General features: G+C 45.6%; 4 protein-coding genes and 1 non-coding gene across 9 annotated transcripts; 1 reads left to right on the top strand and 4 right to left on the bottom strand.

Annotated features, from left to right (window-relative positions):
- Positions 1-18,238: 18,238 nt before the first annotated feature.
- Positions 18,239-33,278, top strand: LOC115390960 (alpha-2-macroglobulin receptor-associated protein-like). The gene is made up of 8 exons (XM_030095023.1): positions 18,239-18,505; positions 19,574-19,718; positions 22,767-22,897; positions 25,462-25,582; positions 28,603-28,758; positions 30,680-30,762; positions 31,240-31,416; positions 32,052-33,278. The coding sequence occupies exons 1-8, from the start codon at positions 18,344-18,346 to the stop codon at positions 32,118-32,120; spliced, it is 1,044 nt and encodes a 347-aa protein (XP_029950883.1). The 5' UTR covers positions 18,239-18,343; the 3' UTR covers positions 32,121-33,278.
- Positions 33,279-33,759: 481 nt separating this feature from the next.
- On the bottom strand, positions 33,760-62,975 carry LOC115389865 (protein Dok-7-like). The gene is made up of 13 exons (XM_030093432.1): positions 62,906-62,975; positions 62,729-62,774; positions 61,765-61,853; positions 59,874-60,024; positions 54,432-54,632; positions 47,106-47,225; positions 44,424-44,534; positions 42,978-43,792; positions 37,911-37,982; positions 34,954-34,996; positions 34,528-34,692; positions 34,286-34,432; positions 33,760-33,914 (listed from the first exon to the last, which is right to left on the bottom strand). Exons 1-13 carry the CDS (start codon positions 62,957-62,959, stop codon positions 33,760-33,762), a joined length of 2,169 nt encoding a protein of 722 aa, XP_029949292.1. The 5' UTR covers positions 62,960-62,975.
- Positions 62,976-70,656: 7,681 nt separating this feature from the next.
- Positions 70,657-113,675, bottom strand: LOC115390942 (regulator of G-protein signaling 12-like). Of its 3 annotated transcripts, none has more exons than XM_030094997.1 (19): positions 113,605-113,675; positions 110,551-112,361; positions 109,959-110,192; positions 108,858-109,835; positions 103,017-103,136; positions 85,385-85,406; positions 78,466-78,635; positions 78,033-78,125; positions 77,804-77,947; positions 76,519-76,701; positions 76,241-76,391; positions 76,055-76,137; positions 75,717-75,914; positions 75,161-75,234; positions 74,948-75,074; positions 74,769-74,865; positions 74,300-74,367; positions 72,529-72,700; positions 70,657-72,219 (listed from the first exon to the last, which is right to left on the bottom strand). In XM_030094997.1, exons 2-19 carry the CDS (start codon positions 111,640-111,642, stop codon positions 71,588-71,590), a joined length of 4,638 nt encoding a protein of 1,545 aa, XP_029950857.1. In that variant the 5' UTR covers positions 111,643-112,361; positions 113,605-113,675; the 3' UTR covers positions 70,657-71,587. The 3 variants fall into 3 exon arrangements, with proteins under 3 accessions (XP_029950857.1, XP_029950858.1, XP_029950859.1); XM_030094998.1 differs by having other exon boundaries at positions 72,529-72,577; XM_030094999.1 differs by lacking the exon at positions 72,529-72,700 and having other exon boundaries at positions 72,008-72,219.
- Positions 113,676-115,171: 1,496 nt separating this feature from the next.
- LOC115390940 (huntingtin) lies at positions 115,172-142,095 on the bottom strand. 3 transcript variants are annotated; one of them, XM_030094992.1, is made up of 67 exons: positions 141,756-142,095; positions 139,777-139,860; positions 139,474-139,594; positions 139,262-139,321; positions 138,940-139,019; positions 138,696-138,834; positions 138,431-138,572; positions 138,136-138,314; positions 137,855-138,059; positions 137,520-137,567; positions 137,174-137,251; positions 136,649-137,046; positions 133,851-133,983; positions 133,507-133,622; positions 133,315-133,426; positions 133,089-133,226; positions 132,784-132,942; positions 132,607-132,704; positions 132,386-132,525; positions 132,193-132,256; positions 131,962-132,062; positions 131,696-131,842; positions 131,474-131,594; positions 131,239-131,384; positions 130,935-131,116; positions 130,622-130,839; positions 130,400-130,526; positions 130,181-130,305; positions 129,982-130,092; positions 129,800-129,877; positions 129,254-129,477; positions 129,087-129,165; positions 128,820-128,981; positions 128,679-128,734; positions 128,159-128,307; positions 127,294-127,430; positions 127,089-127,205; positions 126,870-126,992; positions 126,244-126,503; positions 126,016-126,158; positions 125,688-125,910; positions 125,385-125,526; positions 125,118-125,297; positions 124,844-125,020; positions 124,680-124,756; positions 124,446-124,581; positions 124,244-124,366; positions 123,927-124,134; positions 123,701-123,846; positions 123,445-123,622; positions 123,263-123,358; positions 122,993-123,177; positions 122,775-122,901; positions 122,559-122,662; positions 122,051-122,205; positions 121,834-121,973; positions 121,671-121,756; positions 121,449-121,579; positions 121,229-121,361; positions 120,997-121,152; positions 120,716-120,906; positions 120,303-120,417; positions 120,004-120,217; positions 118,689-118,797; positions 118,349-118,511; positions 117,781-117,941; positions 115,172-117,563 (listed from the first exon to the last, which is right to left on the bottom strand). In XM_030094992.1, the coding sequence occupies exons 1-67, from the start codon at positions 141,851-141,853 to the stop codon at positions 117,350-117,352; spliced, it is 9,468 nt and encodes a 3,155-aa protein (XP_029950852.1). In that variant the 5' UTR covers positions 141,854-142,095; the 3' UTR covers positions 115,172-117,349. The 3 variants fall into 3 exon arrangements, with proteins under 3 accessions (XP_029950852.1, XP_029950850.1, XP_029950851.1); XM_030094990.1 differs by lacking the exon at positions 137,520-137,567 and having other exon boundaries at positions 117,350-117,563; positions 118,689-118,908; positions 139,474-139,597; XM_030094991.1 differs by lacking the exon at positions 137,520-137,567 and having other exon boundaries at positions 117,350-117,563; positions 118,689-118,908; positions 141,756-141,853.
- Positions 129,627-129,755, bottom strand: LOC115391187 (small Cajal body-specific RNA 14). The gene has a single exon (XR_003931746.1).
- Positions 142,096-142,973: the final 878 nt, after the last annotated feature.

The raw sequence follows: 142,973 nt of genomic DNA, 5'->3' as shown, positions 1-142,973 counted from the left end.
CACCTTTAAACCTGAATCAATAACACAGGAGTGACTGCACGCAGATGGGTCCTCTCATCCAACCACAAGTTTCCCACTTGTCTTCCTTAAAGCAAAGTCACCCTGTGCAGAGCTGTGTTTATTTCCTTGTCCTTTGCTTTCCTCCGTGCATCCTGTTTGCTTCTCTCGCTCTCTGTCTCTTTGAAACATTATGTTCAGAGATGCCCTCTTTGCTTATGAATTAAAGATGGCAACTTCCATTCACACCAACTGGAGGGTGTCCAAGTCTTTGACAAACTTCTACAAGAGCTGTTCTATATACACACACACGCACAAACATACACATTCAATCACCTAACTTCCAAACGACCATTTCCACCACCCCCGCCAGTCGATGGGCAGCTGAAATTGCATCTAATGTTCATTACAAATGACATCTGCAAGAAATAAATTGAGAAATTGAGCTTCAGAAATTTTTTTTCTCTTTCCTAAATGGCGGGATGCGTGCCTCCACGGTTGATGAACATTTTGAGGTCAAACTGTAGATTGAAAAGCATGATGGGCTTTTCAGCAACAATCTATGTTCACACTAATATGTTCCGCAAAAATGGACCTCTCTGAAAAGACAACTCATTCTCTTCTCTTCACTCTTCTCATAACGTTGCTGTATAAGTGCAAAACTTTTGAGAAACGATAACGCCAAAACAATGCTTTTATTTTCACCTGAAACCTTGTAAATGGGAATTGAGTCTCTGGATCTCTCTCAGCTTCTTTAGGTGATCCAGGAACATTTAACATATAATTGAGGCAGAGACAGTGAGAGAACAACTCTATCCATCTTCATTTATCTGTCCGTCCATCTTCAGTACAGCGTTGACTCACGAGTTGCTGAATCCACAAGTGGTTATGAGCAAAAGCAGAAGATGAAGAAATCACACACACTCACATTCAAAGCTTACCGGTGATTTAGAGCTGATCAACTTCCTGTTTCACACAGAAAAACATGTTGCGCCACAGGGAGAACATGCAAACACCACAGGCTTCTAATCCCAGACTCGAACTGGGGACGTTGTTGTGGAGAAGGCTTTAAATTAGAAGAGGCTACAAAATGACCTTCTAATGAAAAATGGACAGACACATTGTCAGAAACCATCACTGCATAGCTGCTTGTTTTACTTGGTAGCGTTAAAATGTATATTATTTTGCATCCCTTTTATCACACAGCCTTTAACCAGGACATTGGGGCTGTCTTATTTTATTCTTCTCTTTTTGAATTCCAAGGGCAGGTGTGTGACCGGTCTTCATTCACATGTCTTGTACGGGTGTATTGAATCGTACGCTCCTGCACATGGAATCCATGCTTTTATCATGATACCTGAGGCCTTTACTGTCAGAATAATGTAGAAGGTCCTGCATGCCAAGAAGGCTCCATGCTGCCACCAAATCCCAACAGAGATTTAAAGAGGTGTTTCCTTTTTCACATTCCTGCTTTTTTTTTTAGTCATTTATGTTAAAATAAGTCATCTGAGCTCAACAAAGACACAGTGGATCAATGTATAGATCTTCTGCAGAGCAGCAGAAGAACAACTCACATGTGGTTCAAACACAAGGAACGAGCTTCAATAGACCTTAGTAAAAAAAAAATGAAACATTCATCATTTTCACTTATTCATGCTTGACTTGGCCTTTGGCCTGATTTTGTTTACATTCAGTGTCACAGATTTTACAGTTTATAAAACAAACATTTGACCAGCGACAATCCTCAAGGATTTTGTGAGATAATTATGCAACCTCCAGACTGCGAGAGTTATGAATTATTCACCAAGTTCCAGGTAGATCTAAGAAGACCTGCTTCTTTGTTCTATTAAATTGGGTTTCTCAGTTTGACAGCAGTGATTATCTTCCTATTTAGTGATTAACATTGATGATAAATGCTGGAATCTAAAGAGAGAAAATAAGAGAGATGTCATAGCAACAGGTGTTCCTGCAGTATCTTACGCTGTGCTGCATTGTGTGAAAAATTCAGGGGCCTTACTAACAAAAAAAAAAAGAAAAAAAAAAGGTTTTACACGTGACGCCACTGACTGATGGAGCACTCTATAGGTGTAGCTGGTCCAACCTGAAAGTCAAGCAAGACTGAAACCTGTACATGGGCAAATTCATGAAAAGGAAGAAATGCAGTGAATGCTCAAGGCCCCATAAAAGGAAGGAGACATTTTCCAGCATAAAATTAATGTTTTAAAATATGATTAATCATTGGCGTATCATTCACTGTCTCATTCATGTCCATTATGAGGAGTGGTGTGAATAGACTGTAAGGTGAACCCCAAAAAGTGCTTCATAAAATGATTTGGTAATAATTGTGTAATAATTGTAACACTTTATTTGAAGCCCCCCTGTATAACACATTATAAGTACATTTATAAAAGCATTTATAAAGCATCATAATGCCATTTTAACACGTGTAGCTATAGTTATAAACATTCATAGATGATCCCAATGCCAGGCCCAAACCCTAACCCTAACCCTAACCCTAACCCTATGCTGTATAGTGCTCTATAGTGAGTTATAAAGCATTGTGATCATGTATGAGTGTTTATAACTACTTATAATGTGTTATACCGGGTGCTTAAAGTAAAGTGTTACCAATGATGTTTGCTCTGCACTTCAGGGACCACGCGATCTCTAACTCATTAGAAAGGTGACTTTTAGCTCACCTAAAAACCTAAAGTTCTCAAAGTGAAGTCCTGCATAGCACCTGGGATCACGTCTGTAAGTCAGCGCTATTACATTCAGAACATAATGACTTTCTTTGTGAGTTGCTTTACAGTTCCTGTTATCTGCACGCAAGCTTGATGCTCCCACCCCTCTGCTGTAACAGCTGCATGATGGAAGAAAGAGGTACTGGACCAGCACGTCTGTCTTAAGAGATGCTTCTTATACGCAAACACAACAACTAACGTACTGATTTATGTAGACGTTACAATTGTGTAAATATGTATGGCTCAGCTGTGGCTCAGAAGAGTAGTTCACTTTCCAATCCCAAGACTGGCAGTCTGATACCCCCAGTAGATCGAATTGCCCTTCAGCAAGACACTGAATCTCTAAGTTTCTCTAATGGTATTCATGATCGTGTGATTGACTGCGACTTTGACTCTTCATTCAAGGACCCTGAGACTGCTGAAGTGGTGCGACTGTGGCTCAGTTGGTACAGAGAGCGGCCCGACATCCAATCACATGGCTGATGGATCAATCCTCCATCTTGCCCTGTTATTGCGTCGAAGTGTCTTCAGGCAAGATGCTGAACCCAAACTTCCCCCACTGAAAGCCAAACCCCATAGCAGCTGTTATGTTTTCTGTGTGTGTGTGTGTGTATGTGTGTGTGTGTGTGAAGCACTTCTCACATTGCTGAGGTGTTGAAAATGAGCCATGAGTGAAACACTTGATAACTTTTACTCACGTCGTACGACTTTCATCAGAAGATGAAGAGATTAGGTTTTGACTTGTGAGTGTTTTGTAGCTAGCCGGGTCTTTCTGTGTGTGGGTTTCCTCCAGTTTCCACCCACTGTCCAAAAACATGCCTGTGAGGTTCCTTCACTGTGATAGCAGTGTTGACAGACAAGCTGTAATTTAAGCTAAGATTTAATCTGAAACCTTGCAACTGAAATCAGTAGTCAGGACGCAGGGTTGAGGTATCAAGGAGACAGGGGTGTAAGTACTACACCCAACGCAGCAGGAGTACAGTGGGAGTAGTGAAGGAGAAATGGAGAAGAGAGTCCAGACCTGGTGGACTGGATGGAAATGAGTTTTTGGAATGATCTGTGGCAGAAGGTGTCCGGCTAGTTAAAGGAGAAAGCCTACAGGACGGGAGTAAGATCAGCTATTCAGCAGAGAACAGCTCAGCTGGTACAGCGGGCTGTCTCTTAATTGGAAGGTTGAAGGTTTCATCCCCTATGTGTCCATATGTTGAGATTCCTGGTCCCAGCATAGCAACACACACAGGTAAGAGTGTGCGTGTGTGTGTGTGTGTGTGTGTGAGAGAGAGAGACTGAGTGAATGTGACTGACATTGTGAAGTACCTTGGGGACTGTTAATCAGTGAATAAGAACTTTGCAGTATAAGTAAAGACAGGAGGCTGAACTGGAGGTGGCAGGACTCAGGCTGGGATTTTCACTGTGAGTGAGCATAATGGACGGGATTAGGAAAAGATCATTTTGACAGCTCGGTGGGAAATAAGAGAGGCGAGGTCGTGATGATTCGGTCATGTATGTGGGAGAAATGATGACTGTGTGCGGAAAGATGCTGAGAATGGAGCTGGTTGATGGACGCGGTGAGGGAGGACATGCAGACACTGCTCGGAAAGAAGATACAGGAGACAGATTATCTGCTGTGGCAAACTTCAACATGAAAATGCAATCAGCAGCACCTCCAGAGCCACCTCATTTCAATTGTACATTCAAAGCATGTCTGTTTGTCCGAAGCAGTCACAGAAAAAGTGTTTGTCACTGAAGATAACAACCATGATCGCTCATTTAAAAAAGATCATATTCAAAACCACCAAAACTGTCATTATTGGATCAGAGTAGCAGACAACAGACTGCACGGCTCGGGCAGAGCCAAAAAGATAGCTCACACCATCTGCAGTCTGTTTGTGCCTGCTTATGGCAAAGGCCAGCTGAAGCTATTGGCTGGCTTCTTATTAAGTTTCTTCGCTGCACTTTAAGACGATCAGTGACTGTCACGTCACGCCGTAGGTGTTCCAAAGGCACTGCTGCACATTTTCTAGAAACTTGCGAGGCTGACCTGCACTTACTGTTCCCATGGTAACCTCATGTGCCACCAGATCAACCAGATCTGATACTCCTTTGAACAAAAAAAAAAAAAAAAAAAACCATTTACTTCTCGATTATTGTGTTTGAGCCGTACTGCATCAGATTGGATATGTGGATGAAATACAAAATGATAAAAATCAATCACAGCATGGTCCTGTAAACATGACTCTACAATCTGTTGTTCTCTCTACAGACTGGCCCGAATATTAACCAAAATAATTCCAGGCAGGCTTCCAGTGTCCCTGCTCTGATTGCAGTTCAACGCGAGCGACAGAGCCTCTGAGGTAACATGAGAAACCAGATTTTCACCCTTAGGTCTGTGGAGCCAGCCCCGGGCTTCAGATGGCCTTTGAGAAAGACATTTCTCCTGACAAAGATGCTCTTTTGGACGCGCGGTCATACTTTGTTTGTCTGTTCCTGCATGCCTTGTTGTGTCAGCCCTTTACCCACAGCTTTTAAGATGTTTGGCTCTGGTTTGTGGACATCTCAGCATTTTGTGAATATGTGCAGCACTGTGCAGAGGGTGGAGGCAGGTGTGTAAAAACGCTGCACACTAAGATTGATTTAAAGAAAAGTCCGAAAAGTAAAACGTGTGCGAAAAAGTCCATTCGACGCTATCATTTGCTGTCAGAACATCAGTCTTACTTTGCAGCATGTTCTTTCCATCCTCGAAACTTGCAAGGTAATGTAGGTACAACACAGTTCTTTCCAGTTTAGGGTCGAGAGCACTGGAGCTGATCCCAGCTCAGTATGGACGAGGGCAGAGTACACTCTGGACAGCTCATCAGTCCATTTTAGAGCAAAGACAGAGATAACCAGAGTACCTGGAGGAGAAAACCCTGTGAACTCCATACCGACAGGATTTGAACCCACAGCAAAATGCCTCATTAACACGCCCCATCTATTCCTATATCCAGCTTATGCCTCTTTCACACTGATGTACTGAGACCAGCGAGCTCTGCGGACTGCAATATGCAATGGCATCAAGATAGACAAGAAGTGGCGCCCCCTTTCATATTGTCACAGATTGCAAGGTTGGCTGGTATGTGGTTTTTACAAGTAAACGAGATACACCTCGTACCAGCCAGTTTCATTGTCCGTGACAGTACATATTCCACTGTAAAAGGAGGAACCGCCTCTCGCACTACTTTGTACCATCACCTACTGCAGTCTGCCACCGCCGCCACGATCCGCAGACCTCAGTGGACATAGTGCGTCAGTGTGAAATGGGCATTAAGGAGTCTTGGGCTTCACGGTGTAGTGGTTAGTACTGTCGCATCACAGTGAAAAAACTCTGGATAGAGTCTGGACTTGGAGGCCTTTCTCCATGGAGTTTGCATATTTTCCCTTTATGTGGTAGTTGGATGGATGGATGGATGGATGGATGGATGGATGGACGGATGGATGGATGGATGGATGGATGGATGGATGGATGGATGGATGAGACAAAAGGCCTGGAACCAATCCCATTTTACATTGAGTGCAATCCTTTTGTGGTCGACAGTCCATTGAAAGTCAGACACAAAGACAAAAGCAACCTGTTGGCAATTTTGCAGCCATCATTCAGCTGAAATGCATGTTTGATTCAAGAAAAGAAACCAGAGTAAGAGGAGTTAAACACCAAAGAGAACATGCAAACTCCGGAGAGAAAGGTTCTCAAACCCTGAATATTCCCACTGTGAGGTGAGTGTTAACATCCACGATGCAGTGACACCATTTATGATGAATTCTATATTGAGTTGAAACTAATCTATTTATGACAGAATTCTCTAAACTCAGCTGATTAAACCATTTTCGGCATCATCATGTGTTTGAATAGTTTAAATCAGAGATAACGTCATTCAGTTGGAAACACATTGGAATGTGTAACATCAAAACCAAATTAATCTTCACTTTTTGAGAAATGTTCTCTTTTGTCAAACTGTGAAATATCATTACCCTTATTTGACATTCAAAGATCTCAGAGAAGCGTCCCTCTGCTTCCACAGCTCCTCTTTTAACGTCTGCCTCACTGGAGCTGAAAGCGTCACACCTGTACGGAGTCAGGGATCACGTCTCACCACAAATTACGGTTATTTTTTCCTCACCTGTGCTGAAGATGACAGGTTTGAGATGGTGTTCCTGCAGAGAACAGGTTATTTAGCCACCTCTTTTGGTTTTCTTCTTTCTCAATTACGCTGTCATCCATCTCCTTCCCCGCTGAGCTTTATTGTCCCTCTACTTTGCTCCACTCTCTGTACACAAAGTAATACCCCCAGGAAATAAATCTGTAAGTGAGGGTTTGCTCTGAAAATTAACGTCTCTTATTGAATCAAATGAAGCACAGACTCAGGGAGGAAGGGAGGAAAAGGTCAGCAGACTGAGAACATTTAATGAATATTGAATCCACCCAATCTCTCTCTCTCTCTCTCTCACTCTCTCTCTCTCTCGCTCTCTCTCTCTCTCATCAAACCATGAAGCTAAAATCAATACCTTTTTAACAACTTCTGAGTCAGATTATGATGAAGGGTCCCTAAACAAGCTAAACAGATCACAACATAAAATCTGTGACTGAAATTAAAACTAAAGCGAAAAATCACATAAACTCCCTAACCTCGTCTAAGCCTTACTTTGGCCCCGTTTACAAGAAAATGCATTGACACTCCAGAAGCAAACTTTGTTATTTTCCATCAACTGAGCAGAAGAACTATTGACCTTGGCCGGTGTGTGCAGGAGCAGTAGTAGAGTTTCCACCATCTGCAAGGAGACGCAGTCGGAGCATCAAAATGTTGTGTTTTCATCCATTCACACAAAGACAGAGTCAGAGCGCTTCAGAAAAGTTCCACCTTGGGATCCGCTTTTAAAAAGTTAAGTTTTCAGTGGCTGTGGGCACCGTTGTCGTGTGAACAAGTTTGTATTCATGGCTGTATGTCGAATGGGTGAAGTGTACTCTTATAAAATCTGGTTTTTCATCTGGTTGATCTTATCACTAGTCTTACTTCTGGTCCACCAGCCCCCGCAGCTGGAGGGTGAGCTGAAGTGGGTCATGGAGGTGTCTGGTGTTACAGAGACAAACAAAGGGTGGTGGACTGCTACAACTGGATCACGGAAAAGCACACTAACACTTTAATTGTGTTCTAATTTAAAAAAAAAAACAAAAAAACACACAGATTTGGAAAACGTTGTCGGGGAACCCACAAATGCTTCTTTTTGTAAGAATCGAATAGTGAATGTCAGCAAATTTCCAAATAAATTTCACATGCAAACAATGAAAATGCATCATTTTAGCACAGGTGCTTCTGATGTCATTACCGTGACGAAGTTTATTCATGTTGTCATCTGTCTACACTCATCTGTGCTATGCAGGGTTTAAATATAGGTTACTCCAGTTTCCTCCTCCTCCCTACATCAGTTTCCTCCTGGGAGAAGTTCGGCGCCTGGAGCTGCTGCTGCTGCTGTCTTGCTCCTCGGTGGCTGCCAGGTGAAATTACCACGGCGCTTCGCCCGCGGTGCATTTAAAGGCGAGGAGAGGCGTTCATTGATTGGTCACGATTCAGTCGGCCATGCTAAACCGCGTTCTCCCCTCCCTCTTTGCCACTTGCGCCACTGGGAGAGATGGAGGCGTGGATGCGCCATGCGGCGCCAATAAAACTGGACTCTCCCCGGTGGCTTTTGCGCCTGGTCGACAAAAATGCCCCACGTCTTTGGACTGTGGGTGAGGAAACTGAAGCTTTAACATAGAGGGAGAACATGCAAACTCCACGTGAGAATGAAAAAAGGAATCTTGCTACTGTGGGGCAGAAGTGTTGAACAGTATTTCACCATGCATAAAGTGGTAACTCGATCATTTCCTGACGTTATTCAAGTGAAATTGTTAGAAAGCTTGTGTGTTAGTGGAATTAGCAGGCGTAGAACCCACTGGGACTTAAATGAGGTCAGATTGCCACAGTATTGCATGTTGCACATGAATCTCTGCTTCAATAGAATAAGTGGCTCATTATCTGACTTTCTGCCGAGATTAATGTTGACATGTCGAGTAGATTCGGCTGTAATGGAGAAGGGAGACACTCAAAGCATGAAGATCACTGTCCTGAACAGTCTTCTGGGTTATTAAAACAATTGAATCCTTCAAGTCAAAGCTGTTATTATGGTCTCATGTAATGTTAGTGAAAGCTCACACATCCACGGGGAACTATCCCCAACCCTTCATGGGTAAATTCTGTTTTTCTTTCTGCTCTTCATAGACAGAACAAAGTACCACATACACATAGAAAAGGTTGAGATCTCTAATCGTTCCCCAACGACATAGGAGAACACGTGATTTAATGTTTGACCTATAAACTTTGACATTCAAATAACATAATATAACATGAGGCCCGGTTGACCTTGCCGTTGTTCCAGCTATCCAAATCCATTTCATGTCAGACATTTGGATTATTTACCTTTATTAGATTCTAACCCAGCCTTTATTAAACTGTATTTTTTTTTCATCTGTGACCTTCTTGGTTGGCTCGCCTTAACTATCAGCACATTTTTCCATGACAGGCTCTGTCATATAATCCATATTGTCATCACATACGAACTCTAAATGAAGATGTTGTTATGTATTTGTCTCCAACATATCAACTGCATATGATTAAGTTTTGCTCTGTAAATGTCAGAGTGGGAAACTGTATATTCCTCATATAAAAACAATTCAGTATTGACCCCTTTTGAGGGATTTTTGCTGCTCAACTGCTGAAATTCTTAGAATTTATCGATAATCTTGGTTTACTATTGAATGTCAGACCTTGTGTTATATTTGACATTATATATTTGATATTGACAAAAGATGACACTGGTTACTGTCATTGGGATCTACAGGCAATAAAAAAACACTCATTGATATGTACTACAGAGAAGCTTTAAATCAGATAAGAAGAGAAATACTTGCTACACCTGTGTTTTTACACTAGAGAAAAACTGAATATACATTAATTACATTCACATCACCTTGACCTGTAAAATATATGTAACTTAATCAAAGAAATCAAAGTTTTACACTTTCTTTTTATCAAGATATCGTCTTTAAAGCTACATTTAAAAAATTATTTCACAAGTATCTGAATGGGTATTTTGTGCTTTGTTGTCAAAATCAGTTTGCAGCAAACTGATTTTGTGAATTTCTAAATGAAAGCATGCAATCCAACATTCTCCCTTCAGTGCAGAAACAGACGCTTTTATTCCAGAAGATTTCTTTGCGTGCATCTCTCAGTAAATCTGCATCAAAAGAGAATGAATTAATATCTTGTGATTCGTATACAAACAGCAAAGGCCAGAGGGAGGAGAGAGACAGGGTGAACGTATAAGTTCAAGATCATAGATTCAAAGAGTTCCACTCAGAGGATCAGGTGTTTTAAGTTACAGCTGCTTCCAAAGAGGATCTGAGTCACGCAGAGCAGAAGAGACATCCAGCACTTTTGGACTGGATGTGGTTCCTCCTACAGAGAAACGCTGCGGCAGATGCTGAGCCAAACTCTGTCTGGTTTTCAGACATTTGAGATGTCTTCCTCATCTTTTTCAAAAGCCCAGGTTTGGCTTAAAAAGGAAATGCAGATGAAAGAGGGAGGGAATGGAGGAGGGCTGCATACAACAGACTCTCATCCTGTAGTGGAGCCAGAGTGGGGGCAAGGGGTGTCGCCCCAGGGCCCACAAGGCCATAGGGCCCCGTTTCATGTGATGTGTTCACATTTACTTGTAAATAAATTATTATAATAACATGTGCAGTGTGTGCAAGAAGGTATATGCATATGATTGTGGGCTCCAATTTGCCAATTCTTACATTACGACTGTCCATGAATGCATCAGAGTTGTAAGCCAGCGCTGATTGGCTGTGCAGCATGAACAAGTTTTTTCTTTACACTTGATCTGAACTCTTTGGAGGGAAGTTAAACAGTATGCTAAACACTATGCTAGCCGCTAGCGGTACTACCCAAAACCTAACATTGGCGAGTCATTGGTGAGTCAGTGAAATCCTTAAAAATATTATCTTTATCAGAATGATGTGGTCTTGAACGCCTTCCTATTTGAATGTGCCTTGTGTTGCTCTCAACTATAAGAGACCGCTGAGTCCTTTTTTTTTTTCTAATATACGTGAATTTCAAAAAATATAGATAGCTGTGTCTATATCTATCTGAATAGATTGTGTAATTTTAGACCAGCTGTGTTCATTTTATATTTAAGCTGTATCAAAGATGGTACAGATTTAGCCAGTGACTTTTTAATCTTAGGTTTCAGCACCATGGACAGCGGACACTCTGAGATTGACAGCTGTGTTCAGGCTGCATTTGTATGTGTGTGTATGTGTGTGTGTGTGTGCCTCCGTATGTGTATTTGTTATTCAGAACAAGTTTGTGAACTGCTTTGTGACTTTATTCTGCTTTCTGAGGCATATAGGTTTGCTTGGCTCAATAAAAGTGAACATTAGTGTGTTGTTTGATGGTAACATGAGGTATGGTTTGAATGGTAAAATTACTATCATAAGGGCCCGTGGAGAATGCTCCACCCCCTCTGTACTGAGACCCACGCTCCGCCTCTGTTCTCAACTGTTTTGCATGAAATAAAACCTTCAAGTCTTCAACCGTAGCATGGCAGTAATCAGTAAAAATGTATACATTTCCAAATCAACATGTTATTGATCAGGTAATGTTAGGAACTAAAAGGTAAGGTAAAGGTAAAACAAGACAAGAAATAAACAAGAAAACAGTAATAGGTATAATAAGATGTATATTTTGTTTAATTTAGTAAAAATTAATATTTTGTTTCATTCCATTAAAGAAATTAAAATAAAGTAATTTACTTATTTTTTTAAATCATTGAAAAAAAATTAATTCACTAAAATTATGATGAAAATAAAATAAATTGAAATTAATTCTGTTCAATTAGATTGTAAAACGTTCATAGTTAAAACAAGATTTTTCATGGTGGATGAGACATGCTTTTTAGCTTTTATTTAAATGTAGCCTGGACCACTTAGTTTTGCTCAAAAGCTGTTTTTTTTCATAGAAAATTTCAATTTATCTCAATTACATTTAAAATAAAACCACTTTCAAATGTGCATACAAATAAAATGATTAACGGATTTGCCCTCCATTTATTCCTTTTATCAAGGCTTTTTCTCAAGCAATAAAAGGAAAAACAAAAGACTTTGCCCACCTGAGGCCTGCTGCTGCCCCCCGGTGAGATTTGTTTTTGGTTTGTTGCATTTAGTTTCTAGTTTTCTTTCCAACTGTTACTAAATCAGTTCAAACAACCTAGAATATTTACACTTTAGAGACTGCGGAGAAGTGTTGAAACGGAGGGCTCATCTGATTTCTGCAAGGGGACAATTAAAGTGGAAACTAACATTTAAATGAAATGGCTGGGAGAAATAAATGGCCCTGTTTTCCTTCATCTGAAAAGCTGGTATATCTGCAGTCATTAAAAATACATTAAACAAAAAAAAACAAAAATCTGTTTTTGCTTTGGTGTCCGGACTCTGCAAATTGTAGGAAAACTGCAGAAAATATTCCCAGCAGTGTTGAGAATCAGGCTGGAAAAGCTGGTTGGAAGATTTTTCTCTCCAAAAAGTTTTATTAGTGAGGAGCTAATTGGACCTGCGCTTGACTCTGGAATTAATGTGACGTCTGCTCCTGTTGTTCCCTGCAGCTGAATTAGCACAAGTAATAAGATAATCGAAGGCTGTTTATTGCAATCACTTGGTCTTAATGACTGTGTTTGTTGGTGGTCAGTGATTGAAGATATTCTTTATCTCATTATGGCTTGGCCTAACACCCACAGGACAGCACGGCCAGAGGATCAAACACCTGCTATCACAGCCCTCTTTTCTGTTTTACTTTTTTTTAACCTCTTGGTTTCTTCATTTTTCATTTGGTTCTGTGTTTCACTGCTCTCAAATTCCCCACCCAAACCAGTTTCTCCTTCCCCCTCCCTAATGAAAGCCAAGGGGAGATGAAATAGTGCCACCATCAAACATGCTTTATGTAACAGTCAAGGTACCGTGGGCTGTTTGCACAGTGGCAGCTTCCCACCGGCCTAATATCTGCTTCTCCTTCTCCGCTCGCCACTCTGGAGACTGCTGCTGAAGGGCAAATACAGTATTTCTGCAGGAGCGCACTCCTCGTCGCAACCTCACAAACACCCAGAGCATGCCCTCTGTTTGGCTTCACAGCAACACGAAGCAAACAAGGAAAAGCCATTGCAGTAATGAGGAAAGCTCTGCTCAGGACAGACGAAACTAATTACACTGATCGGTATTAAAGAGGGACACTCTATGATATTGAATCTTCATCTATGAAATCCACCTTTATGCCAGGACATAATGATAATGAATGGCTTGTGCCAACATATTTGAAGAGTGTCATTGAAGTTTGGAATATATTCATGAACCATATAAGAAAATATATCGATATTTTTTCATGACCTACATTGGAGTATCTCCTTTTTTTTGTGAGTAGGTCTGAAGCTCACAGAAGGCCATCAAGGTACAAGCTGCAGGAGGAATGTTATGCTCTCTGAAAGGATGCGGGGAAAATGTGTGTGAAATTTGAAAATGGCAAATAAATCAGCAGTGCGTTGAATTCAGTCACTCACATATAATGACAGCATTTTTCTTTTCATCTTAAAAAAAATCAATGCTTAAAATGGAATAAAATTTAATTCGTATCGCACATCGCGAGTGACAGTTGGCAGATGGAGATTGGGATCGAACCGCTCACCATGTTGAGTAGAAACCTGAAATATTGGAAATAGTTATAGTGTGCAGGGTTTTATTGACAATCATTTTGGAGAATGTCGGAAAGCTTCAGACTGTGGCGCATTGATTTTTGCCTCATTTCGCGACGCATTTCGTAAAGCCACGTACCAGTCACTCTGCCTTCTCCACTGGCTGAAAATGGGGATACAGCATCTCCTACAACCCAGCGCCGTGGCGCCGGCCACTCCACCACCGCGGTGATACGCAGGCCCTAAAGGCCCAGGAATGAAAACACAAACAAAAACTCATTTCATTTTGTTTGTCTTCAGAGTCGCTGCAAATGGAACTTTTTGAAACTGCTGGTTCTGCACATGATCTTAGTTCTGCTTTTCACAAGCAGAAAGACAAAATCAATGAAGGAATCCAGCATGTCTGTTCACTCAAATACAGTGTATATTTACATCTGGATCGCGTGTGGAGACACATTTCTGACATTTCTTACTTCTGGAGCTTGAATGTTTGTGTGCACAAATGGGCGGTTGTCTTACAACAACATAGCACCTTCTAGCGATGTGATTTGCACAATAATCCAGTGATCATTTTCAATATATGAAAATACTTTTCTGAGACCAAAACACATAAAGGATGCATTACAAGTTCATTAATTGTTCATGTAAACAGGGCCTGAGTTAACCTGAAGTTATCGATCAGCTGGAGGAGGAAGATCCGAAATCTGGATGTCAATGATTGTTTAAAGAAAGTGATTTATGATGAGAAGTAACAACAAATTACTAATTTGAAAAAACAACTAACAGAATGTTAGAATGTTACTTCTCAAAGTGATAATTTAGTTAATATCTCACTCTGGTCAATGTTTAACCATTCACTATGTCATCTAAATGTAAATGCTTGGCATGATGCTGCAGCTGTTCCAGACAGCTGTGTTAATGGGACGTGCACAGAAAGCGGTATTATTTTCCCACAGCATCCCCGGCCCTCCCTCAGAGGAGCCGCTGTTGACCTTTCCTGGCGGTCGGCTGTCCTTATAAGCAGACAGACACATTCATTAAGTATGGCTCGCATCAATAGCAGATCTCTGGCGGACATTTCTGCTTGTTAAAGCCAAGAGACGTTACGTGGGGAAGCAGTAAATCAAGATAAATCACAACAAAGCCTAAAAGGGAAGGAGCAGGGTGAAAGGGAGCTGAAGAGCATGTCGGAAGTTAACATTTAAAATTGGCCTGCTTATCATCCCTTTTATATGTTAATTAACACCATAACTGAGTGAAGAACGCACAAATAATATTCCTTTTTAGTCAGTGTTTTTACCCCATAAGTAGGCAGTCGATAGGAGAGTTAAAATTTCTTAAAGTGAATGCCACAAACTAAATCAAATTAGGTTGATCACTGATCTTCCATTTTTCCTCTTTCTCAATCTGTTTTGGTATAATCGTAAACCACGCTTGAAAGAAAAAAAAAAAACTGTTGAGTCATCCTCGGACACAAAAGCACTCAGCCTCTGCACCTCCTTTTATATGGAGATTCTAATTTTATTTCTACTTTTTGCATCAATATTGCAAGATTATCCAACGTCCTAGTGAGCGAAGAGCGTGTTGAGTAGGCGGAAAGAGGACTTTGAAGAGGTGATGAATGAGGGAAACGAGAGAGGCAGGACGTGGATGGAGGAAGTTCAAAGACCCAAGGGATGAAAGGTGGAGAGGATGTTGGCACAGATGACATACCTGTGGAAGTTTGGAGAGGGCAGTGGACTTTTTGACCAGATTATTTAACACGGTCCTGGACAGCGAGAGGATGACTGAAGAGTTGAAAACTGGCGATAAGGACAAGGGTGAAGCACAGATCTGCAGTCTCTAAAGAGTTACAGAGTTAATCAGCCACATGGGAAAGAGTGATCGGAGCCAGGCTTGCCATGTAAGGTTCAGATCAGCGGGGAGTCGTCTGGTTTCATGCCCAGAAAGAGTTTCAAAGATTAATTCTGTTGTTTTGAGAGTGCTGGAGCCGAGAAAGGATTTGTGGTAGGAGGGTGGTTCAGGACATGATGACTGGGAGAGACTGGTGAGGTCCTTCTTGTTTACAGTGCTGATGGAAAGGATGACCGATGAGTTCAGGAAAGAGGCTTCTTGGACCCTGGCGTTTGTAGATGACATTGTAATCTGTTGGGAGAGCAGAAGAAGTGGGAGAAGTGGATGTGGAGATAGGACAGAATATATGTGTGTGAGTGAGATGGATGCAGGAGGGAAGGTGAAGAAGTGAAGAGCGCCTTGGTTCAAGCATGGAGACAGTTCAAAGGAGAGGAGCGTGCATGCAGGATGGGGTGGGAGGAGACGGGTGTCAGGGCCGACGTGGGACTGGAGGACCGCGGCTAGATTGAATAGCTTTACGACAATAGTGAGACGTTTGGTGATGTATGGTTTGGAGACAGTGAGCCTGTCTAACAAACACGAGGCTGGATAACGATGCTGAGATTTACATTGAGCGATCAGGACAGACGGGAGGGAAGGCGAACAGAACGGAGGGACAGCTGCGGTGAAGCATTTTACACACAAAGCGGCCATGATGACATGATCTGGACATGTGCTGGGGAGAGGGATTAGATGTATTGGAGAGAGCGTGTTGCAGATAGAGCCGTCATACAGGAGGAGAAAAGAAAGAGCTCAGAGAGTTGGGGAGATGGAGATGGATGGTGCAGCAGAAGAAGAGGCTGAAGGAATGGCGAGGAGGCGGCGAACAATCTGCTAGGGTTGAATAGAGTGCCCTGAATGGACAGGATGAAAAAGATTTAGTAGCGGCGGATATTTTAAGTGCCCTTGTGGGCCCAACTTCAGTAAAAGAACAGTGCAAAGTCATACAAGTCTTATTTGAATTTTAATCTTGTGTGTCTTCAAATTCAATCAAATCCTAATTAAAATCTGGTCAGTTTCTGGGGCTCATGTTGAGTGGCGCTTGGTAGGGTTGTGTTTTTCTGTACAATGTATTTTAGAGTCACCTTGTTTTGTTGAACAGCTGTTCAACAAAACACATAAGTTTTCTGCTGGAAGGTCAGTGTAGAAGAACCTTGTAGTATATGACAGATTTTAGAATTACTTAGGAAGATTGAGTAATAGTAAAAACATGAAACAATTGATGATTGTATAAGAACGTTCGATGAGTTAGACCATATGACTTCGATTAATCATGTGGAAAAACAGGACACAACTGACAATTTTCAGTCGCTCGCTTGTTTTCAATGCTCATACATAACCAAACTGTCAACATCAAAGAGTGTGATGTAAATTATATACACAATTAGCAGCCTGTGCCAATTAAGGAATAGACTACATGAATAAAGACCTTAGGAATACATGTATGTACTTTGCATGTAAATAATCAATCATTAAAATCCTTTCATTAGAATAGTTTTGAATAAATCAAAATTGAGTGCAGCATTAAAGGTGAAAAGCAAAAGCTTTGTGTTGAGCGGCCTTCATGTATCTGGTGCTGTGTTGTTTCTCTTTGTGCCACATCTTATATTTAACCCTGCTCCACCAGCATCAGCATGCTGCTTCTTCTCTTCAGAGACTGACAGTCGTTAACATGACTCACTACATCCCCTGATGGTGAAGACTGACATTAAACAATATGTGGTGGCTCATACTGATTTTCCTGTTATGGTATGAAAATATACCTACACTGTAATTTGTGATTGTTGTTGAGATATTGCTAAACCCATGTATGGGTTTGATTTATAAAGTTTGTTGAGCTTCATTAATAATTCACAAGTAAAAACTTTTCTTCTTTTATTGTCCATTTTTTTGCTCTCATGTGCTCATAATGTCACAGTCCGGGAAAGGAAAAGCAAAGTCTTCCACAAACTCATGATTTTTTTTAATGTCATTCTGACCACTTTATGGTGTTTGTTAGTTGTGCTTTATTTGTGATGTGCAACAAACGTTTGGTTTATGATTCTATGCTAATAAACTGAGCTCCTTGTTTCTAAGTAATTCGGTCATGGGATGCTCTTTGGATTACATTATGTGAAGAGGAAGATGGTTAAACTGTCATGATGAACAGTGACTTCAAGCCCCTGTGGGACACTCTGCTCTCTCCGGATACCTCACACTGTGTGAAACAGCTTCATCCAGAGAGTGTAGCAGTGAGCTTTTGTACATCTTTACCTCCTGTAGCTATCAGACATAACAATACACACGGCAGATCCACCCTGTCAGCACCCACCCACCTCTCTACATGCTGATTTTATGACTACACTGTGGGCAGTGTATGTTCTGGATGATATGTGGGATGAATAATGCAGTAGCCTACATGTCTACTTTTGTATGGGTTAACATACCCTTGTTGATACTCCTGTGTTTATTGAGTGAAGATGTAATAGAGTAGAATAGAATAGAATAGAACATACTTTATTAATCCCATAGGGTCTCTCTTTTAGAAAAGCCCAGAAGAGCTTTAAATATTGTAAATAGATAGATAATTACATTTCAACACATAACACTGGTATGGTTCAGATGTTGTAATCGCGTGGAGGTTTTCAATTCGTCCTCAGATTTGTCTGTTCTGTTGTTACAACCACTCCACGCTGAAATCCAGGCTTTGTAGTTCTTAATGGTGCAGACCAGCGAGACAGACCTGCGCATGAAACTACATTTCCCAGCATGCACCGTTTATAAATCCCCGCCCCTCATTTCAGTCACATGACTTGCGGGCAGAGCAGTGCGCCTCAACTATCCACCGGTTTAGCTAATATTTGTGAAGCTAACGTGTGTTTTTCCGGCTCTTTTTCGGTTTTTAGGGGTTTATAAAGATGAGATTAGAGTGTGTTTTCGCGGCTCTCTGCCTCGGAGTGGGAGTCATGGCTGGAAAATACTCTCGGGAGGTGAACGAGGCCAAACCGAGCGGCAGTGATGGGCAGCCGGTGGAGTTCAGGATAGCTAAACTGAACCAGGTGTGGGAGAAAGCCAAGAGGGTGAGTACATCACAGAGAATATGATTAAAATATTGACAGATCACTGTTTTAAGGCTAATATGGAGAGGAGAGGCTTTCGATTTATTAAGATTAGAGCTGATAAACGGCTGAGAGCTGTCCACAAACACTTAATATGAAATGAAATCAGTTGTCAAAGGTTTGTGTTAATAATGATGGTAGTTATAGCTTAAAAAGAAGATTATGAACTCATCTTGACTCAACAACCCTCCGTCTGTCAGCTATCAGTCACGTTTTAATTATTGTTCCTCACAGGTATATGACAACGGATGGAGGGAAAGTCACTATAACTGAATAGTTACTGGAGGGTTTTGCAATTAAATATTAATTATCCTTTAAAGCTTTTTGTTATATAGTAGAAGTCAAGACCTCAAGTTGAGCCCATCTTTTTTTGAAAACCTTTCCAGTCGAGATAAGTTATAGCCTATTTGATAAAATGAGAATTCTTTATCAGTAATTTAGATGTTTTCTTTAGAACAGCTTCAGTTCTTCCATTTACAACATATTTAACTAATACCACACAAGAAATGTCCTGAAAGAGTTGCTTCATTTAAGACATCAAGCACAACATTTGGATCATGATCAGAGACGTCTGATTTCATGGCATGAAGCATAAGTAGTGTTTCTCTAAATCATTAAAGTTCCATGTATTATTGTGTTTTCATAGTCAGAAATAAAAGACTAAATCCTTCACAAGTTACAGTCTCTTAGCACTTTCATCCTGCACCTGATGTGATTTGTATTCTTGCCTCACAGCAAGGGAAAAGTCCAGTTTGAGTCTGTTTGGGGCCTTTTCTGGGCAGAGTTTTCATGTTCTCACTGTGTGCTTGAGTTTTCTCTGGGTCGTCAGATTTCATCCCACAGTCAAAAAACCTGCATTCGAGGTTCATCTGTGAATCTCATTGCCTTCAGGTGTGAAGATTGTGATCTCTCTGTGATGGACTGGCGATGGACTGGCGACCTATCCAAGCTCTATCCTGTGCTGTTGCGAACGTCCGCAATCTTTCTACCTAACAAGCTAAGCGTTGTGTTCTCCGTTTGCTTTGATAGATGCAGTTGTCCCCGGTGCGGCAGGCGGAGCTGCACAGCGACCTGAAGATCCAGGAGAAAGATGAGCTGCAGTGGAAGAAAATGAAGGTAGAAGGCCTGGATGAGAATGGAGAGAAAGAGGCACAACTCAGGCGCAACTTCAACGGTGAGACGAGACTTTCTTTTGCTTCAACCTGTCATTAAACTTCACCATGGCATGCTGCGTTTCAACTTTTCTGATTTTGACAAGCTATATATAGCCTCAAACAGTTTTTGTTTTAGCTGAAAGATTACCACGAGGAATAGTTAAGTCTGTTATTGTTCCCCAGTATATGGCAAACATGGCGTTATTGCGATATTAACATACACAATAGAGACATTGCAGATGACTGAGGCGTAGTGAATCATGCCGTCACGCACAAATCACGTCCTCTGAAATGCTGCGGGTGAGATATGCACAAAAAGGCTCTGATTGAAAAGAAATTCCACAAAAACAGTAACGTATTGTACATAAGCGTATTTATCACAAATGATATTGCATGTGTACTTGTTATTGTGTCTGTCTTACACAAGTGATTTGTAATTCTGTTCAAGGTTTGGATTTTGTTCCGGATCTCCATTTGAAATAAGCTCATGTAGTAAAAAGCGTCATGGTCTCTGCAGTCTTGGCAGACGCAATAAGCATTTATTTTTCTTTAGTTTTCTACATGACATTGATCCTGTAGAATCAGTGAGGCCTGTTTCTAAATATAAAGATGTGGGGTGAAGACTTTTACCAGCAGCAGTCATCAATGGAGACCGCTGTCCATTGATTAGTGACAGTAAGGTAACCAAATACGTTTAAGTTTAGCGCATGAGCTGAATTCGAGTAACTTGTCATTGGGTTTTAGATGATCAGTGTCAGAAGATAGCTTTGTTACCAGTACAGCAGTTTGGTTTCTCTAAAGTATAACCCAGGTTCGATTCAACGTTGAGCTGAATACATGAGAAGCTCATACCTCAATGAGATTATTTTTTACACATGAAGGAAACATGTGCATCTATACCTTAATTATTTTTAGTAACATGTACATTGCTGCGGTGGCACCTCATGAGTCACTGTCGAGAGGCAGAATTCCAGTGCGAATGTCTCCACAGGCCTGTAAACATGGCACTGACGCAAAATTGTGAGCCATTCACCGCTGTGATGAATTTAAAATGAAACGACCGTTACACAGTGTACAAATTGCACGTTGTACACAGTATCTGTCCTCCATTATTACACTAATAGACCATCAGCAGCTGAAAGAACAGGTGTGTTAGACACACATGCCAGAGAGTAATACACTCTAAACATTAACAGTGGGACTAAATGGACATTCGTATGGTGAGACGAACAAGTATGACCGTTATTACGTTGACTGTCAACTTGAAAACTTTCATTTTAAAACAAGAGTGGGCTGGGAGTCATGACACTCTGGAGGAAAACATTGTTTTTACCCAAAACAAAAGTTTTTTCATTTTCACTAGAAAACCTTTTCGTGTAAACACCGCCTCAATTACAAGGTGACACAGTGCATCAAGTAATGCTTGATTAATTCATGAAAAGAGCCTGGATAATGAGCATAAAGGGATTTTTACGCCTCTGCGTCCGCAGGCGGTGAGCCAGGAAGCAGCGCGGAGCAGCTGAGACTCGGGTCCACCTCTGGACCCGTGTCCTTCCCCCCTCCCCCGGGGTGGCGTGACCTTCCCTCTCCCAGCACCACACTCACTTCCTGCTCCTTACCTGGACTAACATAAATTTTTAACAAGGACGTCATGAAACCTTTTCCCCCACTGAGCCGTCTACTTCTCCTTGAGTTATTCTTAAAGGGTCAAAAAAAAAAAAAAAAATCTTTCCGTTTCTTTACTTTCTCGTCACACCTTCGATACGTTGAAAGACGAACGGCAGCAGCTTCCCAGCGTAGGCTGGTTTTTACTGTTTCACCATTTTAGTTAACAATCTCACCACCAGCCTTGAAGACTGAATAATATTTGATTTATACAGGTCCAGCAAGGCCACAGAGCCCGTGCTCTCCTGATGGCATCACCTTAATGAGGCTTCGGAATGAGCTCCTTTATGTATGGACAGCCTTGTAATGAAGACGCAGGAATTAATAAGTAACTATGATGAGTTACAACAATGCTGAGGTGGCGCTGAATCAGCTGCTGCTTTCAGACTTTAACAGAACAGAAAGAGTTTCAAGTCCAACTTCGGTTTAGTATTTAAAGTTTTACTGATGCACATGCACGTTTGCTCTGGCTTCCTCCTCCAAGCCGTCAGGTGACTCGGAGCTGATCGTACATGTGTCACATCCGTGGACGTGTGGACTGCTGACAGGCGGACGACCTTTTCCAGGGTTCAGCCGGAATTTCACCCTCGGTCTGCTGCAGCCGGCTGCAGCTCCTCTGTGACCTTAAAGAGGAAATTAGACGACGGCTGAATGGAAGAAGAGAAAAGAAATAAGATGCTGCCACTGGAGAAACCATTGAACAATCCAGACTGATCGACGACAGTTGCGATCATTCTTCATTCTCACGTTGAGTCTCGTGTTGTGTTGTGTCCACTACAGCCTTCAGTAATTTTTTTTTAAATCAATGTTTTCTTTGAATTTTTACTATTTATTTGTTGGCTTGGTGGGTCAGATTGGAGCCTGTTGCGGGCCTGCTTTGGCCCTCGGGCCTCATGTTTGAAACCCCTGGTTTGAAGGCTGACTGTATGCTCAGCTCTGAAGCACTGCTGCCATATAATGTGTTATTTTTACACACAGAAAATAAAACTAAAAGCACTGGGGAATTGCTCTAGTTGTTTGTGGTTTTCACACTTTCTCTTCTGATGTCTTCAAGTTAAATGCATCTAATAGGTCAAACTGAAAAAATAAACAGCTATTTCACCAGTTTTATTTACTTTTATCAACAAAGTGAAGCACATTTGTTTTGACCAGTTCCTGTCAGCTTTTCTTACTTTAAGCCCTTTTTGTTGGCCCTCATTAGGCGTCCTCTGCTCTTCCCTTTTAAAATTTGCATCGCTGTCTTTGTAATTCATGAGTTCCCCTCACAGGGTTCAGACTCGTGTTTAAATTATGAATATATGTGTCTCGGACACTTTGGATGCTCTCCTCTGGTTGTTTTCTCTCAACTGGCCCTCGTTGTGATCACTCGCCACCGTTTAAAGTCTTCCAACCCTCTCGCGCAGTGATCCTGGCAAAGTACGGGATGGACGGAAAGAGAGACACGAGGCCACGGGAGAGCAACTCGCTGAAAGACCACGACATCAAAGAGGGAGACGTGTTCGACGACCCCAGACTGGACAAACTCTGGAACAAGGTGTGTGTGCAGTGCTGAAATACTGTACCTTTTCATGCATCCTGCCTCGACTTTCTGTCCTTATTTTGTTGTGAATTTATGGGATTTTTGATGCTGCTCTTTTGAAAGGGAAAAGAAAAAAAAAACAACTATCTCAACTGTCTACAGGGCTGCACATGTCCATGCTGCAGTTATGAAAAAGCAGCAGCACTAGTTTTTACTTCTACGTGGACGCAATACCTGCACTGTTGGTGCTTCACAGACTGGTATTGAGGGGTTATCTGTGGGCACACTGACAGCGGCAGCGCTGTTGAAAACAGAAGGAGGTCTGAAAAAGGAAGTGGTGAAAGGTTTTCTCCAGATCTTTATCCTGAGTTGCGGAACATTGTTACGAGCTGGACTCTGAGGTGAGGAGCAGCACCTCTTCTCTCCCCGCCAATACAAAGCACATGATAACGCTAAACAAAAAAAGACATTCAAATGCAGCAGCCTTATCTTAAATAACACTCAAAAACTTTTTTCAGGTTTCTTATAAACTCACTGAATAAGAGAAAAGACACAACTTTCCATTTGTCTTTGAAAGTGCTCAAAAAACGACCTCTGTATCTTTTTCACGGTTTCTGTTTAAACGGATATCTTTTTCAAAGCCCTGTTGGATAATCACAAAACTTTTCTTAAACGAAGGAGCAAAAACGGTGCATTTTCACCTGAAACGTTGTGTAAACAAGGCCTCGATCAGCTGGGACTGGCTTTAAGATTTAAGTTGGAGAAAGATGTGGAAGAATGTTAGCATGTCGGGCCACAGGTCGGCACTGTTGGTTGTTTGCCAAGTCCCAGAGGCCTCATTTATCAACTGAGCGTAGGAAAGGTCCTACATTCCGTCTTACCAATGAAAACTTGGAATTCTGCCACCAGACTACCAGTCACTGGATGAAACTGTGATTCTTACGAGGTTTTTTGTCACTGTGTCACTGAACCCTCAGAACCTGGCAGAACCTACGGACAAAACAAATAAATAACAAATCATTTGGCACCTTTAACTACTGGGAAGTCACTCTGTGCTCTCAGCAAACAGATCAGCTGCACTTTGAAAACTCCGTTCCTATAGAGCGAATTTTTCTGCAAAACTTCAGTGAGCACTGACGTACATTTCATCCATGTGTCACAGCTTCTTTTACACCTTTTGACACCATCTGCAAAATGTCTCTTTCTGTCTGAATTGTATCACCTATCTAAGCATTTTCAATTAAATCAAACTGAGGACATATGTAGCGTTTGCGCCTGCTGTGGCTCTCTTCATACTTTCCATTTGTAGTTTCATTAATCTATCAGTAGACTGTGTGCCTAAGAATAGTCAGAGTTTTACTTGTATTTAGACACATTCGTAAGTGCAAGTTATTAAATTCCATACTTTGCACAGGAGTGCTCAAACGCACTCATTGTGCACACATCTATGCATATGCACAGTTGATCAATGAGGGTCCAGCACAGTATGGACTGGGAGTCGTGACAGACTGGAGACTTTGTTCTTATTGCCATCTACCCCTGTGGCGCACACGCACAGTAGCAGTGTCTTCAGAAAGTAGAATTTCCCCCGTTTCCATGGAGATGGAGTTTAAGAGTTTGCCTGAAGTCGCACTCTGGGAACCATTTTCAGAAGGTTAGAAGGTTTTCATTTGCTCCAAGCGCTGTTGTCGTGTAAACAGACACCTAAAAGGCAAACGCAAAGTTTTGTGTTTTCACTTGAAAACTTTGTGTTTTAAATGAGGTCTGAAGTTAGACACCCTCCATCACAGGAAAAAAACAAGGAGGGACACACTACTTACGGTCAAATTACAGTCACTGATTAACCTCGCATGTATGAGAGGTAATCGGATTACTTGGAGAATATTCAAACACAAGGACAGGCTGCAAGCTCTCTTTACATCTACAAATTCACACAAAGATCTATCTGTGTGCCTCACAAGTCTCCAGAAAGAACTCGGTCACATTTCAAAATATGAAGATAATTTATTATACCTTTCAATTGTCTTAATGGTTTAAGTATTGAAAATTAGATAAAACTGACAAATGAAAGGCAAATATACAACTACTAGGAGTAAGAAAATAAAATGGTTTAAAACAGAAGTATAGAATACAGCAAAAGGAAAGCTGAAAATCAATGTTTTCAATCCAGATTAATTTTATTTCTGGAGCCAAATACAACACAGTCATCTTAAAGATTCTAACAACGATTCCACATTAGCCAGCAGAGGAGACAGTGGAAGGAAAAAACTACTTTTTAACAGGAAGAAACCTGCAGAACCAGACTCAGAGGATCCAGCTTCGTTTAGACTTGATGGATCGTTTTCTGTTTAAAACTGTGTTTGATCGGTTGCGCCATGAGAGCTTTCTTGCGTTTTGCTGCTGAAAAGCTCAGCGATGCAGAAAGTTTTCACTCGCTTGTCGTCCCTCCTACGCCTTCTCAGATGTGTTACCTTGTGGCTGCACCGCATCGATCCAGCTCAGGGTGCTATTATCAGTCATGCAAAACATCCCCGTTCTTCTTGAAGACGGTGTTTCTCGTACTGCTCTTCCCCCGCCAGGCCAAGAACTCCGGAAAGTTCTCCACCGAGGAGCTGCTGAATCTGAAGAGGGAGTTCCAGCACCACAAGGACAAGATCCACGAGTACAACATCCTCATGGACACCGTGAGCAGGACGGAGGGTGAGCCCCGTCAATCTCTGCAGTGTGATCACTTCTGCTCTCAGGTTTACCAACAGAAGAGCAACTTTAAAATAATTTTTTTGCAGAAAAGCACACAGAAAACATATATAGTATGCATAGAATTGATCTTAAGTTTTAAGATTACTACTATTTTGCTGCGTCCGTAGCGTTTCATCATCTCTTTATCAGTCCGGGTCACTGTGACGACAGGCGACAGCCGGTTTCAGAAATGCTGCTTCTTCACATTTCTCCATAATAATATGTATTGATTGCGTGTTGTCTTCTGTGCACGTGTGTGGTTTCAATCCAGAAACAACCAACAGCACCCGCTAGTGACTCAGTGAGAAAACATCGTTTTCAGTGTGTCTGCTGTTTCCGTGTAAATGAGCATCGTTTTCGAAAAGTTACTGGTTCATCTCCAGGGGTTTATCCTCTCAAGAAATAAATTCTAATTTAAATGCGGGACTTTTCTGAAGCAAAAATGGAAAAATTATGTATTTTCACTTGGAACATTGTGTTCGGTCCAAATGTTTAGCATTGGAGTACCGCAGCTCAAGTTGAGTTAAAAAACAAACAAACAAAAAAAAGCGGAACTTTTTCTCAGCAGTTCTGTCTCATCTGTCTAACATTTGTTAAAACACCTTTAGTATCTGTTGTGGATAGGGACATTAGCTGGCACGTGGCTTTACAAAAAAAATGCTTTAAGAGGCTTAATTAAGCTTTCAGCGACTTTGCCAAACAATTTTGCATGAAGATGAAACGTGTATGTTTTGTCTGTGGACGGTGGCGGACTGGCTGGTAACAGTCTGAGATCCAATCCCCAATATGCTGTATGAGTCCGAAGTCAGAGGGAAATATTTAAGGCCAATTTGGATCATAGATGATTGCGGAGTATTAGTGCAACCATTGACCTGGACTTTATACTGTTTGCTGCATGCACACACAGTCATCTGGGGCAATCCGCGTAGAATTTCATTATAAAACACATTATTTATAAGATCAATCTGCCCACTGTCCGCGACGATGTGAGATGTAAGGAGATCAGAACGCCGTCTGAACGTAATGCCTGACATCGATCTGTGGTTTTACGTGACCGTACACACACCAGAATGTGTTGAAGTCCCAGCCCTTCCTCTAATAAGCTGTGGTTTATGTATTTCAGACAGACCACAGCCCCCCTCCTCACCCCCTCTCTGCCTAATCTGTGGGTTTGTGGAGCGTCTTGAAGGTGTAGACTCTGCAGGCTGAGCGCTGGCTGTCTGTGCAGCCATGTGGTCGTGTACGTAGGCGGCGAGCATCAGACTGCACATGCTGCCGCCCACCGCTCTGCGCGCCGGCAGCCCATGCCGCCGCGTCGCGCCACGCTGCGAGTTTTAAGCGGGGCCGGCGGGACGTGTGGAGGACCGGCTCGTCTCCGTCGGATGTGACTGACACGCTGCAGCTGGTCTGCGCCAGAACTTCTCCGCTGTGCGACGGCTCTGCCAAACACGCCGGGGGCGTTTTCTGCCTGTCTGATGCCTTTAAAGCCGGAGCCAATCACTTGGTGGCTGGAGGGGAGTCTCCGCGCACCTCCACCGTGCCTCCGCCTCCGTCCACGGCTCAGATGGACTCCCCTGTCCTCCTCCTCCTCCTCCTTCTGCTTTTTGTCTAAATGTCAGCTGTTGTTGTTCAGCCGCTGTGCTGCTGTCCACTCTGAATCTGCCTTCTGATCGTCTCACAGTCGTCTTAAAGCCCGCGTGAGATTGATATTCAAATATAACCTTTCCGAATGACTTGATAGAACTATTGCAATGCCTGCTTTTCAGCATCAGGACATTTTCATGAATACATTTAAAATACTCCCATCAGAATGTTCCTTATGATGCCCTAAAGTTACTGAAAAATCTGTTTTTCAAACACTTGAAGCATGAAAGTACCCTTGACAAAAGTAACAGCATCTATTTGAAGATGTTCAACAGAAAATCCCCCAATATTGAAGCTAAATAAAACCTTTCAGAGCGAGTCTTATTTATTCAATACACACTTATATTCTCTACTGTGCATGAGTGTGTGTGGCATTACATGTGAAAACTGGCAGCTGGTAACTAGTTTAGTTGGTTTTAGAGAATCTGTGGGCCAGATCAGTGAAATAATAAAACAACAATCAAAAATAATGCAAAGAAATGCAAATAAATGACCAAAAACATACTTTTAAGGGAATATCTTTTTTCTTAAAGTAACACTAAGGAACTTTCAGTTTCCGTTGATTTTGGCGGCGCCAGTGGACAAAAGCGGTAGTGTTTTGCCTAAAGGAATACTACAGTTCCCATGAGGACTAGTGCGTGACGTCGTAAAATGCTGCTCCCGGTGGCATGCTGTCAGACTTAACTCGCCTACATTTGTTTCCAGTGGCTGTGTGAAGGACGGATAGCGACGAGGTAATGAATCTAATGGTGGCTAAACAATATTATATCATAATGTGACGCATGCCGTGTGCTGGGTTCCTACCACCCTCCTCACAGTTTCGTAATCCAACTGAAAGCAATACTGACGCCCTCATTCAACCCGTTGTAATTCGATGTATCATCACAAAAGATACTAAAATGTTTTATTAAGGTTGAAAAGTTCCTTAGTGTCGCTTTAATCAACCAAAGATGAGGTTTCAATTTTTAGATGTTTCAATGTTTAAATTCATTTTAAAGAACAAAATGGAGCAATCATTTCTTTATTGAATCTCCTCAAGACAAATTCCCACCATCAAATATAAATATCCTAGAGTTCTTATCACTGTTATGTTCGAGTGGGAAGCACAAAAGATTGTGTTGTAGCTCATCCATGCAAACCTGTGATTTACATGGAAGTGAGAGAAATCTCCAGGTGTGAAATTGTCCACAAATCAATATTTAGGAAGGTTCCTCAGATAATCGAGCTGTGATTATACAGAATCGTGTGTGAAGATATGGATTTCTAACAAGACGATTTAAGAAGTGACTGTATAGAGGATGAATCGCCTCACTTTCCACTTTGTTTTGCTCCCCCAGAAATCCACAAGAACGTGATCTCCGACCTGGAGGGAGACGCCAAGGAGCACCTGCTGCAGCAGAAGCACACGGAGCTGAAGGACAAGATGAGAGGCCTGAACCAGGGCTTCGAGCGCCTGCGGAAGATCAGCCACGAGGGCTTCACCGACGACAGCGGTGAGGGACACACACACACACACACACACACACACACACACACACTCCACCTCACTCTGCAGTTTCCTCCTCTTAATCACTGCGTTTTGTAGTCACAGTATCACACACTGCTGCGTTTGTCGGCGGTTCTTTAAAAGCTTAAGTGTTTTGCGCTTTCATTTGAAAACCAAACGTCCAGGATGGAAAGGACGTCGGAGAGGAGCGTTTTGTAAGAGTTTATTTAAAGCGACTCGAACTGCTGCGTTCGTCCAGTGACGTAAATGAGCTGGTCGTTTAAAACAGCCGCTCACAGTTTGCAGCCTTTTGTGTCTCAGCTCCTCACACAAACTGTGTGTGTGTTTGAAATGAAGGAAATGCATTTCCTGTTGATTCATGATGAGTCTTTGACTTCCCCTCGTGTCCCTCCAGGTTTTTTGTCATTGTTTCACTTTGTATGTCTTCATACATTGTTTTTGGTGCAGCCGTGGAAGTTAGTGAGCAAAGAAAGCAGGAAAACCTCAGAGTGACTTTCTGCCTGCAGGGTTTTGTTCAGGAATCAGTCAGCGAAAGCGTGCAGAAGTCATACCATAAATAAAGCAGTCAGAACCATTACAGGTTATTAACTGCACTGAGGTTTTCACCCCATTTGTGCTTCTGCCAAGTTCCTGTTTTGCTCTCATAAGTTTATAAATAAGAAAAAATGAAATCCGTTCCACCAATCCGTGTTTCATCCAAACTTATCTTACAGAAAACAGCCTCTCTCTCTCTTTATTCTCTATCTGGGATGGGGTTTTTTTTGTTCTGAGTCAAAGTTTGAACAGTTTGTCCCAAATGTTTTCCTGTCTGGAAGCAGACGTCTCAGTCTCTTCTCTGTGGTTCCTCTTTCAACAGTTTCTCTTCTCCCACTGAGTCGATGTTATAATCAGCTTTTCCTCCAGAAACCTGTTCAGACAGGTGGGCTTCCACCTCCACAGTAAAGCTAAAAATACTCCAGCCTTTGTTGACACGACAACGTTTCCAGTAAAAACGCATCGTGTGTCTCTTAGAATAATATTTGATCCGGGGTCAGGGATCAGCTGGTGATTTTCTTAACCTCGGGTCATAATTGTACCGGTTGTGCCGCGTCGGAGCGAGCAGCAGCAGCAGGAGACATCTGGGGGTCAGCGAGATTCACTTTTCACATTCACATTTTATCCTCACATTTCCTGAGAAGAATCCCGATAAATAGTTACTATCAGCTCAGACTTTAGATAATTCCATTAAAAGACACATCTGTATTTGAAAGACTGGCTTGGTCGTAGTTATAACAGAAGTTAATTAAAATCATAAAATGTGCTTCAAAAGCCATTTATAGCAGACAATATATTATGACTCATCAAATATTTAAAGTTAAAGCTTCAAAGAAACGAGAGAAGTTATTGCTTTTGGATATTAATATGATAGCATCTGAGAGAGGAACATTTTTTTTGGACGACAGGTGAACAGTTTTTCTTTGTTTTAATTGTCTCTGTTAAATAACCAGGCCGGCGAGTGTCTGTGAGGTTTGTTCGTCTGACTCCAGAGAAGCGATTGGACTGTGAAGACTGAGGCTGTGATTGTTCTCGCAGCGGAGGAGAGTCGGAGTCTTTTTATGTGCCGCTCGCCTCCAGGCTGAGTGTAACAGAGACGGTTTGAAAAACTTCTCCCTCAGTGAAAGTGGTTTGATCTCCTCGCCGGGATGAGATGCTGCTGCTGCACAAATCCCGTGGTCCGAATCAGTTCTTCCAACAGCCTCCAGCCTGCCGACGCCTCGGTGGAAAGTCATGTTTCACAGTTTCCTCTCCTCACTTAGTTAAAATCAGCAGAGTGATGGAGCTGAAACGTCTGCTTGTCGTCGTTGGCGTTGTTGCTGCTCCAGACCGTCTCTCTGGCTGATTCATCATTTGGTCTTGTCGCTCCGCAGAGTTCCGAGAGCCCCGCGTGATCGAGCTGTGGGAGGCCGCCAAGCGATCCAACCTGAGCCGAGACGAGCTGGACTCTCTGAAGGTGGCGCTCACACCGACACTTCTGCTCTCACCCGGCTCTTTCTGCACCGCTGCTTTTGTTTTATCGTCCCAACAACTCTGGGGAAACTTTTTAATCAAGGGCTCTTTTGAGCCCGGCCATTCTAACTCTGCTGTTCTGCCGCTGAGTGGCCCTCGTGCCACGCAGAGGAGAGCACATCTCAGTCTAATCGCACTGTTTGTGGTGAATCTTTGAAGTATTTTGCACTCCTAAAGCTCGTTGTGCTCCTTCCACCTTTTGTCCCTTCAGCAGGGAACAACTTCAATTTCAGTTGTAATTTTTTTTTCTCGCTCTGCAGCCCAAAGACGGGCTTTATCACAGGAAAACATTCAGCTTGACTTTCCTCTGTGACATTTCCTCTATAGATGCTTGAGATGCGCATCGGCTCTCCTGTGCAGCTGTGCATGTAATTAAAGGTGAGCTGAGTTGGTCGCTCTTCTCTCTTACATGCTAATTCAGGAGGAGCTGCGTCACTTCGAGACCAAAGTGGAGAAGCACAGCCACTACCAGGAGCAGCTGGAGCTGTCCCACCAGAAGCTGCAGCACGTGGAGAGTCTGGGCGACAAGGAGCACATCCGGAGGACGCAGGAGAAGTACGACAACCTGGCCGAGAAGACCAGGGACATGGGGTACAAGGTGAGGCCGAGCAGCTTCGGTTTGAGATCCGTTCATTTCACCGTCGTGCTCGGAGCCACTGAAGAAAAACGCTCTGACTCCATCTCCACAGCCTTCTCGTGTTTTGTTTTTTCTCAGCTCCGCCTGTTGCGCTTTTCGCCAACAATAGTTTTTCTTCATCACAGCAGCAGTTTTTCAGACATTCTGAGGTCTGCGTTCTGCTATATAGTTATATTTTTGGGTTAAAATTTTGCTCTGCACGTTTTCCAAGAACATCTTTCTTACTGTGACAGTGAAATATTGTGATATTAGAGGTAAAATTGTCACACAGAGACATCTAGTGGTGCCAGATGGTATTATCAGTTTATATTTATATCTTATCAACTCCAAAATGTGTGACTTAATATTTTTTTTTTTTTTTATGGGACTGAACTTTTGTATTTGTTAGATTGTTTGTTGCAACAGTGCTTTTCATTAATGATCCCGATAGCTTCTTTCTTTAGTTTGCTTTCTACATTTGTATTAAACATGCATTTGTGGGATGAGCTGTGGAGATGAGTATGTCCGTTACTCTGAAGAATCTGTCAAAAAAAAGCACAGTCAGTTTCTGATTTGCCCTGAAATAGTCACCAACTCGTCTCTTCCTGTGATTTCAGATGAAGAAACACATGCAGGATTTGGCCAACAAGATTTCTCGCCAGGGTCTCCAACACAACGAGCTCTGAGAGGGGAACGTTCAGCGAGCTCACACACACACACACACACACCCCTTCATTCCCTTTTAGCTCCTGTAAAGAAATCCGTGTTTCCATTGAAGATTTTTTACTGTTTTTTTAGATACAAATTGAATGAATGAAATTTGTGTTGATTGTAAATACTATGCAGATGACGTTTTGTTGTGAATCAGCTGTTGTGGTTGAAAGAAATGGATCAGTTTAGTGTGAAACTCTATAGTGACAAAATAAAACTATAGATTACGATATTGTATTGCTTCTTTTCTTTGTCAAAATTAGTGGAATTGACTGTTTAAAATTTGGCCTTCCATTAAGTTCCTCTTGTTTGAAAATTTTAAGAACTTTCTTTTTTTTACCGATTTCCAATAGAAAACTGTCTTATTCCCGAACTCGTTTGTCTGATCAATACTCCGAGAGCGGGGAAGAGAAGCTCAGAAACATTAAACCAGCAATCTTTATTTCGATACAAGTGCCAACGATACAAACTGACGTTTAAAAAATATAGTTTCATATAATTCTGACCGTCTCAGCATAAATAAGTTAATATTTACATATATCGTAGAGGAAGAACGTTTCCGTGGGGAAATGACTTCTCCTCCTCTTCCTGATGGAAAACTGAAGCTATAAAAAAAAAAAAATACACTCACATCAAATGTTGGCCGATTTGTCCTGATGAGATCTAAAGAGGAGGCGAGAGATTGGAGCAGGCGGCGCTCATCACTTCCTGTCCGCTCGCACAGCCTCTCATTAAAGAGATGGATGTCGTTACGGGCTGGCTCGGGAACACGCGCGTCTGAAATAACGTCGCCTTCAGTCAAGATTTGACTCTCAGACGCTTCTTACTGACGAAGCTTCGCACTTCACGCCTGATTGGAGTGGAAGCAGGTTGTGAAAGAATCATTTCAAACGGAGCGCACGAAAATACAGGTGCAGCCCGAAAAATGACACGGAACTCAATGGAGGTGAACTGATTTACACAGAAATGAGTTCTAAATATTAGAAGCATCTCATTTTACAAACTCTTAACACTTAGATACTGAATTTTTCAGTCTTGTGAGCTAAATTCATGATCTAAAATGGATTTTCGTAGTTTGAATTAAACTATTTTTGCATTGAGATGCACCTTTTATGCCCAGTCGGAATAAAGTAAATCAGAAATTCCCAACTTGTAATCTAAACAAATGACTAAAAAAAAACAAAAAAAACAGCCCAAGCTGTTGTTTATCCGTCTCCCATCTGCAGCAGTGAGCTCTGTGCTTCTTCCTCCGTCTCTTAATTAAGGCCGTTTACACTCCAAGCAGTCGTCTTGGGAAAAAAAGTTTAAAAAAAAACACACATTTTCCACAAACCTTAACAGATGTAAGTGCTATGAAGCCAAGTAAAGTAACATATCAGGGCTTAAAATGAGCAATATAAACACAATAATGTCAGAAAAACACTTAAACAAGACAGGATGGCAGCTGCATAAGAGACCTCCCAGACGTTTTTCTTTCTTTTTTCAAGTGGAATGGACTGTTTGTGGGAATTTACAGACACTGGCACCACTGTTTAAGTTCCACGATGGACTGTGGCTCCGTTTAAGCTGCTGTGTGAACGAGGCCTTGGTGTGAGATGGGTTTTTTTAAGTAGCTTATTGAAGATGGAGAGAATGAAAACTGTTACGAAGTGGCGTCACGTCGGGCGTCGCAGAGTCGCTCCCTCTCCCCTGAGCAAGCTCCGCCCCCACCGCCACCGCCGCAGGACTGTCGTGGTGGGCGAACCCGGTGGAGCCCTCTTCAGCCGGTGCTGGGAAACAAGGGAAAGGTCGTTTATATATGTGTATTTTTCCATCAGTAGTTCTTAAATAAATCATTAATGCTTTTTTTTAAAAGTCAGATTAAATCAGTAGAAACTGAAGTGTTTCTCTTCCTCTGGCTGCGTCATTTTAACAGGTCGAGTATGTGCGACTGTGCTGCATAAATAAACGTCTTCTCATCAAGACTCTGTTTCTTTTCATTCATTCTCTGTTCTCAATGTGAATCATTATTAATAAACATTCTTTTTCCAGAGCCAATGTCGAAATTCAGAACAAAGGAACGACTTTCAGGTTGCAGAAGTTACAGTGTGTCCCGCTGGTGAAGCTGCAGTGTTTCTCCAGCCCAGCAGGTCTGATTTACCTCCCGCAGCGCTGCGTGACCTGGGCTCCTGCGGGTTGACCTCCGCGCACACCAGCTCTCCCCTCCTCGCCCGGAGGGGGGCGACGTTGACATAATTAGCGGCGGCGTCCGGCGGAGTGGACGCATCGAGAAGAGACGGGAAGAAACCTGAAGGGAAAAACCCAGGAGAAACTGTGAAACCAAAAACATAAATGTGATAATTCCCGTCTTCAGAAACTGTTTTTTCATTTTTTTAATCTTACCGCAGGCTGACGGGGGTCCGAACACGCTCGGCTTGACAGGGGGAGGCGGAGGCAGTGGGGGGGCGGGGGGCGGCAGGGATGGCGCTGACCTCTTCATCACACTGTCCTGCTTCCAGCAGACGTCCCCGCCCTCACTGTGCAGCTCTCTCACACACACAGCAGAGGCTGCGGGAGCATTTTTAACAGTTCAGATGAACACGTTCACAATAGGGTCTGTGTGGAAGCCTTCTTCCTGAACATAACACCCAGATTATTATTATTTCAATGTAATCTACAGGACTTAAAGCAATTTTATATATACGCAAACTCTTTTTCAAAAAAAAAAAAAAAATTAAAAAAATAGATTACTTAACTTTCATAAAATGTAAGTATTACACAAAGTTTAAGAAAAATTAATTAATGCTGAAGAATGTAGAATAAAGTCACCTTGTGTGTCAGCAGGAGTCGACAGGACTGAAGAGCTGTCAGCCTGAAAAATCAAAAGACAAACCACTCATTTTTTTTTCATCTCTGGAATTTCATTAAAATGTGCTCTTTCTATTGCATCTCACACGAAAAGAGAAAAGCGTGTTTGAGTTCCCTGCCATTTGATTAAAAACGATACCTTGCTGCATAACTGTCTCAGAATAGCAGCCTCTGTGGGCACAGGGATGAAGATAATAGGACACTGAGTTTCCACTCGTTCCTCATGACTCTCTGGAGTCTGCCGCTATAAATACACCAACATTTCTCAGTGGTATGTTGGTCCATACTGCAGCCAGGCACCACTGCAGAATATTCTTCATAATGTGCATATTAATTTAATACCAAGGACCTACACAAAGTAAATGATACACTTTAAACAGAAAACAAAAAAACAGCCCGTCCAATATTCACTTTCTTTAACCTCATCAGTCACTTGACAGTGATCTGACGAAGGATTCATCAACTCAAGGCCAACGAGAAGAACAACACGTAAACGGTAAAGGACCAAACAAACAAGTCCACATTTCAGGACAGATTACTGAAGTGACATGATGAGTGTCAGGAAACACTTTCTTCACTCTGGGATCAGACCATCTGTTCATGAAGCAAACATAAACAGTGGATGATTTTGAATTTTTGGCATATAAACAGTTATAAAGTTTAACTCCACGTACAGATACACGAAAACCTTTCTAAATGTAGGTACTGTGAAATTCCCCCGTCCCCTCAATGACCACCTGAATTGTGAAGAACTAATAATAATAGAAATAATTTATTAAATACTGTGAGACTAACTATTGGTGTGTAATATTTCACAAGAACGTTTTTTTTTATTATTATTATTATTGTTTTGACTGAATAAAGAGATTATGAGTGTTCTAGGGATCCAGTGTTAATAATCTGCACTCCTCGTTTCTGTCATGTGACTAGTGGATTGGTTGTGCATTGATAACTGTTTCCTCAAATGTCAACACAGTGTGTGAAATATGGAAGTACCAAGCAGCAGCATAGAGTATGGAGAGTATTTTCATCCAGCTTCAGTTCCACTTCATTTAGAATTTATACGTTCCTGCAGATTTGTTTTTCTGTGTCTGACATGGGCTTTCCATGATAATTTACTGTCTGTTATCAGTCTTATAAATGTATTCTCATTCACATTTTTGATTTGTCAATCATTTATCAATCATTATCTGTGCTTCTGAACTGATCATGCAGTATTCATGAGTTCATTATGATTGTCGCTACTACAGAATATGTCAGTGTCATCTGCAAACAGTTTTAGCTATTGAGATATATTAAAGGTGCATTAAAGAGTTTTTCAACTTTAAAAATATTTATTTTCCACCATAAATATGTTACACATTTTTAATGATGTGTACAATGTGCCCTGACATATTCACTGTAAGTACCTCTAACAGCGCTAAATTGTCACTTGACAGTTGCAGTGCCGGTCCGGCACCAGCATTTTTTTGGGGAGAATTTGAAAGGAACGACATAATGCATGCTCCGGCTGCCCTGACTGAGTTAAGTTTCGTTTTGTCCACAATTACTCCGCCAGATGCTTAGTGAGCAACAACTGAGCAGGATCTTCCAGAAAGTAAGAAAAGACCGGCTTCTAGCACTGCCACAGTTCCACACAGACTCCACCAGGTAAAAGAAACTTAAATCTTACTCGAGCGCTACTAAAAGACCGAGGAAGGAGTTCCCCTCTTCCGTGCACGCAAGCCACTGGCACGAGTGTTTCACTAAGCTGCGTTACGCCCAAGGCCTGCAGGGGGCGCTCTTTCGTATAAAACGTGTAAACTCCTTAATGCACCTTTAAATATGCCATTGATGTAGATACTGAACAGTTTTGGTCCCAAAACGGACCCCTGGGGGCCACCACAAGAAATACCAAGTTTTCCAGACGCGTTCAGCCTCATTTTGACACACTGTTCTCTTTCTGTATCTTCTTCGACCCCTCGATACTCCACATTTCCATGTTTATTGACCAGAGCATTGAGTGAGTGATTGTGTTGAAATTGACTGTGTTGAAAGTGACTGTCTTGAAATTGATAAAAACATTCCAACTACAGTTCTTTTTTTTTTTTTAGCTCAAGTGCATCAGAGACTTCCTCTATTGTGTCAATTATTACCATGGAAGTTGTATTTGCTCTAAAAACCGTGCTGAACTTGATTAATCTAATGTTTGTCAAGAAAGTTTTCCATTCTGCAACTACAGACTTTTTTTCTAAGATTCTGCAGAGTTGTGGTAGCACGGACATCGGTCTGTGGTTTGTGTAGCTGACTGTGTTTACTCTCATTTATGTATATTTGAATGACTTCATTTTATTTGGGAAATGGCCAGATATAAACAATAAAGCACAGATCTGAGTTAGAGGTTTTGCAATGTTATTTATGACTTTCATGTCGTGAATATGGTGACAGAAAAATTGATAGATATCATCAGTATACTCATTAAACAAAAAACACTATTCCAAAGTAATTTTTATCAGCTTCATTTTAAGCAATTAAGTAAAATTCATTTATATAGCAATTTGCCCAGATCAGCCGTCACAAAGTGTTTCACAGTGGATGTGAACGAGAGGTCGCCCCTAGTTCTAAAGTGAGTCTGGGGGACTCTCAGCAGGTCCTGATCTGATGGCCTCAGGCTCCGGGCCGGGCTGTATGGCTTGATTAAGTCTCTGATATACATGAGAGCCTGGCCATGTAGGGGTCAGAAGATCAGCACCAGGACTTTAAACTGGACACGGAACCCAACCGGGAGCCAGTGGAGAGATTTTAACTAGGGAGCTATAAATTGTGAAAAAGGTTCATTCATATGAGCTTCTACTGCAGTGGAGAATGAGCGTTGCTTCCGCTTTCTTAACCACAGAAAAGCTCATTTATGAGTCTGAAGTAGGCAGATAGGATCGTACCTGAAACAAGCATCTGCTCCTCGCTGACCGCCACTGCTCCGGTGTAATGTAGTTGTCTGAACCGAGACCGGCCTGAGTGGGGAGACGAGAGCAGTTATAATCAAGGAAGGTTAATTAGTTTTAACTGCGGCGGTGTGTCTGGCTGGCAGGAAACCCAGGCTTCTGAAGGTACGGCCGCCGACAAGACGGATGGAGGAAGGAGACAGAGAGGCTTGATTAGAGGGAGGGGAAGGGAAAGCGCTCGGTCAGGAGGTGGAAGAGTTAAAAAAAAAAAAAAAAGGAGCTGAGAGGACGGAGCTGACATCTTCAAAGGTGCCAGACTGGAGACAAAAGGGCGGCTCCAGCAGACATGGGAGATTTCTGACAGCGTGTCCCAATTTACCGTTTCCTCCTCCGCAGCGGCTCGGGAAGGATCTTCCCAGCCTGCACTTCTCCTCCACTAATGCAGCGAATCATTACCAAACATGTAGCTGTTGAACTGCTGACACTTTAGGACGGATAAATAAAGAAGGGTCACCTGTGCCTCCAGCAGCAGGATTCTCCTCTCCCACAGTTTCTGTCGGTTTCATCACTACTCATTAACTTTGTCCGTCTCGTCGTGCCGTTTTCCCACTCTCCTTTGTCTCCACATAGACACACACACATACACACACTTACACAATCTGCCAGAACTCACGAGTCATGCTGTTTCCTCTCCTGCACAGACGACCATGTAGAAGCTATGAGGGAGAAACGCCTTTCACAAACCTTAAAAAAATTAATTACACACAATGTAGGGAAATCTCTTATGAGTGTTTTCAAGGTCTTGCACAAAAAGAGTCGACGGAGATAACAATAATGGAGGCAGACAAGTTTGTGACGGACATCCACACCAATTACACCAGTTAGAAGTCAGTTTATTTGTTTTCTATGAGACCATATATTATGTATTCAGGCTATTTTTGAACAGCCATGACCACATACCTATTTCCACTCCTTATTGTTGCTTTTTCCAAAAGCAGCTGGTGTGTGTGCTCCGCGGTGTTAGCAGCAGATCCTCTAAGTCAGGGGTGTTAAACAATTAGTGGCATATTCGGGGCAGCGGTGGGAATGGGCTTGGGATCGGAAGCTGGCAGGTTCAAGTCCCACAGCTGACACAGCGCCAGTGTGGCTCCTTGAGCAAGACCTTTGACCCCCGTCGGCTCCCCATGATGCCTTAATGTGGCTGCCCACTCCGTCCTAGAAAAAGGCTGGCTCAATACAGGAAGAAGAATTTCCCCTGGAAGGTTAACACGTGGTTAATTTAAACTATGTTTTCACAAAAATGAAACAATCAATTACCAACAAATATTGCAACAATCTGAACATAAAGTCATTTTCACTGGTACTTTGATTCAGTGAAAATAAATGTCCAAAGAACTTCTTGCATCACTGTTGTGAGTTCTGCATTCAAAATTAAGCTTTAAGAAGAAATCAGTGTTTTCTTTGAATTTATTACCACTTGCTTGGTGGTTTGGAGCCTCTTACAGGCCAGTTTTGGCCCAGAGGCCCTATTTTAGACCCCTCTGCTTTCAGCCCTGGGTTTTAGTTGTTAGGTGGGTAGAGTTGCCAACCGTTCCTTGAAAAACGGAATCGTTCCGTATTTGAATGTAAAAGTGTGCGTTCCGTATTGAGCTGAAAAGGAACGCACTTTGTTCTGTATTTTTGTGAGAGTCAAAACGTGAGCAATGGAACATGCGCTTGTTTTTGAAAACTTACGGTAAATTGTTCACCGGCTCTCTGACGTTCTGTGACCAATGAGCTGACAAACATGGCTTGGCAACACATCTCATTGGTCAAAAAAAGACCGTTCCGAGTAGGCTTCAGCAGTTCATTGGCCAATAGTCAGTTTCGTCACAGAGCGCGTGGGAAGAAGTAAATCACAACATTAAAGCAGCGCAGCGTGGCTTCCATAGACACGTAAGTTTGTGCCGTTTCCATATCGGATATATCATTGATTTGTGTCTGCTGCTGCAGACTGTGGTGTGTTTTCAGTTTAGAAACGGAACCTTGTTGGTTTTTCTGTTCAGAAGGTTTTTCAGTTTTGATTTTACACTTTTTTAGTTGAAAATAAAAAAAAGAACATGCTAAAATCCAGAAGAGACAGCAGCTGTTTGATATTATTTTGCACATTTAGCAATAAATATAGAATAGAATAGGAATAGAAGACTTCATTAATCTCACAGTGGAGAAATGTACAGGTGTATAGGCTCATAGAACCCACAGCGGGGTGCAAAAGTAATGCATGGTGCAATAATTAACAAGTGATAGTGCAAATCATAGTAGGATTGATGATAGAAGCTCAAGACAATGAAGATCAAACTGTATGTACAACCTGAATCTTAAAAATATAACAGGAAATATATAATATATACAATATATACAATACAATATGCAATATATGATGCAATATATAACTATACAGTATGATATAATATGTACAATATGTTTTAGCAGAGTGAATGGATGATAAAGTGTCGCTGAATTTCTGAAAGGGGGGGGTGCAGGATATTATAATGTCCAGGATTATTGCACATATTCTACACAGTAGAATTGTACAGTCTGACAGCGGTGGGGATGAGAGACCTGTGATATCACTCGTTCCTGCACTGAGGGCGTCTCAGTCGGCCTCTGAAGGAGCTGCTGAGCTGCTCTACCGTCCGGTGCAGTGGCTGAGAGCTGCTGTCCATGATGGATGAAACTTGAATGATAACTGTCTCACTGTAGGCCTCAAATACAAACTGATCATGAGTTATTGCAATCTTGCTACTGTAGGTGTAATGCAGTAGCCTAATGTGTTTTTATAGTCTGTAATAGGTATAACAGTGGCAAAATGCTGTTATATATGCGTTTTTGATCCCCCAAAAACCCTTTTTTTTTCAGCTGCCCACAAGAGGTGTTCCTTATTTCAATCTCTGGGAGTTGGCAACCCTATAGGTGGGCCATAATGAGCCCAAATGTGTTAATGAATGTAGTCCATCACTTTAGAACCATTTCCGATTGATCCTGAAAGACCCCTAAAATAGCAGTACGCAGTTCTGCAGACAGCATGAACATCCAGTACTGAGGATTTGGGCAATTTTCCCTGCTTCTAGCTTCAGTGTACATACTACCCAGTAACAAGTGGCATCATCAAGATATAAAGTCCTACTGAGTCTAATTGTGCAGCGGGAGGTCCAGTCACAGCACAGCGAGGAGGATCCAGGAATAATTAAACTTCTGTCTCATCTTAACTCGCCTCTGTGCGATTTCCAGGCCAAAGTCATTCATAGTCACTTAAATTAGCGATAAAAAGCACCCACGCACAGAAGAAGCAGCCCTCGAAAGAGCGAGTAACCCTCTCCTAAAAACAAATAAACTGGAAGAATAAAAAAAAAAGCTTTTCTACTTTTAAAGGTTTGTGGAGCAGTAGGAAGTGTTTACGTATGAAGCCAGAACTCGGTTTAATGAGAGGTGACTGTGTTTGAGCACCATCCCCTCTTCTTTTTCCTGCTTCTGAAGCAAACTCTGCTTGGCGTTTTGCAGTGTGTTCAACTCTCAAATGATCCTGTACGGCATCGAATATACTGTAAATCACAATTACAGAGGCAGCCACCCCAGTGAGTCATTAATTCAATAGCAAGCAGTTGTGTGTGTGTGTGTGTGTGTGTGCGTGTGTGTGTGTGTGTGAAGAGAGGCCAGATAATTGCTGCTTGAAGTGCTGGTGCATCAGTGGCAAACACTGCAGAGCTGAATAACACAGAGGTGAAAGTTAAAACGAGAGGAAAACTGCATCAGGAAAAGTGGGACCTTATTATTATTCAGGCCGGCTGCACGACAGGATGACATGTTTGGCAGAATTACTAAAACACTCTGCAGGTTTGATCATTTTAATAGGTGGAGTTGGTAGAAACTTTGTAAGAGGAGACAAAACATGAGATATCATAAATTTTAAGGATTAGGATCCTCAGTGACTTCGATACTTTTGGCCTCTGATCCTTTCCAAAGGTACAACTTCAATTGACAATTTAACCAATTTAGCCTTTGGGGGCTCGAGCAGAACCAACACGACCATGAACAAAAGATATTTGAATGTTAAACTTTATACTTTTACTTCTATAAGTCGGTACTTCAAAGCATTCAGCCCCGATGGAGAGCAGCTACTGCAGAGAGCTGAGCGTCTTTCAGCTTCTTCTAACCTTTGTGTTCAAGATGACGGGGTTAGTCGCTATCCTAAGATCAGGGAAAGCTTGAACAATGACAGGGAGGATGTGCAAACTCCAGTAAATAGTTCTTCTACATCGTTTTCAAAATGTTAGAGTGTAAATGGGAAACCTTTCTGAAACGTCATGTAAACGGGGCCTTAGTGGGACACGTCCTGCAGCTGACACCAGAATATTAGTGGTCAGTTGTCAGAATGTTCTCCCTGTGCAAGCACGGATTTTCCTCAGGTTCTCTGGTTTACTCCCAAAATCAATAAACATGTTCCATAAAACGTTGAATATTTCATTCCATGATTAGTGAACATGAATTTTGATTTTAGATTTTTTTTTTCCACTGTATTGTTGTGGCAGCAGTTCCACACTGAAAACCTCAAACCGGCACCATCATCACCAGACCTTTCAAGTATTTTCTCATCAAAATGTCAAGTCAAGCCAGGACAGTTTGCACAGCGAGTGTGAAAAACACATGTGGGCCTTGTTGTAGGATGGCAGGGTGTCGCTGGAGCTGAACTCAAACATGCACTGATTGTTAGTGGCAGCAGGAGCCAGGCTGAAAATCCTCCGCCGCCACGTTACTCTTTCTCTCCGTGCCTGTTTGGACGAGGCAGAACTGATTCGCCTCTAAAGTCATGGAAGAGTTACATAAGATGTATTTGCATGAGAATGGCGGTGCCGCTGTGGGTTTGCAGACACATTATGGAGATGAGCGTCGGTGGGAGAAAACCCGGGAGTGACGAGGATGATGATTTGTAAACATCTGTTTTGATTTCGTTGGACTTAATGGAAATGTAGCAGCAGGAAGTGGCGGCCGGGGAAGAGGCCATGCTGAGCGTGACGCTGTGAATACCTGAGTGTGTGCGGGGAGCAGCAGGGCCGTGGGCGTGGAGCTCCCGTCGCTGTCAACAGAGGGCGCCCTCTCGCTGCCCCAGGAGAGCGAGCGCTGCATCGTGGCCAGACGCTTCAGACCGCCACCCGCCTCGGGTGTCTCTCTCTGGGCTGGCGATGGTGATGGCGATGGCGATGGCGATGGCGGCGGCGGTGGCGACGCGGCGTGCAGCAGACTCCTGGGGGTGTCGTACCACAGCCGCAGCAGGCTGGGGATGCGGTACTCATCACTGTGCCTCCGGGCAGCCTGGGAGACGGATCTGGAGGAGCAGGAGGAGCAGGAGGAGCAGGAGGAGGAGACACGAGCAGAGATGCTCTCTGGACCGGGTGTGGGCTGAGGAGGAGGAGGAGGCCCTGAGGGCGCAGCGGGGAGACTGGCCACAGAGCCAAACTCCTCCCCTCCCCCCTGGCTGGACGCGTCCAGACTCCCCGTGCAGGACGAGTAGCTCCCGGAGCACGAGGACTGACCGATCCCGATGCCGCTGTCCAGCGAGCTCTGCCTCCCGCTGTCATGGAGGCCGCGGGGGCGGGGCTGGGCGGAGGCCGGGCGCCCGGCGGAGCCGCCCATCACCGCGGCGAACAGCCGGTCGTCCGAGCCGGTCAGGGTCTTCAGCGAGGACGAGCTGGACGCCGTCTCGCCGGCCGGCGGCGGTCTGGACAGCGGCTCCATCCAAAACGGCCGGCTGCCGTAGCTGGTGTCCGACTGGCTGGAGGAGGAGCTGGAGATGCTGCTGCGGTCGTCCGCGGCAACAGATGTGCTGCAGCTGTATGTGGAGGCTGAAGAGGCGACGGGGTTATTAGACCGTAATGAAATGATTCATTAACCAATCAGACAGAAACTGCTGGAAACAGATCGTCTAATTATCATCAGATTCAAAAATGTTCATTTAGCTCTGGATAATATATACCAAAGACCCTGTGAAATCAGTCTTCAAAAACCAGCGCTCATTTGCTGAATCATCTGAAAGTTCCTGTGCATCATTAGCGGGAAACAAAAGTCTCTGCATGTCAGCAGAACCGAATCCTCACAATAATTATTGGAAACTTTTCTGCTGATTGGCTCCTTAAACAGTGGGACTGAGATCGATTAGCCCCCTCATTTCCTGAGCATTCAGATAATGTTTTATTAGCTATACTGCAGCCGCTCGCTGCCAGTCAAAGCTACGGAATGGTGGAACTGCAGCCGCTAACCCCGACCCTGCGGCTGGCAGTGCTGACCCCATCCAGACCGACGAGGCCTCATTTACCCCGAGACGCTGCCATCGACTCCACAAGCTTCCTTTCAACTTTGTTGCCATGAAAAGTTTCAGAAAGTTGCTGGCCTTGCATCCAAGATGCTGAACTGTGAGTGTATCTGTGTGTGTGTGTGTGTGTGTGTGTGCGCAGTGGAGCTGACAGATGAAAGTACCTGTGCTGCTGGCCAGGCTGCAGTGAGACAACATGCTGAGTCTTTTCTCCAGCTCCGACGTCTCCTGGCTGATTCGCTCCTCTGCCGAACAGCTGTCGGCGCTGGGATCTGCTGCTTACACACACACACACACACACACACACACACACACACACACACACAAAATCAGACATGCACAAACTCTAGGAAACCATAATAAAATCCCCCTGGAAGGTTTTAGGTTTTAACAACTTCTGTAAATGATGGGAAAACATGAGATTTGAGCTTTAAACGTTGATATATCCACATCACGGTTAAGCAGTGCCTGGCACAGGCGAAGGAGAATTAGGTCAAAAGGTGATGAAAGATGAAGTGTGTATCAAATCACAGTATCAGATATTGTGTGACAACCAATACATGCTGTAAATAACTCATCACATCATAGGACAGAGGTAATGAATGAGAGTGTTTAACCTCTAACTAGAACAGAGTAGACCACAGAAATAGTCATTTCAGGCCATGAAATACTATAATAAGGCCACAAAATAGTCATTTGTCGTAGAGAAAATAGTACTTTGTGGCCACAATTTAAAGTTTCACTTTAGAAGTCATGTCTCTTTCTGTAGTTTTTGAAAATCACCATGACAAAAATAACATGAAAGAAAAAATAGAATTCAATGACAGGAAAAAATTCTCTGCTTTATAGAAAATTAAGAGACAACAAAAAAGAAAGAAAATGTAACAAATGGCAAATACAGAATATTTTAGTGTTGCTTTCATTGTCATTTTCTGGGCAGATTTGAAGCTTCTTCCTGACATGAAGTCTATTGAGTCATTCAGTCAATCATTCCTACGAATTCATGAAATATCAGATGCAAAGCCGAGAAGGTTCAGGTCAGGTAAGGTTATCTATGAAGAAGCCTCACAAACATGACGCGGCAAGTCTGCGTATGTCGGTGGGTGTGTTTGTGTGTGTGTCTGTCCAACTGTCTGCTAGACCGGTGTGTAAATGTAACATCTCCCTCAGGACGTTTAAGGCGCCTCGACGATCTACTGGAGCTTCAGTTTAGCGTCAAACCAGCCAATTACACACCCGATGCCTGCTGGATACACAAATCTGTAGAGCAGGAGTGTGTGTGTGTGTGTGTGTGTCGCAGTGGGTCAGGGTGTGTGTGAGTGCCGGTGTGAACAACCTAACCCGTGGATCCGTGCCTCTGGACGGCGGACAGCTAATGCTGAAGTTTCTTCACAACACTGAGAAGTATCGGCTAACATCTGCTAACGCAGCCGCTCGCTGCTAATTTTAGCGAGTTGGCAGCACTGAATGTCGTGAGGTTACCGAGGCCCTCTCAAGACCGGGCCCCCCTCCCACACACACACAAACACACACATACACACATTGTTGATCCATTTTTCAAATGATCTACAGCTGCTTTTCCCTAAAATTACACAACACAGAAGCAGCGTAAGAAAACCCTGGATGTAAACAAGAGCAAAATGGACGTTGGATGAGGAGAGAAGCGGATTCAGCTCGTTCGTCAGACATGGAGGTTGAAGCAGGCAGCGAGCTTCCCTCAGAAATAATGAATGTAAACAGAAATGAGGAAAGCTCCGCAGGACTCCAGTGACTGCAGCGACGCGATCAGCCAGCGCCGAGCGCCAACCTCTGGCTGGACTCTGGGTCCTCAGCAGTTTGAAACCTCAGCAGAAAGAACGTGTTCTCACAGATGAGCAGGACATAAATAATTCTGGAGGAAATGTATTGATCACTAGGTTGGAAATGATCGGGAGCAAATGTTTTCAGGATCTTTCAGATCACATCCCACTCTGTGAAAAATGCCAAGTGGAGGTTTTTATTATAAATTTAACCCTTCGTCTGCCAATATTACAGTTTTTACTTGACTTATTTCTTTGCATTGCAGCAGTGGTCGGTTCAAATCCTGCAAATGAAGAATTTTGACACCATGTTAACATAGTAACTTTCAATACTGTTCTATATAGATTATAAACTTTAATTACATTGGTGATATTGCATTAAACTCACTTCAAAATGTAATACTCAAGCAACAATGTAGTATTACATTAATATTACTGCATTTTTATGAATGAAATCTTTTGCTGTTTTGAGCAGATCTCTGATCAGTCATAGCAATAGCACAGTAAATCCAATATTCGCCTGTACAGATCCATGTAGATACTGTTTTTATGACTCGATCTCCTCCGCAGGCAGAAACCTCAGGGTCCTGACGTCTTCACATATTTACAACTGAACACACACTTCCTGAAACATGGACGGGTCGGGTGTGAAGCACGTAACGGCAGCAGAGGAGACACGTCTCTGTTTCTGTTTCTAACATATTCTCCAGCTGCCAGATCCTCGCCAGGCGTTCTGTTCTAACAGGAGCGAATGCCTGAGAAATTAGCGGTGTGCCACGAGAGCAGAGAGGTGACACACAAAGCCACGACCTTTCAATCTGCAGGGCGACCCCTTGGCGCCTCCAGCATGTGGCGTTTCCGTTAGCGCGGACCTCCACGCAAACGCTGAACACGAGCAATAAACAGGCAGTAAAGCTGAGAACGGGAGTCAGAGAGTCGCATGCCGACGGGCCTGATTGTTCAGAGCAGGAGGTCAGACCCGTAGATGAAAAATTAGAATTCATGTGTGCATTTCAACCGTTTTCTGAGATGCGTGCTGATGGTTACCTGGCAGGTTCGGCCGCAGGCCATGTGGCGCCCTGCTGGGCGTGATGCCCCGAACGATGCAGTCGAACAGGAAACTGATCTGCTCTCCCTCTGAACAGGACAGGAAGAAAACTCCAGCCCCTGGAGGACGGAAGCACATTAAACGGACTTTTTCACTAAGATACGCCAGAACCAGAACACATGTTCAAATTACGCAAAGCATTGGCATGTGATTTACTGAGAATACAGAGGCCAGTATTCAAATGAGGAATTGGTGTGTTTTAGACTAGGAATAGCAAAATGCAGCCTTAACAACCTGCAAATTTAAACATAAAAGTTTTTTTTGCTTGTGCAGATGATGAAAATGTCTGTATTTCCACAAAACTAAAAAAATGACGACTGAAAATTACAATAATCGCAACACAAAGCCAATTTTAATGAAACCTTCTGGTGTGAAATACAGTGAAATGGAGTCTCTTGGGGCCAGTTTTGGCCCACAGGCCTTACGTTTGACACCCCGATGTGTGGTTTTAATATAGACAAAGCTTTAGTAGATCAGAGCCACAGTGTGTTAAGTAAAAATGATAAATGACTCAAAGACGTGGTGGGATAAAACAGAAGCGTGAGCAGCATCGGCAGTTGTAAACCAAGCAGCGTGGAGCAGATGAAAGAGGGTTTGTTTGTGAGGTTTGGAGTAAAATCTCATTTTTGAGCAAGGCCAAACATTATTCATTGAGGTTCAGAAGGCTCCTGTACGAGCAAGGCTGCTCTTTGAGCCACAACCGAGCCTTTTCTTCCAAAGGTTACGTAAAAATCCCACTCTGCTAACAGGCCCACACAGAGGTAGGTGTGAGTGAAAACACAAGAAGAGCAGAAAAAGAAAGAAAAAAAAAAACCCATCATGAAACATCAAAGTCTGACATCAGGGAGGATTGGAAAAGACAAAGTGAGCTCTCACTCAGGGATTTGGCCAAAGTAGAGTTTATTGCATTTATCTGAGTTTTGGATCTTGGAAAACAACGTGTTTACAGTATTTCTACAAAGTGGATTGCTTTCTAGAAGTACTTCAACACGTCTACAAAGACGAGTTATTAATTAATGCAGCTACAACCTTCACATTTCACACATTTTCATAGAATATGCACACACAGCAATGAAAACAGCAGCAGAGACTAATTGAAATGAGCTGAATCACTGCAGAGCATCAAATGTAATGGATGCTTATGAGCTCAATTAGTTGTTCAACATTTCTCGGCTTCTTATTAAGACGCTCCGCGTCTAAACGAGGAGATAAAAAATCATGACGCATGCACTTTGTTGGTGTAACGGTTTAACGTTCTGCTGCAGTGTGGCAGCGGTATAACGAAGAGCTGACCGAAAACACACACACACACACACACACACACACACACATTAGCCTAGTGTGAAAAGCAGCAGTTTTACAAGTATAAATAAAAAAACTGCAGCTGGGAGGTGACTTCTGGGTGGAAGTGTGACCGGAAATCTGTCCATCTGCTCGCAGGAGCAACGTCATCCTGCTCTTCGTCTGGCACTCTAACTTCCGCCACAACAATTCAGATTTGAAGCTGATTTACTGCTGAAGTCCTCCTGCAGCTCATCTCCTCTCCTGCTGCAGTTTCCCTCCTTACAGCCCGATAAACGGAGACGGAGTTCCCCTCCTTCCTCTAAATCAAGGTGTGCTGACAGCGGTTTAACCACGCTGTAAAATGTGCTCATTCAACTCTCTCCTTCGTATAAAAACATCATCACCAACCTGAGGAAGCTTTTAATCTTCTCCAACGATTTCAGGGTATTTTTCGGGTAATATAATGGAACGTTATCGCAGCAATACCGGTAATCTGTTTTCATTTATAGAGAAGTGCAGATGAATTATGTTGTTGGAGGAAGTCAGGACTGGGAAAAAATTAATCAAAAAACATAAATACACAAGGAGAACATGCAAACTCCACACAGAAACCCTCGGAGGAAATGAAGCAGCTGAAGTTTCCAGAGCTCCAGACTGACGTGAAAACATGTGGCGGTCGTCTGCGAGGCTGTGAGAACTGAGATGGACCGTTGTGGTCTCTGGTCCTTGCATCACACAATGTGTTTAAAATATTAGGTTAAAACATTGGTTCGGCCCAGACTACGGTTAAAGTGATTATTTGATGGAAGTTACTGTCTCAGGATGAATTGACGTAATTAGGAATCTGATAAACGGATCATTTTTTGGCACGTGTGTAAAGTTCATAACATCAGAAAGAAGATATGAGAAAAATGGCGTGGTACAATAAAAACAAGATATGAAAGAAGTATTTTAAGTATTCAATAATAAAGGTACAGCAAAGAAACACTCTCCCAGGATCTTGTGTGTGCGTGGGACAGCTGCTGATCTTGACTGTTTACTCTCACTAACACGTGAATATAAGTCAACAGGTAACATCTGACTGTAAATCAGACCCAGTTTCAGAAGCTTCACAGGCGGAGAGGCTGTACAGACAAGTGGACAGTCAGAGACGCTGAACCCTCTGGGGGCCGCTGAACCTCCGGATCACCTGACAAAGCACTTGCTAAAGTTGGATCGCGCTCTGAGAGAACCTGAAAAAGCAGGAGAATAACCTTGGGGCACCGCAGAGAGCTATAACGCTTCACAGAGCGCGAGTCCAACGTGCCAGCCGAGCACGTTCGCACGTGCATCGAAGAGGCATGTGTGTTTACGCCCGCCGAGGGACGAGGGCCTGCTGACACGGCACGTCAGCTTCCAGTCGCTTTTATCCAGATCACAGGCAGCAGTGGCCGTCCGAACCGTGCTGAGATCCTTTATTACCCCGTCTGTGTGTGTGTGTGTGTGTGCACTGAGAGACGGCGTGGGGGTGTGAGAGTGTGTGTGCCACGGACACGTGTCGACCCGATAAGCCAGGAAATACCCGTCCAGCTAAGACGTGGGCTCGGCGCCAAGCATCATCGATTACAGGACACGCTGGCCTCATTATCACAGCTCGGGCAGTAATGTCGCTCTGTCGCACGCACGCACACACACACACACACACACACACACATACGTTCAGGAAGGTCTCAGCTCGAGCGATTGCCGACCGCCGTCCCGGAGGAGCAGTGGGTGAATCGGCTGGCCGCGGCGCTGTGGCGCCTGTTTTCAGCTCCGCAGCCGCAGATCTTATCATCCGAGGCGCAGCTGAACGCCCAGACGCAGCTGCAGCAGGAAGAAAGCCCCGGGTTCAGCAGCTTCGCCCCACAGAGAGGCACGAGCAGAAAGAGAAAGAGAAAGGCCTCTGGGGAAATCAGCAGCCGACAGGGTGAAAGGAGGGATTCTAGATTAAAAAAAGCACAAAGTGATAAAGAACTATGAAGCTTTGGTGGCGTAACTATTCAACATTTGCACGGAGGATGGTGCTGACTGAGACGACATGGTGGGAAAAGGAAAAGCAGTGAGAAACTATACGATTTCCTCTGCTTATAGTTAATCAGACTGATGGCTTTAGTGCAGTTAAAGATATTCACTGTTATGAGGAAACCTTTAAGCACAGGCAATAAAAAGAGCCTGCTGCAGGATGGATAGCTTTAATTGTAAATGATGGAGTGGTTATTGTGTCGAGTTTGCATGTTCTTATCAATCATTTGTCCTGGTGGGTGGAGCTTAGGGGGTCTTTTTGAGGGTTTTCTTTTAATTTTCATCAATGCAATTGATAAAACCTTGTTCTCCTTTCACGTGTTCATTCATTCATACACATACTGTGTATATACATCAAATTCAACTTCATTCTTATAACTTTTTTGTGCTTAACAGCAAGAATGAAACTATTATATTGATAATGGGCTTGGTGATGAGCAGAAGTCAGATGATAGACCTGTAAAAGTGAGTTTTAATGGAGCTTTTTGACAGAAAGTACTGAATCTTCCAGACTTGACTCGACACTCAGGTTGTTTGAGGAGCTTTAACCATCAGCAATAACACAGATCATGACTCAGCTTTATATAAAGCACTGCGAATTCCACTAAAAACTTTCATTTTCTTTTACTTTCCGGAGACTCCTGGCATTGACGTGCATTGATCACTCTGTCTGCAGCTTAAATATAGATAACTTTACCTCTGAGTCTGAACTGTGAGGTTTGTAAACTTTACCACTTGTTGAATTCCACCTGTGTCGCTGTACAGGTGGAATTCAACACATTCAACAGTTTTCGAGCTATGCACAGATTTATAAATATGAAAATCTACATGCGTCTGTCAGCGCTCGTTAAAATCCTGCCTGCGCTGCGACGTGTCACATGTCTGCACTGAATACAGAGAAGCATGTCGAAATGTAAACTAACACTGGGTTCTACCTGGCACCCACACAAGGAATGTCACTTTCTCTCATTCTGAGTGTTTCTCCCTCCCCACTAAAAGGGCCTCTCTCCTCCTGCCCCCGAGGCTGCTGGGTAACATGCAGATGAGGTGGATCGGGGGGCTGCGATTGGCCGGGGAGCAGCAGAGTGTCCACGACAAAGCCAGCCTGGTATTTATAGCTGAGTCTCATCAGATCACTGAAACCAGAGCTGTTGGACCGCATGGTTATTCCTGTACACACTCACACACTGCAAAAGTACACACACACACAAAAAACTTCTGTTTTCTGAACGAGAGGATGAGGAGAACGTTTCCAGAACGTTGTGGAAAAGTGGGACACGTTTCGCCGACCCAGCAGCGGTCTGAGTTCAGCTTCAACACAAAGAAAACACAATCCGAGGAGACACTTTACTGGTTATCTCTCTCTCTCTCTCTCTGACACACACACACACTCCTCATCCAAAAACATAAAGCTGCCTCTCATTCTTTGCATTCATCCCTCCATCAGCTGGACATTCAGATGATACCTGAACCTTGGCAACCACACACACACACACACACACACACACACACACACACACACACACACACGCGCGCAGTCTCGTATTTCTATCCTTGTGGGGACCATCCATTGACTCCCATTCATGTCTAGCCCCTAACCCTGACCCTTACCCTAACCCTAACCCACACCACAACAAAGCCTAACCCTAAAGAAATGTTTTTGCACTTTTACTTTTTTCAGTAACAACAACATGGTCAAGAAAACACTGTTTCTCCTACTTAGGACCGGAAAAAGGTCCCCACAAGGCACGTCGTTCCACGTTTTGCTATCCTTGTGGGGACATTTGGCCCCGACAAGGATAGAAATACGAGAACACACACACACACACACACACACACACACACACACACACACACACACACACACACACACACACACACACACACACACACACACACACACACACACACACACACACACACACACACAGACGCTTCATCCACACATCCACAGAGAGTGCTGTCTAACAGGGATCATGTGACTCTATAAACAACTACAGAAAATCACTGGAGTCCAGTCAGAGGCCTGTCTGTGTGGAGTTTGCATGTTCCCCATGTGCATCTGTGGATTACCTGTTTGAATAAGTGTGTGTTTATCAGCTTGGCCTTACATCACCACAAAGTTGTCTTTAAAAAAAATTCGATAGAAATGGTTTCATTTTTCAAACCAGACTGCAAAAAATCTGAGCGTTTTCACTGATCTGTTTGATTCGATACACCTGCAGCCCTGCAAGTGATAGTGAAAAATGAATTCAATCATTTCAATAGGTGAAAAAACTACTTTTGGTAATACAGTGCATGAAACCCTTAGACTGGTCAAAATAGAAATAATTCAAAGTAATCAAAATGGCTTCAACTTCTCAGCTGGAACTGAAGAATTTTGCTGCAGATCATGAGATATGATCAGTTTGGATCTCCTTCTTTACTCTTCTCATCTTTCCTCAATTTCCTCTGTTGTTTTTATTGATTTTCCCACAAAGTCTGATTGTGTTGCTATTAATCTGGAATTGGTTTGATCACTTAATGCCCCTTCATGTCCAACTCCAAACGCCGTCCCATTTCATTTTTACACTTAAGCGGAAAGCAATTCAGCGTTCATTATTCTGACTCAGCGTCTGATGGAGTGAAATATAGAGCTATAAACACAAAGGAGAAACTTTAGAGGTCTGTAAAATGTGAAAGTCACAAGCGCCGAGCGTCGAGCAAACAAACTCCAGAGAGTTTCACTGGGTTTCCGGCGTCGGTTACTTTCGCTCTGAACATCTGTCTCTGCCGGTTGAACGCTCTCTCATGGATTCTGCGACCTTCGTCTCGTGTCCTCCGGCTGGCGTCGTTTCACTGAGACAGTTTGGCGTCTTCTCCACAACATCCCCGGGCCGTCTCCAGAGGACGAGCTAGAGCCAGACCATACTCTCTGTGGTCAGTCAGAGGTCCACCTTCCAGAGTTCCAGCTTGAGCCTTCGAGAAGGGAGTTTCCAGGGAGCTCTTGGGGTGATTTTGGTCGGCTGGTCACTCCTGGAGAGGCTCACCACTGTTCCATGTTTTCTCCATTAGTGGATTATGGTTCAGAGACCCAAAGCTTTAGAAATGGCCTTATGACCTTTTCCACACTGAAGGATCATTTGTTCTTTATCTCTCTGGATCTCGGCATGACGTCCAGCATTTGAGGATCTTCTGGTCTCCTCTTCGTCAGCAGGTTTCAGTTCTTTCTTGACTGAGAGCCGCTGTGGCAGTGATCAGGGTGTGGCTGGAGAAACTCAACTCAGCTGTGATAAACCACAGTTACGTTTTAACAATTCCAAAGTGTCCCTTTTATTGAGTTAACTGTCTACATTGAATCGAGTATCTTTTCACAAATCTTGACAAAATGAAAGGAGATAGGTTACATTTTCAACATCAAGCTGTTTTTACTGGTGAAACAAAACAGCAAAATGTCAAAAAAAAAAACAAACAAAATCCTATTTCATTGCATCTGAAAATCAAAAAAGTAATAAAAGTGCCATGAACTTCTGTTTTGTTTGGCAAACAAAGAAGAGAGAGATGTGTATTTGGTTCCAGCACTGTTTAGTGTTCTGACCTAATCAGCCAGTGTGGCTAGCTGGCGCTTCAAGCGATTTTCATCTGTTCTCATTTGTCACAGAAATAAAACAATTTGGTATCTTCTGATTTGTTACAATATGTTACTGTATGTGATATTATGATGTGTAATGTGATGATATGCTTTAGGTGAAGTTACAATTTGTGATGATACAATGTTACAATATGGTACAGGGAATTTCGTTGATGCCATGTTTCAATTTTTTCTTTGATATATATTCAGAATGAAATAGTATGAAAATATGAACTAAAATGAGAGAGTTGTCCTGATCTTGACAGTCTACAGTGTTGACTTTCTGCACCCTGACCCCCCCTCCACCCCACCCCCCCCCGTGACTCACAGTATCCGCAGCGACTTCCGCCCTCGAACACGAAGCCGTTGGGGACGGCGCCGTACCGCCTCAACGCCGACAGCTTCCAGTGGCCGATGACGAACGGCGGCACGCCGCGGCTGAGCGCCAGCAGGTTGTTGCACAGGTGGAGGGAGGCGGAGCCGCTCTGCAGCGTCGTGCCGGGCTCCACGGTGACGCCGAACCTGTGGACTGAAGCAGAGAGACGGTGAGGAGCGCCGGCGGCGAGTCCCGAAGACTCAAGGCTCATTAATCCTACGGAAGATCAATCATGGTAGAAATGAAGTGGAGCGCTGGAGCGCACACACACACACACAGCTGCAGTAACACAAGTATAAAACGATGGCTGCAGTTAATGATGATTAAGCAGTTCTTTAAGCCCTGCTGCCTGTAATTTGCCATCGCTCACTTCATGCAGATGGCATTTATTCAGTGCCAAGGTCTGCTTCTCCTTCTCTCAGACTAAACTCTGAACATCAGCTCCAACACACACACCTCGCCACAGAATGATAAGAACCGCTGGAAAGTTCTCTGCACTTCAGAAAAGATGAAAACGTAGCTTTACATACAAATTGCAGCATAAAGAAACAAAGAATATATTTTTGGTCTTAAATCTCAGACTTGGAGCATTACCTGACTCAAGGCTGCACATGATCGGCATGTGAAGAGTCAAGGAGAACTTATGAATCAAATTCATTACAGCGATTCTGAATGCGGAAGCTTCATTTTTCAGTGCACACATTTCACTCTCACATCACCGAAAAGCTACAACTTTAATCATCATTCTCAGACAAAACCATCAAAATACTAAAACTCGACTGATGCAGAGCGACAACAGTGGAAACACGGAACTTCTTAATGAACAGAACTGAGTAGAGATTAAGGCTTCCCATAGTTTTTGATGTGGAAAATCAATTAGTGTGTACGGAAGTCTCAGTACATTTGAACTAAAAACAAAGGCAATTTCTTGACTTTTATTTCAGTTAAGTTTAACAGAGTTAAGTAGATTACTTGATATTTCATGCCAAGTTTGATTAGGTTGTTATCTACGCAGAATAAACGCGACAAAAGTCTGGTTTATAGAGAAGATTACTGACTTTAAAGTTGTTCAAAAGACACAAATCCTCACACAGATAAGAAGTCACATAGGGTCAGTGATGAAAGTAGATCCACTGAAGGTCGACTAGAATGTCAAAGCAAAGGTTACAGGGATCAGCCTCCCTGGAAAGTGTTTTCTTGGCCGTCCTAAGTTGTCTTTTTGTTTTCTCCATTTATAAATCTGAGAGTCTGAAGGGAAAGCGGAGCGGATCAGAACCGTCTGGGATGATTCGTTGATGTTGGTATTCTGTTTTAAACTTTCTTTATCTTCACTCTGGATCATCAGCAGGTTCCGGGTTCAACCACCAAACAGGAAGCAGGAGCTCCTGAATCCTTTTCAGGTGAAGCTAATGGAACGTACCAAATGTGGCAGAGATTATACAGGACAAAAATTAAGACAATCTCTTTCATTTTGCTGGATTTCTGTCATTTTAGGACTTTGGTGAAGTTGTATGAGGAGCTGTTGAGGGTGAATTTGCAGCCCCTCAAAGTATTCATTCTGTGAATGGTTTGGCCCCGTAGGAGGGGCGGCAGGGCCACAAGGCCAGCAAATACAGAGGCTTAGTTGTTTGGAGCAAATTTTAAGATTTTATTTTATTTTTTTCATATTTTTTAAAAACTTTTCTTCTAAAGTATTGAAATTTCTTTAGACATACACGTGGAGGCTCGATGGAGCGTGTCTCCCATCGCAGGAAGAAACTACAGAAACGGAACATTCACCTTCAGGATGCGTCAATATCCCTGTGAGCGTCCACCGACATAAAGGAAGTGCTGAATCTCCACAAACACTCCGCACAATGTTCTTATGTAACCCAAACAGTGCCTCCAGGTGCAAAATGAATACTTAGAGATACAGAAAGGTGAAATGAGGAGATGTTTCTTCCAAAGTTTTACAGCAGCGTCTCAGAGAAAACTTACAGGCGTGAAATAGACTCTCTGTGCAGTGAAACAGCAGAAGGAAAGAAAAGCGTGAACGACGACGTCAAGGTAGAAACAGTATGATATACTGAAGAGGAGACAACAAAACAGAAAAACTATTCGACAATACGCTGCAGATGGGATTTCAAACCGAAGAGTTGAAAAGAGGAGAGGTCGAGACGCAAACTCTGAATGAAGGAGCGAGAGGAGCTCCTGATGGCGTCTGGAGCCCAGAAACAGGCCTGGATGTGAGACTGAGGGAGAACTGACAGAGCCGTCTGCCGCGGCACAAAAAAAAAAAAAAAAAAGAAACTTATTTCAATTTGCAACTGATTTGAATAAATCCGACTGCAGTAATATAAGCAGGGCTTTCAAATCCCGGATAATTGAAGGAACATTTCATTTCAATAAGGCCAGCGTGAAAAGAATGTCTGATTAGATGGAGAACAGTTTTCCAGAAGATTCAAGGTTAAAATTTTACACCCAATATCATTTCTAACGGAGTCAGAAAACGAGGAGCCAAAGAGCGATACACACCAAAACAGAGACGAGCACACACATTTGATCTGACTTCTTCTACACCTGGTTCTTCCTGAACAGATTCCCAAAGAGTCTCTATGAAACACAACCAAGCAATTTCAAGTGAAATCAGGAAAGTTCCAAAACTTTCAGGTCTGTCCACTAAGACCAGCTTGTAGTTCAACATCTTGCTCAAAGACACTTCAACATATGGACACGGGGAGCAAAAACACAGCCTTCAGGTTAAGAGACGACCGCTCTGCCAACCGATCCAGTGTAGGTGACACTCTGTTGGGACATCAGTCAAACAATGGACATCAATTTAAAATCATTGCCGTGTGAGCAAAAGATGTTTTCTTAAACAAAAACGCAAAAATGGTGTATTTTCCCTCGAAACCTTTTTTGTGTAAGCAAGGTCTGAGTCTATTATCCTGAAAAGTGTATCTTTGGATATCAGGTGACACCCAAACAACCACAGAGCGAACATGCAGCCTCCAAGCAGAGGGAACCTGGCAACAAATTCAGTGGCAGCCTTTCAAATAGAAAACAAAATGGAAATGAAACTTTAAAAAGTGATATAATTATACAATACAGGTGTTTTGGGATGCAGTAAATCAATTTGCACCTTCAGTGGATCAGATCAGAGAGACAATCACCTCCACTCACAATCCACACCATCAACTAATTAACCCATCAGTCACATCTGTGGATTTCAGCTGGATGTTGGAGAAAAAAAAACACACACTCAGATGAAGAACATGCAAACTCCACTCAAAAAGACTGAGAACCTGGAATCAAACCGGGGTCTCCTCACCGTGAGGAGCGACCACAAGAAAGCAACCTTTCAGCATGAGAGGAATTCGGCGTGGTTCAGTCTGCGGAGCGGCGAGGGTGACACAGCAGACGGAGACGGAGCTGGATCGTGTCTGTCTGAGAAAGCCCCAGTGTAATTTATCTGCTCGCCTCTCGCCGGTGACCCCAATGTTTTCCTCTTAACCTGCTGAAATGACGGTGGCGCCCAACAGTCTGCTGCACATTTCAGCAGTCGCAGCACTTTGTGCTGAGACGTCGCTCAACAGACAACTTTCAGGCTTCAATACTTCTTCAAAATGTGAAAAAAAATCAACGTACCGAGAAGGTTTTCAAGCGAGAGTCGACACAAACATGAAGACAATCCATCATCTCGGAGGAGAAAAGCTGCTCCTCTTCACTGAATTTTGTTTTTCAATCAGGTGAATACATGAAACTTCAATCTCAGTTCCGTTATTCACACATGCACAGCGTTATCGACAAACCTAGTCTGGATTTAAAATGAAGATCCACCTTGATTTAAGTCCTGTTTTCCCAGGAAATGTCAAAAGAGCTCAAGAAATATTTGATGTCCTTTAAAGACTAGTAAACCTTCTGTCAATCGAATTGATTAAAACAGAGATAGCCAGACGTTTTATTCCTTCAAGCTGAAAGGATTTCCTTAAAGGGCAACTCCGGTTTTTTGACACCTGGACCTTATTTCTAGGTGTGTGCATGCTCATATACTCACTCAGACAAAAATCGTGCAGCTCGGAGTCCTCCAGAAGTTATTTAGATCCAACCGATTTAGCCGCACTTAGCGAGGGCCACAGCAATGGAGCTTTAGTGCGGGACATAATCTCTGCAAAATCGCTCATTTCGGCTATATTTCTTCATCCATCGCCAGTGTTATCATAAAGTCAGCTTGTCTACCGTCTTCAGGTGGGTCAGCTGACAGTTTTCGCTAACTTAGCCACGATTAGCTCGGATGGGAACGTTGGAGCTCCTCTCCCCGGCAGAGAGGCACTCTGAGTCGGCCTCGGCTGTCACGGTACCCGGGCGTCTGACTTCCAGGGCCGAGTTGGGGCCGATTGGGTAAACGGCCCGGAGCTGCTCCACGGAGGCGACGGGAGAGCTCCAACAGCCGCGGCCTGCTTCACGCGCCTCCGTGGTTATGCGGCGGGTCCCCTCGTGCTCCGCGGCCGGCACGGAGCGCGTCTCCGCCCGGGAGCGGAGATCCGGAGCTGCCGCGCCGCGGCTTGCTCCACGGAGGCGCGTGAAGCAGGCCGCAGCTTCCAGAGGCCGAGTCCGGGCCGACTGGGTAAACGGCCCGGAGCTGCTCCATGGAGGCTGACGGGAGAGCTCCGGATCTCTGCTCCCGGGCGGAGACGCGCTCCGTGCCGGCCGCGGAGCGCGCGGGGAACCGCCGCATAACCATGGAGGCGGAGAGGAGCTCCGCGACGTTCCCATCCGAGCTAATTGTGGCTAAGTTAGCACGGTGTCAGAGAAGAGCGAAGTGCAGCAGATCCCATCAGAGCAGAGCAGAGCAGAGCTTTGAGCATCCAACCCCGGGGCGCTCCTGGAAGTCTCTCCTCACCGAGAGTCTCTGGAGGTCTCCAAGCCGGGCGAGGAGCGCTGTGCGCGGGCCGCGGGGCGGCTGACGGGAGAGGCTCCAGCATCCGAGCTAATTGTGGCTAAGTTAGCGAAAACTGTCAGCTGACTCACCTGAAGACGGTAGACGAGCTGACTTTATGATAACACTGGCGATGGATGAAGAAATATAGCCGAAATGAGCGATTTTGCAGAGATTATGTCCCGCACTAAAGCTCCATTGCCGTGGCCCCCAATAAGTGCGGCTAAATCGGTTGGATCTAAATAACTTCTGGAGGACTCCGAGCTGCACGATGTTTGTCTGAGTGAGTATATGAGCATGCACACACCTGTAAATAAGGTCCAGGTGTCAAAAAAACGGAGTTGCCCTTTAATAAGTCTAAATTAAAGAAGAGTTTTTACATGTTTAGAGATGTTTCACCACAAATCCACAACCGATCTTCCTGATCCTGGTGAACTGTGCTTTAGTGACCTTTGGTGACGGTGACCTCCACTGACCTTCTCCCAGGCTGTAGCGGACGCGGGCGTCCCAGGCCAGCAGGGCGTCCCGGCTGCTGAAGCCCAGGACCAGCGTGTGCACCAGGCAGAGGATGGACAGGGTGTAGGAGACTCCATCGAACCCGGGGCCCGGCTCCACGCCACAGATTCCCTGGAGGAGCGGCGGACATGTCCGTTAAACACACATTCCAGGCGGAGCTGCTCCTGCCGTCACAATGCGAACAGCAGGCCGATCGCGCTCTGCTCAGGCCGCGACCGACTGAGGTCAGGTCCGGTCTGACGTCAGGCGTGGATACTTTTCCAGCCATGAGGCCACAAACTGAAACACGAGAGCGAAGTGAAAACAGTGTCAGGTGTCGGAGTGGACTCCGGACTCAGACCTGCTGACCCCACAGCTGATCTCCACCCCGCTCTCAGCAGCTTACGGAGTCCTGATGGTATAAAACATTATTTTTTTAAACATCTATTTCTCACATCATTAGAAAGTATAAACTACAAGATTTCAGATTTGAATAAATGGTTAAAAATATCTTGAAAAGCATGGATCATCACAGTCAATAAATCCACTTTATTTGGTGAATTTAGAGATTTCAAAAAGATGGAAACACAAAAACCTTTTCTATAAGCATAAAGCAAGCTGAGTGTGTCAAGATGATTGATTGAAAGGACAAGAGGGTAGAGATTTACCGCACACTGATTTACAATGGTTCATATTGAGAATAATTGAAAATAATGTAGTTTTTATCAAACTAACAGCACTAAAAAAGTAAAGTAACATCTTAATTGTTCCAAATGGGTTAATGGCCACTCAGCAGGACATTGTGGTGCTCTAATAAGAAACAACTCATTCAACTCATGATCAGGTCTTTTCTGTCCAAATGTATCCCTCTGTTGTCTTTTTAATCAAAGTACCAACCGTACTCAGTTATTCATCAGTAACACAGAGAATAATGGATTATGGAGGGACTGTTGACTGTGATAAAACTGCAGGAGAATAACTCATCGCTCTCATGAGGTCTGTTGATCAATCAGTTACGAATGTTTCTCTGCAAACAAACAAGTGAAGTTGGAATTGGGAAGTTTCAGACACAGCTCAGAAGTTTGAATTCACATCTAAGAAATCCTATTTCCTTGTGATTTAAAAATAAAACTCATTGCTGTACAACTGAAATTGTCCTAAAAAGACATCTGCAATTGATTATTCATAAATGAAACAAATTACCATGAAGGCTGATTTAACAGTTTGTCAGCTGTCTGTCATCTGCTGTATCAGTGCCTTGGTTTGCAACCTTTTTTACAAAGCAAGTTATTTTTTAAATTCTCCTCATAAAGTGTATCTCTGCTGGAGCTCAGAAAAGATTTTCTGTATCACAATAAACTGTTCTTTCCAATATATTGATGAAATTAAAGAGATTGCTTTCTGTCAGCCTTGAATGAAATCAAGCTTGCTTTTGGTGGAAGATAACTTCATTTTAACTTAAACTATTAAAAAAAAAATCTATAATTAGACAAATCATCTGTGATTTGAAGACCAGAGGCCCTCTGAAGGTCAATGTGCAACAAAATGAGGAAAAATAAAAGTGACTGATTATTTAAAGTTATGGGTTACAGACCACTGTGGTTATTGTCAAGTGGTAAACTACCAACTGGGAAATGGGACTTTCCCAACTTTTTCACAAGTTGAATACTAAATGTACTCAAACAAATGACTTGAGCTGAACTGAATGAGCAAAAGTCAACAGTAACACCATAATGAAACATCCTTTACTTCAACACTATTCACCCTTTTAATGACTATCTTTAAAATAAACTATATTAAAGCGCTGGTTCTCCGAGGTTTAGAGTTGGTGACAGCAGCAGCAGGACTGAACCAACAAGGAGCTGAACGTACCTCCAGCGTCACATTCAGCCTCTCCTTGTGGCTGCCGCCTTTCTCCTTCACTTTCTTCTTCTCCTTGTACACCAGCAGAGACAGGCAATCTGAGGTGCACACACACGCACACACGCGCGCACACACACACACACACACACACACACACACACACAGAGGCAGCTACACTTTACAGAGCAGCAGACATAAAAAGTAAATGTTGTCTTTAATAACTGAATAACAAAAGTGCCACTTTGTGTGATCCCTGGCTGCGGGCCTGTCTGTCTGTGGAGCCACAGCTGTCATAGCAAAGCCTGAAACAATGAAGTGATCCACTGGCACAGCTGATGATGAAGACACACACACACACACACACACACACACACACACACACACACACACACACACACACACACACACACACACAGGGCAGAGTTGCCTGACATTATTCTCGCCACTCTTGCCAGTTTCTTCAAGGACACAGCAGCAGCCCTCCAGGCCATATGTTTTTGTATGCTGACAGGCTCAGTATCTCTCCTCGCAGCATCTCAAGTGAAGCACTCCTTCAGACACGCGCCTCTCCCCCTGCCAAGCTGTCCACACGAACCTCTGCCGGACTGAGACAAAGTCAAGGTTTATGCGCTTCTGGATGGAAAGCTTTCGGATAATTAACCTCGTATTTGAAGGCAATTTCCTTCCCAGACTGTTGATTTGAAAGGGTGCAAACAGGGGTGATCTCCTGTCTGCACCGTTTAGTGTCAGCTCTGGGATCAGCGTAATGAAATTTCTCTGGATCGATTTGGAACATCCAAGCGCGCAGACGCACATGTTGCGTTATGGCGCACAGCCAAGACACAAATTGGCACAATTTAATTGGTTAAACGGCAGGAAATCAGCAGGTATTAGAAATGGCAGGTGTGTTTAAATAAGCTGACAGTTGCGTCCATTGTGAAAATGAGCAGAAAACTCTGATCCAACAAGTTACCTGCGACTGGAGAAGGTTTCCGCAGTACGACCCAGCGCGTCTTCCACTGTGGGGCAAGTTCGCAAAACAAAAAAAAGAAACAACAAATCAACAAATATATCCCAGGAAGGTCGATCTGGAACATGGTGAAGCGCGTTTTGAAAACTTCAAATGAGCAAGAAAAGTTGGTTTATTGACCTTTTTCCCATCTCTAAACTTGACTTGTCCCTCCGCGACAACTGTATCCGTCATCTTCTGTCATGGTTCCGAGCAGCTGTGTGTGTGTGTGTGTGTGTGTGTGTGTGTGTGTGTGTGTGTGTGTGTGTGTGTGTGTGTGTGTGTGTGTGTGTGTGTGTGTGTGTGTTGAAAATAGCCTTGCAGCGGGCCCAGCCTCTCTCTCTCTCTCTCTCTCTCCAGTTGTCGTCGCGCGTCAGGCTCGCTGTTTAAAAAGCCGCTAATTCGATTAAAAGGCGCATTACTGACGCACCTTCCACTTAACTGCGGGAACTCCGTCTCCCGCCCGGGTGTTAAAGTGGGATTCATGCCGCCTTTACTGCTGATCTGTGGGGCTGCAGCTCCGCCTGACTTTAATCTGGCGGAGCTGGCTCAAGAATAACTCCAATTAGGACGCGAGATGAGTAAATTCCTTTGGAAATCCGCTACAACTGCTGAAATAAACGATTACAAAGAAGGACAGCCGTAGATGTAACAGCAAAACTGTTTCCAAATACACTTCATTACATTGAAAGATTATTTAGATAATTAACAATAAATGCTGATTCCTTTTCTTTAAACAAAATTATACAATTCCTTCGACAGGCTTTACATGGTGTAAATTTTACTTATGTAAAAGAGAAATTACATTCCTAAATTTTTTTTTACTTTGAGAAAATAAGGAAGTGAAATACTGACCTCAGTATTTCATTTCACAGAGGCTAATTTTTGAACCCTTTTTTTAAAAATATTTCTGGAGTGAATCAAGAACTCATGAAAACATGATCTTACCTTGAATTACGGATCATCTGCAGGTTCATGACTCCAGCCTAAGCAGTAAGGGGTTAAAGGTCTTGTTCAGAGGCGGAGTGGGTCTCAGTACAGAGGGGGCGGAGCATTCTCAACAGGCCCTTATGATAGTAAGTTTACCATTCAAACAATCCCTCATGCTACCATCAAACAACACACTAATGCTCACTTTTATTGAGCCAAACAAACCTATATGCCTCAGAAAGCAGAATAAAGTCACAAACCAGTTCACAAACTTGTACTGAAGAACAAATACACATACGCACGCACACACGCACACACCCACACACACACCCACACACACACACACACACACACACACACACACACACACAAATGCAGCCTGATGACAGCTGTCAATCTCAGAGCGTCCGCTGTCCATGGTGCTGAAAACTGAGATTAAAAACTCACGGGCTAAATCTGTACCATCTTTGATACAGCTTAAATATAAAATAAACACAGCTGGTCTAAAATTACACAATCTATTCAGATAGATATCGACACAGCTATATTTTTGGAATTCACGTATATTAGAAAAAAAATAGACTCGGTGGTCTCTTATAGTTGAGAGCAACACAAGGCTCATTCAAATATCCAGGTGTTTAAGACCACAGCATTCTGATAAAGATAATATTTTTGAAGGTTTCACTGACTCACCAGTGGCTCCGATATTAGGTTTTGGGTAGTACCGCTAGCAGCTAGCATAGTGTTTAGCATACTGTTTAACTTCCCTCCAAAGAGTTCAGATCAAGTGCAAAAGAAAAAACTGGTTCATGCCGCACAGCCAATCAGCGCTGGCTTACAGCTCTGATGCATTCATGGACAGTCGTAATGTAAGAATTGGCAAATTGGAGCCCACAATCATATGCTATACCTTCTCGCACACACTGCACATTTTATTATAATAATTTATTTACGAGTAAATGTGAACACATCACATGAAACGGGGCCCTATGACCTTGTGGGCCCTGGGGCGACCGCCCCCTTGCCCCCACTCTGGCTCCGCTACAGGTCTTGTTCCCGGGACCCTTTGGCAGTGGGGATTCGAACCAGTGAACTTGACCAGCTTGTTTTCTCTGCTGACTGACCATGTGTGCTCAGCACTGCCCTCCTACAGTGAGGCAGTGGTACTGACTGCCTCAGCTTTTTTCACTTTTACTAATAAATGCCTTCAAATGCCATCTTTAGTTCAAACATTACTGGAGATGAACTGTCTGAAAAGTGCATTTTTGTCAGTTTGAGGAAACTAATAAAAAAAAAAAGCAGTCAAAGTCAGGTTTTATGATCAGTTTCACTGGTTAAAATTCCATCCTGAGTTAGTAAATTTGAGATACTGACAGAAATGTCAAAGGCTACAGTGGTTTCATGACCTTCTAACCACGTTAAGATGTCTGCTCTCATCCTGAGCTCAGTTCCCCTCGAGTTAATCTCGAGGTGGAGGTTCGATCCTCCTGCATCTGCACATGAATAACCGGAGGCTTCAGAACAAAATCCACTGACTTTAATTTACCGTTGTAATCCTTGATCTTCTGATGTGCTTACAAAAAAAAAAAACTACAGATTTTGAAGACAGAAAGACTCATGGTAATACTGGCGATGATTGAGAGCAGCTCAGTGGAAGAGAGGAGGCCTGAAGCAGTCAGGGACAGAAGACGAGCTTCAGTCCGTTTTGCTCTGATTTCACTCATTTCAATGTACGACAGCTTCACAGAAGAGCAACACAGAATCTCTTGAATCCACCTTCAATTAAAAAAAAAAAAGGTGCAAAATGACAGTGTGTACCGATGGAGGCGGCTCTGAGCTCAACGCTGCGTCCCAGTTCTACAGTCGCTCTGAGTCTGCAGTGCGTCGCTGCTGAACGCTGCTTTTCTGCAGAGTGCAGAGAATCGGAGGTTGAAGAATCTCTTCCTCTCCTTCATTGAAAAGCTGCGACGTGTAAAGTTCCACCGTACTCAGCTGATGCTCACACTCTGTGCAGTGTGTGTTCATAGTGTGTGCATGCTGTGTGTGAAAGTGTCTATGTGGAGAAAATGTGAAGAGCACACACTTCACCTTGCAGGTGGGAAAACAGTTATCTCGACTTATTAAATCCACTTTAAGTGAAGTAAAAAAGTGAGTCTGAATGTGAGTAAAATCAGTGTCTTCTTCCTTCTGTTGATGACTTTCCAAAAGGAAGCAGCAGGTTTTCAGATGGGACAGGCTCAGGGAGAACATGCAGAATCAGTGTGGCTGGATGAGGTGGAGCAGCTGTGTTGGATGTCCTGATGGCTGCAGAGCAGAACCGGGACTCGGCTCTGACTGATCTCAGCCTCCGGCGCTGCGGGGTGCGAGTCGGCCCGACGTCCTCAGACGAACGTGGCCTTCAGCTTACTGCGCTCCAGCTGACCTTTGCCCTCGCCCCGCTCCGACTTGGCCCTCACCATGGAGGGCAGGTCGGAGGTCTGGTACACGGCCGACCTCATCCGGCCGCCGCGGCAGCGCAGCTCCAGGGCCACGCCCTCCCACTTCCTGTCCAGCTCCGAGCCCCGGGGCCCCCCGCGGGGGGGCTGGCGGGGGGCCTCGGGGTCGGCGCCGCCGTCGATCCGGTCCAGGTCCAGGGCTCGCTTCGGGGGGGCGTGGCCGCGGGACGAGGGAGACTTGGACTTCCGGCGGGAGCGGAGAGGAGGCCGGGGCGGAGGGAGAGGGGGGAGAGGGGGGGAGCAGTGCAGGGTGGAGGAGGCCGTCCTCCTGCCGGGCAGCTTGACGCCTCCTCCACCTCTCTCCCTGCCCCTCCGCCCGTCTCTGTCCTTACCTGAGGAGGAGGAGCCGCTTTAAACACAGACGGAGGAGAAACGCCAGAGATCTCACTGCACCGCACACAGTCCGCATGCAGGAGCGATTCAGAGAGCAAACACCGCACTCCATCCTCACACAGCACAGCACACACACACACACACACACTCTCAAGCTACGTCTCTCAGTGTGTGTGTGTGTGTGTGTGTGTTTCTCTCCATCCATCCTCCTAAATGAATCTCAGGGCTTCGGGATGCTGGAGCAGATCCCAGACTACAATGACACAAGACAGAATATACATCCTGAACACACACACACACACACACACACACACACACACACACACACACACACACACACACGCGCGCAGTCTCGTATTTCTATCCTTGTGGGGACCGTCCATTGACTCCCATTCATGTCTAGCCCCTAACCCTGACCCTTACCCTAACCCTAACCCACACCACAACAAAGCCTAACCCTAAAGAAATGTTTTTGCACTTTTACTTTTTTCAGTAACAACAACATGGTCAAGAAAACACTGTTTCTCCTACTTAGGACCGGAAAAAGGTCCCCACAAGGCACGTCGTTCCACGTTTTGCTATCCTTGTGGGGACATTTGGCCCCCACAAGGATAGAAATACGAGAACACACACACACACACACACACACACACACACACACACACACACAGCTGGGGGCCAGGCTGCGACTAATCGGATGTGACAGATATTCCCATGTTAGCTGCCGGCGGTGACATCGTGGGAAATACAGTTGGATTGTGCAGTGTGTGTGTGTGTGTGTGTGTGTGTGTGTGTGTGTGTGTGTGTGTGTGTGTGTGTGTGTGTGTATTGCATTGTGTTTAAATGTTCAGTGTGTGTTCAGTGCATGTTTGAGCAGTGTCTACTGTATGTGCAGTGTGTCTTTGTCGAGTGTTCAGTGTGTGTGCACAGTATGTGTGTGAGTGTGTGTGTCATGTGTTTGTGAAGTGTGTGTTCCATTTGTGTTTGGGTGCATGCTATGTGTTTATGTAGTTTTTGTGTACAGTTGAGTTGTGTTTACTGAGTGCTTGTGGAGCCTGTCCTCCTGTCTCTGTACAGACTGCTGCCATCTACTGGCTGAAGTCAGGAACAACATGCGGTCTGGTTTCTTTTCTTGTCTTTTTCTGGGTTTGTTCTCCCTCTGTCCAGTTATCAATATTCTACCTTCATCAGTCAGTAGATTGATAATTTTCTGGTTGATTTCTCATCTGTTTCAACATTATACTGTCAATTTTGATTTTCTGAAACTGTGTTTCACAGAAGAAAAACCCCTTTAAACAGCTGGAAGGGCCTCAGTGCAGCTAAGTGTCACAAAAATAAAGCAGGAGTTCAAGTAATGAATTATAGATTTCCTCATAACTGGAATTAAGATGTTTTTTTCTATTTCTTTTTACCACAAACTACAGTTTAATTCACAACTTGTAGCGTTGTAATGTTCTGCGATCATAAACAGACATTCTTAATTTGAGGTTGACACACACACACACACACACTTGTGTCAAGGTATATCACTTGTTTTGAGTCAGAAACTGAAATGTCATGAAAAAAGCTGCTCTTCTTACTAAACAATGAATTCAACTGAAAATGAGTTTAAGTGTGAACGTGAGTGACTTTCTGCTCCCGTATGTTTGAACTCTGACCTGTCCAGTAACCTCCAGCACTCCACACACCCTGACTCTGAATAAATAAACCACAGTTTATTTAAACATGGCGGCCGGGCTCTGCTCTCGCTTGTGTTCTACTCTTTCTCTCCTTTTTTTTCTGTCCAGAAGCCATTTGTGATGCAAAGATAAACTGTGTTCATGCGCTGGGAAGCAATTATTTTGTTGGCCGGTGGACGGAGAACGAGTCCAAAAGCAGAGCCAAGACTGGAATCAGACAGCAGGTCCTGCAGAATCAGGGTTTCCCATGGAGCTACAGCCACGATCAGAGAACTCAACGGGCCCGAACAAGGCCGACAGCCGGAGTCTGCCTCATGCTCCTCTGTCTTCATTTAAACTCAGAGAATGTGACGCTACACAGGAGAGAAGCGGAGAGACTCCTGATTCCACTGCTTTTTTACTGTTGATATTGAAGAATCTGATAACTCACTTAAAACACATCTCACTGCCATTAAAGGCGAAACACAACCACGCTTTATCTCTCAGGTTATAGTACCGATGTGTTGCTCTGAGTGGACCGGTTAAATAAAATCAGTGTGTCACATGTTGGTCCTCGAGGAAACAGAAACGCGGCCGACAACAACGAACAATTATCCCGAGGAAAAACCGCCACAGACCGAAGCCGTCACATGGTGCAAAAGATACCGAGAGACGGCGCTTCTACGTGAGCGCAGGCACGCATGTGCGAAGAGGAACCGGGGATCTGTGTGTGTGTGTGTGTGTGTGTGTGTGTGTGTGTGTGTGTGTGAGGAAGAAACAGGACCTAGTTTTGTTGGTGGGCTACCAAAGAGCCCAGCATGACAAAGCCAGACTAACAAGGCATTGAGCAGAAGGGAACCCATGCATAACTAACAGCCAAGTCCCCCAAAAGCCTTTGTACCCTAAAACAAAGGCCCTGTGCTGCAGACAGACACACACACACACACACACACACACACACACACACACACGGAGAGCAGAGAGGAATATCAAGTGAGATGATAAATGGGAGAGAGTTCAGACTGATGGAGTGAGGAGGACAGAGGTCCAAACTAAACCTGAGGATTCTTTTTGTCTTTGAGTTTTGATGATAAAAACAAACACGTAATAAACCAAAACAGATTGAATGCTATCCCATAATGTATGATGATATTTTGACTGTTTTTTGGTGTCAGACATCCAAAAATTGGGGGGGGGGGGGGGGGGTTCTTGTCACAAGGAGAAAATGAGTGTCTTGTACATCGATTTGCAGTTGAATTGACTGTTTTGTTGTTTGTGGTGTAGAATCAAATTAAAAAGTAAAATTATCTTCATAAACAGCTGAGAAGCCTGTATGGTTTAGACTGACAATGGAGCCCAACAGCTGTTAAATATTTCATCTTTCACCAGTCCATCACAGGACAAACACACACACACACACACACACACACACACACACACACACATTCATATGGAGGGGCAATTTCAGAGCCACCAATTAACCTCACATGTGCGTTTTTGGACTGTGGGAGGAAACCAGATTGTGGGGCCTGTAATATCTTGTAATAATAACCTGATTTCTTAGTTTTCCATCACTACAAGCCTCTCAGTGCTGCATCAGGCTGTGTGTGGCGGTTTAGCTCTGTCACATGCTGAGAAAGACTCCTTTCTGTGCAGTTTGCATGTTCTCCCTGAGCCTACAGGGCTTTCCTCAGGGTATTTTCCTCCCACAGTCTAAAAACATCTGAGGTTAATTACTGTGGTCAGCTCCAGCACCTCAGGAATGGATAAATATATTCTGGCAAAAAACATTTTTTTTCATACTTTAAATAATAAATTAGCTGAAGAAACTGTTGTTTTTTAAAAATAAATAAATAAATACATAATGACTTAGCAGCGCTGAAAAATCCCCAAGAGGTTTATTTAATAAAAAAATTGCTTTGTAACCAAAGTCTTCAAAGATTGTACTCATCTGAATATAAAAAGGTTTTTTTTATGCTGGATAATGTTAAGTGATATTAGTGAAAACACACAATTCTTAATTATTAAACCACTATTAATGAAGCTTTAAAAACCGTTTTTTTCTCCTGACTTTGTGGAGATGTGTGTGAAAACAGAGAGAAGCGCTTCAGCACACAACAAATCACAGGTTATCGAAAGTCTGAAGAAGAAAGAAGCTGCTCGCCAGAGGCTACAGGGAGAGTTCAACCTCTAAAACATTTATTTGATCTATTTACAGACAGTACAGTCAACTGAACGGAACAGAGAATCGGCTCCTATCGCGACACAGCAGAGCTGCGGTTCAACCGGGACTACGGCAATATGGCCTTTTCACAGAGTATACTATATACAAACCAATACTTGTGGCAGATTATCACCAGTTTATTGTTGTTTTTGATGGGAAAAGTACGAAACTGAGTCCTTTTTTGTCCAGCGGGGACGGAAATGAAAGAAGAGGAAAGAAGTGAGCTTTTGCAGAGCAGAAGCTTCTGGATGGTTTGGTCTGAGAGGATCGCCCGCAAGAGAGCTCGCCATACTGTGTCCTTCCTTCTTTTTCTTTTTTTTCTTTTTTTTTTTTAAATGAGTGACACGAGAATGGCCCGAGGTAAGAGAGGAGGGGAGGAAACACAGAGTGCACTGTGCTCGGGACGGTAAAGAACAGCTGAGCGAATGAGAGCGCTGCTGCTGCTGCTGCATATGTTTGTATTTATGGGGTCAGGTCCGCGGCGTCGGTCTGCGGCGCGCTTAAAAGCATGTAATGAGTCGAAAATACCACATGGCCCACTTATCAGCGTGGCGCCGGAGCCGCTGCAACACTCTGGAGTGAGATTCAGCAGAGATCCTTTGTTTTTCTCGCAAAGTAAAAAAAAAAAACAAACAAACAAAAACAACAAAAAGAAGCAAAGAAAATGATTTTTTTCTTCCTTTTTTTTTTTTTTTTTAAAGGTCTTGTTTGTAATTGGCTAAAGTGCATTGTTAGATTCTGTACAAAGAAAAAGGGGCTGATAGAGATTTGGAGTTTGGCACTGGACATCACCAAAGACACTGGAGCTCGCTCTTGAGAGGAAAACAAACAAAAACAATCCACAGCAAGTCCGCTCAAAGGTTCACACAGATGCACGGCACACGGGGAGGCGGCGGGGAGGAGCGGCGTCCGAGCCCAATGCATCCGTCTGTCCTCTCGCCTCGCGGCGCCCGAGCCGCCCGGGCCGCTTCCTACTGTACATTATTAACTCTACCTGTCACATTAGTTGCGTTGCCAAAGTGAGACGTGTGTTTTTCAGTGAGACGTGAGTCGGGGAGGAGACCGGGATGCATTCAGCGAGCGGCCGAGGAGTGGGTCGGTTCACCGCGACCTCGGCGGACCTCCGGTCCGAATCCCGGTCGCGTGAAGTGAGGAGTGAGAGTTGAGAGGTTTTCAGAAAGTTTCACACGGGGGAGGTACCTGAGCTGGGCCGGGCGTCCGGGGCGTGCTGCTGGGGTCGGGGGTGGGGTTTGCACGGCACGGCCGAGGGGGTGACGTAGTTGAGGCTGGGGCTGTTCAGGTCCGCCTCCCCCACCAGAGTCAGGTCGGAGAGGGTGTCCTCCTCCAGCATCTGGACCGACTCCCCCCTGCCGGAGTCCAGGAGGAGGCCGCGCTGCGGGCCCTGGCCCGCCGGGTGGATGGGGGAGACGGCGCCGGGGAAGGGAGGGGGCGGCCTGGCTTTCCTCCCGCCTCCGCTCTCGGCGCCCAGCGCAGAGTCCAGGCTCTGGGACTGATGGCTGGCGTTCAGCAGGTGGGTGCCCCCTGCCATTCCCCCTCCTCCTCCCCCTCCCCCCCTGTCGTTGCCGTTCGCCTTATTGCCCCGGCGACCGCCGCTGGGGAAGCTGCCGTTGTCGGGGTTACGGGAGTTGGGGGTGGAGCAGCTGGGCTCGGGGTCGTAGGGGGGCGGCGCGGCCTGGTCGGTCGCCGCCGGCGACAGGCGCAGGAAGTCTGGGAGCTGCAGGTCGGTCTTGTTTAGCAGGCCTCGCTGGTCGTCGGCTCGGTTGCTCTGAGCTTTGGATATGAGGTCGAAGAACTCTGCAGGCGCGCGCACGCACACACACACACACACACACACACACACACAATAACACAGCATGCATACACACAAACACACATGAAGATGTGCACCGACTCTGTATTCTTGAAAACAGATTCACTGGGAAACATGCAGCAAAGTGTGTATTGATTATTTGGACGAGTCAAAGCTACGTTCAGTCAAAGCAGAGGTGACTGTGCTACATGTAGCGGCTAGCTAGCACTGCAATACTGCAAACAGGCAGGAGGGTTAGTGTGATCACAGCAACACAGCTACAGACTAGAGAGAGGGAGGTCGTTCAGCTTTACCTTCAGCTTCGTCTATATTTATCTTTTTCTGCTTTCGTTTCTCCGGAGCCTTATGGAGAGAGACAGAGTGGTTGGGTAAGGGCTGGCGGCTCGTGTCGGGGCTGGGCCCGGCCTTGCCGTTTTCCCCATGGGGGTGGGCCGGACCGGCTTTCCCTGACGGCCTGTCCTCCCCCTGGGGGCCACAAGGAGAGCGGAGCCGGGCGTTAGAGCCCCGGCGAGCGGTGCACTAAAGCTATCCGAGGATAACCAGGCGCTCTTATTGGAAAGAAGACAACCGCACTGGACGGAAATGAGAGACGGCTTCCAGGGTTTGGACTGTTTTTGACAGGAGGGTGAAGATGTTTACAGGGCTGGATGTCTTTGGCGACTGATTACAGAGAATCAAATGAAACATTTACGCTTGATGAAACACAGGTGAGATGTTTCACACATCCATCATGTCCACTGTGTGTACTCAGCATCATCAACGTGTAGGCTCGCAGGAACACACACCCACAGCAGCAGAGGGACTAACTACTCACTACAGCTTCACTACTGCGCACGAGGGAGGAAAATAAAAAAAACACTTCGCCAGCAGAATCAAAAAGCCAGCAAGGTAAAAAAAAAAAAAAATAAAAAAAATAAAGACCAGCTGGAACCCAAAGAGCGACATGGAAAACCCAGAAAGCAGTCTGAAGCCGCATTTCCAGCTACGGTTCCTGTGAGCGCCGTTTCCTGACTTTCCACTGGGACCCTGATACACACATGGATAAAGATTGTTTTCATGCACTGTGGCTGATCAAATTCAAAATGTAAAAAAAATGAGTGACTTATTCCTGTTCAGTCACAAAAATTATGTATATCTCAAAATGACATTATCAGTGTAATTCTAAAGATTAATGCACAGCGCACGCTCATCCACTGTGCCGTTATTGAAATATGGAAATACAAATGAGGTAAAAATGGAGATTTGAACACGCAGCCGGACAGATGCAAACTGGACAAAAGGTCTGAGTTAGTACTTAAAAAATATGTTTTCACTATTACTGATATTTTACCATCAGTTGATATGGGTATTTTACTGTTTCCTTTTAACTATTATTGGTATTTTATTCATTACATGGACTTTATTGATACTTTTTCATGAGTAATAGTACTTCATTGATCACTGATTACTAGTATGAGAGCTGTACTGACTGTTTCTAACTATTATGGTACTTTAATAATACTTGTCCACTATCACATGGACTTTTAATTCTGGGAATTAAATTCAAAACGCTCTGTGATGTTTTGTTGCACTCTGGAAAAGTTCTGGAAATGCAGCTCGAAGTTCCACCACTTCCACTACCTACACTGTTCCCGGGGAGCGGGGGGGCCGCAGGGGGGGCTTTTCTGCTGTACTAACGACCAGGAGGAGCTCTGTGAGGCGGGGCGGGGCGTGCCGTGCCTGGCAGGAGGGTTTTGTTATGGAAGGAAGAGAACCAGCAAACCAGAGAGAGCAGTTGATGATGCATTCGGCCACAGGCAGACCACAATAATGGAACATTAGGAACCTGGACAGGGTGAAGGGGGCTCCGGACCCCCGCAGCGACGGTCCACAAGAACACGGTCGACACAGCCAGAGACGCACACTGATACACACATCTTCACTTTGAAACACTGTGCAAACACACACGGCTGAGTGAACACGGCGGGGGAGACACTTAGTAGCGTGATATCGTGGAGAAGGAGACATTCGGTGGGTTACGGAACATTCCGGGGCGAGAGCAGGGGAACACAGATGAGATCTTACTGTCGTTGATTGGTTTCTGCTTGTGGAGGCCTGAAGGTGACTCTTGGCGGCGGCGACTTTCTGTTTATCTAGCGAGAGAAGGGAAGGAGGCAGGTGTGGAGATACAGAGGTAATTCAGCTGTAAAAGTCTCTGGATTTATTGATTCAGAATCATCGGAATGTCTCTTTTTGTTGGTACATTTAATAACAGGGTGAGATAAACGACTGAATATGTAGAGAGTAAATAAAAAACCTGTAATAAGAACATTACAATGTCAGTTCTGAATGAAATCTTGCAGGCTGGACATTTTATCCCAGAGGGTCATGAGCTGGTTCTTCTCATTTTAGCTGTTTTTCTACTTTTTGGTGAGGTTAACGTTTGCCTGTCTGCATTGAGTTTGGATGCTGTCGACATGCGTTTGAGGTTAATTAATAATTCCAACTTTATTTGTTACGGGCCTGTGTGTGTGTGTGTGTGTGTGTTGCATACCTTTTCCAGGGGCGTTTTCTGCTATATCTAACACCACCCGCAGCCCGTCCAGGTTGGAAATGGGAAGGCCTAGATCTAAAGGCTCCGACTCCCCACTCTGAATCACACACACGGACAAGATAAGGACCTCATTGCATTACCCGCACGTCCGTCTGTCTGCAGCCTGAACACACACTCACAATGCGAGCCACCAGGTCTGAAAGGTGCAGGCCGTATTTGGCCACCACGGGCCTGAGGACCTCGGTCACTGGCTTCGTGGGCTTCGCTTTTAAACCCACCGAGCGGTTTATGGGGACCAGGTCCAGTCTGGAAAAGACGAGACGGCGGTCATGCATCATCCTGCTCTATGAAACGGTTTCAAGCCGACAGTTGGTCATTTGGTGGGAGCGTACCTGAAAAGAGTGCGCTTTTCTAGCCTGAGGTCCCGCGAGCACAGCGTCATGCAGTCTTGGTCCAAAACGAGTGGCTGAGAGAGACAGAAACAGAGAGTGGAGTCGTGTTCATTTCAACCACTAGGGGGCAGAACTCTGCAGGATCACAGCATGCTCCTCTGCCCCAGAGCTCTGAAGCTGACATGAAGCCTTTGAAACGTTTCAGCAAGAGTTCTCTGGTCGGTGACAATGAATCACAGCAGAGTGAGCGCAGACGGGGGGAACAAAGGCCTGACGTTTCAGAGTATCTGGCACATGACATACTGCACAGCTACAGGGTCATGACCTGATGACAAGAAGCTGAATGGTGAGAAATGGCGCTCAGGAGGACGGCTGCAGGTATTCTGATCTGGAGACTTGTCAGAAAATGTGCCGTGAGTGAGAGTTCTGACAGTTATTTAAAATGACGGCATGTTTTGATGATGTATAAATGATTTTATTTAGATTTGCTTGATACTAATTCTTTTAAGTTTCGACATGCTTAGAGGTTGAATCCCAGCGTGTCTGCAGCTCCTACCTTCTCTCCTCCGACCAGGAAGAGGTCGATAGCTGCCAGGTTGATGCAGAGCTTCTCACAGAGGCCCAGCAGCAGGTCCCTGATGGACACGCCGGCCCTCAGCGGCACGGAGCAACACGAGCCGTCCGGCAAGCTTATGTTACACTGCCTCAGGGGGGCGCTGCCGCCTCCTCGATCGGCGCCGCGAGAACCGTCAGCCTGGAGGACGAATGACAGGAAGAAACAGAGAAGTGTGGACGGGACAAGGGCTGGTTTGATATTTGAGTCATTGAGTTGAGACTCGGGAATGGTCTGAACTTCCTCATTCAGCTGCTCAGATGATCTGACTCCAGACTGACCTCCGTCTTTCCCGGTAACTCCAAACTGGCTCCCGACGACAGCGAACCCTGGGACTCCCGGCGGCCGTTACTCCCAGAGAAATCTAGAAAGATCCACGAAGAGCAGCCTCGTCTTAAGCGTTTCAGAGAAAACAAAGGATGGAAACGGAGCCGCCGAAGGAGGAGGGGAAACAGGAAGCTACTGACTGTAGTTGAAGTCCGTCAGTTCTCGTTTCTTGGGGCCTTTGCCGAAGCTCCTGTTGCGAGACCAGGAGAAGAACATGCCTTTCCTCCGGTCGCCTAAATCCTCGCGGCTGTCGTCATTTAGAGATCGACCAGATTTGCTCTTCTTGTCCTCCTGTAACATCACAAAAAAGAAAAAAAACTGATGTAGAAAAGTGGACGAGATTTATCTTGACTTAAGAAACAAAACCAAAAACAGGTGATTTTCTTTGCCGGAAGCGGAAGGATGAGCGTCTCCAAACCTTCTTGGGCGTGGAGAGGTTGGAGCGGTCGGAGCCGGTGGTGCTGTGTTTGGAGGTGGGGCTGCTGGGGATGTGGTATGGGTCCGGCAGAGGTCGGCCCTCAACCTCCGCCAGCATGCACTCCTGGTACAGCAGAGACTTGAGGAACCGCGTGTAGCTGTCGAACTTCATCAGGTTGAAGATCTGAAAACAGCGGGAAAGAAGAAATAAGTGTGTAGAAAGAAAAAAAAAACATCAGCAGAGGGAAAAAAAAACTGGAGAAAGAGAAAAGGGCACGAGGGAGAAAGGATGGAAAAACTAACTGAAGCAATAAAGTGAACATTAAGATCAAGATCAAAGAAATGCGGGAAAATAAAAAAGGGGTTAAGATTAGAGAAGATTAAGAAGAAGAAAGAATTAGGAAAAAAAAGAAGAATAAAGCAAATAAAAAGATTGAAAGAAGATGTTCATGTGGACGACAGCTGAAGCCTCACGGTTTTATTTAAGTCTGAGCTTCATCCAAAGCCTCTCCAGGCCTGACGTCAGGTTTTAAACGGACACACACTTCCTGCTCCAAAACTTCACATGTTTTTGCTACAAGTTCAACACGCAGTTCCTGTTTCTAACTCCAGGTGGCAGCAGCACGGTGTAGCAGGCAACCAATCAGAGCCGCAGCTGAACTGACTGCAGAACAGAACCATTCTGTACATTTGAGACTTTAAAGGGAGTAGGAGTCGTTTCCACACGATGACGAGACAATACACACACACACACACAATACAAAATGTGTGTGTTTTTTTGACACGTGCACGTGTGAGCCTTAGATCTTTTTGGGCGGCGTCGGATCGGTGGGGGGGGGCAGGGTGTGTGGAGGGTCTCCTTCCAGCCTTGTGACTCTTATCACAGCTAGAACATCTGAGCTGAAGCTGCTGAAATCAATGGAGCTTTTCAGCGACTGTGCCTCACGCGCGACGTGCACATCCCCAACGCCAGCCGGAGATGATGAATAGCTGACCTTATGTGTGAGAGCACTCGCCGCTGTTATGCTAGTACGCTCTGATTTCTTTTGATTAGGCGCTGCGAGGAGGAATAACACGTTTGTCCTTCAGAAAAAAAAAAAAAACATCCAGATGGAAGGTCGCTGGTCGGGATAAAATACAGCGAAATATCCAAAAAATCTTCTTCTTCAGCAGATAAATTATGCCTGTTTTTACAAACTCGCCCTGACAGCATGGCTTTGAGGATAGTTTGGTAGTAGCAAGGCCCACGGACCTCATGTTTAACACCCCTGTTTGCGTCGTTCTACCTGCAGCTGCTGCTCCTTGAACATGTCGGGTTTGGGGGCGTTGAGGATGTCGTCGGCCAGCTGAGCCTGGCTGTCGATGTTGACCGGAGTGGTGGCTTTACTGGACAGGAAGCTGTTGTAGATCTCTCTGGCGCGCTGAGAGAGCTGGAAGCAGCGGAGGGCGAGGCATAAGGAGGGCCGATCACCGAGGAAATGCGTGCAGGCATGAAAGGAAACCCTGCTGGTTTACCTGCTTGTTGTCGTTCTCTGGGACATGGCTGAAAAACTCACAAGCCTGCCAGAAGAGGATGTTCTCCTCGCTGAACTCTTTCTTTAGAAATTCCTGCAGCCAGAGAAACAAAACAACACTTATCAGTGGCGTCTTTTCATCTGCTTCAGCGATGCTGGATCCACCATTCATACACAAAATCACTCACACACAACCAAAAGGTTGACATTTTTGTGTTATGATTTGAAAGAAAAAAATGTCAAGGCCATTTCAGATAGTGTCCCAGATCTGAGAAATCACAAGGAATACCGTTTAAAAAAAAAAAAAAGGTTTGGAAAAATTAAGTTCATGCAAAAAAATCTAAAATATATGAAAGCATATTTTGGAAAAAGAACACACACACGCACGCGCACGCCCTCCAACATGAGCGTGATTAATGGTGTTGCTGTACTACCGAGAAGTAGCGGACCCCCACGGGGTCCTGCAGCAGCCTCTCGAAGCAGACGGCCCAGCTGGCCACTCTCCGCTCGGTGTGGCGCCGGTGGCTCTGGACGCTGGGAAGGCTGGCATTACTGTTCAGGCTGTTGTCGCTGCTGCAGCCCTGCAGCTCCACGCTGTTCAGTTCTTTCAACACACACACACACACACACAAAAACACACATCAGGTTGTTAGTGGAGTTTACCACTGATGCTGTTAGTCACACAACCACACTACGGACAATGTAATCCAGAGATGACTGAATTTTACAGTTAAATTTGATACCAGAACAAGAAAAAAGCTGCTTCACGAGTTTGTATTTGACCCAGCGGATCTTTGTTTGAACACTTGAGCAACAAGAACATTCAGAAGAGCGAAAATGATGAGAAGCGCAGATTAATACAGGATAATAATCCTGTCATGAAGCCTCTTGCTGGGAGATGCTGCGGCAGAGACGCCAGACAGAAATCTGCCCGATCGCAGCACTGCTGAAAACAGCAGGTCGGTGGAGGAGGAGTTTCCTCTCACAAAACCAAAGAAGTTTGGTAGTCATCCTCTAAGAACATGCAAATATCTATCAAATAAATTAAAAGACAAACATCTTTCATATCATCACTCCACTGGATTAATTCACAAACACACTGACCCACTGTGGGACAAGTAAAGCTGATCTGATCTGATCCGATTGTGTCTGCTCTGATCTGATTTTATCTGATCTGATCTGATTGTGTCTTCTCTGATCTGATCTGATCTGATCTGATCTGATCTGATCTGATCTGATCTGATCTGATCTGATCTGATCCAGACATTAACCTGCACGGTGTTGCCGCATTTCCAGCCACTTGGTATTATTTTCCCAGAGAAGTTGCTCATTAAGTTAACAGCCCTCCAAGATGCTTCTTCCAGTTGAACAGATCAAATCTTTACATGAGTTGTGATAATTTTCTGAGCACTTTTACTTGTTTTTGCCAATTAGTCTTATAGGCCTAGACTTCGGCCAAACAACAGAGAAATTAGTCCTCAGGAAAAGGGTAAAATAATACAATAAAAAGGGATGAAAACATGACTTAATGAAAGCTAATCACATATCTCATAACACAAGCTGCGCATTTCTATTCATTATTTAATCACTCTGCTTTCTGGACATGCTTTTGGGCCACAGTAGCTCAAATTGTAGCAAATATAAAGAAAACCATCAAGTGTTTTAACTATTTCCACTACATTTGCTTGAAAAGTAAATCCAGCTGTGGACCTGAGTCGTGTAAAACCAGAAGGTAATAGGCTGTCACTGCATTCTGATGAACTGAAGTGTGTAAAAAGAGAAAATGCTTCCACTGCCTTTCATTAGTGCACCAGACATTATTCAGGTAGTAACTGCTTCAGCGCAGCTCCGTAATGTTCACATCAAAGCTGTTCGGTGTTTGCAAAGCCATCGACTGCACTTTCTGAATTATTTACATTTTTCATCCTCATTCACTCTCACTTTTGATGAGAGCAGGTTACATATAGCACATCCCCCAGTTACAAACCAACTTCACCTAAGAGAAGAGTTTTGACACTGCAGTTCACTGAATCAAGGCTCAATCTCTCAGAGAAGAGTCAGAGTGCAGCTAAGAAAGACTTTCTCCCCTCACCACTAGACTGCATGGCCTCCATGTTTGGACCAAATCAGGCAGAGACAGAAGAGGCACAGAGAGAAACAAAAAAGAAAAAAGAAAAACAGGGAGAATCTGCAGAGGATGGCTTCAGGCCTGCTGAACTAGAGTGGGTTGCTAAGTTCAGATAAAATAAAACACAAGTGGCGCCAGAGGGCAGGCATCAGCGGTCAGGTGCCCGGGACCACGCAAATCACGCAAATAAAGTGAAAGAGCAGAATCCTGCCGCCAGCCAATGTCCCGGGTGATCCAAAACATGGAGACCGGCCCGCAAACGGACTCTTCCTCAGCCCCGCGCCGACACATTTCTCTTCCCTCCAACACCACCAATGACATTTTCAATCGTTCTGCCAGAGCACTCGGCAGCATTCACTCTTACTGAGGCCGCAGCGGCGCGGCAAACAATGGCGAGCCTCCACTTAACATTAACGGCCATCTATCACGGTGAATAGGAGCCTCACATTCATTCAAGTGTTGCCTGAACCACATGTCCTGCTCAGCGTCACGAGGGCTGCAGTTTCCCCCACCACCGCCCCGCCCACTCCAGATCCGCTCCAGATCCACTAGATCCACTTCTTACCAACTTTATATCAACCACAGCAGCAAAAGCAGACCAGAAAACAACAAAGCACCCAGTAGAGGCTTTTTATTCAATTTGTGTGACATTACTGTCAAACACATTTTTGTTCAGGGCCAGCTCATGTCGGTACAATAGTGCTACAATAACTTGTAAATGTAAACTATATCTTCCAAATAACCAGTTTAATGTTAATCAAAGCTACAGTGTGTTCATTAAATCCTTTTTGGGTGTTTTATGTGTCAATAACACATTTTTAATGCGGAACGATGAGACGGAGCAGCATGTTGGAATCTTTCACAGAGAAATTCTGAACATTTAGGAACATTTTTAAGCCCTGAACAAATTAAAATCTAACTCTCTGATTGATTAGATTGGATCAAAAACCATAAGCGTCTCGCACAAAAGATCTTTTTTTCATATTCTGATGTATCTGTCTGTTCTACAGATAAATCAGAAGTACATATATAAATAAGTGATTCAAATATTTACTCCAGGTCAAAACTGAATATCAAAATATAAATCCTTCGACATGACATTAAGTGTATTTATTACAAATAGAAGAACTGCTGTTAAAACAAACTCGAGCAAAATGCACGGAGCTGCCAACTGTAAAGTCAACATATTGATTACTTTCAATATCCAACCATTAACAGGAGATATTTGATCCACTATCGACATTCACGCAGAAATTACACAAACAACACAAAAAAACTAGGACTATCTCAGAAATAAACATAATGCAGAATAAACTATTTAGATATTTAAAACCGTGTCCACACTCAGGAGTACCAAAGTTACAAGAACCGAAAAAATACAACTTAATCACAATAATGGGACCAACTGATTATTCCTACTGTGTCAGTTAACTAAAGGTTTGAGTTTCAGCTCTTTATAAATAGTTAGAAAAGTCTTATAATTAAACTTTAAGTAGGATTACTAAATAATTTAGTTATGTGATCTCAACTAAAGTCAGTGAGATGAAGTTAAGATTAGTATTTACTCTAAAAATGTAGAGTGATTCAAACGAAGCAAAACTATTTTATATGCTCAACTAAAACAACAACAAGTTGGTAAAAGCTGGTTAAGATCATTCAAGGCTCCGAAATCTGTAATCTCCTACTTTTCCCACATGTTGATCACTAAACCTGCTCCGTCTGGAGTTCCTCCTCCTCCGGCTGGAGACCCGGCGGCCCGCTCACCTGGGCACAGCTGGTAGGAGCCGGAGTGCCAGCGGGGGAGGTAACGGGTCCTGAGGGGCAGCCAAGCCCCTCCGTCCATACTCGGCCCGCTTCACGGCCTCACGCACACGCCGGGACGCATCCGCGCACACGCCAGGCCCAGGCCGAGCACACGGACCGGGACGCATCCACACACACACCCGCAACGCACATCGGCGCCACAGACGATGAAGGGAAATGGAAAAGAAAGAGAAGCTGCTGCTGCTGCGACCGAGCAGCCTGCACGACAACTTGAGAAAGCACAGAGTCAGGTCACTACACGCACATGCACACACACACACACACATACACACACACACACACACACACACACAGAGCCATCGACACATATACACGCACACACCTCTCAGGGTTGGCTGCAAGGTAAGTGATACAAGCACACACAGGCCTCAAGAGCATGAATAATTCAGAGGCCAGAGAGAAAACACACACACAAACACAAACACACACACACACACACACACACACACACACACACACACACACACACACACACACACACACACACACACACACACAAACACACACACACACACACACACACTGCAGTATTGATGAAGGGCTTGTTAAGGGAAGGCCACAACTGAGACTAATCAGGCCGGCAGACCCCATAGCGCTACACGCACGTACGCGTGCACGCACGCACACACACACACGCTTTACAAAGAGGCGCAACAGTGTCCTGCGTTGAGTTCAGAGTTGAGTTTATGATGAATGTTTTGCGCTTTGACTGTCAATAGTCGGATCGGATGTTGGAACACAGACTGTTTGGAACAATTCGTTCTCATTTTTGAGCATTTCGATAGAATTTGCGAACATTTCAGTTAAACAGATGACATCTTTGCTTTGCCTCCAAATAACCCTGCTTTTTCTCTCGCCCTCACTTTTCACCGGCCATGTTTTTTTTTTTTCTTTTCACCTGCAGTTGTTTCTTGCAGCTGGCCACTCATAATGAAAAAAGGAGAGCTGTCGGTTCAAATTTTCCAGCTAATTGCACCATTTTCACAAATTAATCAGACTTTTCTTTCCAATTAAAAATTCTGTTATTTAGGATTTACAGCGCGTCGATGCACAGCGTAAGAAGGCATAATGTTGATATCAGTAAATAAGTCAGTGTCCCTCACACTCAGCTCTGCCGCTCATCCCTAAATGAGAAAATAAGACAGCTAAAGATTACTGCTCCAAACAGCATTGCTGTTTTTTTTCTGGACAGTGTCGAGTTCAAACGGACGGTGTTTAACAGGAGCCGTCTGGAGAGTTTCATTATGGGGTAAATAAAAGATTGTGAGTGTGTGCACTGATCCTGATTCTGTTAATGTCTGCAGCAGTCTGAACTCCGACACTTGGACCGGAACGTGTTCCAGGCTTCGCTCCTCACGTGTTTCTAAGAGCCTCGGCCCGTTCTCCACCTGCGGCTGCTCCGTCCTCAGACCGCTGAACTCTCGCAGTCTGGCCTCAACTTCTTTAAAAATCTAACCCAAGAGCGATCGAGTCAGGTAACTTAAAATAACATCGTAATGGGCAGTAATAGAATTCAAGGCTAAAGTTTGTACTTTGATAAAGACGCTGAACAAAACCTCAGGGAGCATCTCTTTATTTTCTCACCAATCAGTCACAGAAAACAGAAAATCCAGAAAGTGAAAGTGGATCTGGTCGCAGCACACACTGGCAACTATGTAATAACACACACTGCTGGTTTAGAGTGTTTACCTTCACTGCAATGGAATATCAAGTGAAGGAGTTCAGGATAATCGATTAACGCAAAATGAGATTTGCTGATTTGAAAACAATGCTGTTTATGACGGCTACTTTTTTTTTAACCATGCCTGAAAAAGGGGAAACAAATGAGCTCAACTTTCATCACAGAAGTTGCTGTTTTTGTGGTGAGAAGCCATGAAATGATCATTACGGTCACAAACCACAAAGTTCCCCAAATTCTGATTAATTTTCTGCTAAATTCTGTTAAATTTTCACTTGAAAACAATGTTTAAATTTGACCTCGATCCCTGACTCACCGTTAAATTCCACAAACATGGAAATGCTCCTTCTCTCTCAGCCAGTCTAAGCCCTGAAAGCGCAGTAAATAGGTGAAGTTCATTCCATATCTGCTCATTTCTTGACTTCTTTCCTGCAGATCCAAGAGGAGTTTTCTACATAACGGCAATTGAGGAAATGAAAACTATTTCCATTGTTTTGATCGCACCTATTTCATCCTGCTGACGGTGATCTGAACGCAGGAGGAACCAGTCGATATTTCCATAAGTTCTTCATTTGTCACGCTCCCTACATCACATGCACGAGACCCGACGATTTCCCCTCCGCTGACAATGGACACCTTCTCTTTTTGAGACGCACGAGGCGAGAACGAGCGGCCGCAGACACTTCTGCACTCCGGCTGATTGTAAACATGTTTTCCCTCAGATTCTATAGCTCCGTTGTTTAGTTTCTCACATCCTTCTCTCCCTCTTTTATCTCCCATCTGTCATACATGTTGCCTCTCTGGAGCTTCTGCAAAGCGCCATCAGGTGACTTAGAGGCTGCTAATGCTGTGAATTGTGTATAAAATAACAACTTTTGCTGTGTTTTTTGGGGGGGGGGGTTTGTTGCCATGACAACGGTGCTCGGAATCAGTGAAAATGCGGCTTGTTGAAAATGGTTCCGAAGGTGGAATATTTTGAGACAGTTTTGTCTCTTTTTTCACGTAAACGGGCGAAGACACAACTTTCTGGAAACGCTCGGGTTCCGTCTCGGTGTAGATGAGGGGAACGCCGCTATGAGCACCACGACCACCGTAAACATGTTCAAACAGGACCTGGAACTATATCTGACAACCGACTGAAGGGTTGAACGACATGATTAAAACAAAACGTGCGAGAACAGCTGAGAGGTTTTCAGTTTTCAAACAGTGAAGGTTCGATTGATTTCTGTCTAATACAGATAAAATAAGCCAGAGACATGATACAGAGAGTGACTGTGTTAGAGAAATAAAGAGTCTGATACTGTGTTTATTGTCACACGGTTCCCCTGACTTAAGGTTAAGCCCTAATCCAACGTCCCAACAGTGTTCCACGTAGATAAAAATCCCTCAAAAATCCAGTCAGTCGGAGTAAAGAAAGCACATGACTCTCAGACTCGGCTGTATTTATGACTTGTCCGTGCACGTCCTCGTTTGCAGCTGATTTCTTCACTAATTTGAGGATATTTCGAGGTTGCACCCTGCTAATAACAACACGGCAGGCGGAGGTGGGGCAGACACCCAGCGAGTCAAACCAGATCATCTGTTCTTGTGAGGGTATACTGAAAGCAATCAGAAAATCACCTGAAGAGGAAATTTTCTACCCGACGCACTGCAACATCAACTCCAATAAAGTCACAGTATGTGGGAAGACAAGAAGAGATGTTGAGGAAGGTGTGTTACTCACCTCCATCAGAGACTGCAGCAGACTGTAAAAAAGCAGAGAAAGACATGGATTAGCAGGTTTCTTCATCACACGCTCACATGAGCTCACTGCGTCTCTGAGGGCCGCCAGGCGGCTGTCTGAGCATGTACCATTTGACCACATGGAGCCACGGACCCACTGTGTTTTTCAACAGGACATTATCACACACACACACACACACACACACACACACACACATACATACACTTTCACATCATGACACAGTCAGGTCAGCGCCCACAATTCTTTGTCTTCTACGTGGGAGGAACCGTCTGTGAACTTGCTGTGCTTGCTCTGCAGGAAAACTTCCTCAGAGAGGGCGGGACCTAGCCAGTGTGTGTGTGTGTGTGTGTGTGTGTGTGTGTGTGTGTGTGTGTGTGTGTGTGTGTGTGTGTGTGTGTGTACGCGTGTCCGCACCTTTTTCTATACTTGTGGGGACCATATGTCCCCACAAGTATAGGAAAACCTGTGCCTTGTGGGGACCTTTTTCCAGTCCTAATGAGGACAAACAGTGTTTTCTTGACCATGTTGTTGTTACTGAAAAAAGTAAAAGTGCAAAAACATTTCTTTAGGGTTAGGCTGTGTTGTGGTTTGGGTTAGGGTTAGGATTAGGGTCAGGGTTAGGGGCTAGTAAATGAACTGTGTCAATGAGTGTCCTCACAAGGATAGAAATACAAACCTGTGTGTGTGTGTGTGTGTGTGTGTGTGTGTGTGTGTGTGTGTGTGTGTGTGTGTGTGTGTGTGTGTGTAAGAAAAGGTTAAATAAAAACCTGCCCCCAATTTCACAGTTAAGTGTGGAGCGTACTTGGATATCACAAAATTACTAATTACTGCGAGTCAAACATGCAGCGACACATTAAATCCCCAATCTAATTTTGAGTGCGACACACACGCAGGACGCACGCCCACACAGCCCACACACACACACACACACACACACACACACACACACACGCGCAGTCTCGTATTTCTATCCTTGTGGGGACCTTCTATTGACTCCCATTCATGTCTAGCCCCTAACCCTAACCCTTACCCTAGCCCTAACCCACACCACAACAAAGCCTAACCCTAAAGAAATGTTTTTGCACTTTTACTTTTTTCAGTAACAACAACATGGTCAAGAAAACACTGTTTGTCCTTATTAGGACCGGAAAAAGGTCCCCACAAGGCATGTCGTTTCACGTTTTGCTATCCTTGTGGGGACATTTGGCCCCAACAAGGATAGAAATACGAGAACACACACACACACACACACACACACACACACACACACACACACACACACACAGCTTACTAAAGCTATGGGGCGCTCACACAAAGTTGAGTTTCCTGTTTCCATGGAGACGGAGTCAACATGCGTCAACATCATGTAAATGAACGCCCAGAACTATGGATGCAGTGATGTGAACAATTTCACCGATATTGATATCTAATAACATTGTAGTTATGGCCCATGCTGACATTGAAAAGTCATTCATTTCTTTATTTTTTCAAACTTCAAAAAACACAAAACAAATGCAATTAGATAAGAGTGTTAGTTTTAGGCTGAGCTGTAAACGCATAATAGTAACTAGAGGAAGTAAATGTCAACTGCTAATATCAGACCAGTTTTACTTATCGGGCCGATACCAACATGTTAAAAAATTACAGATATGAACTGATACCGATAAACGCCGTGCATCGTGCATCCCTTCCCAAAACGCAAAGAAAGTTTTTCCATTTTCACTTGAAAACGCCACGTAAACGGGACCGAACACGACACAGAAACACGAAAATGGAGAAAGTGGTGAAAATGAAAAGCAAAACGGAGGAGAGGGCGAAGACGAGCAGCAGAGGACACAGCGGCTCTGGAGGCTGTTCTACAGAACAGCAGCATGAGGAAGTGAACTTTAAATGATCTCAGTATGACTCTGCACGGACACATGGGAGTCGTCTGCGCGTCTCGACATTTCTGTCGGGCCACGTCACATTCAAACTACTCGATGTCGTTTTGGAGAGAATATGTGCTTTTTCCTTTCGTTTGGCCAGTGTTGTGACATGAAGTGGAATTTGTCTGACTGAATTCTGAAGAAAATACGCAGACATTAAAAGAAAAGTAGTGATTTACACTTTTTTTTTCATCCTTTCAAACTAAACTGAGCAGGAACGGGTCTTTAATGAAGCTTCACCACGACGACACACAAAAAATCTTCAGCTTCAGATCACAGTGAAAGTTATTCAGCTGTTTACATTCATTTAGGTTAACAAATGAAGATGCAACTTTAAGTCTGGAAAACACAGTGAGTCCAATTCTACTGCTAAAAACTCAACTTTAGAATCATCATCCTCTGTTATAAATTCCAGCTCTGCTTTTCAGAGTCTTACACTCCACAATGTCAACAACCGTTAGTGAAAGCCTGGGTCCTGATCCAGAACACACATCCAGGCTGTGATCGGGTAAACTTCCCAAACAAGGTAAATCTCATTAGGCTGACCTCTGCGTGCAGCATATGTGCTTCTTCGATCGCTGCGTCTCCTGGTTTATTTCCTCTCTGGAGTCAAGCCGCGCTGCCCAGATGGCACGACCGGCAGACTCGCCGGGATTAGCCGGGAGGTTTGGCACCGGCGCACGAGAGGAGATCTGATGTGATTCTGAAGGAGGCTGATTGTTGTCAAACACAGAGGAGGAACGCAGCTCCCGGATGCTGAGGACTGCTTCACGTGGGAGCAGCCAGCATGCATATGGCCGCCATATGTTAGAGATGGTTCTTTTGTGTGCAGGGTGCATTCTTTAGCATTTCTCAGCGTGAGTGTGTGTGTGTGTGTGTGTGTGTGTGTGAGAGAGAAAGCGAGTATGCTGATTCCGCTGCAGTGATCACTTCCAGACGCCTGCTGCGTTGGAAGGGTTTGGCCGCTGTTTCAGGCCCCGAGTCCCCTCTCCTCTATGTTCCTCACTCATCTCGCTCCTCTGTTACCTCCTCTGTTTGTTCTTCCCCCTCTTTTAATTCCCCCCTCCGTCTGTCCACTGTTTTCATCTCTCTTTCGGCCTCCTTTTTCCCCCCTCCAGCAGCCAATCCGGCGGTGTTTCCCCGCTTCTCTTGGCACATCCAGGTCATTCCTTACAGCCCACAGAGAACGGCTGGGGTTTTCCACAGATTCCCTCCTCCAGATCCTGTTCCCGGGCCGATACACACACACATTCGGGCTGCATACAAACACAACACTGATTCCAGATAACCATAACATCTAATATATCTCCTATTATTCCTAACAAACAGGGCTGACCACTTCACAGTCCTACTATGATTTCCAGGTATCATTTGCACGACGCTTCTCTGTGAAAACACGTCGTTTTTGTGTTTTTGTCAAGAAAAGTTTCGAGATGACAATGACGTAGTTTCCATGTTGGACCACCAGTGGGAGGAGCTGTTTGTTTTTGTAATGTAACACTTTGTGAGAAGTCTTGGATGATTCAGGTGAAGTGAAATGACCACAGCAGTTTATCAATACTGGCTACAGGAGCGATCAAGCAAAAATTAAAAGAAATAAAAAGTTCCCATCCTTCAGTAGATGCAACACAAACAGCAGAGTTTCAGACAGCAGTGGGTGACTGACAATCGTCATTACAGTCACATGTGAGGAGGACGAAGTGAAGAAAATAACATGTAGAAACTCAGAATATGTGTGTGTGGCTGTACTTTAGATGGTTTCAGACGGGGCTCACTTTTATCCATACGAAAGTCGATATTTCAGTTCGTTGACATTTAAACCGTCTCATATGGAGTCCATTAGCAAGCGGCATGGCGGAAACTCTGCAAGTCTTTTCTTACCAGTCAAACTAAGAATCTGTAGCTACAGGACGCCTCCTGCTTTCAGTACACACATTTAATGCATTTGAAGAGAGTTTTTCTTTTTTTTTTACTGTGACATGATTTTATAACCACTGCCCCTTCAGCGCCCCGTTTGTCATAACGATGTGAAGTCTGGATAGAACACAACAGCGTGCGTTAACACTGCAACCTGGGACGGAGAATTTTGCAACTCTAACTGGTTAAATGTCAATGAGGATCTGTAAAACTGGGGAACGAGCCAGACCAATCAGCCATCAATAAGGCGGATTTATCTGTTTCTGATAAAGTTACAGCAGATACATCAATAGTTAAAGCAATATAGTTAATAATGTTCATCCACTAATGTTAGTCCTTCGAAAAAAGCTCGTTTTTTGGCGGTGAGCCTCCGTCGGCACATCTTGAAATAGAAATGAATGAGTCTTGTGAACCACTTTGTGGGATGCTTTTTTTTGTTGTTGTTTTGTTTTTGTTTTTTTTGTGGCGGGGAGATTCTAAGAAGTGCTTCGCTCCGAACAGCGATACAGTGGAAGTGCTGCAGACGGTTACACAATCAATTCACATCACTGTGAAAGATAAGACGGATGAATCACATGAGCGCACGACGCTCGCCGGCAACGCATGCGGATGGGAATCAGATGTCCAGAAACGTTTCTCTTTTCATGGCCCACAGGAATCACACTGAAATCTGCAAGATGCAGCTGGTTTCACTGGGCGCGCTCGGAATTTTCATTTCCCGGTGAGGATTAAATAAGGAAAAAAAAAGGTGCGGTTAAAACACGCCGTTTCCACTTTTCTTTGTCAGCAGGTCAAAACTTGTTTGCTTTCCAACATACTCCTGCTTTCCTGAAGCTAAAAGCCACCTTGTAGCCACACGCCTGGCCTGTTTATGTTGTTGTTTGTGTGTGTGTGTGTGTGTGTATGTGTGGGGAGTGCCCGGTCACTGTGCTCACAGGTCCCAGGTGGTTTATGAGCTGCGACTCGAGGGGACTCGGAGGCTTACATCATCTGTTATGGAGCCTGGACACCAGGATCCCAGTTCCTCTAAACACAGGCGGCGATTTACAGCTGGTCATTATCACGTCCAGAACAATATTAATGCTTCAGGAGCCGTGAAAGTCTGCTTAAACAACGTCAGGTTTGTGTACGAGACGGTCTGTTGTGCCGGACGAGACACAGAGCAGCCAGGACGAAAACGTCTGTGGGAGAAACCGTGAGGGATAACACACACACACACACACACCACACACACACACAAAGCCAGCAGTGTTTGCAGCACCGGGAGGAAGTCCAGGCTGCATCCCTGGATCCTAACTGCCACCTTTGGTAAGGAATGAGGCGCTGCTCTCACTTGTATACAAGAGGAAGATAACTGAAACACGGAGGAACAGCCAGCATTTCGGTCATGTGAGCGCTGGCATTACGTGAGGACGCCACACCTATAACTGAACAAATGACACACACACACACACAAACACACATGCTGTCCTTAAAAGGTGACGAAGTTTTCACACGCACACACACACACACACACTGGGAGCTGCAGAGGAAGCCGTCGTGCCAGCAGCCTCAGTGTGTGCCTGCCGGTGTGTTTACTTTCGAATATGAGGTGAATAGTGGCGGCTATTGAGGAGAGCGGAGTCGTCCTGCCAGGATCGGCAGCCGTAAAACCGCCCGGCTCCGAGCGGAGAGGATGAGGAGGACGATCCGATCCCGGCGACTCGGAGCGAGTCAGAAAACAAGGGGAAAATAAAAAAGTCAGCGCAGGTGTGAGCAGGGCGAGGACGCACAAACTTTCACCTCAATAAAACACAAGCAAACTATATCAATGTGTCAAAAGTCTCCTTTGCTCTTCTGATTTCAGCAAACATTTCAAAAATGTGCTCGAAAGTGAAATCGTCTGTGGCCGTTTGAGGAATTCCTGGATGAAACCCCGAATCCCTGCGAGGCATTGGGAATCAATATCCACTCCCAATGAAAGGAAGGAATGCAGATAATGTTTGCTTCCCTACAATAGAGCCACACAGGAGATGTGACTCAGAGGCTGAGCGGCTGATAAATGTCTGTTTGACTTGGCCGGCCGCCTCAAACACCGAGAGGAGAGGGAACAAGACGTAAACACAAATTAATGTGCTCTTAATGCCCGCGCCGTATCGCAGCTGCCCGTCCACACGCTGGATTAAGAGGATCTCGCCGGCCTCCTCTCCTCTTTGTCCTACGACTGCTGTCTAAAAGCCCAGAGAGGCCAGTGGGGAGAGATGTATAAACCATATGAGTGGCAGGGGCGCGTAGCGGGGAGCGCTCTGTCCGTCTGCATCAGCCCCGAGTCCCCGGCCTCGGCTACATCTGGCTCCCAGAGCAAGACAAACAGCCTGGAGCGGAGCGGAATCTTGTTAAGCCCTTCTCTCCTCCTGTGCCACCTCACCTTTACACACACTTCTCCTTTACACACACTTCTTCCTCAGCCTCGGTCAAGAATTCCACTTTCTGTATTTTGTCTTCATTCATCACGACTCATCATGTTGTTTTCCTTCCTGTCTGGAACTCCTCAGCACTTCGCTGCACTGAACAGTCCTTCCTCTCATAGATCCGTTTGTCTTAATTTCATCCTCCTGAAATGTTAGGGTGAAGCTACAGACAGTTGCTTCATGGATTTTTGTGCCACTTGGGCGACTCAACGCGACACCACACAGATCAACCTGTCCGTAAAACCGCCAGTGTCTGGGATGAAGAAGTCTTAAAGTACTCACAGCGTTGAAGTTCCAGACCCTCTTGAAGGAGAGCCTCTTCCTCAGGCTCATCCTGCTCTCCTCTCAGAGGAGGAAACGCCACAGCGGCTCGCTCTACATATCTGGACCACACACTCGCTCACACACAGATACACACACACACACACACACACACACGCGCTGACTCCAGTGTGTTCAGGAGCTATCTACAGCAGGAAATTCATGCACACAGCCGATTTGGATGGAGCCATGCCTCAGCTGGTCTGCACACACACATAAACAGACACACACACACAGACACAGACACACACACACACACACACAAACACGCCTCAGAGTCTATTTCAACTCTCTGCTAAAGTAGAACCTGTTGAATCACGGTTACTGTACACACTCCACACACTGAGCTGACACACTGACGAGGGAGTCCCATTCTCTCCCAGACACACACTCACACACACACACACACACACACAGCTCAGTTTCCATAGTGACACGCCCCCATCAGGCAACAGTTACCACGAAGGGGAGGGAACAAAGGTCAGCCTGCCAATCACGCTGCAGCACGGCCCGCACCTCTCCTCCCGTCTCCTCTTCCTCTGCGCCAGGTTTGGGATTAATCAAATCCGACCTGTACGAGTCTCCGCTTCCCTCATCGAGTTGAAAAAGAAAAAAAAAAAAAAAAAAGTGTTTCATTTCTGAAACGCGATGAAAGCGGAGAGGACGGAGACTTTCATGTTGATGTAGACCATGAATGGAAATCCTGCAGGTTTGTTCAAAAGGTCAAGTTGAAGCAAACAAAGGCAGTTCACAGGGCAGAGCAGCCCACTTCAGCACGCACACACACACACACACACACACACGCATATTAACAAAGACCGCAATGTGCACATGGCCTTGAGTCTACACCCAGCTCCACTTAATTTCCTGTTTTGGCAAAAGAAAAAAGAAAAGTGTGTTTCTTTCACTTAAAGCTCCATCCTCCATCCGACTGAAGTCACTGTCCTGACCGGGTGTCAGTTCCACAACACACACGGTGATGAATGGCTGCGTTTTTACCTGATGTGACTCCTGCAGGCTGCACGGTGCACTTACGTGTGTGTGTGTGTGTGTGTGTGTGTGTGTGTGATGCTGAAGCTGTGAGAAATGTAAATATTCCTCAAGCTGCAGATAAATAAGAGCTGAAACTGTTGAATTACGGCAACGTAAAGCATCGTTTTCCTCACATTTTCCTTTCAGAAAAGCTTGGTGTTTACATGGAAACGTTTTGAAAATCACTTTCGCTTCCATAAAAATGGCAGAAATGGTGAAAGTGTTGTCGTTTTCATGTTGGGCCACTAGTGGGTGCTGTTGTTTGTTTTTGTAATAGAGGACAATACACTACAAACACTAACAATAGAAGAACACTGACACTGTTCCACCTTGGGAGCCTTTCTCTAAAAGTTTCAGCGAAAATTTTGCGTTTTCATGTTTCACGTTTCCACGGTGACGGGGTTCACGCTGGAGTCGCCAGCTTTGATGTGTTGGAAAATATTTAAAGGTTTATTTGAACTTTTCACATTTGAATCCCTGCAGAAGGTCTTGAAACATGCTGCTTTTTTATTAAGTGACATTTTCAGGTGTATCAGAATCGACTTGAACTTATGCCTCGGTAATCCCGGCGTTTCATGTGGCTCCCTCGGGAAAATTAATTGCCCACCCTCGTTCAAGACCAAACGGCTAATTTATTAACTGGGAGAAAACCTGGCCGGCAAATCAATAAAGAAAATCAACATTAGTGGCACTCCCAGTGTCTTTTCTTGGTGTACTCCTGCCGCTGGGCTCTGATCACAGTTTGATGAGGACTAATCACAAACATCAAAGCAGTTCTCTTAAAGATCAGGAAATCTGTAAATATTCCGAGCAGAAGATGTGTTTGGGATTTTCCTCCCGACACACTGAGAAGCTCCAGAGGCTGAAAGCTGGACTTGCTGCTGCATATCGTTCCTAAAGTTAATGCTAACCTTCCAGGTCGCTGTATCATAGCAACATCAGGGCCGGCTCGGGCACTCGGCGCACCGGCTCCCATCGCACACACAGCCAGGCTGCCAGAGCACTAATTACCACAGCTTCTCCTGCTAAAGAGGCCGCCCAGTGGAAGCCTGATTAAAAAAAAAAAAAAAAAAAAAAAAAACATTTCAAGTTTGCCTGGTTCAGCTAATTAAGTGAAATGCAAGACAAAAGCCGACGAAGCCACAGCGTTCAAACCCGGGAGGCGGTATTCCAGCGCAGCGTCCCTGAACATCCCTGAAAGACGGATAAGAGGAAGTTTGACTTGACTGAAATCACACCACCAGGAAGAGAAGAGAGGAAAGACAAAAGTTCTCAGGACTCTGCTCCCCCCCCCCCCTCAGCCTGATTCCTGTGGTCGAGCCCAGCAGACCCGCTCTCTGGCTGGACCTCATTCATGCTCTGTTGTACCAGGAATTCAATATTTTCTGCAGATATCAGATAACATAAAAGGACACAGAAACTTTATTCGCCTGCATTCAGACAGAAGATATTAGGAAGTTTAAAGAGTAAACATGTAATTCACACGATCAAACCACAATTTTACATCTATAATATAAACCTACCTTCACCCCAACAATACATGATTAAATTACAGTTAAATTGGGTTATTAAGGCAATATTTGTCCTTATTTTACACATCTTTATAAAACATTTCTTCACATACCAGCTTTGTTTCTGGTATTCACAGAAAGAAATGATCTTAACTAGATAAAAGAATAAAGATTTTGATCAACCTGTGTCAAATAATGTGCTGTAATATTCTGCTAATACTAATCTGATAAGATCAGATCGGTATCTGAACATCAATCAATCAGAGTTTTAACTACAAAAATGGTTTTTCAGTTTATTGAGATATCCTGGCATCTTTAAACAGCTCTTTAGAGATAAACCTTAACGGCTTTTCTAACTTCCAAACTCTTCCAAAATAACAGTAATGAGTCAAACTTGAGAAAATACTCATGTGACACATGAAACATGTGCTGCTTGGGTAGAGTGATTGAACTGTGTACGACTGAACTTGACACTTCTGCCTTAAACTTCTGAACTTTGCTCCCTTTTGCCTTAGAAAACCTCGTCACACTCCGAATGAATGCGCAACATCACCTGATGAATCACAGTGAACCACAAGCGGCACCGGAGCCATCCTGACTGAACACAAGACTCTGATAAGAGACACAAGGTGAGAAACAGGAGGGGTGAAAATGAACGACGTGAAGGAATTCGTTTCATTGTGCCTTCAGAAGCGTATTTTCCAGCAGAGAAGGGTTTTATTTCTCAATCTCTCTCTTGAACTTAATAAAATTCAACAGTGCCCTCTGCTGTCGCCAGCCCGGTGAGACACCCAAACAGGACGAGCACATAAACATCTCATCTGTTCAGTTTCTCTTGGGTCTTCCGCAAAACGCTGGATTAAATCTCAACACGAGATTAATCAGTGGCAGAAAACGGAGGAGGAACCCGATCACCTTCGTGAACGCCAGCCTGGTCAAAATGAAGAAAGCCCGGCGCTCAGCCGTGTGGTAATTCTTGCAAATGCACCATTAGGCGGTCTAATGTTCCCATCTTGCTTTGAAGATGGCCCATTTGACTACTTTTGAAATTGAAATTAAAAAGGGCTCATGTGCTTCTCTTTTTGAACTTCGATTGGCCACGGCCGGCGGTTGAGTAACAGCTTCACAAAAAAAAAAAAAAAAGAAGAGAACTGGAGCAGAAATCTTAAGCATCATGATGAATCACGCCGAAAAAGTGAAAAGCGGCGGAATAAAGAGGGACACACAAGAGGATTTTCACCAAACAGCACCAACAGCGGCGGAGCGGAGCGGCGTCCGGTCAAACAAGCCCAAAACGTATCCCAGAGCTGAGAGGTCACATGACACGGTTTGACTTTGCTGATGCAGGAAACTGCAGCGTTTGGCACAAGAAGCACTTGTGATTCTTTGAAACGGGAGCAGCGTCTGATGCGACTCGCCGCCTCCCGAGGTGATTCGTGCACAGGAGCCGCGTTGATCCGGTCTCATCATCTGATTCTCTTTTCCGAGCACACTCTGCTTTCTGCTCCCAGGGGATGTCACGAGGAGCAGCGCGCGCACACACACACACACACATACACAGAATACACACACACACACAGAATACACACAATCCAGAAAGAAATGTGTTTGTAGCTTCTAGTCTCCGGTTGTGTCCTTTTTTGGGATGTGAATGAGTCTTTCTGATTGTGTGTGTGTGTGTGTGTGTGTGTGTGTGTCGGGTCAGAGGGCTGGCAGCCTTCTCTTTTCTCACTCCTGTGTTTAGTGAAATAATGTCCCGAGCTGCTTTCCACCACCGTGTCAAAACTCCCTCACTCAAAACTTCACACACACACACACACACACACTCACACACACACACACACACACACACACACATACAACTACGGGCCTGTTGCACGACTTAAACACATCATTTAGGAGGACATATTCCAGCTGCACACACTGCTAAATTCACCTGCTTCTATACATTTAACTGTCTGATCAGTTGCTCTGTTTTAATACCAGATTACTTCAGAGGAGATTCAAAAAGACGTGTTGGTATTGAAGGCACAGAGAGAAAGGATCAACAGGTTTCCCTTTAACAGCGCAGAGCCAAAACCCAGCCGGCCGATTGGCCCTCGCAAGTCACATGACCTGTCATTCCTGAGATAGGCCGCATAACCAAAGTTTCATGGCATTTCATTTATTTCAGCATGAACTGGATCGCAGGTGATCGCCGATTTAAAAAAAGAGAAGGAGAGGAGAAGTGGCATGCGACAGGTGAAGGTGTTCCGGAGGTGTGTGAAGCCTCGCAATCAGCAGCGACTGACATTTTTTTAATCAATATATTGTATTTTCAACTGATATTACAGAATCCGCAGCAGCAACGCTGATCTAGAACTGTCAATACTGGGAACGCAGTGTGAAGCCGGTGCGCTGAAGCGCAGGCTGCATCACACACACACACACACGCGCGCGCGCGCAGGCACACACATACAACACACACACACTCACAAAGTCTGACACAGACGCCCACGCTGCCGGTGTACTCACTGGATCCGTGGCTGTTTCAGAATCCACGCTCAAAGTTTGCTGCTCCATGAAGAAGGAGAGCAGTAAATCCTCAGCGCCGCGAGACAGAGCTCCCCTCGCCGCTCTCTGCCATCAGCTGTTGAATGTCTGCGCGCGCCAAGGAGACCGAGGGGTGACGGCTTGATTGCTCTCGAACGTCCAAACCGCTACAGAATGTCGCTGTCGCCAGACTCCCCTTCCCTCTCTCCCTCTCTCTCACTGTCATCCCCCTCCTCCTCCTCCTCCTCCTCGGTATCGTCTCCCTTGCCCTGCCTCTCAGCTCTCCCCCTCCTCCAGCTCTTGCTTTTGCACCCACCCCTCGAATAATTTCTATTCCACCCACACTGCTGTGGGCTCACACACACACACACACACACACACACACACACACACACACATGCAACAGGAATGCGTAGGCACGGCTGCGGAGGGAGACCCCTCGCCATTAAGGAAGACACCCACACATAAAATCGGCGTGGAGTTGAATGTGTTGCCCTCAGAGCTCCTCTGTCAGCTGCTTAGTATGCCCCACGCACGTCTGCGGCAAGAAGAGTAAACTGACATTCATGATGGAGGAGGAGGAGGAGGAGGAGGAGGAGGAGGAGGAGGAGGAGGAGGGGGGGTGTAAAATGCGTGAAACGGGGAGAAATGGATGCTCGGGGTGTTTGGAGATGACGGTCGCCCCTGGAAGAGGGAGACGGGGAGGTCATCCAGCCGACAGCAGCGATCGCTATCTGCAGCAGCGATCAGGCTGCCAGCAGCAGGAGTTAAGAAGTCGCTGCATTCTTCAACATGCCTTGACACAGCGAAAGTACTCACCCTAACACACACACCCGTCCTCCACTTGGCCCTGGGGTGAGGACAGCGAGTGGAGAACCACCTCACTCCAACAGGAAAACAATGTTTTTCCACATATCAACTTTTTCAGACACTTAGGATTTTGGTGTCTTTTGTCCCGTTCAGGACTTTTAGCGTTGATAGTATGGACTAAAAGAGTCCCTCCCCGTGTGACCAGTGGCAGGTGGAGTGAACGAGACGTCGCCTCTGAAGGTTTCCAGAGATCCGCGTGTTTAGTTTGGCTCAGCCTCGATGACGGATACTCCTCCTGATGCAACCTGATGCCACCGCCGCTCCGAAGCGAATAACACAGATCTCCTTCAAAGTGAGAGGCTCGTGAACATTTCGTCCTCAGTTAATATTTCATAAGCACAAACGCGAACGCTGGAAGGATTTGAGGGAGTTTGACGAGGACGAGACGAGAGCATCCTGAACTGGCGCGACCGATCTGTGGAGTTAAAGGGAAGGGGGCGAAGTTCACGACGAGGCGCTGCAGAGACGCCTGAAGAGCTCAGCGAACACTGAGGGCAGGACCGGTGAAGAGGGGTTAAAGCAGGGCCAAATGCACTCACTCGCTTGAAGACGTTTCCTGTCTCATCCGCGAGGGTCCTTCGGTGTAATGGAAGCCATGAGGCAAAATGACACAGGTTTATTTCTGTCTGTTGACCAGCAAACAACAGTTTTAGTTCAGGATCTGAGCCTGACAGAAGGTTCAATAAACTGATCTGAAAGTGAATCAAAAGACTGCTTGTTTATGAACTGAAAGCAAGAAGGACAAAGACGATTTCACCCTGCTTCCTCCAATCTGGCTTCTTCCCAAAGTTTAAACCCAATATAGAGACGACTGTTTCAGTAAATTATGCTCAAGAATAGCCGATTTAAAAATAAAGTCTCCCAGAACAGAAAAATCACAGGATCTGTAGGACGCCGCTCCGGTGTCGGAGTGCGGATCTAATTCTAGTGTCGAGGAAGTCGTCAGGTGGATGCCTCAGGGTCAAGGTCATGATATGAGGTGGTGATCAGCTTAAAGCTCCAAAGAGAGAAAAAAACACAAATAAACAGACTTCGTTTGTCTGTGAGAGGCCGGCTTCGGTTTGCTTTTGGAAGAGTGAAAACAAGGAGTCCTACAGAACTGACTGACCTTGTTAAAATGCTTCTACTTCCTGCAGAGTGACTCTGAACTCAAACTCTAATTGTTCATTTAACCAAACCGTAACCACGGTCTAACCTTTCTACCCCAAAACCACCTGGCTTCACCCGCCCACACAGACAGACATCCTGACCCTAACAGAGGATTCATGAAGGGTTAAAGCCTCGAAATCAGAGAAAAGCTCTGAACAGGACTTGAACAGTCACAGCCTGAGTTTAATCAAGATTTATTTAATATTTTCAACACAGCTGAACCTTTAATAGAATTAAATTTTTTTCTAATCAGGAAGTTTTTTTTTACTTTCCAGACTAATAAAGAAAGTCTTGTCAGAGTGCTTGATCTTACCTGTTTAATGACCGCCCTGTTGGTCCACTTCAGGCTCCGTTTACACGACGACGTTCCCAATGAAAACAGAAAACTTTCGTTGTGTTTTGAGGCGCCGTTTACACGACAACGTTACTCGGAGTCACTGAAAGCACAACTTTTTGAAAACAACTGAATTCTTTCCCATCAGACGATCAGACTGTTCCGTTAACGTGAACACTGAATAAAGTAAAAGTTTATATGTATCAAGATGTGGCCCCTTTAATTTCAGTGGATCAATCCCATAATGCTTTGCACTGAGACATTTTCAGTTTGTGACGTGTACAGAATCTCATAAGGTCAAAAATGGAACGAACCAGAGTTATCACGCTTGTGGTCCTTCTTTTTTCATGAGTTTTTAAACTGAAACATCAAATAAATCTTCTCTTTTTGAAAGTCTGATCAGGAAAAGGCGAGAAGGGACATTTTTTGCCGTGTGAACGGACGTCAGACCGACGCACAAAGCTCTGACTGGAGGAAATAACCAGATGTGACTTCTTCCATGGACTGGATCGAATCCCGGACCACAGCAGCGTCTCTGATCCGACTGATTCTTCAGTCGGATGGTTCATGATCGGTGCTGACTCAGAGTTGTAAAACACTGAGTCTGTTTATCTGCACAGTGAAAATCTGATTTATGGAGGATTTTTCAAGTGTTCCTGAAAGCAGCAGAATGTTTTGTGCTTCATCAGATAACAGTAGACGTCCAATTAGCGCAAATCAGATTAACACTCCTGGATTTCTCCAAATTCTCTGAGCTCACTACTTCACCTGATTGAACTCTTTAATTCCTTCTTTCACATCTGCACATGTCGCAAAGTAAAGGTGAAAAGAAGACTCCAGCTGACAATCTCCAACCCTGATTTGATGCATTTCGCCAATAAAGAGGAGCATCACCCTGTTATGCTCACCGTGGATCGAACTTATTCTGCGCACACCAATAACATCTTCGTGGTCGGCTCGGCGAGCTACGGCGCCAGTAAAGGCATCAGAAGCTGAAAGGATGGATTTTTCTTTTCTCTCTCTCTTTTTTTTTTTTTAAACAAGATGTGCCGCACATTGTGTCCTGTGCAGCAATGAGGGCATCATTTCCACTGCATCTGCTGCGTGCAGGAACACAGTGTTACACTGTACGGGCAAATAAATAAATATATTTCTGCTGCTGGATTTGTCTCCAAGACAAACACTTGAGCTCCAAAGGGGAGAAATTTGGTCTCCTCCCGCCCATCGCTGACGGCGGGGAAACAGCAGCAATCAGGCTTGCAATCAGCCCATTGTGCTGAAGTGTTTGGTGGCTATATTTGTGCATTTGACAACTCCATGATTATTTGTGACTGCTGTCATTTTCTACTTGGGTAAACAGCGCGCACGCGGGAGCGATTCAGACCCCGACCTGGTACGACAACTTGTGAATGGCTGCATGCGCATCAGTGTCTTTTAATTTTAATGGAGTGTTTTTATTTATAGTTTCTAAAACAGCAGCCTGTGGTTTTGAACATCAACAACGGAGTTCTGCTGCAATTATCCAACAACGATCGTCATTATACACGTGTGTTCACTGAGGTGGAAAAGTAAATTCATCAATGCAGAAAAGCGGGAATCCAGGATCAGGGAGCAGATGTGTAAGAGGGACTTCATCCCCGCTCACGGCCGCCTGCTGGCATCAGAGCTGTGCGCTTTAAGCTCCTCTACTGAACAATAACAAGGTAAGTAGCAGGCGTCAAGGTTTATCAAACAAATACATATAAAACACACACACACACACACCAAGCGCAGCGTGATGTGAAAAAACTGCAGCAGGAGCTTAAATAGCACAACTAACAAGATGGCTGAAAGCTGTATGTGTGTGTGTGTGTGTGTGTGTGTGCGCGCGCGTGTGTGTGTGCAGGTTGTAATTTCTGTCAGCTTGCACGATGTTTTATGCGTTTGCATCTGCACATATGGCTCTCGGTGTGTGCATGCGTGTGTGTGTGTGTGTCTTGGGGTAGTAACTTGTTTGTCTGTCAGCATGCATGATGTTCCAGGTATGTGTGTGTGTGTGTGTGTGTGCATATACGGCTGTGTGTGCGTGTGTGAGAATACATGTCTACATACTGTGGCTGTCTTTGTGGAGCAGCTTCACTAACGAGGCGAATGTCAGCTTGTTGCTCATCAGAGCTCATTAGAAGTGCAGACTAACACTTAGAACCCCATTACCACACACACACACACACACACACACACACACACACACACACACACACACACACACGCACACGCACACGCACACATCTCGAGCGCCTCTTCTTCCCTCCACCGACACAAAGCCCTCTCTGTTTGTGGACATTACTGCATGTGCAGTGAGAGGAAAAAGGCCTAACGACCGGAAGAAAAAGGTAGAATGGAAGCGGAGGGAGGGGTGGAGAAGAGCAAAAGAAGAGCGGAGCGCTGCCATGGGACGCTCTGGCAAGGCCACATCCACCCCTGTGAAGGCAGCACAATGCCGGGCGGCTGAAGTGAGCAGAGATTCCACGGCGCTCACCAGAATATGAACGTGACGGGAGGAGAGCGGCCGCGGACGTTAAGGCGGCGTTTGAGCCAAATCACAAAACAAAAAAAAAAAAAAAACAGGACGCACAAACACAAAAGCTGATTCTGAGGGACGGGATTCATTAAAGGTTTCCCTCACAGTTTGGGGTTCAACTTTTCCTGCAGGCTCCTCCTTCCCCGAGCTTCCTGTTGCTCTCCTCCGTGCCAACCAACGAGGGAAAAAAAAATGCCAAAAATGTATATGAGAAAACAAGATCACTACAGAAGCAGCAGTTATTTGCTTATCTCCTCCCGGGCTGCCCTAGACATCACTAAACGGCGGAAACCATTTAGCTTTCCTCTGATCTTTATCTGTCAAATCCCGGCTATGGTTATGAATTGTGCTGGAGACGGCTGGACGTTACTACAGTCCTGCCGTATTTACACACGAGACACATCCAGCGGCGCAAAACACATGAAGATTACTGGATCTACTGGTTCTCCTGCACGCCACGTCTCCACCAAATCTACTTGATTATCAACAATTATGTAACTGTTACTGCAAATGCAATGCTGTATATTAAATAATGAATACAAATGAAGAGGAGCAGCTGCCGTCACCTCAGACTTTATTTAGAGCTGAAACCGGGACTAAATAGGCATACTGTTCAACAAAACTCATGTTTCTCAAATGACTGCAGACTGGGTCATTTCTCGCAGCTAAAGCAGGAACAAAAGCGGAATTCCTGCAGCGCTGTAGCCACCCAGCACGCAGCGAGCAGGACGCAGTTAAGAAGTAGTTTTCTAATTCTCCGAAGTGTGCAGTCGTCTTGATCCTTGTCCACAAGGAGGAGGAATGCAATTTGTTGCCTTCTATAAGACGGATCTGTCTGTATGTTGCCACGGTGATGAGAGCGGAGGGTCTGAAGCGTCATGTGAGGATGTATGGTGAGCGTGAGCTGCTATTATTAGAGATGGTTGCTGCACGTGTGGCTCCAATGTGACAGCGGCGCAGCGGTCAGGGCTGAGCCGGAGCGCCGGCGCGAGGACGCGCATGGCCCTTACCTCCAGGTCGTCCAGGGAGCGCGCCAGGCTCAGGCGTTTGGAGCGTCCGAAGGAGCGGCGGGCCGCAGAGCGCTGGCCCAGAGGGGGGAATCCCATGGTCAGACCGCGGAAGCGTCCACCCTGAGGCCGGAGGAGAGAACATGATCAGTCCACAAGAGGACCTTCAGCTTCATTTATACACCAAACAGTCAAGTCACTTCACTGTATTGATTAACAAAAAAACCAAAACACACATAACTGTAACTAGGTAACAAGAACCAATGACTGATAGCCATATCAACCAGATGTATCGTGAATTCAACTTTTTATGTTCTGGAAGAGAAAATGTCCATTTTTTTTTACTGTTTCTCAGTCAAGCGTGTGTTTAAACTGACTGATGGAAGTTCTTTGTTTAGATGAAATCCCCCAGAGGCTTCAGTCCACAGACGGCAGAGCGTCGACCGGAGGGCAGCTCTACCTTCATCTATCAACCTAATATCTTCATCAGGCTTTATTCTTCACATCTTGCAACACATCTTGAAAAAAGAGCTGTCATTGTGTTGCTGTATTTTGATTTCTTATACTGTATTAGCTGTATTATTAGTCGCAGTGGAAAAAACAATAAATCAATGTCCACTCCATCCCCAAATCACAAAAAACACAGCAAAGTGAATGAACGCAACAATAAAAGGAGACGCTGACCCACTATAAGCCGACACACCGCCTCAGATCATCAGACATGAAGCTTCCTGACGTCCCACACACACAGTCAAAGAGACTCGCTTTTAGACAATGGCGTCTTTAAAAAACTGGCTGTAAATCACCCCAAGCTCATAACCTCCATTGTAAACGTTCGGTATGCTGTTTGAAACTGAAAGTAATTAAATTACTGCACTGAGGCGTGGGAAAATACGCTGAAGTTCACAGGAAAAACGTAAATCAGAATCAGAGTAATGAATGAGGTGTGTTTCTCAAACACACTGATAAAATGGTAAAAGTTTGGAAAAATGCTTCAAAAGAGAGACGGGAAGTAAAAAGAGAGCGGATATGAAGAAAAGAGGAAAGGGTTTGATCAGGGGAGTTCAACGGTTCAGAGGCCACAGACACACTGAGAGGCTTTACTTTGCTTTAGAGCAGAGCACATGAGATGAAAATATTCTGTAAATTCAAACAATTACTGCAGAAAATTACAACAATCTCAACATAAAGCAATTTTAATGGAAAATTCAGCTGCAAAATACAGTGAAACGTCCTAAAAACTTGCATGTTTTTACAAACTCCGTTAACTTCTCCTCATCTTCAACCCGTCGCCACGGCAGCCTCACGTAAACGTACCCGACTTAAATTAGTTTCAATATTTTTTAGAACCCTAAAAGTGAAAATATGTGTATTCATGAAGAGTTTAGTCTTTAAATCAGTGTAGAAACCTTGTATTTTCTAATAATTTGATGAATGCTCTGTAAGTAATCTGAATGATTGTCAAAAATGTAATGAAATCGTTTGCATTCAGTCTCCACGATGCAGCTGCTGTTATTTCATCAAAAGTTCAGGGACAGCCACATTTATCATAATTTAATAAAAGCCAATCTTGTTATCTGGGAGGATTGGATGTATTATTTTATTGCACGTCTATTGTTGACTCAGCTGTTAGTGTACCAGCTGCTTGTCAGGGTCTCAGGTTCATCCGTTATTAATAATTAGATTACTAATATGACATTTATTTATATAAACCGAAGCTGAAGACCTAATGAGACTGTGAAAACAGTGCAAACGGAGAGAAGGCGCCGTGCGTGTGCAGCTGTTTCTTCTGTCTGCCGAAGACGGCTTTCCCCCTTTTTCACCTAAACGTTAAATTCCGCATGTCAGACGCAAGCATGTGCGGTCCTGTGATTTAGCCCGAAGCGCCACATCGTGCTTCAGTCGAGCCCGCAGTGACGACAGAGCAGACGAGCGGAGGGACGCTGCAGAGCCGCCGCAGCTCGCTGGGCCATTCCACCCACGATGGGAGTCTGGACGGACTCAAAGCTCAAGCAAAAACTAAACCAATTCAGCGTGAAAATTGAAAGATTTAATGGAAGAGTCCATTTAAAATCATGATAAAAATAAAAATAAATATATAAAAAATTAATTCCATTTAAAAAACCCTCACTTGGCATATCTTGAAAATGCCTCTAAATCAAAGAAAATATTCAAATACTCATGAATTAAGTTAAAATTACTCATCAATCAATCGAAGGTGAATTTCTCACTTCATTTATTAAACTAGCATCCTCATGAGGATTTACTGATCACATTATCCCATTGGAAAATATGGCACCGTTACAGGTTTTCAGGGCATCTCTCTATCACTTATTAATTAAGAGATTATTTTAAGTATAATAAAGCATTAATAAAGCACTCTTCACCATTTGTGCCACTAATTGTATATACATGTTGTTTCAATTTATTTTGAGAAGGCATATATTGAATATAAAAATAGAATAGAATAGAATAGAACTACTTTCAGTTGCACTCTTCCTTCCCACTGCCCCAATGAGAAATTCCCAGTTAAATTGGGATCATGTTCACTTTTAACACATAGAAGTGAGATCCTCCTCACTTCCAGTTCTCTCTTTTTTCAACTGATAATATATAAAAGTATATTTTGGTCAAACCAATAAAAACACAGATTTTTTTTTTTCAATCAGTTAACAACTAAGGTTATTCTACAGTAGTGTAAACTGAGGAAAGACCAGTACGAGTGCAGCTTTTTCCTCTACTAAACATGTTTGCTTACCAACGTACTATTGTCTGATCAATATACATCACATTGTTCTTTATTATAATGTATCATTTGATCAATAAATATGATTTCTTGGATGCAGTGAATTAATTTTATTCCATATCATCAAATGTGGTGTCAAAAGGGTTCATCATGATCAGTGCCGTCTATCTTCTTAGTTTGATAAATAAAAACCTGGATCTTTCTGTAGACATGTTACCGTTTACAGTCGCTTGTCCGATAAGAGTTTAAGACTGTTTCTGACCAGTGAAGATCTACTGAAGCGGAAATCTATCCTTTCAACTATGTAACTTTTACACGAAGCCATAAATCGCTGCCTGAACAGGAGAAAATGAAGACGGGGGTCATTTAACTTTATGGTCCGCGGTCATTAACAGATGAGGTAACCAGAGTAAACCCAGAGCCGGACGGGACCAGAGCCGCTTTGATGTGTTCACAATTAGCCCCTGTTGTCTTTTCATCGTCACAGAACAACCGAAATGTCTCCTTTCTGCCCCTCTCGCAGATGGCACCGGGCTAATCTTCTGCTACTGTAGGGGAAAGCAAACACACACCAGCCCCGCTCGGCTAATGAGCAATTAATCAGCGCTGGCAGGTTTCACACCAGTTGGATGTGAGCGGCTGGTAAAGGCTGATCGTCTCCGCATTTCATCAGGCCATGACCACTGGTGTTGCCTGGATACTGAGTCAAGCCAGCATCTGTGTGTGTGTGTGTGTGTGTGTGGATGTGTGTGTGTGTGTGTGTGTGTGTGTGTGTGTGTGTGTGTGTGTGTGTGTGTGTGTGTGTGTGTCAGATAATGCAGATCTGAGGACTTGATTACATGTGTGCACACAGGCGCTCTCATCAGTCGCTTTTAAACGAATGCAAATGAAGCCTGAACAAAACATGAGGGTTTTTTTTTTTTAATTTTTTTGAAGAAAGGCCGAGGTTTGAGTTGCGGAGGAAACGATAAAGAGTCGACGTTCCTCAGCGGTGCTGCGGTTGTTCTGGGTGTGGCTGGACGAGGGCCGCTTCTTTTTCAGTTTTTTTTTTTTAGTTTTTTCTGAGAAAAATGTGAAATTTCAGAGGAAAACTCTTATCTGTGCAGCTGATCTCGTCTCGCCGTCTCTCTCTCTCACACACACAACGTAAAACCATACATCAAACACATACACACAATATGAGACTGTAAAATAACAATAATAACATATAATAACTAGTATAATGTGCACTTTGAAACTTTGATTGTTTTGCAGTAATAAACAAACTGAATGCACTGAGAGAGGTTACTCAACTATTTTTAACTTATTGCTCCAAGTGTTTGAACAGTAAGTCTTTTATTCACTCTCACACACACACCCACACACACACACACACACACACACAGAAGCAGAGGCTTCTGACACTTGGACATCGTGACGAGAAACTGTCACCCAGCGAGCAATCAGCGCTCCATCTCCAGTCAGAGCCGCAGCATCACGATGATGCCGGTGCCACTTCCATCAGCGTGCAATCGCTCATTTCTGCACGTTCGCCACATTTTCACACTTTTTTCTCTCAGATTTTCTCCCCGTCTCGAGGAGGCTTCAACTTTTGCCCGTCAAAACATCTGTCACAGCTGACATCGGGCTTTTTTTTTTTAAGAACCTGAAAAGCTGAAATTACCTCCCACGGACAGCCAGCGTGTGGGAGCGGAGGGAGCGGAGGGAGGTTTAGGTGGTGAAACAGTGCCACCGTGTGTCAGCCGGCGAGAGGGGAGAGAGGAGGACGCCTCCGGATCTTCAACAAGTTATTATTCTGAAAGCCTGAAAGAACGCAAACGGCTCACCGCGAGTCTCCAGTCCCACAAAATGTTGAGGGGAGCAGCGTCCAGCTTCCTGCCGCCGGCCCTGGAAACACTTCCTGCCATTGTCCCCGAGCCGAGCGTCCCCGAGCCGTCGACCCCGCGGAGCCTCCGGCACACAGACTGATGCTGCTCCTGCTTCCTACACTCACACCGTCCACGGGCTACAGCAGAAGGAATCCAGCCCGGCTGGATTTATCTGTCTGTCTTTGTCTGCATCTCCTACTTTCTGTTCTCTAAAAGCTGCCAGGAGAAAAAACAAAAAATCTCTGATTTGTTTAACCTTTTCTTCCGTCACTGGTTTCACATTTATTAATACAAAAAGGCCTGATTTTACTGAAAAAAAGCTGAGATTATTTAGTTTTTACTCTGGGTTATGATGGATGATCAGACTGAAATAGCTCAAGTTGTAGTGCTGACAGCACTTTTTAAAGATAAATACTCTCATCTGGTGTTTTAAATGGTGAAATCGACAACAGATCCCACACATTTCAATAAAACTTACAGTAGTGGCACAAAATAAAACCATCCATGTCATTTTTAGGCCATTACATCAAAGAAAGCCAAAGTTAAGACAGATTATCTTTACAAATTGGGACAAAATGACCTAAAAAATAAACAGAAGTGTTTAAATTATGTAAGGCAAAACTAGAATATACTTCATTTCTACTTCTGAAAGGCTCCTGAACCACGGTGCTGTTCCCTTTAAGGGAAACAGGTGGTTTTCAGATGAAGGCAGATATCTGCCTCCATGCATAATACATGATCTGATACTGGAGTCGTGAGGATAAATAACTTATCAATCCACTTGCACTGGCCGGGCGCAGGGAGCCAACTGGCACGCTGACATTAATTCACCGCGCTACGAGGGTGTCGGGTGGGCCGCGCGTGGCTTACGCTCATTCTCACCGAGTGAGGAAGGTTTTATGTGCAGAGTGAAAAAGTTCACGCTCCACGCCGGCGAGGCCTCGGGAAAGAGAGGGCGAGAGTGCAAACGAGAGCGCAGGGATGAGCGCCGATGGATTTATGGCCTCAATAAACTGGACTTGGACACACTGGGCTCGGGGTAAATTTCCACAGCAGGGATGTGTGATGGGGGATGCTGCAGACTGCAGGGCTTCTCATCTCCCGGTCACTTTTAACACGGCTCTCCCACAAAACACACGCTGGCACGGCACGTCAGTGAATGCTCTACTGTTGGAATTACCAGCTCCAGATGGAAGAACTCGACTTTACTAACTTGATTCAAAGTCGTACCTTTTTCTCGGCGTCCTTGGCGTTGCCTCCTCGCTTCTTCTCCGCTCCGCCGCGCTCCCGTTCTCCGGAGCCGAACAGCTTCTTGGCCCACTCATCCTTGTGGACGGCCAGCCGGTGGGTGTGAGGGTGCGAGGGAGGGGGCGGCTGGCTCCCTCCGGGCGGAGGCAGGTGGTCCCCGGGGGCCAGCGGAGCCCTGTAGCGGTCGGCCGGGATCTTGCTCATGGGTGGCGGCAGGGTGCTGCAGTTGGCGGACGACCAGCCGTCGGTGGACTCGGCGTAGGACTCCTGGTCGCTGCTCAGGCCCTGCAGGTGGCTGTGGTGGTGCTGCTGCCGCCAGTCTCGCAGCACATGGACTGGCAGCCAGCGCTGCGGCTCCGCCCCCGCGCCTCCCCCGCCCACCCTCCTGTCTCCTCCCCCCGCGGCTCCTCCCAGCTTGCCCGGGGAGTAGTGGTGTGGGTGGACGCCTCGGGAGTGCCTGCCGGGGACGTCGGGGTGAGCCAGGGGGAGGGGGTGGGGGAGGTCCGCCAGGTGCGGGTCGTGGCGGTAGTGGCCGTTTCTCAGCATGGGAGGGGGAGGGGGCGGAGGCGGGAGAGCGGCGGCTGCCGCTGCTCCCAGGGTGGGGCTCCAGGCCTGCTGAGACGGAGGGGGGCTGTCCCACAGGCGCGGCCCGGAGCTGTGGTTGTGATTGGGCGGCCCCCCGAGGTCGACCAGAAGCACCCTGTTGCTCTTCTCCTCCGGGAGGAAGTTCCCGATGCCGCTGTCGCTGTTGCTGCTGGTGCTGTGGTTCTGCTGGGCGTCGTTGTCCGGGTCGTGGAAGGCCCGGGCCCGGACGCCCTCGATGTTGTCCCCCATGTCCCGGTAGAGGACGGAGACGAACTGGAGCAGAGGCTGAGAGCTGGGGGGGAACTCCAGGCAGCCCCCGGTGTCCGGATCAGGAGTGCATTCGAAGCCAAACCTCATGGCCACTCCGAGGTGGACCTGAGCGAAGAGCAGTCTCCGTCAGTTCATCTTTTATCAACTTACTTTTCTGGTAGAAAACATCCACAAACAGTCCAATTACATCTTGAGCCAATCGCACTTCACTCTTTTCTGTGTTGTTACCTGATGGAGACAAAGCTCCGGGTCCACGATGAAGACGTGGCAGGAAGTCCTCAAGCCGGCCTCGTCGTCCCGTCCGTTGAAGAAGTGGTCGTGGTCGTCGGTGGCCTGCATGGTGACCAGGCCGAAGAAGCGCCGGTCGTCGGGGCAACACGCACTGAAAGCCAGCTTCTCTGCGGGGTAGGTGGCGAGGATCTGACCTCTGTCACTGCACAGCCGCACGCTGTCGTGCATGACCTGAGGAAGGCAAGTGTATGAAGTCATTTAAAGCTTTTTTGCCTTTAAAATGAACTGCTATAAGTTAATAACAGTGCAGAATACATCCCCATTCTGATGGAAACAGTTCTTGCACGACACAAGATTTAGAGGCTACAGCATCTAATGATCAATATCAAATCTTTCTTTTTTTTAATTATAAGATGTGAAATACAGTGTTAAATTGATCATATTAAAACTTCTTGAGTGAATTTCCTGAATGATCAAATCTTAGATGTTTAGGAACTTAGCGGTAGCTGAAATTAAGATTCAAGCAAAAACTACAAAAAGAATGAAAGAAACTGCCCACAGGTGAGAGAAGTACCAAAGTGAGTCCCACCTTCATGAGGACCAGTGAATGAATCTTCTGCTCGGCCCGGAGGCGCCTCATGCTCCCTCGGATGGCTTGGATACTGTCGCTCTCCAGGTTCGTCCCTGTGGAGGCCAGTTCGATGGACCCCAGGTACCCGACGATCATTCCCACGTTGAGGATCCCTTCGGCGGGCTCCAGACCCAGGTCGCCCCCGTCCCCTACGTCCACATCCTGCTCCTCGTGATGGTGCAGGTGGAGATGCCGGAAGTCGGGCTCCAGGAAGACCGAGTCGTCGTTGAGAACTTGAGCCATCTCCTCTTCGGACAGCAGGTTGGGGTTGCTCTGGGACCGCGAGGAGGAGCGGTACGGAGGGAACTCGGGGTCGGAGAGCGGGCGGGGCTTGGAGGAGGAGCTGGCCCCGGGTCTGTCCTTGTCCGAGCTGCTGGAGGAGTGGCTGGAGTTCTCAAAGATCATGTTGAAGATCCCTCCAGACTGCAGCTCTGCCACCACCTTCTCCGCCCGGTTGATGCCCAGCTGCTTGGAGTCCAGCTTGGGTTTGTACCAGCCTGCGCGGCCTCCGCAGGCCGACCGGCTGTTGTTGTTGTTGTTGACGCTGTTGTCATAGAAACCGTCCAGCTCGTCGTCACTGGAGCAGGAGTCCAGGTAAGACGCCGCCGCGGCGCTGCTGCTGTGGTGGCGGCCGCCCGCCGCCCGCTGGTGGTGGTGGTGGTGCCGCCTGTGCCGCTCCCCCTCGGCGATGACGAGCTTCAAGACGCCGGAGCAGCGTCCGATCAGCTTGACCACGTCCTCGTGCGACGCCTTGGAGACGTTAATGTCGTTGACGGAGAGGATGTAGTCCCCGGAGCGCAGCCCCACGTAGTCCGCCGGACTCCCCTTCAGGATGCAGCTCAGGACACAGGGGCTCTGGCCCGACAGCGTGAAGCCGTAGCCCGTCCGCCCTCTGGCCACCTCCACCGCCCGAATCCGGCCCTGCTGGCTGAAAGAGGAGGGAGGCGGCGGAGGAGGGAAGTTCATCCCACCTCCACCACCACCGGAGCGCCTTTTAGATGATGCATCCATCTGCCTGGACATCGCTCCAGGAAACTTTCTCTGGTCCATTGACTCAGTCACTTGTATTTGCAGGAGGCAGAGCTTTCAGATATCAGCTTGAAGCAACCCCCAGCTTCAAAGCGTTGGACACCTTCTCTCCTCAAACTTCCTTTCAAATCAGGTTTAATTCTAGCCGAGGCTGCTGCAGATGAATCTGTGCCATAGCTTAATGTTGTGGGATCTGCCTTAAAGCTCTGAGCACCTCTCCTCTGCTCCAACTGCATTCATGTGACACTTCTGCATGTCATGAACGTTGCGTCTTCTCTCTCCTGTAGTCTGTGCTTTCCCTCTCTGACCTCTGTCTCTCTCTCTACCTTCCTGCAGGTATCTCTGTCTCCTGAGCCGCAGGCCCATGATCTCTGCTGTTCACTGACTGGCATCTATGCTGTTGAACAGGTTGAAACAGACGTCCGTCGACCTCCCAGACAGGCGTCTTTTGTCGTTTTCTTTCAGTTAAAAGTAAATGCCGTGTAAGTGTTTATCTGCTTCAGATGGCCACATGAACAAAAGCTGATTTATATTTCACTTTGCAGTCATCATAAATCCTCAGGCATGAAAACACACCACGTCCAGGGTCTGTCTTCCTCCAGGAGCCCCGCTGTCACGCCGCAATGGAAAAATGAGCATCGGCTCCAAATGCAGCGGAGGGATGAGAAGCTGGCCTCAGTTTTGGCACGGCCTCGCGAGCCATCCCATCCTGGTGTGACCCTCACCTCCGGGCAGGTCACCTGAAGCACAGAAAGCGAGCAAATCAGGAGAGTTTTCCTCAGTTCACCCTGTTTGACTTCAGTTCCTATCACATTTCTTGCTCATAGATTAAAGGTGAGGATGATGCAGTGTTGTAGTCTATACCAGTAATCCCCAAACAGACTGGCCCAACCTTTTACTGTATTTTGCACCAGAAGATCTAAAAATTGGCAATATGACATGATTGCAGTAATTTACGGTAGAATTATTTGGTTCTGCAAAACTAAAGACATTTTTCATCACATAAACTACATAAAATTGGGGCTGAATTCATGATTTGATGTGAAAAACTGGCTGATGAAACATTGAAACTGTGCAAGCCGAAGCAGCATCAGTCGACCAAACAACCCGTATTGTATTTCAAAAATTTGGGCCCTTCAAGAATAAGGTTCGGAACCTTTGTTGTTGTGTTGAGGGGAGGAGGTTAATGGTGACACACCTGAGCAGGTAGCTGCAGGGCAGATCTGACAGGTGAACAAGTCCTGCCTACTTCACCCGCCAGAGGACCAGCTTTCTACTCATGTCTGACCTCTTGCGCCGCATTATCTTTGATTTTCATGCAAGAAATTAAAGAGCTCTCTGCGACTTTTTCACTTTAGCTGACTCGGTAGTTGAGTTAGCTGAGCCATGCTAGCAGCGTTAGCCCCTCTCGGACAGCGGTGTCAGGACAGAGGGGGAAAAACACACTTTGTTACTTTCACAGGGAAACATGCGTGTTTTCTTGTCAGTTCACTTAAGTTAACTTTAAAAAGGTGTTTTTTTTTTCTCTTGCCGTTACTTGTCCCTCAGAAGTGCATCCACCCGTGCTTAAACCCTAGTCCCGCCCCCTCCGCTTCCAGATCTGTGGAATGTCGGCGCGTAACCATGGCAACGGCGCTGTACACAGACTCTTACGCTCCTGTCATTGGCGCTCCCGGCTGTCAATCAGACCGTGAACAGTTATCCGGACAAATTAGCCAAAGTTTGATTGAGAAATCCGAAATAAATACAGAAAATAGTTAAACCACAAACCAATAAAAGTTCACTTTTAACGATAAATGCGTTTTATTTGAAGCGGAGTGAACGGATGTGTGTTATCAAGCTGCGCTCTGCACGTATGAGACAACAGCTGGCTGGAGGAGATCTGAGTTGTAAAAAAGTAGTTAAATCTGAGGTGGGAGCTGTTTTTTTATTTCCCTACATGTTTTTAAAAAACACGTTTGAACCATTTTAATGAAGACTTACTTGAATGAGTCCAGCGGTGATGCTCTCTCCATAGCCGCGTAGCTAAGGTTAGGTGGGTAAACAAAAGAAAGACTGCACCATCTGGCGAAGTGGCCTTAAGGAGGAGGTCTGCAGGAGGAGGAGGAGGAGGAGGAGGGAGGTGTGTTTAAAGGAGGGTTTACAGGGGGGACACTAACAAACTAATGCACCCACACCCCAAAAACACTCTCCTGAAACACTTTGTATTCTCAACAATGTGTGGGGGGAATCTGAAGTGCACATCTGCAAGAAACCTGCATATTTCTGTGTCCTAAAGTTAGAGGTGTGTGTTTAGAGGAGGGTTTACTCCAACCTCATGCAATCAGACCCAAAATACAATCTCCCTAAATACTTCATACTCTCATCAATGCGTGCGGAGGGACTTGGAGTGCACATATGCAGAAAAATTGCATTTCTGTGTCATTAAATCAAAGAGGTGTTTCCAAAGCAACTCAGCATTAATTTAATGTTTACATGAGGATATCTGGGGGGACGCCTCCAAAATCCTGTAATTATACTCAAAAACCCTTGCAATTAAGAGTTCATATTTTTAATCAATGTGTGGGGGAGCCTGAAGTGCACATCTGCCAGAAACTTGTAGAATTTAATGTCCCAAAAAGTCAGACGTTTGTTTGGAGGTATTACAGGTGGGACACATTCAAACTCCTAAAATCACAAAAAATTCTTTATTACTTCATATTCTCATCAGTGTGTGTGGAGGGACTTAAAGTGCACATCTGCAAGAAACCTGCACATTTCAGTACCTCAAAAAGTCAGAGATGTGTGTTTCTAAAGCAGATCAACATCCATCTTGTGTGTTTGGGGTTCAGTAAGGAGAGTTTACTGAACTAAAGCCTCCAACATCACGATTAAGTGTTGATTAGATTCTGTAAAGTTGATCCATAAGCAGCATTAATACCTGTGCCATCCTGATTTCAGTGAACCATATGGCAGCTGCCTGGTAATCCTGTTAATACGTTTTAATCACACCACCCCTCTCGATGGGCACTATCAAACAAGAGCATGTTTCCACCGTGTGTTTAGTTCATTAAAGGCTGAGTAAAGGAAACGGTACAAAATGTGATATCTGGCCTGTGGGGGTGGGTTTGTTGTCTGGAAACAGGCTCCACTCTGTTTGCAGTTGGCTGGCAACAGCTCGTTTGTTTCTGGCCGAGCCGAAGATAAGGCGGCACGTTTCACGTGGCCGTATCCTCGCTGGTTGATTGTGTTAGAGGCAGTTAATAGATCCTGCGAGTGCCAGGCTGACCCGACTCCGACATTATCTGCAAACCCATAAAACACCCGCAGCTGGTTACACGAGCAAAATCACATCTCAGGGCAGTTTAACGTCTTTAAATAATTTATTTGTTTCTACAACAGACCATATGCAGTGATTAATCTCTTTGAAAATAATGTCATTAACTGAAATACACAATCTCTTTCAGTCTTGTTTTCACAGGCAATTGTAAAAAAAAAAAAAAAAGAAAAAAATGTGACCGAGGCTCCAGCCTGAAGATGATGGGAAGGGAATCGCTTCATTCTGAGTTTCCTAGAAAGGACGACTTTTAAAGTAAAGCTCAATCATGCTCAGCACAAAGTGGACATCAGGAGCCGTGTAATGTACTCAGCAGACAAAACGTGGCCCTAAAGTTACTCCTCGGAGTTCATTCTTCCCGAAGCGAGCGTGTTAAATCGATTGAGCATGACCTTTGTACACACGCCCTTCTCCCAAAACCACAAAAGATTTCTGGCTAATCGTATTACCCCCCCTGCAGGGGGTTCCCTGCTCCTCTTCCACCAGGAGAAGACACCAAGCTGGAAAGACATTTCTCTACTCTTTAAGAAATATTTCATTCTTAAGTAGTGCATGGAGGAGGGAGGCTTTCTGTCACTTCACTTCCCCACAAATTAAAAATGAGTCTGAAAACGAGCCTCGCTCGGGCTTCTTTAATCTGCTCCGGTGGGGACTCCAGCGGTTTCTGTTGGGTGGACACATTATTTCAACATGAAAGGAAACCAGTCGTTTGCCTCGAAGGTTGGAAAGTGGTAACATAGTTAGCATACAACCTGCCGTGGTGTTCATTTCCGCAGGACTCGTTGCATATCAAGAAAGCGCCTAACGTCGACATCAAGAACTTCAAGTTTTTAAGTGCTGCATGTGTTCAGTATTCTGCACAGAGAGGATGAAATATTGACCGTTTCTCCACTGAAACTAATTAAAGCTCAACAAACACAGATAAAACCGGCCGCTGCGCCGCGGCCCCGCCACGCTGCACGTCCCCGTCTGTTGATTTGTCAATGCTGGCTGTTGGTCGCTAAGGTTACAAAGGCTCCCTTTGGATTGTGTTGCATCTCTCTCACACAACAGTCATGGCAAACGTATCCATGGAAACAGCGTTAAAGACGACGCAAGAAAAAGAAAAGGGAAAAAAAAGAAGCGGTAATGTTAAACATGCTTTCAAGCGTTCAGTGTACAGGACATACGTGTTCAGTCTTTTCTCTAAGGCAAGTGTATGTACAGAGTAACGAACCCCAGCGCCCCGCCGGGACGCGCAGTCTTTAGTAAAACTCTGGAAGCTTGGAGCTTTCTGCATTCTGCCGCCTGCCGAGTCTCTGATGTGTCGCTTTCTCTCTGAGCCCTCTCGCCTTTATATAATTCATGCACCATGGCTTTCATGTTGCTATACAATGACTGTTTTTTTTTACAAGGTACCAAGGACTGTAAATTACAACTACGATATCATGGTCACATCTTACATCCTGAGAATTACAAAGAAAAAAAAAAAAAAAAGTACAAGAAACATACAGGTGGAATCGTCCAGGTGCGCTCTGGAGCAGACGAGACTGCAACTTAAAAAAGAAAGAAAGCGAGACTGATGGAAGTAATATAAAATCAAACGAGGGACGCTCGTCCCCTTAGGCTACCGCTGAAAGAAAAAAAAAAAAAAAAACATCGCAGCAATTTTGGTATCTTTCCTGTTTGACAGTGTTATTAATGTGGAGATTAATGGGCTCTCCAAGGGTTAAAACTGTGTGTGATTTTGGAAAAGTGAGATTTTTTTTTTTAATTTTTTTTTATAATACTGACCAGCATGGGTTAAGTTCTTTGTCTTATCAATATAACATCTATAATAATTTCAGCAAACTAACAAGTGCAACACCGATCCCCTGCTTCTCATCAAAAAAAACAAAAAAAAGGGAAAGAAACCTCACTATGAGCGATCATTCTTACACATAAATTATTCATTTTTCGCACTGTTGTGTATCAGAATGAGCACGAGTAACTTAAATATAAAAACTTCTTGAAATATACTATGGACAACATTTAGCAGGCGTGTGTCGGCCCATTGTCAGCTTCCTAAGCGGAGCTTACGCGCTCCAACAAAACTCACTGAAAAATAGATGACTTGAAACTTTTAAATATAGTAAATACTTTGCTTTTTTTTTTTCTATTTTCACTTTACCGACGTCACGATACTCAAGCAAGTCCTCACAGGAAAATAAATCCAATTTTGTGTTTCCGTTGACGGTTTTTTTTCTTCTTGAGTTCTGATAAAAAGGTGCTGGGTGGGGAGGAGGTGGAGGTCTGAAGCTTCTTCATCTTCTGCTCGCGCGACACCGTGACCGGTTCAGCAGCTCGACTCGCTGAGGAGGGGGGGAGGGGAAGAGGCTACACTCGGGTTTCTTTTTATTTTCCGGTCGGGGAGGTGAGGGTGGAGACGTGGCCTCAGAGCGACGTGTCCTGGTGGATGGACTGCAGGCAGCCCAGCAGCTGGTGGTACGGGCTGCCCGGCGACGCCACCGTCTCGAAGACGGACTGGAAGGCCCGGCGGTCCAGCTCCTCGTCGATCTGGTGCCGGTAGAAATCCATGGCCACCAGGCAGAAGAGGTTGACGTCCACCACCTCGCTGGAGCCCATCCGGCTGATGACGTGCGGCAGGCTGAGAGGAGGCGGGAAGTCAAGGACGCGTCCGTAAGCATCAATTCAAACCTTCCTCCCTGTTCAAACACCTAGTTCAATCAGAAAGAAGTGTTTACATGGTCCGATTTTAACCTGTGTTAAAGTGGATTGCTTCTAATCGTAAATCATTTTCGTCATCAGTCAGACGATTCAACGCTTCGACCAGCCGATCAATCTGAAGCGCTGTGAAAGGATACAGGGCCGAGATCCACTGGGACGTGGAGGCAGAGACGAAGAAGCAGGACAGGCTCCACATGGCCATGGCCACCGGAGTCCTCTGGGTGAAGTTGGACAAAGACAGCAACACCCAGTCTCGCACCATCGAAGACTGGCCGGTGGCGTGAAGAGTCTGGAAGACCTAAGGGAGGGGAGACAGCAGAGCGGCAGGAATGAGGAAGGAGCTTTTTCTTTGATTTTTAATCTGAATCTGCTGTAAATGGGGCCTGGATTTGAGAGATTCATCTTTCATTTCATGGATTCAGGAATGTTTTGAGCAATTCCATTTTACATAAACAACTTAATGCATTCATTTTATTCATTCTTTGGTTTTTCACTCATGAAACCTTCAGTTTATAGACCAATTTTAAACTATTCATGCAAACAGTTCTGACAAAAATCCACTTTGAATCTTCCTTTTCTCAGTATAATCAACTCATTTCCTGCGTTTGTAGTTTTCCTTTCATAGATTATCAGGTGGGATCATAAGCTTCAGCTTCCCGCAGCCTTACCTTGGACAGAACCGTCATTAAAGACCCTGCGGCTCACCTTGTAGACCACCGTGGCCATGAACTGAGGGTACGGCTGCTGATTGGACAGGAACTCTCCGATAACCTTGTTCATGACATCCTGTGGTGGGAAGAAGTCGTCCAGAAACTGGGGCAGGATCCTGGAGACGACTCTTGCCTCGCTGGGTAAACCCTTCCTGATCCTGGGAACAAAACAGGAAGCCCCCCCAAAAAGGCAAGTGACGACAGAAGAACTGCCGCAAGCGGATCATTTCTAAACTCCAGTTCAAAGATTTTACAGAGGAAGGAGACAGATTTGATCTGCGTCCTCTGGAATAAGGTGTGTGATGTCTGTGTGTGGAGTGTGTGGACGCGAGTACCTGTCGAAGAGCACCGAGACCCTCTCCATGGCCACGATGATGGACTCGCTGTCGGGGGCCTGAGGGTCGGGGTGGGCAGGGCGGCCGGCGGGGCTGGCTTTCTCCTTGCCTGAGGAGAAACCAACATGACCGGCCGTCACGCCCACCGCCTCCGCTACCGCAGCGCCAGAGTCAACCTGACCTCTAACCCCTGTAACGTCTGAACCCGACGCCAGCACCGCTGGGAAGACCAGAGGGGGGGTGGCACCGGGCGGGCCAGTGGGGGAAAGGTTAGAGCCGGGGTCGGGACACTCATCACAAGATTCAGGTCAGATTCAAAGAAAATCAGTCAAGTTGAGGCCACTGCCTTCAGTCAAGTGACATTCCTGAGTGACTGGTGCTGAAAGTATTAGAGGCTTTGAGCGCTGCGTTTCCTGGGTTCCAGATTAGCCTCGCGTCTGATCTGAATGTGCTTCAGTTTGCACATTCATCACAGATGAGGGAGGGAGGGAGGGAGGGGGGTGTTATAAGTCGATTTGCATAGGCAGAGCTGGGGTTGGCTCGAAGAATTCGCCGGCTCGCTCTCAGCAACAAAGACGGGGTATTTACGGTTAGAGTAAGACTACAGGAGGGGTTAGTATGAGCCGACGTAAGGGTTAGAGGTAGGAAACATCAGAGGAACACATCTAATCAGATCTCCATGCAGGGAGCAAGCACGAGTGTTCACTTTCATCTTGGACTTCTAAACACTGTAAAGAAACTGAACCAGTTAATCACTAGTAGGTAAGTGTGACGCCATGCTGGTGTGACGACAGTAACAAAACAGTGTTAGAGACAGTGTGAAGAGAGCAGGCACGGCAATCAGAACAGCCTCAAGCAAGAAAGCATGAAATGATTACGGGTGGAAAAGACGGAAATTCAGCCCACAGCTTATAAAGCCAGCAAGGATTAGCAACAGTCAAACGGAGAGGCTGATGCGAGTGGAGATTCAGACAAGACGAACAGAAATGAGGAGCGAGTGCCACAAAGACTGAACACCACAACCTGAGAATCAGCTCGTTTCCTCCGACGGGCAGGAGACTGGAATTTTCATGAAAGCATGAGAAAACGGATTCGGTAATTTCTTGATCAAATTCATTCTGAACCAAGTTGAAGCGTCATTCTTGTGGCACTGTGGTGTGACTGCGCGAGCGTTCATGCAGTGGAGGAGTTGGTCAGCCAGATTCTCATGCTTGCAGGCGCTTGTGGGAATCAGTGAGAGCAGCAGTAATACCAGCACCAGTCCTAACGTCACACACGCCAATCGATACAGCCAGTGCAGTGTTCTCGCTCTCACCGGTGTACATGCAGGTGAGCATGAGGCCGAGGGCGGCCATGGCTCTGTGCGGCGACGGCATGTTGACTCGGTCCACGCTGAGCTTGACCAGCGCCTCGCCGTCCACGCGGGACAGCTGCTCCGACAGCAGGAGGCGCTCCAGGCCGCGGAGCACGCAGTGGTAAATGACCGACGGGGTGCAGTCCTCGCTGGCCGACACCATCACCCCACACAACTGCAGTGAAAGAAATCTATGAAAAGGGGGAATTTTCCAAGAGAGAAAGAAAACAATGATTCTAATCTGGATTACAACACGTCACCTGAATGATCCCGGCCATAAACTCAGCTCCCACGTCCAGAGGGTAGTTCTCCATCATGTAGAACGCCACAGCACACATCACCAACACATGCTGCTGGTTATGCAGGTTCACACAGCTGGAGAACAGAGAAAGAACATGCAGTACATTAAAATCATCTGAAATGATTAAGAGAAGGCCTGGACGTGCTCCCACAGGCCAAAAGCTACACTGCACGCTTAATTCAATCAGTTTATTTGGCTGGATTAAAAACTAACGGGCACAAAGATCCTCTTAGAGGATCTGACTGTGGGTGCAGAGGAGGGGAGCCATCCGAGTAATGAGACATCAAACGGTCGTCCTGAGGCGCCGCTCATTAGGAGGGGAGCCCGGGTCAGCGTCTGCGAGCGTTTGGGATTAGAGAAGGGGACACTCACTGAGCGATCGCTCTCAGGTTGGACAGGAGGTACTCGGACACGGTGGGGATCAGCTGCTTGGCCGTGTCGTCCAGCAGGTCGCACTCCAGCACGTAGAGCACGCCGTGCAGCGCCCCCATGCGGCTGGGGAGGTGGGTGCTGCGCAGCGTGGTCTCCAGCAGGCGGCACACCGGCTCGGCGATCGCTTTGTCCTTGAAATGCAAATATAAAACTCCCATCAGCGCTGAAACAGCGATTGCAGTCAAACGGCATCACTCCGTCCGCAGCGCGGCGCCGCTCACCATCCCCAGCACGGCGGCGGCCTTGCAGATGGCCGGCACCAGGTACTGATTGAGGATCTCGTCTTCGGGAGGGTGGAGTTTCTGCAGCTCCATCAGGGTGGAGAACATCATGTCGAACTGGTTCCGCTCGGTGAACAGGTCCGACACCGCCAGCAGCTGCAGAGGCAGAGAGCAGAGCGTGAGATCCTTCAACGGCGGCGAGAAGAGCAACGTGAAGCGACCAGCAGCTCACCGATCGGACGACTTCACTGATGAGGATGGTCGGGGTTCGCCTGTGACTCGGGGAGCCCGGAATCAGCCACTGGCTGTAGAGCTCCAGCAGGAACTGGGAACACGAGTGAATGTCCACTCCTGCACGGTGCTTCCTGAAGCCAGGAGCGAGGCAGAACGTCAGAGTGTGTGTGGACGGAAGACGTCTCACGTCTGCTCAGGTGTGTGTTCATCGCTCTAACCTCGAGTTAATGGGGGAGACTGGGGGAGAGGTGGGCGCTGGGGTGTCCGCCTCATCCTCCTCATCCTCACCCCACTCTTCCTCCCTCAGAGGAGTGATGTTGTTACCCAGCCACACTGAATGGATGGAGACCTGAGGAGACAGACGCCACAAACACACATCAGTCGGTGACAAACAACTCAATCCCGACAGACGGCTCTGACTCGGCTCAGGTTTTTCGCACCTGCCCCAGCTTGTAATCCATGTTTCCCATCTCCCTCTCTGTGTTGATCTGAAGCAGCAGCTTCTCGTGACTGATCAGTGTACCGGCTGGAATTAAAATAAACGACACGTTTACCCTCATGAGGAGCTCTGAAGGATTTAGTGGAGACGAGTCTGCGCGTTACCTGCAGAGGCGGCCGACAGAGAAGGAACGGGGTCCCAGGCGTGGTACGGGTGATGCGTGTGGACATTATCTCGCTTCGACACGAGAGCCTGGATCTCCCTCTCCACCTCTCCCCTTATCACAGCAAGCTTCCTCCCAAACCTGAAAGCGCAGACGGATGAAACCCTGACGACCTGCCTGTCAAACGGGGGGAGGAGACGAGCTCCGGGGCGGCCTACCGCGTCTCCAGGGCTTTAAGGCTCTTGTTGCGGGGCTGCTGTTCCAGACAGCTGACTGCAGGGTTCCCGGCGGTGGGAAGGGTCATGGCACTCAACACCAGGCTGGTGATGGCCTGCACGGCCAGCACATTCAGCTGGGTCCGCTCCAGGTCCTCCTGCAGAGACAGACACACAGTGAGAATGGTGGAAAACACATCAACGGAAACGACGAGGCATTCAAAAAAACTATTTAACACACTTTTCTAAGACCATGTGTATAAAATTGTGGGCTGGACTGTTAAAACGGTGCCATCGCCTTCTTTCTCAGTCTTGTGAAGTTTGTATGAAAGAAAAAAAAAAAACATGTTTTGATTGAAATTGTTGCAATCAGTTGATGACTTGGTGGGCGGGATTAGAGAACCTTGCTGGCCAGGTTTGGCCCCTAACCCTTATGTTTGACACTCCTGTTCTCATAGGTTATACACACAAAGAAATTAAACCTCAAACACGTCCCTGACTGTGTGTTTACCTCCTGCTGCGTCTCCTCCTCCTGGTCCATCGTGATGGGTTGGGTGACCAGCACCCCCAGCAGGGTGGCCCACGTCTCCTCAAACTGAGTCCTGCTGCTCCAACCTAAACGCGGCGAAGCAGGCGGTGGAAACACAAATATAGCTCAGTATATAGAGAGAGTGCGATAAAAACCACAGCGCGGTTCGATACTGAAACCCTGAGTGTGTTTCTGCACCTAGTGTGTTGATGCGATAGAGAAACTCTCTGAAGACGTCCTTTTCCTGCAAGAAGTCCACAGGGATCTCTGGCAACGTTGTACCGAACTCTCCTCCTGGCTGAGGGGACCAGCCCAGTTTCCAAACCTGTCACACACACACACACACACACACAGCCCTTAAATATCATCACAAACACACTCATGTATCTGAGATGTCCTCCATTCCTGTCACTGACCAGTGGAGGGACTCGGGTGTAGCTGTTGACCAAAGGCAGGCGGGACAGACTTATAACGATGTTCCGCAACATCGGTGTGAGGAAAGCGGGAAATTCTGTGTTTCTATGATGACCCAGGGAGAGGACGCTCTGCAGGCCTTCCACCAGCTCCGCCATGATCTCACACGCCTGCCACTCACACATGTCTGGAACACACAGGAACCGTGAGAACGCCGGAGGCTTTTCGGACAACCTGAAGAATCCCGGCGATGTTTGGAAGCGGTTACTCACGATCGGCACGAGCCGAGTCCACCTGGTCTTCTTCGGGGTCTCCTTTAGTCTTCTTCTTCTCTGGATACAGCAGCTGGTCGCCGGGACTCACAGCCACTGCCAGACCAAAGACGCACGTTTGAACAGTAAAGAACCGACACAATAAAAGCCCTTCAACAGGTGCGCGCAGCGGCTTTCCTGACCTGCAGCAATAATGAGACTGAGGCAGTAGACGAGCGAGCAGGTGTGTGTGCTGTACTCCGGGGTGGAGAGCTTGTTCCAGACGCACGGCTGCTGCAGAGCCAGACACAGACAGGACAGGGCCCACTGCAGGTCCACGCTGAGGGGCAGGCGGTCCTGGAGCAGACGCCACACCACCACCTGGGAGGAGGCGGGTTTAATATGAGCGTGTCAATCAGAGAAAATGAAAGTAAGGCCTTATCAAGACAACTAAATTACCTCGGTGGCGGTGACGGTGAACGAGGTGATGAGGTGTTCCTTGTCAGCGGGGATACGCAGCGAAGACGGCAGCTGGCTCACACTCAGCAGATACTGGGAGAGCGCTCTGCAGAGCGACAGGACCCTGGGGTAGAACCCCGGCTCGTCTGGAAGAGCAAAACAAGGCGCCGATATTCAAAGTCTGTGTGTGAAATGAGCCGCCTCGTCCTCGTCCTCCGTCTCTCACCGTAGACGTCTCCCAGTTTGTCCCAGTACGGCTCTGTCTGGGCCGGAGGCAGGAAGGACTGGTGAGGGGCGGGAAGAGACCCGGTGACCCCCTCCAGTTGCTCCAGGGTCACCTGCAAGGCTGTCTCTAACAAAAGTGACCCTTGACCCCGTGCTAACCGCTGCACTCCCATACTCAGGCACGGGCACAACAGGCTGAGATTGAAATCCTGATGAGAAAGAAAAAAAAAAAAAAAAAGTGATTAATTCCATCCAAGTACAAAATAATTTATGAAAATTTACATTTGCTGTCATACTTGAGAAATCTCTCAGCATTACCTTGCAGCTCATGATGCTGAGGAGATCTGCAGGAGGCAGTTTGGTAAGAAGCTCCGTTGTCTCCAACAAGGAAACATCTCCACGGAGACAACACTGAGACTTCACCAGAGCAACGTACCACTCCTGCAGCAAAACACGGACGTGGGCTCAGCACAGTGGTCCAGCTCTTCATGCATGACTCTCTGTGTTCGTGGTTCCTCACCTTGTCTGCAATGACCAGTTCGGGGGCAGGGGGCGGCTCCCCGTCCAGGGGGTGAGAGGTCACGGGAGGGGAGGGGCTGTTAGTGTCGGCGACCGTGGCTCTGAACCTGTCCAGCAGGGAGTAAAACCTCTGATGTCTGCGGCAGAGAAACAGAGCAGGAGACATTTATACTTCTCAGTTTAAAAGGTCTGTGTATGTGACTTGACTTGGAGCTGTGGTGCAGGAGGACGTTACCTCTGAGCCAAGCCACTGGTCTGGAGGTATTCTTGGATCCGGTCCAGTTCCTCCACTGGCAGCTGAGCTATGCTGTTCTGCAGGGGAAGGACCGGCGTGATGAGACGTGTGGGACCGCACTCACAACATACCTACATGGATGAAAATCACGAACTGAACCGCACCTGCAGCGTCTCGGCGAGCAGCATCTCCACCCTGCGACATGCCAGCGTGTCCACCATGCGGGCCAAAACTCTGAAGGGAGTATTGAGCAGTTTGTCCACATAAAGCATGAGCAGCGAGCCAGACTGGCTGAGGTGAATCCCTTCCAAGCACTGCAGAGTCTTCTTCAGCATGGTGGGCTGCCGGGAGAGAAAACAGACGGGAGAGAAGCATGAGGCACAGATATCTGGCAACATACTGGCCGTCTGAGCGGCGAGGAAGTGCGGCTCCTCGTACGGTGGTCAGGTTGTCGCAGCGGGACTGGATGGCCTGGATGAAGAGGCCGCTGGCGGCCGAGTTGCGGTGGACGGCGCTGATGAAGTCCTGCACCGGAGGCTCATGGGAAAGGCTGATCAGGTCGCGCACGTGGTTGACGATCAGCCAGGTGAGATGCTCGGAGTCGTGGAGGTTCTGACACTGAAGAGCACCAGTCCGTTAATTTCTCCTTTTCAGACCTGACATTATGTCAAACTGTCAAAACGGTGAATGTGTTTTTTTTCTCACCACATAGTCGCAGAAGAGGATCAGAGCCCCCCGGCGTACGATCTCTCTGTTGACCATCGCCAAGCGCGACTCGGGCTTGTCCTCTTCTCCTTCTCCCGACGAATGAGGGCTCAGCAACTTCGTACATGAGAGGCTGTGTCTTCTGCTCGAGGAACAAAGACGGCGGATTTACAGAGTCCAGACATGAGGCAAGTTATTTATTCTACAGCTGTCAAGCCATGAGTATTTGAGGTCTGACATTGAACAAACAACCACATTTACAAGTGAAAGCGTGAAATCATCAAGACAGTGTCGCGTTCTTACCGGGGCGTCTGGTGAACCTCCGTCCACCAGGAGTAGTTGGTGTAGTTGATGATGAGGAGGACCTGACACCACAGCAGCACCAGGGAGGGGTGGGTGGTGATGAGGCTCTGCACCATGTTGTTCAGGCCTTCTAACGGGTAGAAGAGGCTGGCCTCGGCACCGGTCTGTCCACCTTCGCCCTTCAGGACCCGGCTGGCTGCAGCCGTGATCCTGCGGAACATTCCTGAGGAAATGAAACAGAAGGTTAAAACAAAAAAAATCATTTACTTTTAAAACATTAAAGGAATGAAAAGTAGGAGCATTTTAAAAGTGCTTCGGAAACTCTCACCACTTTTGAAGACGTGTATCAGACACATGAGCAGCGTGCCCAGCTGCTGGCAGTAGAAGGTGTGCTGCTGCTCAGTGATGTCCACTTTCACCTGCCGGGTGGAAATGTCGTCCAGCAACACCCCGACCAGCTGCAGCAGGAACCTGCAGAGGAGGGACCGAGGCGGGGGTTCAGGCCAAAAGCTGGAAGAGAAACATCCGCGACCAGACAGTGAACGCGATCACCGACCGGGCGAAGGTTTCCTCAGGCGGAGCCTTCTGTGCTTCCCCGTTGGATTCCTGGTTTCCCAGCGTGTCCGCAGGGGGAAGGCCGCTGGAGGACGGGCTCTGCTGGTGCAGGTGGCGGATGGTGTGGCAGGAGAGGAGGTGAGGGGACAGAGACAGCTCGTGGATCCGAGACAGGACGATGTCCTCGGTGGACTGGGAGACGAGCACCCGGAGTACGGCCAGGATTCCCGACACCCACAGCTGGACGGTCGCCACAGACGCCTGCGAGGAATCAAGCATTAGGAAAAAAAACTCTAAATGAAAGCTGGACGTGGTGTTTACTGATATCGAACAGGCCAGTGGTTCTCAAGGTTCTGAACACTGTAATCTTTTTCAGGCTTTCCATTAAACCACAGATTTTACTTATTTTTTAACCCTGATCTTAATAGTTTTTATTCAGGCCATTTAATCTCCTTTTATTGCCTTTCCTCATCACCTTGTTTTAAAGTATTTCCTTGTAAAGCGGTGTGAATCACTTTGTGTCTGAATAGTGCTAAAAAAAGCAAAATAAAAAGTGTTTGATTTTTCTACACATACTAAAAAGAGGGAACCACAGTCAAACTGAACGTTGGTCTCAGGCGGTCTCACCATTGTGGCGGGGATGGTGAACATACTCTTGAGCAGCATGTCAACAGGTCGGAGAGAGGAAGGAGCCACAGACTCGAACAGTGTGTTCAACACTCCTAACGCCTCCGGAGAGTCCAGATGCATCTGTGAGGAAACAAATCAAACGTGCCCATTAAAACAAACCCAATCCTGCAGATCACCGAGGTACGCACGCTGCAGTCCAGCTGGATGCTTTCAAACCTGCTGCTTAGCGATCATAGGGAGTATGACGTCTGCGATCTGTCTGGACAGCCTCTTCCACTTGTCTTCGTTTTCTTTGTGACACTGCTGCAGAACGAGGATGAACATCTCCAGCACCTGCAGCAAATGTGCGAAAATGCATTTAAAGAGAAAGCGTTTCTCCAGTATGTGACGGGACACTGGATGTGGACACTGGTGAACACACCTGGTGGTGCTGGACCAGTCTGAGGAGCATGGAGACCACCACCTCCTTCTGCGTGTCCAGCTCTTTGCCTGCGTCGGCTTTGTTGGAGCCCCTCAACACGAACAGGTCGTGAACTATTGGCTGCAGGGCAGGGATGGCTGGAGGAGGAGGAGGAGGAGGAGGAGGAAGAACACAGACAGTCATACGTTACATGGCTGTGGACACGTAGAGCAGTAAATACATTTTATCCTCATCAGACTTCACGTCACATCTTTCAAACACAAATTTATTTGTGCACAGAGGTACGACACATAAATAGAAATAACTATTTAAGATAGCCAATATTCTTCACGTTACTCCTTTTGGAAAACTGCATTTTCAAAAATTTGGCTTTATTTGAAAAGTCTTTTTTCCCCACTTATTTCTACACTTACAACCTAAAAACGTTCCTGTTTCAAGCTTTAATCAAAAATATTGCAATAAATAATAACCAGAACCTTGTAAAAAAATAAACTATTTCATAAATAGTTCTTACAAATATTTTCTGAAACAGAATGTTGATAGGAAGAAAAAAAATCATTAACAAAGAAAACAAAAAAGAGGCTTGAAATGTTTAAATTATTGTCTACGTGTATCAAATTATTATCGAATAAAACTAAAATGAGTAGAAATACTTGTTTAAATATTGGAGAATACAAACTTTCTTTGTAGCAGTACTTTTGTGATGTGCCTCCAAATCGTTTATGACCTTTCCTTTGCAGAATTATATTTTTTTATTACATATAGAATTGTTTTTTGACATGTTTTTTGAACAAGTTAAAAGTCTCTATCATACAAATAAAAATGACTGGTGCGCGTGTGTGTGTGTGTGTTGTGAACTGATCACCGTGTGTGACAGCTTTCCTGCCGCTGGCCATGATGCCGTCACAGAGCTGGATGATCTTTGGGATGCTGATGATCTGCTTGGAGTGGTATCGCTCGTACGACAACAGGACCAGGAAGAAAAAGATGTTGGGAATGATCGCCTCGGAGTCTCTGCGAGAAAACCAAGAGTTCTGTCGGTTCAGGGCTGTCGAACACGTTTGACTTCAGGAGCTTCATACAAAACTATTTTGTAGCAAGTGGGCCCAAACAGTTGAGCTTTGTTGTGGCACACAGCATACAACAATGAAAATGTCAAGTTTTAATTTTCTAATGATGGAAAATGACGAAAATCTTAACATTAGGCCAATTTTAAAGATCCCTTCTGGAGCAAAATACAGTGAAACATAAAAAAACAATTACATTTTCTTTGTGGATTGGCAGAAGTAGAGATTCTTACAGGCCAGTTTTGGGCCACGTGCCTTATATTTGCCATACCTGGCTTAGAGACTGTTTTTCTAGTATGTGAGCTTGTATAAAATTACCTGAATTGCCCCACTTCAATGTACTCAAACTGCTTCAGGACAAAGCCTATGAACACCTGAAACACACAGAAACAGATTGAGATCAATCCTGTGATCTTGCGGTTCACGCGAGCGCGTGTCGACGTGCACGTGGCGTCTCACCTGATCCGAGTCGAGCAGGCAGTAGTTGACTCGGAGCTGCACCAGCTGTGCCAGCAGGTCCAGCACCTGGCGCTGCAGGGCCACAGAGGTGCTGGTGGTGTACTGCTTCAAAGCTTTGATCACCAGAGGCTCAAACAGCCGGATGTGGTTGTGAATGGCATTCTGGGAAAAACGCAGAGGAAACCACAGCTCTCAGATCCGCAGCGGTAAAAGAACACTTGGCGCTTTGATCTGCAGCACCTGCCGTTGCTGACGGTGCATGCGTACCTTGTCTCCTCTGTGGCGCGTGGCATTGGCGATGTTGGACCTCAGCTGAGTCGAAGCTTTCTGCATCACGTCGAACCAACTGAACAGCGGCAGAAAACAACGTAACTCACGACGTCCAGGACGAGCTCCATTCACACAAACCTGCTGGTGATCCGAGTACAACCCACCCAGACGTGTCCTGGTCCTGCTCCGCCTGCACCATGTTGCGGAGGCTGGCGTCGGCCAGAGCCTGGGTGAAGTGTGTGTACGGCGCCATGAAGCAGTAGTGGTAGAGTCCCGGTCGCAGGCTGGAGGAGCCGAGGCGGAGCGCCTTGCCCTGGGAGCGGCTGGGCCCACTCAGGACGCCCTCGCACTGAGAGGCCAGGTTCGTCCCAAACAGGGTTTTCAACAGCTGCGGGGGGGAAAAAACTATTAGAGCAGAATTAAACATCTACTTAAGATTCAACGGCACAGTCCGCTTGTCTGACTGGCAGTTGGAGTTGGGGTGTGAGTTTCCCCTCAACTGAAACGTGTTTGTCACGCCTGAACCACATGAACATGAATGTATGGAACCATCGCACAGGGAAACCAAGAGCTCTACAGGCCCTGTCGGCAGGAACCAGCCTCACTATGTGTGGAGTCGCAGCGGGATCGGCACACTGCTCAGTGCAGAACCATAAAGACTACCACACACGCACACACACAAAGGTGGCGGAAACACACAGACTACTGACCTGCTGTACACAAACTGTTGCCATTGTAGGTTCTCTGGAGAAGCAGGACTTGAGGTAGCCCAAGATTTCCTCCACACACTGAAAACAGATGTTTGTTTAGATTGGTTTTCAGCTTTAACACAAAGTTAACCACGGATAGTTGAAGTTTCATTGCGTTTCTCCAGTTGCTGAACCACGGTTACCTTGCTAATGTCATGTAGTGTTGCCAGCTCCAGCAGCTGAGACAGGACATCTAAAGTGGACCGCAGGAAACTCCCAAACTTCTCCTGCTGGCTGTGGAGGTCCAGTGTCACCTGTGGGTCAAAGAGCAATTCTTACCAAAAAGCTTCGAACGAAACAAGCTGAGCAGCACGTGTTTGCCGACGGGCTGAAAGCGGTGACCTTGTAATTGGCGTGCGTGGCCTTGAGCACATCGTAGAGCTTCAGGTAGGGCGGAAGGTGGTAAAAACTTCCCAGGGTGGTCGATTTGTTTACGGCCGCTGATCCGGTGCCGTCGCTCGGCCTGCCTGCTCACGCCAAAGCAGAGGAAGCATCTGAATGAATAGTCGCACACCACAGCAGAGTTAAGCGCTGTGGCTGCATGGCGAGGCGCGCTCGTACCCGTGTTGAGCTCATTGCTCTTTTTCGGGCTCATGGGGGCGGCGCCCGGCTCCGCGGCGTCCTTGTCTTTGCCTTTCCTGCGGATTGGGCTGAGGGACGGAGTGTTGCTCAAAGACGGAAGAGCGGCCTGAAAGACGGGAACAGAGTACAAACGCTCAACTCTCAAGTCTTCAGCAGGAGGATCGCAGTCCTAAGAGTGGATCGTGGGATCGTGAGCCTCGCCTTCACTGCTGGTCCTGGCGGAGTGTCGTCCAACACGTGAGCACAGATGTTGAGGACCTTGAGCAGATGGGAAAAGAGCTGCTCCACCATGCCCACCAGGGAGCGTTCGGCCAGAGCGGCCCAGGGTTCCTCCATCTTGCTTTGGCCTGTGGTGGCGTTCCCGCTGCTGGTCTCCTCCTCTCCGGCCCAAGGGTTGCGCATGCATGTAGGAGCGACAGCTTGGAGCACCGTGAAGAGAGGGGCTTCTTTTTAACAACTGAAAATATTCCCTTCTGTATAAAACCGAAGGCGTTTTTGTTTTTTTTCCACCTACCAGCAAGCAGGTTGCCAGAAAGCAGAAGGGCATCCTGATGTGAAGAAAGATCGAGTGGAAACCAGGCGGAGGAGAGCAGAGACAGCACCATGTTGGCCATCCCCACCGTGAGAGTCTTCCGCTCGGCGTCTGCAGCCGACGAGGTGCCCGATGATGCTGGAGCAGTGGGGTTCTGTGACAAACTGCACCACACACAAAGAAAGACAGGTATTTACAATAATAAAAGCATTACTGGGTCTAAAAGAGAAAAAAAAAAAAAAAAAAAACACACACACTGGAATGTGATATTCACGGAGAGACAGACCTGAGCGTTCGGCCTCTGCTGCGGTTCAGACTAGACCGGGAGGAAAAGCTGCTGCTGGAGCTCACGTAACCACAGTGCCAGCCTGTGCTCCAAGTGCCCACTGGAAAGTTTGTAGCCAGGAGACACAGAGCCTCACAGCAGCCAAACTACAGAGAGAGAGAGAGGAAAAACGGAACAATTGGGATTTCATATGAACACATACCAGGCTCTGCTGCAGGGCATGATGAAAACTCACTGTCAGCGCTCTGGAGGTAGATGAGGTGAAAGCGTGGGAGACGGCAGTTACGACTCTGGACAGGTTGTTCTCCAGGGTCACGTCAGACACAGCGGTGGAGAAGTTGTAGCCGCGGTACATCCTGGGAAGCGGGAAAAGTGTCAGACATCTAGAGTCCTGCACTTCTCTCCGTTTGAAGCAGATACTGATATTTCAGGATGCCCGGAAACGACGCCGTCTCACCTCGTGATTGTGCTAACTGTGAACTGGGAGGGCGGCTGCGTCTCGTGCATGAGCAGCTGCAGGTAGACTGAACTCTGGTCCCGGGCGATCGCCACCACCGGGTCCACCTGGCCCTGATCGCAGTCATAGAACAACCTGGGAACCAATCTTATGGACAGAAAAGCACAGAAATGCCTGAAAGTTAGAGCAAATAAAGAAAAAGGACATTCAAAGCAGTAGCTGGTTTACAGGACACTTCATGATTCAGTATATTGACAGATAAGCACCTGCTGACAGCAGATGCAGCCACATGTCTCACTCTGGGATCGTCATCTCCCAACAGATGTATCACAACATCATGCAGGACTCTGTCTTGCAGTCGGAGACACTGAAAACAAACATTGCGATAGAAATTCAAATTCAGAGTCAAACCGTTACACTCATAACCTAGGATAACACACCTGTCCTGGTGAGTTTTAAAAAACAGTTCCGAGGCATTTGCAGAGCGGAGAACTTACCCTGGTGTAGTGATGATCACCTTTGTGCAACGCCTCATTTTTCCTTTCCAAGAAATTAACTAATCTAGAACACAGGAAAGAGTAAACATTTTTTCATCAATGTTCTTTAAAGTTATATCAGATTTTTCTGGATTAGCGGCGGCTTCAGCGAGGTTACAGGACACACTGATCCTAAATATGAACTCAACCCTACCGGAAGTCCAACTCAGCCAGAGTTTCTAAGAGTTCGGTCCGAACGAGCCAATAGGAAGAATCCTTGAGAGCGAACAGGTCGATGACCAGCTGCAGGCCGAGTTCACTCAAAGTGCTGCTGCACACCGTCATGATGCAGTGCTGAAACAAACAGATGACATTTCTCAGACTCAAAAACACAAAGCGCACACATTTCCATCCCACTGGTCTCTCTTCTCCTACCCTCACTGCAGAGCAGGCCATCTTACAGGTGACGGAAGACTCGTCTTTTAGAGTCTTCCGGAGCAAAGGCACCAAGTCCACCAGGGACAGAGGGTTACCTGAGGAGCACAGACACGCCATAGAGACACTAGCTCACCTCGCAGCACCACCACCAGACACTCAAACACACACACTAACCTGTTGCGCTTTGCACACTGGCCAGCCAAGTGTGTATGTTGTAGCGTGTTTTAATGAGGGCAGCCTGTATGATGGCCCCGCAGAGGATGGCTGTGGCCCCCCTGATCTGAGGGTCCCCGTGTTCAATCAGCCCCAGGACGTCGCTGATATACTGCTGCTCTGCAGGCGCACAGACGGAGAGAGAGCATGCTCACAGACGGTTCTTCAACAATAATTTATCCCTTTCGTATTTGCATAATATACATCTATTGTTAATCAAGCGTTAGTAAAACGGATCTGGCTTCATGTTTCCATGATCTTCTTACCGTCGGCTGGGACGCCATCCAGCGGCTCCAGGTAGAGAGAGTTGAAGAAGGCTTCGGGATGCAGCGCTGCGGCGGCTCCCACGCAGCTGACTGCTAAAGCCTTCACGCTCACTCGCACCTCTTTGTCAGGAATCAAACCTGGAGGAAACAAACCAGCGCTGATTTAGTTTGTCCACACAAAACCAGAGACAGAAAAAGCCGTGTTCGATCGCTGAGGGCCACGAACCGTTTTTCTGTCCGGTCAGCAGAAAGGAAGCGGCGAGAAGCCGGACGCAGTGAACCAGCGGCTCCACGTCCTGGTCGGTGTAGTGTCCGATCGCACCTTTAATCCGTGATGGCTGACGGAGAGACATGTTAGAATCACTCCCTACAGATCTATCTGTTGTTTAAAAAAAAAAAAAAAAGGCTGCAGCGTTACCTTGTTTTCCGGTTCGGGCTCAGCTTGTTCATCCTTTGGTATGAAGCGGTCCACGCTGCTGTCGGAGCCCTGCCGGTTGTGGCCTCGGCCTTCGAAAAGGTGCGGCTTGCTCAAAGCTGCAGAACGAAAAAGAAGATTGACGCATTACAAGGCGCTCGACAGGAAATAGAAAATTCAATCCTAGTGTGATCAAAGTCAACTTTAATGTTCCACTTCCACACAGTAAGATCTGCTTCTGTCTGTCTGTCTGTCTGTTCATCTCTTTGACTGCTTCCTTCAGCGGTCGCCATAAACCATCAGGCGCCTCTCTTAGTGACACACACACATCATGTCTCCACACACACCCAGTGCTGACTGCAGGAATGGTTCGGGAGGCTCCTCCTGAGAGGAAGACGCTGCAGCAGTTGCTTCATCTTCTTCATCCTGTAGTGTTCCAATCTGCATCCCGGAGTATTGGCTCTCACTGCCATCCAGGACCTGATCAACACAAAAACACACACACACACACACAAAAATAACATCGTGTGAATATATAAGACAGCTTACAACATGCAGCAACATGCAATCAAGTTTAAAGTCACTGAGTTAGATTTGCTGGAGGACGAAGACAAAACAACAGATTACTGAAACCGCAAGTCAACATTCCCTAAATAATTCTCTACTCAATCATGCTCGGATCCAAACAATTAACAGCAAATCAACTGCAAACGGGAAACAGCACAAGCTTGAGAAAGTCCACGTTTGGCCACGATCCAGAGGAAGAGCAAGCTTTTGATCCAATCGGCTTGTGAAGGAGACAGACTTTTTATTGATGTATAATTAACAAAACCAGGCTGGTGTCAAGATGTCTTCCTACGAAGAGACATCAAGGGAACACTCCAGACAGAGATAAGTAAAATACAGTCCGTCTGGCTTCTGCTGGAACGAAAGCCCGTCACAGTCTCTCCAAATGTGGGGAAGAGACGCAAATCAACTGAAGAATAGTTGGTCTTCATGCCTCTAAAATTGACTTTAATTACAAGCCCATCACAAGGGGGATCGGGCCGGCTTGTTTATACAAAGAGTCCTTCAAAAATAATGGAATTTTTGGAAAGAGATCACATTAACCAGGGGAAGATAAGAAGGGGGGTAGTGTATCGTCAATGACAACAAGAGGGAAAACAAGGCAACAAGCCAGGAAATTAGGTGCATCATGGGTCGGACCAACGAGCCAACAGAAAGAGAGAGAAAGCCAAACGTTGAGGGACAAGCAAGCTTTCTTCTGTTCCACTCAGAGCATCCCATCGTCTGACCTTATCACTACTGCTAGAGGAGGAGGTGGCATAGAAGGAGGAAGAGGATGAGAATGAGAAAGAAGACGACGTAGAGGAGGCGGTGTAGACGGACGAGTCGCTGTCGGTGGCGTCGGGACCCTCGGTGGAGGTCGGCGAGGGTGGGGACGGCTCGATCACCGACGGCAACGGAGTGCGCGACTGTGACGGAGTGAGGAGAAGGATGGAGGAAGGGGGGGTGATAGAGGTAGAACCGTTAGAACGGACAAGCTGCAGCATCCTCTGGGAGGAAGGCCCGACAACCTCCACATGGTTTCAAATGTGTTTCTGTTGTCTCATCCACCAGATGTTGAAAAGCAAAGTGTTTGCGGGCTTATTTCAGTTAGTGTTTATCATTTACACGTCACTCATTTCCTCAGGTGGGATCGGTAGAAGCCTCTGTGACGGCAGCTTGAATAAAGCAGGTGAAGGAGATAAACAAAGAGTGGATTACACTACAGGTACGCTGGAAACCTGCAATGCTATACAAATACTATTGTATCAGTACTGGCAATGGTTTTACTTGAGAGGTATCACCCAGCAGTACTGCAGACTAAGTTTTTAAAGCAGATTTTAAACTGGAGTCAGTCTCACTTTCACACTGACACAATACAACGTCAGTCTCTGTGCCTAAGAACATTATCGCCTCCTGCTGCCACAGCAAAGCACTAAATGTTTCATCAATTACAGCTCACACCACGATTTCACCCTCTGTCACCCACAACGCAATATTCATTTGTATTTATAATAATGTCGTCATTAACGATTCTAACTTCTTGTATAATTTGTTTTTCTAAATTAAATGTGATTCGCTGCACACAAGGAGAAAAGCCAGATGTAAAATTCAAGTCGTCGCTTTGCTGATCAGGAATTTGATGCAAATTAAGTCGCAGGGGAAGAAGCAGCAACAAACTCACAAGTTGATGTGGGGGAAAAAAAAAAATAAAAACAAGTCAATTAAAAGTTGCAGAAGGTGTGTAGTGATGTAAATGTTTCTTTAATCCGGGATAGGCTGGAATAAATATGGATACCCAAGCCTAACATCCTAATGGCAAGCTATTTTACTACACTGCCTCCCAGGAACATAATTTTTATTTTAAATTATACAACAGGCCATGTTCATACAGTTATTATCAACATAGTGGTACAAATAATTAACTTGACGTCGATTCCATAATGTGGAGCAGATACGGGAGAAACTGTCTTTCGCATCTATACACCTCAGAAATATCCACTCATCTTTAGTTGATATGTTCAATGAACATAATTTTTTTTTCTGTTCTTTCTTCTTTTTTTTTTTTTTACGCCTGTGTGGTATGAGGTGAATTTACAGACTGGACACAATTTAGGACTAATTAATGCACAAAAACATGAAGTTCCAAAGGATTCAGATAGTTTCTTCTTGTGCTGTTGAACTTCTGAATTTGTTTAATTGAGACTCTGAATAAAGTTGGTTTTATTATCTGCAGAGTTGCATTGTAGATTAAATGTTTGGAGGACAGAAAGGTTCTTTTCCCACGTGTTTCGCAAAATGCAAGAGGCACTGTGCTGAAGACGGTAAAATTCAAAAGGAGCCGGCAAATTTGGGATTTTTTCCCACAAACTCATTTGAGAAGCAGCATGCAGAGCGACTGTGGCTGTCTTCTAACGCAGCACAAAGGGAAAGACTGAAATGTGGTCCATTTGCTGCAGTGTAGCGTGAATCTTAAAGCGAGAGCAGAATCAGGAGGGACTCAGGGTTCACAGTTAATTATATCATCACACGGTAATTAACTCTCTCATCGTCTGGGGAAGCACTGTGTCGCATCATCATAACTCTCAGCCACACTGACCAGCTCTGCCACGTCGGAGGGGGTGACGGCCGAGTCCGGGCCCTCCGTGGTGGTCTGGGAGGAGTCGCTGGGGGGGAGCGAGCGGTCGTTGGTGCCCAGCAGTGTGACGCCTTCCCCCAGCGGCCCTCCCTCCGGGGTGGCGTTCTCTGGCGTGGTGTAGTCCGCCGTCTCGGGGGTGACGTTGGCTCCGCCGCTGGAGCTGCGGCTCAGCATCTCCTCCTCGTTGTCGTTGGGCGACTCCGGGGTGCCGGACGCAGACGTCCCGCCCCCTCCCTGCTCCGAGGACACGCTGAGGTCCACCGAGTCGCCGGGCTGCAGGGTGTGCTGGGAGGAGCGGGGCTGCTCGGTGATGATGTCCACCTGAGCCGCGGAGGAGCCGTCTGCGCCGACGACCGAGGCTGGAGGCAACAAACGCAGAAACATCACTTCTTCATTCACTGTCTCAAGTTTTTATAGAAGAAACTTAGCAAAAGGTGTCACAGACCACCATGAGTTTAGATTTGCCTTTAAGAGAGCACGTCTCACCTGTGAAGGCTCCAGTCGTGACCTCCGTCCTCTCAGGATCATCTTCTAACCCATCCTCCTCCCCAGAAAGAATTTTACCTGAACAAAACAGATTTAATGTCAAAAAGAAGTAGAGCACTAAATTGTAGGCGAGCAGGAGAGAGAGCAACTTGCTTCCAACTGAACGCAGAAAGAGATATGTTCTGTTAAAACAGATAAAATTTTAACTGTCCCACAGAGTGGAATTTGACATTCTGTGATAAAGTCAGTCTGCAGCGACTCAGCTGAAGGCATAGTTGCCCGCGAACGCTGGGGAAACGTCAGAAAGCAGGTCGAGGCGAGCAGAGGAGATAAATAGACCAGTCACCTCTCTGTTTCCTGAGAAGGAGCGGACTGCAGGAAGACCCTCCCCCCGCTGCAAACGGCAGGAAAACAGGAAGCAGAGACAGGTGGTGAGGAGGAGAGAAGCAGCAAAAAGCTTAGAAGGACTTTCAGGTTACAGATACAACAGCGAAAGTTAGGCAGCAACGGGAAAAGCCACAAAGCAGGAGCTACAGTGAAAAAAGAAGGCGTGCCAACAGTTATCTAGCGAGCTCAATAAGGGTGCGAGAATATGAAGCTTTGTGAAGCTGACAGGATTGTGTACCAGCCAAGTGAAAACGCTGGACGACAGAGACTGCCCTGACTGATCGAAGTGATTACCGATGAGCTCCAGGATGCTGCCGGAGCGTGCGCGGCTCTCTGCGTCCTGACGGAACACGGTGGCGTGTGAAATGCTGCCGGCGGTGATGAGCATGTGCAGAAGCTCCGGTGGCGGAGTCCTGAACACCTGCTGCAGCAGCTCCAGAGAGGCCGTGACCACATTGTGATCCCAGTGCTGTGTGTAGTGTAGGGTCAGCTCGTACACCTGCCAACACAGAAAGAGTTTAATCAACGAGCCGCAGGCCGACAAGCCGGCTCATTTTCTGTGTCCCCGCTCTCACCTGGAGAAGCTGTTCAGGGGTGGGCTGCACGTCCGCCTCTTTTCTCATGACTCCAAAGCTTCCTTTGAGGCTGGTGGTGTTCACCTGCTGCTGCAGCAGCGGCATTAGGTAGCGGAGCGTTAACAGCACCCCCAGAATGAGATGGGTGGGATGTTCCTCATCAACTGGAACCACCAGACCTGCACACGCACATCGAAAAGACACATTTAAAACACATAATTCAAGAAATTAGCTGAAGTCAGGTAAGACTAGCATCATTTTGAGTTTAAAAACTGGGCTGCTGTGAAGGACCCACCCAGCAGGACGTTGAGAAGCCAAGTGTAGAAGTAGCTGGCGCGTCTGGAGTGTTGACACACACTGACGGCGGAGCTGGCGGCTGTCCGTCTGATGGTGGGGGAGCTGGACTTCAGGTTGGCCACAAATGATTTGAGCAGCACCTGCAGGAGCAGTGGTCAGCTTTAGCCTCAAACACAAAAGGAATAGGGAAGCGTTCCCCAAGAGGAGCTCTCCTCTCGACTACTGCATGTTTCTGCTTTTGTATTCGCAGGGCTGCAGCGGACCTTGATCTCTCCATCGTTAGCGAAGTGCCCCAAGGCCATCATGATCTTGGGCATTGCTGCGGCGAGCGTCTCCTGCACCGTCTCCTCCTGTCGTTTGGTGATTCTGGTGAGGCACGGCAACAGGTTGACCAGATAGGGCCTGCAAACACAAAAGCAAAAATGAACAGAGGAAAAGTCTTCAGCCTTCAAACAAACCGAATTTCAAAGCCGCAGCTCTCTGGTTTGAATCCAGGAGGAGTTTTACCTGCATTTCTGTGGTCTGATGAGGTGGGCAAGTTCAGCGAACCTCCACAGCGCTGCCCTCAAACTCCGAGAGGCACCGTTCTGCAGAAGCAGAGAAACAAAGCTTAACTTCACCACTGCTCCTAATATGTCTTTATATGTTTATATAAACATAAAACATTCCTTCTTTACACTGACTGGGAGGAAAAGATGATAATTCTAGCAGCAGCAATAAATATAATCTTATACACAACTATTTAATCACATATTTTATGACTGTGATACATTTACAGTTCTTTTAGAATGTGAAAGCTTTTTAAATACAGTCAGTTTTCAGTAGTTACCTTTTTTATTTCTTTATACAGCTCCAGCTGCAGTCGAGGCAAGTTGGAGTCCATCAGGGCCTGAATATAAAGAGACAACTGCTGTTTGATGTCTATTCATCACAATTACCAGTATTTATCTACACAATTGTCTGTGTGGAAAATCCAATCAAAAAGTAATCAGATCAATTAAGTAATGAAAGAAGTGAATGAAGAGGAATGGTTCTGCTCACTTTGATGATTTTGTTCAGGCACTCGTCGGCAACCATGCGGACGTCTGACTCACTGTCGTCGCTGCAGAGCAGGAACATCTCCATGGCGATGCCGAGCAGTTTCTGAAACTCGGGGGACGTTCTGCTTTCAGAACCGTAGATGAAAGTTAGGAAAATGTCAGTATACACAAACGTGACAGTGGTGGAAATGTTTCACTTGGACTGTTTCCACAAACAACACCATCATGAGCAAAGTATCTATTAAAACCTTTATTGGCTACAATCTGATCAGCTGAGTCCATAAACATACAACCCAAGACTTACCTCAACGACTGAGCCACAATGTTTTCACATATTGTCAGGCAGTGGGTCACCCTGTCCTTCTTTGTGGTTGCCTGCTCCTTTTTTCTGTGGAGGGAAAGCAGGAAAAAGAGGTTTGACAGAAGAAATGATGCTTTATGGAGTTCGTCCACTGGATACTCCGCTGTCTGTGCATGCACACTGAAATAAATCTGACAAACAGCACAGTGGAAGGCATGCAGAGTCTGAACTCTCAGAGTCACCCCTAAACACACTGCGACACAGTTAACCTCCACAAATGTCACAGAAAAGACGCAAACTAAAGAGAGCTTAAGTGGGACACGAAGACTCAATCTGAAACAAAAATAATCATTTTGGTTTCACTGAAGTTGAAACCTACAACATTTTAAAGCCTATGTGCTCTGTAGCCATCCTTCAGAGAAGCTAACCAAGGAAAGAGTGCATGATGGGTCCAACAAGCGCAGGAATCTCGGAGCTCCACAATCCACCGAACATTAAAGCTAATGAAAAACAACTTGGGGTGTTATCTGTATTTGAAGACTCAAGAGAGACAAATGATGTTTGAAGTTTCCCCAATGCAGACCGTCTGAATGTACTCTTCCTATCTGCACCAAAGTTAACTATATTTAAGATTTTATTCCAGCGCAAACAACAGGCGGTGATATTTTACAGAAATGGCATACAGATGAGGAAACATTATCTCATGTATGTTCAGCATGTGTGCAGACGGTGTGAGGAAATCTGGCCTGAACAGAGTGACACTTGTGGCTGTCGCTGATAGAGGTTTCAAGCATGTTCTCTTTGATAGTCTGTGAGTTTCCACTAGGTATTTTAACTCCTTCAACAGTCCAACAATATGCATTTGTGGTTAACTGATGATTGGAAATGTGTCAATCCAAGTGTGTGAGGTTGTTTATGCTTGCAAGGTGCTGGATGTGCCATGTTTTTCAACCACAAGTTGAACAAAGCTGCATACAAGATGAATGCATGAACGAATGCTCTGAAAGTTATTAGTTTTATTCAATCACAACACGTACTTCAATAACTAGCAGTTTGAGCCAAACGATGACATACTGAAGCATCTGAAGGACACAGATGTTCAAGTGTATATGAAACTGCTGTGCCTTAGTGTAAGTTCTTGATTTCTCTAAATGGGAATGAAAGGAGACATGGAAGGGAAGTGACGTGTATGAGAAGCAGATCCGTCATTATTACTATCAGAATTTGAAATTATTAAAGTAGCATACTACTGAGGGGAATCACATCTATCTTTTAGACAGATTGATCTTTCATAGGGATATTAGGGGCTGGAGTGAACTGCAGATGAAGGCATTTTACACCCTGGACATTTCACAGTCCATTAGCACAGACACACACATCGATAAAGTGAAAATATAACCTCAAAAGCTTGTTTTAGGACGGAGGGATTCTTATATGTTTATGCAGGAGGTCTAGAACTGGCTTAGATTGGAAAGCACAGATGAGGAAAATCAAACCCAAGTTAAGGCATGAATCAGAATGCATTTCACCTGTTCATGAAGCCACAATTCTCTCACAGATATTAAAAAATGAGGAGGCTGACAACTACTTTAGCCATGACGTCAGTGCTAAAGCCCTCGTGCTCCTGCACCTGATTATGGATAGAAGCAGATATTACACCTGTGCAGCCACTCGCGCTAGCTTCAAGTTAGCCTAGACCCCTCCACAGGTGATTTATCGATCACTGATCACTCATGTGATCGGATCCCAAAGGACAACAAGCACCAAGATAAGAAGTCCTGCAACGTGGAGTGTACTCGGTGTCAGGCAACAAGTAGCTCCAACATGTCTCGGAAGTGTCATTAAACACATGCACTCGTTAGTAGCTCTCACGTTAGCCTAACTAGCTTCCCCCAACCCGTTAACCCTTTCTGAGAGGTTAGCGCTGCTAACCAGCTAGGCTAATGTGCGGTAGCACGCCGCTCAGTCAAAAAGGCACTCACTGTCTCTGGACCAGCTCCTCCGCAGTTGGCGGCCCCTGCTGTTGTTGGAATGACTTCAGAGACTCAAAGGCCTTCATCAGTTTCTCCATGGTGGCCATTTTACCAATCTACAATGAGCTAATATTTACTACGGGAGCTAACTAGCTAGCACAAGTTAACGTAGGCGCGCGCAGAGAGCGAGAGGTGCGTAGTGCGACGAGAGTGCTAACACTGCCCGCGACAGCTACCACCGGCTCTCCAGACGTCTTTTATTCCACCACAGCGTGGTTCCTCAATAAACCAAATGTTGGTCGATAATAAGCCATCTTTGATGCAGCGCTGCGTTCCCCCGACCAATCACACCAGGAAGTTGGCATATGTGACAGCTTGATCGGGAGGGGAGGAGCGTAAGATCAGTGACCAATCACAGAGCTGAAATGATTGAGTGACGTGAAAAACAGCCAATGAGCGACTGCATTTTTTCCATTGTTGTTATTGTTGCTGTCACGGGACCACTGGAACAGATTGCAACACTGATTTTTTTTTTTTTTTTTTTTTTTTACATTTTAAAACTGGCTTTCTTCAATATGATCAATATTTAAAGATTTGTAGGACATGTGGAATACTTTAAGGGTAAAGAGAGAGCGATCAAGTGAAAAAAACATGTTGGAACACATGTTCCTCATTTGTTATTGGAAAAACGGTGCATTTAGTGACTGTTAAACTTATTATGAATAAGGATAAAATCACTGCATGCAACACATGTTTTAACTTTTTGTGTTTACAAGATTTTACCGAAAATCCAAAATGCTGCATTTTCTTTTTAAGTGTTCCACAATGTTTGTTTGTTGCTATTAATTTTTTACATAAAAATCAAACAAGGGACAGCCTCACCTGTTTAAACTTTTATACATATAGTAAATTGAATGAAAAATATATTGACAGATAAAATTAGGATTAATTCTTCAGTACAATGCCAAATCATTAGGAATAAAAACAGAGCTTATCATTCACAAACTAACAAAGAGGAGCGTATTCACTTTCATAAAAGCCCCTGCTGTTGTGCAGGAGAGCAGTGAGTTCCTACCAAGGGTAATTCATCCTGCTCCCAAACATGTGATCTCTCTGGATCGCTTCATGGTGCTCAACTCGTGTTCCGTCCCACCTGTCACACTGACAGATTTGGGTCTGAGCCAAGAACTTTCATTGTGGAGTTTGTGTTTTCTCCCTGTGTGTGTG

This window comes from Salarias fasciatus, chromosome 6 (assembly GCF_902148845.1).
Source record: "Salarias fasciatus chromosome 6, fSalaFa1.1, whole genome shotgun sequence".
In the NCBI taxonomy this organism is placed as follows: Eukaryota; Metazoa; Chordata; class Actinopteri; order Blenniiformes; family Blenniidae; genus Salarias; species Salarias fasciatus.
Note: the sequence above shows the minus strand (reverse complement) of the source record. Positions and strands in the feature narration are given on the sequence as shown.

Excerpts from the sequence above, each read along its gene's own strand:
- LOC115390942 (XM_030094997.1), bottom strand. The coding sequence starts at position 111,642 with ATGGACCAGAGAAAGTTTCCTGGAGCGATGTCCAGGCAGATGGATGCA. Across the intron at positions 85,407-103,016 it reads GCTCCCTGGACGACCTGGAG|TCTGCTGCAGTCTCTGATGG; the intron begins GTAAGGGCCATG and ends GCTTTTTTACAG. Across the intron at positions 74,866-74,947 it reads CAGACCTGGTGGCTCGCATT|AGTGGGGAGTCGGAGCCTTT; the intron begins GTGAGTGTGTGT and ends TGTGTGATTCAG.
- LOC115390960 (XM_030095023.1), top strand. The coding sequence starts at position 18,344 with ATGAGATTAGAGTGTGTTTTCGCGGCTCTCTGCCTCGGAGTGGGAGTC. Across the intron at positions 30,763-31,239 it reads ACGAGCTGGACTCTCTGAAG|GAGGAGCTGCGTCACTTCGA; the intron begins GTGGCGCTCACA and ends ATGCTAATTCAG. Across the intron at positions 31,417-32,051 it reads CCAGGGACATGGGGTACAAG|ATGAAGAAACACATGCAGGA; the intron begins GTGAGGCCGAGC and ends CTGTGATTTCAG.
- LOC115390940 (XM_030094990.1), bottom strand. The coding sequence starts at position 141,853 with ATGGCCACCATGGAGAAACTGATGAAGGCCTTTGAGTCTCTGAAGTCA. Across the intron at positions 121,362-121,448 it reads GTCTCCCCCATTAACTCGAG|GAAGCACCGTGCAGGAGTGG; the intron begins GTTAGAGCGATG and ends TCCTGGCTTCAG. Across the intron at positions 120,418-120,715 it reads AACCTGAGAGCGATCGCTCA|CTGTGTGAACCTGCATAACC; the intron begins GTGAGTGTCCCC and ends TCTGTTCTCCAG.
- LOC115389865 (XM_030093432.1), bottom strand. The coding sequence starts at position 62,959 with ATGACGGATACAGTTGTCGCGGAGGGACAAGTCAAGTTTAGAGATGGG. Across the intron at positions 60,025-61,764 it reads GGCTGAATGTGACGCTGGAG|GGAATCTGTGGCGTGGAGCC; the intron begins GTACGTTCAGCT and ends CCGCTCCTCCAG. Across the intron at positions 54,633-59,873 it reads CCGCTACAGCCTGGGAGAAG|TCCACAGGTTCGGCGTCACC; the intron begins GTCAGTGGAGGT and ends TCTCTGCTTCAG.